The sequence below is a fragment of the Panicum hallii genome, chromosome 7 (assembly GCF_002211085.1).
Source record: "Panicum hallii strain FIL2 chromosome 7, PHallii_v3.1, whole genome shotgun sequence".
Taxonomy (NCBI): Eukaryota; Viridiplantae; Streptophyta; class Magnoliopsida; order Poales; family Poaceae; genus Panicum; species Panicum hallii.
The window spans coordinates 32761294-32881762 of record NC_038048.1 but is presented as its reverse complement, the minus strand read 5'-3'; the positions used below and the strand labels follow the sequence as shown (position 1 = coordinate 32881762).

General features: G+C 46.1%; 12 protein-coding genes, 3 long non-coding RNA genes, 1 other non-coding gene and 1 pseudogene across 16 annotated transcripts; 7 read left to right on the top strand and 10 right to left on the bottom strand.

The window, feature by feature from the left end:
- The first annotated feature begins 13688 nt into the window (after positions 1 to 13688).
- Positions 13689 to 18025, top strand: LOC112900404 (membrane-anchored ubiquitin-fold protein 4-like). The gene is made up of 3 exons (XM_025969241.1): positions 13689 to 14105; positions 15418 to 15588; positions 17571 to 18025. Exons 1-3 carry the CDS (start codon positions 13916 to 13918, stop codon positions 17624 to 17626), a joined length of 417 nt encoding a protein of 138 aa, XP_025825026.1. The 5' UTR covers positions 13689 to 13915; the 3' UTR covers positions 17627 to 18025.
- Positions 18026 to 18323: 298 nt separating this feature from the next.
- Positions 18324 to 20898, bottom strand: LOC112900667 (chromatin modification-related protein EAF1-like). The gene is made up of 4 exons (XM_025969498.1): positions 20645 to 20898; positions 18778 to 19521; positions 18724 to 18727; positions 18324 to 18653 (listed from the first exon to the last, which is right to left on the bottom strand). Exons 1-4 carry the CDS (start codon positions 20896 to 20898, stop codon positions 18324 to 18326), a joined length of 1332 nt encoding a protein of 443 aa, XP_025825283.1.
- A 3885-nt stretch (positions 20899 to 24783) lies between these two features.
- On the bottom strand, positions 24784 to 27989 carry LOC112898830 (4-sulfomuconolactone hydrolase). Its single transcript, XM_025967132.1, has 10 exons — positions 27720 to 27989; positions 27550 to 27621; positions 26883 to 26962; positions 26684 to 26783; positions 26545 to 26598; positions 26370 to 26447; positions 25898 to 25995; positions 25747 to 25804; positions 25334 to 25455; positions 24784 to 25121 (listed from the first exon to the last, which is right to left on the bottom strand). The coding sequence occupies exons 1-10, from the start codon at positions 27957 to 27959 to the stop codon at positions 24965 to 24967; spliced, it is 1059 nt and encodes a 352-aa protein (XP_025822917.1). The 5' UTR covers positions 27960 to 27989; the 3' UTR covers positions 24784 to 24964.
- A 542-nt stretch (positions 27990 to 28531) lies between these two features.
- Positions 28532 to 34874, bottom strand: LOC112900362 (putative ABC transporter C family member 15). The gene is made up of 11 exons (XM_025969192.1): positions 34833 to 34874; positions 32550 to 34622; positions 32327 to 32413; positions 31568 to 32230; positions 31318 to 31482; positions 30875 to 31169; positions 30568 to 30782; positions 29754 to 30059; positions 29255 to 29318; positions 28889 to 29128; positions 28532 to 28789 (listed from the first exon to the last, which is right to left on the bottom strand). The coding sequence occupies exons 1-11, from the start codon at positions 34857 to 34859 to the stop codon at positions 28665 to 28667; spliced, it is 4260 nt and encodes a 1419-aa protein (XP_025824977.1). The 5' UTR covers positions 34860 to 34874; the 3' UTR covers positions 28532 to 28664.
- Positions 29067 to 30644, top strand: LOC112900366. The gene is made up of 3 exons (XR_003230191.1): positions 29067 to 29189; positions 29884 to 29970; positions 30608 to 30644. It is a non-coding gene; the product is annotated as an uncharacterized LOC112900366 (long non-coding RNA).
- Positions 30895 to 32549, top strand: LOC112900363. The gene is made up of 3 exons (XR_003230189.1): positions 30895 to 31025; positions 31588 to 31897; positions 32050 to 32549. It is a non-coding gene; the product is annotated as an uncharacterized LOC112900363 (long non-coding RNA).
- Positions 33267 to 35862, top strand: LOC112900365. Its single transcript, XR_003230190.1, has 3 exons — positions 33267 to 33392; positions 34754 to 34870; positions 35531 to 35862. It is a non-coding gene; the product is annotated as an uncharacterized LOC112900365 (long non-coding RNA).
- A 2814-nt stretch (positions 35863 to 38676) lies between these two features.
- Positions 38677 to 39000, bottom strand: LOC112900666 (auxin-responsive protein SAUR41-like). Its single transcript, XM_025969497.1, has one exon. It carries the CDS (start codon positions 38998 to 39000, stop codon positions 38677 to 38679), a length of 324 nt encoding a protein of 107 aa, XP_025825282.1.
- A 5396-nt stretch (positions 39001 to 44396) lies between these two features.
- Positions 44397 to 45679, bottom strand: LOC112901258 (TPD1 protein homolog 1A-like). Its single transcript, XM_025970128.1, has one exon. The coding sequence runs from the start codon at positions 45075 to 45077 to the stop codon at positions 44628 to 44630; it is 450 nt and encodes a 149-aa protein (XP_025825913.1). The 5' UTR covers positions 45078 to 45679; the 3' UTR covers positions 44397 to 44627.
- Positions 45680 to 49495: 3816 nt separating this feature from the next.
- Positions 49496 to 51153, top strand: LOC112900664 (protein FAR1-RELATED SEQUENCE 5-like). Its single transcript, XM_025969496.1, has 3 exons — positions 49496 to 49741; positions 49873 to 50361; positions 50515 to 51153. Exons 1-3 carry the CDS (start codon positions 49496 to 49498, stop codon positions 51151 to 51153), a joined length of 1374 nt encoding a protein of 457 aa, XP_025825281.1.
- Positions 51154 to 57002: 5849 nt separating this feature from the next.
- On the bottom strand, positions 57003 to 61469 carry LOC112900663 (annotated as a pseudogene).
- Positions 61470 to 62928: 1459 nt separating this feature from the next.
- Positions 62929 to 65519, bottom strand: LOC112901125 (ACT domain-containing protein ACR6-like). Its single transcript, XM_025969964.1, has 4 exons — positions 65189 to 65519; positions 64565 to 64725; positions 64387 to 64454; positions 62929 to 64280 (listed from the first exon to the last, which is right to left on the bottom strand). The coding sequence occupies exons 1-4, from the start codon at positions 65269 to 65271 to the stop codon at positions 63213 to 63215; spliced, it is 1380 nt and encodes a 459-aa protein (XP_025825749.1). The 5' UTR covers positions 65272 to 65519; the 3' UTR covers positions 62929 to 63212.
- Positions 65520 to 79701: 14182 nt separating this feature from the next.
- On the bottom strand, positions 79702 to 79773 carry TRNAG-UCC. Its single transcript has one exon. It is a non-coding gene; the product is annotated as a tRNA-Gly (tRNA).
- Positions 79774 to 80885: 1112 nt separating this feature from the next.
- On the top strand, positions 80886 to 87634 carry LOC112901115 (recQ-mediated genome instability protein 1-like). The gene is made up of 8 exons (XM_025969954.1): positions 80886 to 81822; positions 83006 to 83176; positions 83889 to 84034; positions 84444 to 84673; positions 85340 to 85896; positions 86109 to 86219; positions 86301 to 86432; positions 87092 to 87634. The coding sequence occupies exons 1-8, from the start codon at positions 80938 to 80940 to the stop codon at positions 87254 to 87256; spliced, it is 2397 nt and encodes a 798-aa protein (XP_025825739.1). The 5' UTR covers positions 80886 to 80937; the 3' UTR covers positions 87257 to 87634.
- A 932-nt stretch (positions 87635 to 88566) lies between these two features.
- LOC112901336 (11-beta-hydroxysteroid dehydrogenase 1B-like) lies at positions 88567 to 90344 on the bottom strand. The gene is made up of 6 exons (XM_025970230.1): positions 90094 to 90344; positions 89820 to 90012; positions 89543 to 89628; positions 89264 to 89395; positions 89017 to 89181; positions 88567 to 88923 (listed from the first exon to the last, which is right to left on the bottom strand). Exons 1-6 carry the CDS (start codon positions 90274 to 90276, stop codon positions 88633 to 88635), a joined length of 1050 nt encoding a protein of 349 aa, XP_025826015.1. The 5' UTR covers positions 90277 to 90344; the 3' UTR covers positions 88567 to 88632.
- LOC112900662 lies at positions 90310 to 92527 on the top strand. The gene is made up of 4 exons (XM_025969495.1): positions 90310 to 90432; positions 90967 to 91032; positions 91556 to 91693; positions 92294 to 92527. Exons 1-4 carry the CDS (start codon positions 90310 to 90312, stop codon positions 92525 to 92527), a joined length of 561 nt encoding a protein of 186 aa, XP_025825280.1.
- A 22181-nt stretch (positions 92528 to 114708) lies between these two features.
- Positions 114709 to 116266, bottom strand: LOC112900661. Its single transcript, XM_025969494.1, has 3 exons — positions 115581 to 116266; positions 115279 to 115384; positions 114709 to 114912 (listed from the first exon to the last, which is right to left on the bottom strand). The coding sequence occupies exons 1-3, from the start codon at positions 116264 to 116266 to the stop codon at positions 114709 to 114711; spliced, it is 996 nt and encodes a 331-aa protein (XP_025825279.1).
- Between the last annotated feature and the right edge of the window lie 4203 nt (positions 116267 to 120469).

The window sequence follows — 120469 nt, the reverse complement described above, 5'->3', positions numbered from 1 at the left end:
GAGAAGAAAAGTTGTTCCGCTTCCCCCTCCCTAGGCGCGATGTTGAACTGGAGGCCATCGACTGTGGAGGAATCGCAGCTCAAAGATTTTGCGGTTAAGGGGTTGCTGCCACCAAAGGCGGTGGTGCAATGGACGGCTCCCCGGCGGAGCACGAGGAGCCGCAGCGTGAAGCCAATGAGATCGTGAGCTTCCTCAAGTTCCACGAGCATGGACTTGGGTACCCGGCGCACCCGTTCCTGCTCTGGCTGCTGAATGAGTGGGAGGTGGAGCTACAACACCTCAACCTGAATGGGGTGCTGCACATCGCGGGCTTCATCATGCTCTATGAGAGCTTCCTCGGAATAGATCCGCACACAAATCTATTACGAGCCTTCTTCTACAATCGAGCCCTATCGGTGAAGGGGGACCCGGAGCTCGTGCCGGTTGGGGGCTTTGGCCTTCAAAAGAGGGCTCGCTGGTCGGGAGACTACCCAGCGTACACCTCGTAGATTCGAATCGGGGGTGGCATGAAGAGTGGTTCTACATCATGAACCCGGCGGGGAACCCATTCCTGTCGTTCATGGGGTCACGCCCCGTGAGGAAGGAGAGCTGGACATGTTGGACTCTCACTGTAGAGAAGGGCCGCATGGAGATCCTCGAGAAGGTGCTGTGGAAGCGCGTGATGGAAGAGGACCTCGAAGGTGTGCGGCTCTTCAACACCATGTTCACCCGCCGGGTCATCCCACTGGCCGTCGGGACAATCAAGATGTGGGAGTACACCGGCCCCGCAGATCACGACCAGGTGTCACCGAAGGTGGTGTCCAATGATTTAGTGTGGTCGTGGCTCGACATGGTCCTCAAGGTGGGGAACCAGCGGATCGTCGGGGGCCCGAAGGCCTTCGACAAGAGGCACCCTCCGAATTTGGTAAGCTGTTCTTCTCTTCTTCTTCCCATCGGCCATCGGGCCTCTAATCGTGCTTTGACATTGCCTCATTTTTTAGGGGCTTGGTTGTCCCCAGTCTCGCCCCCACCTCCCGAGGGGGCGGAGGGCACGGCCAAGCAGGCCACCCAAGTCGACGCTTTTCGAGCCAGAAAAAACAAGAAAGCCGAAAAGGTCAAGAAGAGATTGAAGAGGGAGATAGAGATCGCACGTCGGGTTCGGATGGGGGAGGATCGTGATGCCGTTCAGGAGGACCTCCAGTCAGAGTCCTCAACTGACTCCGACCGCGAGGAAGAATCGGAGGAGATGGAGTCGGATTACGAGGATGACTCCGTGTTTGTGGTAGCGCCCCATGGCACCGCGGCCACGGGGACCTCCGAGGGCTCCGGGTCATCTTCCAGTGCCCCGAAAGTGAGGAAGCACGCCACCGACAAGGACGCAGTGCAGGTGGAGGCGGCGAAGCGGGCTCGAGTGGAACGTCACTCGGAGGGGCTGCTGGGGTCGCCTGCACCGGTGGTGAACGCGGAGTGGCGCGAGGATAAGACGGGGGCGCGCACCCGATCTGCATCGCGCCTGGAGGCGGTGGGTGCGGCCGCCCTGTCCAACAGCCTGAAGGGGGCCTCACAAGGCTCCTCTACCGTGGGCACCGGCTGAGGCGCTCCATAGGCCGGTCGCCGAGCAGGAGCTTGTCACGGCCCATCGGATCTGAACACAAAGCAGTTGGCGTTGGGGGCGGAGTGGGCGGCCCGAGCTCTTGCTGAGGGGCAGGCTCAGTCCAAGGGTTAGCGAGTCAACCTGCTAGAGGCGATGCTGAGCCAGAAGGAGGAGGGGCTCAGGACCACCGAGGATGCCATGGCCGGTAAGTAGCTTTTCTTCTCTGTCCCGTCGATTCTTGTTTCGCATTGTGTGGCCTCTAACTTCCCCTTTGTTCATGTCTAGAACTAGGAGGGAGGAACAGGCTCCTACGGGATGAGTTGAAGCGGTTAGAGGAAGCCCGCCGCTTTGCTGAGTCTGAGCTGCGACTACCAAAGAGGTGGTGGCGCAAACACACAAGCGCTGGCAGATTCCTTAGGGAGGAGCAAGGTCCTTGAAGAGGAACTTTGTCACCTTCAAGGCGTGGCGCGATCGGTGGTCGCAAAGGTCCTCAGGCCCCGCCTGTGGTCGAGTGCCCACTACCGATCTTTCAGAGATTTCGGGCGAGGTGGTGGGGCTTATTACTGACAAAGTCTTCCATGGTGCCTTGGGAGTGTTGACGTTAGTAGCATCACACTTCCCGACCTTGGATTTTGCGGCAGACGGGAGAGGCGCCTCTTCCAACAAGTCGACTACATCCGCCGACCGGCTTCGCGAACTCGAACAGAGCTTTGTGCCAGTTGCGATGGCGATTGAGGAGGTGACCACCGCTGAGTGGGTGAAGGAAGCCCGTCACGCGGAGAGGGAGGAGACTCTAGGCAGAGACGGTGGCCAATCAACAGAAGCCGAGTCGAGTGCCGCCCCGACCCTGTAGCGCGGCTCCTCCTATCCACGTTGTCAGCCAACGCGGATGAGGTGCCACAGTAGAAGCATTTTTAGTTAGCTCTCACTTTTGAAAGACTTACTCGGGGAACTTAATAGTCCCCCGAATGAACAGCTTTAAATGTTTCTAAGCGTTTTCATTTTAATGATGTTTGGGAAATTGGTCCCACCCGTATCCCTTTGTTCCCTGGAGTGACTCTTGCCTTTGCACTTTCCCTTTTGAAACTGCACGCTAACCGTAGGCTGTAGCGTGTAGGCTGGGGCTGGCCCGAGTAGCGTCAGCTGCTAGTTTGACGTATCTTGTGACGAGTGTTCGGTAGGTCAGGTGGCCCAACAAAAATCACTTATGTTGCGATGGGAAAATGGGTCGCCCTTTCGCTCGGGCGAAAAAGTTGCCTTTTCCACGCGATTTGCAAAAGGAAAGAGGAGGTAGCGGTGCACGTGGTGGAGTACCCCCGTGCGCCCCCGAGCAACCTGGGCCGAGAGTGCTCATGCCGGGGCGCTGTAGGAGTCGGTGTTTGAATGAAAACAAATGAAGGGACTGAATTTAGGGGAAGAAACGACGTAACTGCTCAATATTCCAAGTGTTGGTGAGGATGTTGCCGTCACTGTCCTTCAGTCGGTAGATTCCTGGTCGGACCACCTCCGCAATCGTGTATGGTCCTTCCCAGAGGGGAGTAAGCTTGTCCTTGTCCTTGGTTGACTGCACTCTCCGAAGCACCAAGTCACCGACTTCATGTTTCTTCCCCGGATCTTCCTCTCATGGTACCTGCAAAGGGCTTGCTGGTAGCAAGCAGAGCAGACCAAGGCCATCTCTCGTGCCTCTTTCAACAAGTCGACTGCATCCTGTTGAGCCTCCGCAGCTCAGTCGGGGTCAAAGGCTTTGACCCTTCGCGAGGGAGGTCGGGGCGTGGCGGTGAACAGCCAGGATGGGGATGAGACGAGAAGAGGCGGAGCGACGGCCAGCGACGGAGACAGAGAGGGGACTTGGTTACGAAAAGCAATGCTCGGAGGTTGAAAGTCTTCTGTTTGTACTCATCTCACACATGTACACCTTCTTCCTTCCACAAAAAGAAAAGTTCATCAACCAATGGTGTTAGGTACACGTCAATATCGTTGCCATGTTGTTTTGGGCCCTGGATAAGCACCGGCATCATGATGTACTTCCGCTTCATGCATAGCTAGGAAGAAAGGTTGAACATAAATAGAGTCACAGGCCATATACTATGACTGCTGCCCCATTCGCCGAATGGATTCATTCCGTCCATACTTAAACATAACCTTATATTCCTTGCATTGTTATCAAAATCTAAAAATTCTCTATCCACGTTTCTCCACTGCGATCCATATGCGGGGTGTCTCAGCATCTGATCCAGCTTATGCTCTTCTTTGTGCCACTGCATCAACTTAGGGTGTGCCCAGTTTCTGAACAAGCGCTTCAAACGTGGTATTATAGGGAAATACCACATAATCTTAGCGGGTATTTTTTTTCTTGGCAAGCTCCCCGTCGACATCACCAGTATCATTTTGCCTGATCTTATATCGCTTTGCGCCAGAAACAAGACAAATATCCAATTTCTCATATTCGTCGCCGCGATAGAGGATACAGTCATTAGGACAAGCGTGAATCTTGTGCACATCCAATCCAAGAGGGCAGACAACCTTTTTTGCTTTTTATGTTATCAAGGCAGTATGTTACCCTCGAGAAGCATGTTCTTTAGGATTCCCAGTAGCTCATCAAATCCTTTATCGGTAATATCATTTGCTGCCTTCCACTGCAGCAATTCCAGTGTGATACCCAACTTTGTGTGATCCTATTTGCAATCTGGATACAACAACTTTATGTGATCCTCCAACATCTTTTCAAACTTCTTTGACTCCTTCACAGTTTCACTATCTTTCTATGCATCTAGCAACACCGGACTTAGTTTGTCATGTGGTTGCTCTTCTACAGCATTTTCTTCAGCCTCGTCCATTGGTTCATCATCAAAGGCACCCGCTTCGTACAAGTGAGCCAAGTCTGGAATGCTGTTATCATCATCAGCATCTTCATTGTCTTCCATCAGAACTCCAGGTTCACCGTGCTTGGTCCAAAGAGTATAGTTATCCATGGAACCCCTTTCAATAAGGTGGATGTGTAGAGTGCTTCTTCTAGAAATCTCCTTATTATTTCTGCAAATGCGGCATGGGCAGCACATGAAACCTTTCATGACCTGTGGTCTCAGCCGCATCGCCATGGTGCACCGGTCACCATACATCCATTATCGGTCCATCTGCAATCATATTTTTCAATCGAGGAACACTTTGGATGAGCAATTTACGTCAACAGGATAGGGCTTCACACTTTTTAATAAGGAACTATAATCAAAGATGCACATCTTCCTTAATATGACGAAATCATATTACTAATACAAAGTACCAAACTCTAAATAAATGCATTCTTTACAAAAAGATAGTATTCTGAACATCCAGCACAATTTAGTCAACAGAACATAAATCCAATTCAAACAAACACAAATTAATATTCTAACAACCAACATGTAACTTAAAAATTCATGCAATAACATAAAGATCCTCAACCATCCTTTGTTGGGAAAGCAGAATGCTCTGACAGACTTTTTGAGGGCGCAGAAGAAGATGGCGGAGCTAGAACCTCCGGTTTTGGTGATGATGAAGCATAACGCGACAACAGGTCCTCAATATCAAAAGGAGGTTCCTCGCCTCATCCAACATATTGTTCATATTTTTTTTCCAAATAACGGAGCTGTGCTCTCACCCAAGCTCCCGGTTTCTTCAACTTCTCACGAGGGCCTACTAGAGTTTTGCTCTTCCCTCGAGACGAACCACGAACACCCCCACCGGCCTCACTCCCTCCAGCAGCATCAGCCATGTTGATTGGAAAACACTTGTATTTTTTTCAGAATCAACAATAATGTCAAAACTATTTAGTCAACATAATAAAAATTCCATTCAAACAAACACAAATATCCATCACATTAAAATATTAACATAATGAAGGATGAAATTTGATAATAAAATTAAAGGGTCCAAATATCCATCACACACCATGACTAAAGGGTCCACATTATTTTGACACACTTCAGTTTGAGACAAACACTCTTCGTCCCACACCATATGGGATGCAATAATGGTTGAGAACATTTATTTAGGCTCTATATGCAAAAAGGTCTACGTTATCATTACACATCATGACTAATTAATTAAAAGCTCTATGTTATCATTACACGTTATCAATTAAACAACATGATTACTTAAAAGATCCAAGATTCTGAATAACCTACATGCTTATACAAACTACTCATGAAACCTATTGACCGATACCTTGTGAACCGCCTCGCGAACTCTCGACACCGAACGGTCAATTTATGCTATCCCCGACGCTTCGCGCCTTGCATTATGTCGAGCCATCAACTCGCGATCATCATCCGTACCATGCAACTCGATATCTAATTCACACTCAAATTTGCGCCTTGCATCATATAGGGTGAGGCAATCAAATGCTTTCTTAATCCAACGACGAATACGACCGCTAACAAGTCGAAGACGCTCTTCAGGACGAAACTCAAGGGAATGGCCGGTGCACCTCAAATGATTGCGTACCGACGCCCGAGCAAAAGCACGGCGGTCCAATGCATCATGTTGCAAAGCTATTTCTATGGATTAAACATTAATTACTCATCATGTTAGGTGAAGTGCATATTTTCAAAAGTAAAACTAATTTCACTACACTTATCAAATAAATGTAAATAACAGAATAAATTCTTAGAATTACAATGAAAATATACTCATACTCACTGGCTATATTCAAATTACATCTTTACATTCACATTCAACTTGACTTTTCACATTCACTATTTCTAAACCCTAATTATTTTGACACCATTCAGTTTGGGGCGAACACTCATCATCCAACGGCATATGGGATACAATCAAGGTTCAAAATATTTATTCAGACTCTATATGAAAAAACATCAAGAAGAAAATAAATCTTTATATAGGAATATATATCTATCGTTAACCTTGACCCTGCAGTGATGACAATGCCATTCGGGGCAAACATTGATATCCGCGACACGGTACGGTACAAGGATGTGATGAAGGAGTACGATCTTGGTCCGAATGGTGGCATTCTCACCTCGCTCAAAGGTGAAAATTTCTTCATTGGGACCAAGACCATACTCCATCATCACGTCCTTATACCGCACCGTGTCGCGAATATCATGTTGGCCCCGAATGACAGTGTCATCACCACATGGTAAAGGTTAACAATAGATATATGTTCCAAAATAAAGATTTTTTTACATCTCGATGGTTTCAATGAAAGCTTGAATAAATACATCATTAGAGTGTCAAAAAATTCCTTCCTAATACAAAATAAATACCAAGTATATATATTTTTTCACTTCGAAAAAATAGATATTTCACATTCACTAATTATACATTTCACTAGCTTCAAAGCATAACAATAATGGCCGCCCTTGGAAATACACGTGTCACTTGAAATTAATTGAAAACAAATATTAGCATAATGATATATACACACATATCACTTGAAATTAATTGAAAAAAATCACCCTACATTTCCAACATGCAAACAAACCACATTCAATTCTAGTCATAGCTTCTAGCTATATATCTCAGATGAATGTGTAAATATATAAAAAAATTCGTGCTCATTCTCACTCTTTCTAAGAATCACAAATTTCTCTAAGTATAAAATATGAAACGAAGCATAAAGACCATCAAAGAGAGGATGAAGTTGCTAACCTTTTGATCACTTGGATGCGTGAAATCCCCACCAATCTTGAGAAAAATGGGCGGCACCTTCTCTCTAAAACTCCATGGGGAAGAAGAAGCTCGAGCTTCAAATAAATAGCTTGGGCTTGGGAAGGAAGAAAGGTGCTAATATATAGACGAAGGCATGTTATACCGGCTGGTGGCTCAAGCCGGTACTAGATCTCTCCATTTAGTACCGGCTCGAGCCTCCAGCCGATACTAAATATCCTTGGCACCATTTAGTACCAGCTGGAGCCCCTAGCCGATACTAAAGTGGCACTAGCCGTTGCCCCCCGGCATCAGTGGCGCACTTTAGTACCGGCTGGAGGTTCCAGCTGGTACTGAATGGCTCCCCGGGGCACCGTTCTTTTGGCCCGGTACTAAATGCAAGCGTTAGTATCGGCTCACTTCTCTGGCAGTGACCCGGGCTCAAGCAATACATCCGACCGACCCCCGACTGGATATCCGACCGACCCCCGACTAGATGTAGGGTGCCTGAACCAGTATAAATCTTGAGTCATTGTGTGCTAGGCCACCTCCGATCACAACGCGCGACATACACTTCAAATAGATTTAGCTACCGGCCGTTTCCGGAACCGATAATAATCTTTACTGTGTATCTAGACATATCGTATATCTACTTCATATAAAAATATATGTATCTAGAAAATTAAAATGATATATAATTTAGAATAGAGGGATATATTTCAAGATGAAATTTAAGCGTAGGAATTCCTTAATTATATTTAGGGAGGGCCGGAGTATAGAGAGCATATTACTATTATATTGATGCAACAGCCGACATCACATATAACAGCACAAGAGGAGATGTAGTTGCTGCCTCGGATCCGGCATTAACAGATGCAGCACAAGAGGCTAATTTCTGTGCTGCCGAAAGGCGAAAAGCTAATTTGATGCCGACCTACCTTTACAATATGGATGGCCTGAAGCCATTCATCCAAAAAGCTACCTCCATAACCTAGTCCAATTGTAGAATTGTAGAAGTGTTGTTGCGTTTCCAAAAGCCAAACCAGAAATAACGGAATGCTATTTTTCTGATAAAATAATGTCTTCGTGGCGTACCATGCATCACCTAAAAGGACTAGCAGTATAAGCGTCGGAAAGGAGGAAGAAAGGGACCGTGTTGTGTGGATCCAATTAGTCTGCCGGCCCAACCTGTTTCCGGTGCATGTTGATGGCCTTTCATGTCTGTGGCAGCCCAGCCCAAAACTTACGCCGTCGAAAGGGCGCTATCGGGGGTAGCGCGCTGTTAGCAATCCTTAGCGAGATACTGAAGATAAAAAATAACTAAACATATCACTAATCTGAGAGTAAAGAAAAGAACTAAAAATAAACGAGAAACTTTAAGAAAGCTTTATTCCTCCGAAATGGCTACAGAATTGGAGTAGGACCGAGAGAACCCGACTTCTCTGCTAGCTTGGCTCTCGTCCAAGCTCTCACCTCACACTCTCCCTATTCTACGCTAAGGTAGAGCAACAACTATTCTACACTAAGGCAGAGCAACAACACTAAGAACTTGAATCGTCCCCATATCCGAGGTGACTAAATGTGATACAAATATCAGTCCCAGAAGACTGATAACATATTTATTACATCAGATGGTTCATTACCGTACAAACCGTCGAGGTAGCGGGCACTGAAGCGCTACTATCAAGAGGGTGCCAATGAAATCTAAGATAATATCAGGGTCGTGCGCCATGGTAAGCTTCCTGTGGAGACCCTGAACCACAGGCAAGGTTGGGTGCAGGACGGCGACCTACTCGACGTCTTCAGGAACGAAGTTCGAATTCTCCTCTGTAAAAACTAGGCAAGAGTGAGTACATACGTACTCAACAAATCCAACCACACCCACGGAGGGGGATAATAAACATCATGCACAGGATATATCAAGAGTAAAGCTAGGGTTCATTTGCGATAAAGCGAGGTTTTACACATGCAAGGGTTCATTTAATAAAAGAGTTTTCTCAAAATATTTCTGTAGTATTCGAATAATAAGTGGGGTTGATCCTACATAAAGGATCCAAGTTTAATGCTACCGGACTCCACGTCCACAGTAGCTCACGGCATAACTGCGGACACTTTCAACGTCCACAGTAGCTCACGGCATAACTGCGGACACTTTCAAAATAACTCACGCCACAAAGCCAACCATCCCAAAATGTCTATTGAAGTGACCATGCCATAACTCGTCCAATACCGTGGACACGGCTATTCCAATAGATTTTACACTCTACAGAGGTTGTACACTTTACCCACAAGTAGGATACCGCACTACGAACACCTTAGTGTCGCTGCGGATCCTAACAAAACCATTACCCACCTTAGCTGAATCTAACTAGCCAACACGGAAGCAACCATGGGGTTAATGACCTATCAACAAAGTCATAATCAGGACATAACTCACACAGATCGTATTCCTTCTCCATGATCTCCCGTTGCTCACCAGCTCTCCTTTTGGCTAGCAGAACAACTAGTGGGGTTTATGCTAAGCCGTTGCCCACGTAACGGTCGAGTGGTTGTACGATAAGTGGGTTAGGCAAGATGACACCTCAGTTCATCCTTACATTGACAATATGGACATCTCCCAACTATGCTCAACCACAAAGGTGCAAGCTCACCCGTGGCATTTCACACAGGAAACACCGTCCATCTCATCAGATTATATCCTTCATTTATTTTCCCAAAATCCCATTTTATCTTTTATAACACTCACACCTTTATTTTCGATAAAGCGCGGTGTGGTCATGATTAAAATATAATAAAGGGAATAAAAGGTCCTAAGCATCTCTAGCAGTAGTTAACGTCCAGCAGAGCAAACTCTATATAGACATTAATCTAGGTCATCAAGGAATCGTCATAGCAATCAAGGGGTGGCTATCCAACCATGTCTTGCAACAATATATTTTATAAAACAGGCCAATAGGTTGTGTTTATAAAACTGGGATAAATATGCATCAAAGGATGGGATTGAACTTGCCGTCCTCAAAGCCTTCCGGAAGCTCCTCCTAGAGGTACGGGTCTTCGGGCTCCGGCTCGCGGTCCTGCTCCTCCTCGGTCACACCGTCGACTACAACACACAAACAATCACACAATAAAAACAAAGTTCGCCGACGAGCTTAAAAAAAGAGGGAAATAGAGAGCTTCGATTAAAAAAATAGAGAAGACTATTATATTTATCGGATGTGGATCCTGAGACTTGGAGAGAATATTTGATGCGTGGTGGAGTTTGGAATCGATTCGGAACATAATATCGCATGAAATGGAGGGCTGTGGACTGCATAAGGAGGAAAAGTGGAGGTGATTATGCACAAGTCTGCCTTTCTTCTTCCTCGAGACAGAATAGGAGGGGGAGGGGAACGGTAGGAGGGGGGGCAGCCAGGTCATGGGCGCCGGCCCCCTGGTGCATGGCAACGCCCGGGGAGGAGGGAAAAACGGAGAGAAGGCCGAAGGGGTCCGATTCCGGCCCTCACCTCGTGCGGAGACGGTCTACGGAGGGCTGTCCACGGAGATGGGTGGTGGCCGGCAATGGTGAGCGGCGGCGGCGAGCTGCAGCGTGAGGTAGAGGAGGGGAGGCGCTGGGGTGGTGTGGGCGGAGTGAGGGGCGGCTTGGGGTCTGATTTATAGGCCGAGAGGAAGAGGGGAGATGGCCGGCATGGGAGGGTCACGGGCAGTACAGGAGCCTCGCCATTAGTGGCGGCCGGGATGCTCGGGGACAAGGCGCAAGCTGCGAGGACGAGGGGACGGGACGGAGACGGGCCAGCGCAGCAGCGGGCCGCACGCCGACTTGGCGTGCACGGGCAGCAGGCATGCAGCGGCACAGCGAGTAGCAGCGGCCGCGGCGACCGTGGCGTGACGCGGGCGGCGTGATGCAAGTGCGCATGCATAGCCAGCAACGGGGGCAGCGGCGGGTCGTGCGCCGGCCCGCTCGTGCGCGCAAGGAGCGGGCTACAGCTCGAGCAGGCAGCAGGCAGCACAGGGGAGAAAAAGAAAGAGGAAGCCAGCGAAAAAAAAAGAGTCTGGGAAAAAAGTTAGAAGAGAGAAATAAAATGGATTTGAACAAAATATGAGAAAAGAAAAGAGGGGACGCGCGCGCGGCACTGACGATCGCGGCCGGGCAGGCGCACGCGGCCGACCGCGACACGATGGTGATGTAACAGAACGCCGGGGCCAGTGGAAAAGGAAAAGGGACAGGCGGCTCCGCGGAAAAAGAGGAAGAGACTGCGCGATGTCGGAACGGCGGAAAATCGGGAGGTGGGCTTTAGAAGCTCAAGCGGCGGAAAAGATTTAAAAGATTTTTAAGCGAGTGATTGGTAATGCAATTTAAATAAGATAAAAACGCGGGCGTTACAGAACTCTTCTTCTCTCCAAGAATGATGTGTTATGGTAGAACATTTTTTCTTGAAGAGAAATAATTTTATTGTGAAGCTAAAACATTGTTCCAAATTGTGAAGCTGGAACAATTTTATTTTGTTCCAGCTTCAAAATAAAATTGTTCCATCTTAAATTTTATTTGAATATAGTCAAGTGTAGTCTTATTTTGAAGATCTCGTCACTAGAAATATGATGATGTAATCAGAATTTAATTTGGATAGTTGATTTGAAAACTACGGATTTTTTTATTTGAACCTTTCTTTACACGGAACCAGCGAACGAATCCTGGGCCGGAAGCAGTGAAAGAAAAAAGAAAAATGAAGCCTAAAGAAGGAGAGAAGCTTCTGTGATGGTTTGTCTCCCGGTCGCGCGCATGATCTGGATTATTTCCGGTCGAAAGGGCTACCGCAATCAAAATGATTCGGTGACCAAGTAAACAGAATCCTGAGTTACTTTTGATTCATGCCATATGCTAATGAAGAAATGAAGAAATCTTTTGAAGATAGAAATAACGCTACTATCCTATGGCCTACCACAACGTACGGTTGATTAACTCTGTTTTTTTGGGGGGGGGGCAGGGGAGGGGGGGGGGGTTGTTGTCCATTGATATGAAAAAAACAAAGAAGTGAAATTACATGCGGTGGGTAAAGAACCAAGCATCAAAAAAAAAGGGCGGGTACAAATTTAGGCTTCACTAGTTCACTACTAAGCATGTGTTTGGTGAAATCTATATTGGCTTTCGGCTTCACCTATTTGCGTAAATCGAGATACTGTAGCGTAACATCATTTTACAAATTAAGATAAAAATATATTAGAAATTGGATGGAACTAAAGTTTTTTCTCCATCGGTGAAGTCATTTTTGAAAGATCCCTCCCCGATAACCCCTAATTATACTAGTCTTTTGCATCATTATAGTGATTATTAGTCCAATCTCGAGCTAGCCTCCGAGCAACACATGCTTTGTCATGTGGCCTTCTATTCGATTCTCGTGTGGGCATACTCTTTCATTTGTGTCCTATGCTAAAAATGTTGTATTTAATTTAGAACTTTCGATAGGCTGCCTTTAGTGCACACAAGTGTCGCGGTTGCACTAGCTCCCAATCACTATGTGCCCAATCTACTAAATACTTTTGTTGCTTCTGGCCTATTAAGACCCTACTTTTGTAGAAGAGGGTAGGTTCCTATCTCGATTTTATTAAACCTATTTAAATCCTATTTTCGTGCATGCACAATCCATGCAATGATACCATTTTTATTAATTGTAAATCAAATAAAATCAATATTTTTAAAAAATATATTAATTGTGCCTAGCTTTGTGGGTATCAATATTTTGCTTTGTGCTGCCTAACTATTCATCTGCCTAGCTTCCATATCATATTTATATGTACAGGTTTGCCATACGCACGAGGGAAGAAAGAGGTCGATTTGTTTTGAAGGGAGAGCGAAAGCAAAATTTTACTTCAGAAGCCGCTAGAAGAAACCGAGGAAAACTAAGAGTTAACATTTAGGAATTCTAAGTAAAACAGTGACAACTATGACAGATAGTTAGCTATTGTTTTCTTCCATTTAATATATTTAGCATATTAATTAAAATTTATTAGGAAAGAGCACATGGATAAAAAATAGGAGAAGAAGAGAACATACAAATGACGTTCGTCCATCAATAAAACTAAACTTTTTAGTTCTAAAAGGAGACAATGTTTTCTATTCTAGGCAGGTATATTTACTTGACCATCTTTATCTCCTGCTTTTGGAGATGAAGAAAACACTCTATCGCGAGGTTGTGAAGGTGAATATGAATCTTGTCCATTGCAAGAAAGGAACATCGCCCCAATAAACGCAACCCATCAAGAAAACTCCTCACGTTATAGTGAAAGGAACTTTCTCCTAAGCTGACTAAGGCACATTTCATGCTCTTCCATTACAAACATGAAAATAAACAAATATCCTAATATTCTGTAAAGCCAAAAATAAATCTAGTAGGAGTAACTCGCTCAACGAACTAGATACTCTTGCGCACTCTTTGCTTACAATAAAACCCTCCCGCGTTTCCGGCGACGAGGGAAGAGAATTTTTCCTCCTAACCTGCCTAGCTCGCCTTCTTGCTTCTCCTGCTCCTCTTCCTCCTGCCCATCCCCTCGCGTTCCTACACCAAACCCTAGCCCCAGCACCGGGCCCCACCCCGGCCTCCGCTCGCGCCGGCCTTAGGGGTTCTCGCTCTGAGCGGCCGGGATCCGCAGGGCTCCGGTTGGGTCCCGGAAGCGTCCCGGCTCTTGGCGGGAGTCCAGGAAATGGCGGAGAAGGAGGGGGCCAAGGTGGGGGCCGAAGAGATGGAGGAGCGGGAGCGCGAAGGGGAGGCGGAGGAGGTGGAGGTCAAGTTCCGGCTCTTCGACGGCTCCGACATCGGCCCCGTCCGCTGCAACGCCGCCGCCACCACCGTCGCCGCGCTCAAGGACCGCGTCGTCGCCGACTGGCCCAAAGGTCTTTAAAGATTCCGCCTCCCTGAGCTCTGGAACTCTTGTGAGGCCGTGATGTGCCGGCTCCGGCCGTGGTGAAGTCCTGCGATCCGTACGGCTACGCTCGTGCAGCTTTGTTGCTATTTTTAGTCCGTGCGTGTCGCGAGGAGATAGGAACAGAGGGCTTTAAAGCTTCAGATTTGCTTGCTCGGTGCCTTCATGGTTTGGTGTCCGATTTGGGAAAGAGGAAGGGGCGCCTCCATTATTAGCATGTGCTTCTTTTGTTATGATTCTACTGTGGGTTGAATTGGAAGATTGAACACATAGCAGAAACCGGCACTGTAATAAAGAATGGAATATGTCACAGCAATAAGATAAATATGAATCCCTTCTTTCCCTGACAAAAGTTCTCTGGCTCTAAGCTTAGTCGGTGACTAGAAGATTTGGGCTTGAATTAGTTGCTTCTTGGCCTGTAAATCTCAGCATTAACTATTCCTGTGCCAGAACATATTTGAAGAAATGTCAACCCCATATAGTGGCTTGGTTCAAATAGTAATAATAGGGCTTTCTTTTCCAAACTGATCCCTTGTTGAAAGGTCTCTGATTCAGTATACCTGGCCAGGATTGTTTTTAAGGAACTGATGGAATTTCATTGGGGAACCATGAGCCCAGTAGAAGAAGCATATAGAGAAGCTCATGGGATTTTAGCTGTGAGCTTTTAGCTTCCATTTACAACAGCTTCCTTGTGGACGTCAATGTCTCATCTAGTTTTTGAGAAAGAGGGAGGAAGGGTAATGTATTCTTTACTTCGTTTTCCTGAGGGTGTGAAAATGAGTGCCCATGTTTACACTTCAAAGTATATACCATTCGCTTAGCTGATGCCATATTGTTGCTAGTCTTTCTCATTTGTTGATCCTGCAGGCTTGTATGACTGCATTATGGATCACTGAGTCAGATCATCACAACATCAACAGTGCCATGATTTTGAAAGAAATGTTATCATTTTCCACAGAAAATTTGCTGAGAATTGGATATTTTTGAACTGCGCACTTGATATTAGTATACACATAAATATCACACTTCTTCACTGATTGAACTAGGCAACTTTGTTGTGGGCTAGGATATTCTTTTTTGCTGGTGTTTAGTATTGCTGCAGAGAGTAGTTGCATGAACAGTTTTGTCTGTTCTGTTCCTCTATTAACTTGTGGAGTTTGTTTTGATGCAGTAAATTGGCTTACATTTATGTATGCCACAGTTAATACTGGTTACCAGTTCAGTTATAGCATATGTATGCCCATGCCCAGATAATATTTCTAATGCAATTTTTTTTGTTGCAGATAAATCAATTAGCCCAAAGACTGCTAATGATGTGAAACTGATAAGCGGAGGAAAAATTCTAGAAAATGATAAGAGTGTTGCTCAATGCAGAGCACCTTTTGGTGATCTTCCCAGTAATGCTATCACAATGCACGTTGTTGTTCCACCATCATCAGCCAAATCAAAACCAGGTGAGTTGCAAGTTTTCAGACTTCAAGGAAATTGTTGCATATGGATTTTGATTTATCTCATCCAATTCTGTAGACTGGTAGCTTTGTTGTAACTATCAAATTGCATAAATTCCAGTGCTGCTAATCAGAGTTTCATTATTTTTTTTGGATGCCACTATTGCTTTAGTTTACTTACTACTTAGGGTTGGTTTACTTTCCGTTTGTAAGCTGCATGCTTTATCATGCTGCCATCATTGCTGTTGGACTTGGAGCTATACTTGAAGAAGTGTGTTCTTTACGTTTCACTAAGAGTACATTGTTTCAGAAATGTAGAAAGTGTTGACCTGAGAATTATACAAATTTGCCAATGTTCAAGAAGTTGTTCCCCCAGTTCTTCCTGCTAAGTTCTTGACCAGGCCTGTTTGGTTGCTTGTCACATCTTGCTGCACCATACATTAGCTGCACACAGATTCATAGGAATGTGTTGGTTCGTGCCACAAACTGTGGCTTCCCCAAACATTCTTAGCCCTTTGCCCCACATGTCAGATTCATTTTCGTGCCAAACCTTGCTACAAGTGTGGCTACCATTTTGTTCGCCACAACTTTTCTGGCAGCCCACTTTCCCTAAAGTTGTGCAAAGTTAGGCATCAACCAAAAGGACACCAGGAATCAGCTATGGGTGTGATTGGTTACTTGGTCTATTTCTGACCTGGCTAGGAGTTATGCAGGCCAGGCCAGGCTTATGTAGTATTTTGTGGGTTTGTTTGGTTGGCTGCATATCTTGTATTGGCCCGCATAAGATTTTGTTTGGATGGCTGCATTGCTCCCTAGGCTGCACTGTTGTAGCTAGGCTGGGGCCAAAAGTTGGCCAGCTGGAGCCTGTGCAGCCTGCACAACCGGAGACGAGCCTCATTTGCATTTCCCACTATGCAGGCCGTATAGGGCTATTTGCACAACCAGAGCCTGGCTAACGGACCTATTCAGGCTACCAAACATCCAAACCTGCACTATGCAAGCCTGGGTAGACCCTTATGCAGCCTACCAATCACAACCTACAAGTCCTATGCAAACTGACTGTTCACACCCCTTTTATTCAGAAAATAATGAGCTGATTACGGTTCACAGGTAGCCTGAGTTAGTAACTACATGTACCAGGTATTAACTACTGACTTCTTCATTCCATTGACTCTTTTGGAGCTGGGGTTCAAAAGTATGCATGTAGGCTACCCAAAATAACTAGTCTGTTTCTACAGGTCCATCATGTGGTTTAAATCAATCTCATTTAGTTGGCTCTCAGTTGGAGTAACTTTTTTCATGCTTTGTACCTTGTACTTCTAAGATGGGGATCCAACTCAGGGTTGTTTACATCCATATGGTTGATCTCTTTCTCTTCTATTTTTCTGTCTTCTCTTTCCCACTTTAACTGATACTAGTCAGCAAAATTCAGAGTCATGGCTGCAAACATGGCAAAAACTACTATAATCTGGATCCCGGTTTAGCTATACTGCCTCCCAAAACCACCTTAGGGTGTAACTTGACCTGCTGAGGGTTTAAAAATACTCGATGCCATGGACGTTTTGCAAAGTTCAGATGTGTAAAAAACACTTATTCCTTTAAAGAAAATGATCGGATGTTTATTTTTTGGGACACCTCATCATCCCATGATTTTTTTGGGATGACCCAGTTTGTCATTTTTTCACTAGCCATATTCTTACAAGGAATAGGGGTGAGAAACCAGCTGATTCCATTTTTGAAGTGATATAAAAAGAGAACAAAATATGACCAATGAGTTGGTGCTAGGACAAACCCATTCCTCAAATTAACTGTCTCGCAGTGATGGAATTAATTGCAGCACTATTTCTGGAAATTTGGATGCTCTTCATTACTTTTGTCTTAGCATTTGAAATTTTGGATTAAACCGAATTGTTAGGACTTTGTAAGTTGGGAGTTCATGTTAATCTCATGTCCTGAATGTAGCTATCTCTGTTACTCTTTTCTGACAGATAAGAAGGCCAACAAGTTGCCCAAAACTACACGCTGCTCTTGTACCATACTATGAATTACAAAGGTCAAGTCTACGAGACCAACAATAATTTGTATGTCCACCAAAAGTCCTGCGGAGAGACTAGTTGCCCAAAGGTCAATGAAGCCCGGTGTCATTCTCTGTTAACGGGTGGCGACGGCGGAAGACGACGTCCATATGTTGTAAGCTACTATTGTAATTGTAACCTAGGTACAAAGAGTCGGTCCCTCTGCCATGCGGATAGGGAAATAGTTTGTCGTGGTTGTCGCGTTTTACCCTACAAGATGTTCTATATGATGTACAAGATACAAACACACGCTGTTTTGGGTTGTAGTAGACCTTGTTGCTGCTCTACCATGTCAAGATTGTTTCAGAGTTGAGGTATCCTGTTGGGCAACGAGTCAATATGAATCTGATTGCTTTATTCTTGAAACATTTTGATCCATGTCATCCTTCCGTCGGTCTTCATAAACATGGATTTAACCTTGCCATCTCTCATGGTCATAGGCTTCTAGCACTTTGTTAATGAAATGCATCACTTAACGAACTTACTGTAATAAGCTTCTATAGCGACACATTAACAATGACAGTTGAAGTTTAAATGGACAAATTAGGCCGTCTTTTGTAAACCAGCTTAACTCGCATGAACACTACAACGATGGCATACTCATCCAACAGAGATTCAGAGACGCACGATTGGTTTTCTCGCAGGAATCGCAAAGCCCTAGCAACGCTACTGCTCCCTTCCCTCTGCGCCCCCACGCCACGGCAGCGCCATCCCGGCGGCCGCGCTGCTGGTCTGCCCCTGCCCTGGCTGCTGAAGCACCGCAGGAGGCAGCGCCGCCTGCGAGCTCGAGCTGCCGTCGCCGCGCGGCGCCGCGTACAACTGCCGCCCCCCCAGCTGCTGCCATCCACCGGCCGCCGCCATCATTTCCTGATGCTGCTGCTGTTGCTGTTGCTGCAGCAGCTGCAGCTGGCGTATCAACGCGGCCGACGCCAGCGCCTGCTCGCCGGGGCCCGCCTCGCCGCGCGATGCCGCCGCCATCATCTCCTCCTGCTGCCGCTGCTGTTGCTGCATCACCGGGGCCGGCGAAAGCGTTTGCCAGCCGCCGGGAACGCCATCGCTGCGCGACGCCGCTGCCATCATCTCCTCGTGCTGCCGCTGCTGTTGCTGGTGTTGTTGCTGCTGCTGCATCATCAGCTGCATCAGCGCGGCCGGTGGAAGCGCCTGCCCGCCGGGAACGCCCTTGCCGTGCGACGCCGCCGCCATCATCTCCTCCTGCTGCCGCTGCCGCTGCACATGCTGCATCATAACGGCCTGTATCAGTGCCTGCCCGCTGGAGCCTCCCTCGCCGCGCGCCGCTGCCGCCGCGAGCGCCTGCCAGGCGCCGGCCGTCATCATCGTCTCCGGCTGCGGCTGCTGCTGGTGCCTCATCATGGCTGGTGCCTGTGCCTGCGCCTGCCCTCGGGAGCCCCCTTCGCCGTTTACGGCAGCCGCAAGCGCTTGCCACGAGGTGGCGGGTTGCGCCGCCGGCCACGCCCCCGCAGCCTGCGCCTGCGCCTGCGCGAGCGCCATCCGCGCGCGCGCAGCTTCCTGCTGCTCCCGTTGATGCTCCCGCTGCTGGTGCTGCACGAGGGCCGCGCGCATGCGCTCCACCTGCCAGCGCTCGTCTTCGTACAGCGCCCTATCCAGAATGAGCTGCTCCTCGGCGCGGTTGAGGCCCGCCGCGCGCTGCTGGTTCATGACGTTGAAGGTCAGCACCTGCTTCTCGAAGTCATCGAGAAAACCTTCCACTGTTGCAACCATGTCGTCCTCCCATTTCTGCGAGCTTGAATTCTCTGTCGCGGTGGCGACGCTGCTGCTGCCGCGGGTGGCATCAACACCATCGTCATCCTCTTCGTAGTCCGCGAAGACATGGTATGGCAGCAACCTGATTGCCATGGGATGAAGAAGATTGTTAGTCATGCTAACAATTGCTAACTATTGACAGAACACCAATATCGGTATGAACAATTCTTATTCTTCATAGTCTCGAATTCTTTTAATTAATAAATGGCAAATAGGCATGTGACATCCTCTGATCCTCACTGTTTTCTTTCAGCAGATTGCAACAACTAGACCTTTTCAGGTTGCATCTAGAGCAAGCACATGTATATGTTAATCCTAATCTCCTACAAATCACAGCTAACTTTCATGCAAGATAGTATGAGTTACCAAGAAGAGCGGTGGGCAAAAATGTGATCCTCTAAGAACAAGAAGAGAGTCTCTATTCAAGAGATAGATCAGCATACAGTGCATTTATCAGAGGTGACATGCATTTGCAATGATGTATAAATTGAAAATAAAACAAACAAAAGGGATGAGTTATTTTGTCAGATTAGAAAAAACTTGACAACAGTAATTTTACTCGACCAAATGTTGCATTCAGAAATTACATGCCTGTTTAAAATAATTCAATCGTCAAAAGCTAGCTAGCTGATATTCTGATAGGTTACCATATTATTCAGTTACAAATGCAGGTTTTAATCTAGTGATCTCACTAAAAATTGTCAGTTAAGAACCATATTTCAGATATTCTGTCAGAAATCATGAAATTGAAATTCACAATTCTTGGTCGGGTTAGTTCCCTATTTATCATTGGGAGATTGCTCCTACAGAGGTCCAGAAAAAAAAATCCTCAATTCGATGATCTCCTAGACTCCTACCATTACAGAGTTTCTCTATGTTCCTTGACAGATTTCTTGGGAGGTGGCTATATGTCTCTGCATATAACTTTTCCCCCGAATCAAACAGTACCACGTGAAAATCAAACTCGCCGCACCAAATCCTAGAGAACAAACTGCAAAATCAACCGCGGGTTCACCAATACTGATACGATGAACTAATCCCAAAAACCCCTAGCAAACATATCCGACGAAAGATGCAAGCAGGAAGAAGGGCGAGCAGAAAGTAGATCCCTAGAACACGAGAGCGAGCCAGCACGACGCGCTAAACGAAGCACGCCAATCGGCGGCGGCGAGGAAGATCGGACGCGCGCGCACGCGCGCACGCACCTGCTGACGGCGTCCTCGACGGAGGCGAAGGGCGTCCTGAAGTCCGGGTTGAGGGCCTTCCACGCGTCCTCGAGCGCCATCTGCTCCGCCGCGCGCGCCCGCGCCGCCGCCTCCGCCTTGGCCTGCGCCGCCGCCATCGACCCGAGACCCCCGGCTCCCTGCGGCGGCAGCGGCGGCGGCGGCATTCCAGCGCCGATGAAGGCCTGCGTCGGCGGGAGTGCCCCCCGCTGCTGCTGCTGCTGCTGCGGGTGCATGGCGGGTCGGGGCCGCGGTTGCGGCGGTTGCTGCTGTCGCGGCTGCTGTAGTAGGGCTTGGTGGTCTCCGAAGAAGAGTCCGTGACGCTGGTCGGTGGGGTCAGGGGGCGTCCCTCCTGCGTCTCCTCCCGTTCTCTCTCCCTTCCCTATCTTTTCTCTTTTTTCTCGACCTTTGAGAATTGCGAATTTGCAATGCTTGTTGCTTAGATGTGAATTATGTAAAAAAAATCCTCCGGCGATCGATGTCACGATACAAATACGCAAATACGCCTGTAGTAACAATTATAATACAAGATATCGTAACGGATCTTATGGACTGCTACTGCTAGCATTGCTGTATTTTTTGGCAATGCCTTGCAAATCTAGGTAATCATTGATTCTGTGAAGAAACTGAACTATGGACCACCATCAAAGTGTTGTACCCCTACATTTCTATTCTAAGGGTGTGTTTGGAGGAGCTAAAATTTAGTGCTAAATTTTAGCACATATTAGCACTTACACATATGCTAAAATTTTTAAATCTTGGCTAAAGTTTAGCCCACCCTAGTAGCACTTCCGTTTGGATGAGCTAATGCTAAAGTTTAGCATTTTCACCCATCAGCACTTAGATCCAAAGAGGACCTAATAGATTTTTCTATGCATAGATGTACACTAGTCTAGATACACGGTAAAAATTATGCATTCAGATAAAAGCCAAAACGATATATAAGCATGTGAAGAATCCAAGTGGTTCAAGAAAAAAATCTTATAAAACATGTATACTAATATTGTTTTATAGTATGTTTGTAGTGTGTTAACAAAAACAAGTCAAGTAAACCACTATCCTTGAGAAAAAGAAAAAAAGGAGACAATATAAAGGAAAATTATGGTCTATGGGTAATTTAAGCAGTGCTATAGGCTTTAAGATATTTTTACATTGCAAAAATACATGTGGTTTATAAGAACTTCTTCAGTGAGAGGAAAAACGGGAGTCATAGAGTGAGTTTGGCAGTTGATGATGAACCGATTTTCCCATCGGAGCACGTCGACCAATGAGGGCAAAGAAGAATTGACTCATATCTTTGCATTGGTTCATGACTAATAAAAAACTAGTTTGAGGAGAGAGAGAGAAGGATCATTGCATAGCTCATAGAGGTAAGACAATGGTTGAGCGGGTCCCATGCACCATGCTACTGGAGAAGGATGAATCTGTTTGGGCCAACAACAAGTCTAAGCATAGGTGGCTAGCTTTTTCTCATAAATCGGTGCAGCACTGCTGATGCTCTAAGTATATGGGACTGGGGAGCTTGCGGTTTTATTCCATTATTAGATGCGATGCCATAACAACTTACGAGCTGTTGTTGTTTTGCTACCACATTTTGGATAGTGCCTTGCAAGTCTAGAAGATAATTGATTCTATGAGGAAACCTTAACAAGAAAATCGTGGGTTACTGCCGTTAATGCTGCTATATTCTTTTAGCATGTTATAAGTCCGACTGGTCCAAGAAAAAAAATCTTACCAAAAACCTTCATATTAATATTTCTAGTTTAAGGTGCACTTTGTACCATGTAACATACAAAGTCAAGAAAACCACCATCCTCAAGAAAAAAAGAAAGAAAGTGGAAAAATGTTGAAAAAAACTATAGTTACTGCCATTAATTTTGCTATATTTTTTAGCATGTTCTAAGTCCGACTGGTCAAGAGAAAAAATCTTACCGAAAACCTTCATATTAAAATTGCTAGTTTACGGTGTACTTTGTACTGTGTTACATACAAAGTCAAGAAAACCGCCATCCTCAAGAAAAAAGAAAGAAAGTGAAAACAATATTGAAAAAAAAACTATGGGTACTTAAGACAACAGGTTTTATGCATTTTTTCACATTACAGATATATGTGTGAGTGTAAGTATGCGAATGGGTTGCACACTCACCCCTGTATACGCACGTAACACTACCTCTATAAGCATATCCGAGTGACTGAGTCGGCGGATACTTAAGATAAATTCACTATGGGTGCCTCGTTGTCGATGGGCACGTCACCTACCACTGAAAGAATAGCGCCGTTTAAATTATGAAATAATTGGAATATACGAGCACCCGTGTTGAGTGGACATATTCCACCATAAGGAGCTACGTTTAGTTCGCAACCATGGAACAACATTGCAAATGTTATAAGCTCATTCTATAGAAAAATATACATAAATCTTATGCTAGATTTGAAATGTCCACCATTTGAATCTTTTTTGGAACAAAATATGGTGGAGTGATATTTTAGGATTTCAACTAATGCTATAGGGATTTCTCATACGCGTCCCTTCAGAACAAAGAAGCATACATCCTCAAGTCATATAAAATTCCTAAGAAAAGCTCCATCCTAAGAAAAAAAAATGTGGTCCAACCTCTTTAAAACTTTTCTTTGTGCCTATCCCTCAAATTCATTTGACTCTACTGCAAAGTTTCAATTCCTATAGAATTGCAATTGACGACCAACTCGGGCGGATCATGTATTTTTTATTCCTATTTTTTGAGATTAACACATTTCAAAGGAGGCATTGGGCTGGCGTTTCAAAGCCTTGTCTCTCCCCCACGCGCGAATGTGAATTCTTATCATGGTTGGGGTCCTGGTTGGGGTAGATCACCGAAGACAGAACTGGATGTTTATCATAGGAGGATTGTTTTCTTAAAAAAAAAATTGTAATGCTGCGTGCATTGGTTGGGTCTCTTGATGCATATTATTTGAGTGTCTAAACCTTGCGCAATCACAAATATGGATTAGTTATTTAGTTTTAGCTATACCACTATTTGCAATAAATATTGAATGTGGGATTCTACATATGCTTCGCTGGCGCCTAGGGATGGCAATAGGTCGGGTTCGGGTCGGGTGGAGTCAAAACCCGACCCATGAGAAAATAACATCGGGTCGAAAACTAGACCCACACCCACACCCATGGGTGAAATTTTGCACCCACGCCCGAACCCATCGGGTTTCGGGTCGGGTGCGGGTGCCCATCGGGTTTTGCAATCGAATATGCAAGCAAGCAATGGGGGTGCCCGGAGCAGGGGGCACGCCGGAGTAGGGGGCCGCCGGGCGCGGGGGGCCCGGAGCAGGGGGCCGCCGGAGCAGCCAAGCAGGGGGGCGCCGGGCGCGTGGGGGGAGGCGGAGTAGGGGGCCGCCGGAGCAGCCAAGCAGGGGGGCGCCGGACGCCGGGGGGCCAGAGCAGGGGGTGCCGCGCGCGGGGGCGCGCCGCGCCGGAGCAGGGGGCGCTGGGTGGGCCGCCGGGGGCGAGGGGTGGCCGGACCGCCGGAGTAGGGGTGCGCCGCCGCGCTGGGGGGTGGCGGCGGGGCGGCTGTGCTGGCGGTCGGCGGCCTGGCGGCTGGGCGTGGGCAGGGGGTAAGGGAGTAGGGAGTTACTGAGTTAGGGTTTGTGAAGTTTTGTTAGGCTGGGTGCATGTGTATGGGCCAAAATACGTAATGGGCTAAATTTCGGGCGCCCGGTGGGCATCCATGGGTTTTTTTCAAAACCCGAATCCACACCCGAAATTAAACGGGTCGGGTTCGGGTAGACCCATGGGTGAAAAACAGCACCCACACCCACCCCCATCGGGTCCGAAACCCGACGGGCACCCGAACCCGTGGACCCGATTGCCATCCCTGCTGGCGCCAGCCCAACAAAATGATATGTAGGGATATCATTCAGCTGCGTTACATCTCTAGCTGAATCTGAATTCCGATTATTCCAGAAGCAAACATTCTGGTTATCCTATACTGACCACATTTTGGCCTCTGCACCTTTAGTTCATCTTCACATGTTTAAGTTGCATGATCAAGTCAAATGAGGAATTTTTTCTTGCCTAGAAAACAGGAGTCATAATGAGAAGAGAATAAATTAGGTTATTTTTGGTGATAGAAATCAGAACTTTAGAAGTGCTTTATCTAGTGTATTCATGTCAAACCAAAACATTGTATACATTTGAACATTGGAAAATAGGACAAAGACTTCCCCTCGTGTGAAGAGTTAGCTGTCCCGGAATACATTATCCTACCAGCTACACTACACCACACCACTACACTGATCATGACAGCTCCCTCAAGGAGCAACCCATGCACCTTGGAATAGTTGGCTCACTGTTTTACCCAGGATCCATTCCAAATCTGATGGTGAAACAGATATCTTGCTCGCGGCATGAGAGACTGCCTCCTTTGCTCCTTTGTAGCCACATTCAGGAACAACAAAGGGGAAGTCACTGCAGATAAGTTCAGAGAATAATTAATCCTTGGTAATAGTGTATCGCCAGAGGATGAAGTGATTATATGATTTCTGTATTCTACAGCAGATCCCCCCTCTTTAGTTAAGAGTATGTAATTGCTGCTGCTATCAGTTAACTGAGAGTGGTCTCTCATAGTCACCGTTAGAGTGTATATTCAATTAAAACTATCAGTGGATATGTGAATTCACCTTCCCCACATTATTCGATTGGCTCCATAGTTAGATATCACACGGGAAAGAAGCTGAGCAGTGTCCTCATATGGATAGGCTTCTCTTGAGATGCGGAAAAGAGCACTGTATTTGACATAAACCTGTTGAAGTAATGCATCATGGCATTAGAGTAAGTATAGTGATACTGAAACAGAAGGAATTAACCGCACAACTTCTACGGCAATCTGGCACTTTATTCATGATGTCATTACTTGACAATAAAATCAGCTCAGGTATTCAAATAGTGTTACTGCCCCCTGATCTCTGATAACAAAATCTGAGGGTGCTAATATCAGCTGGTACTGAAAAAGGTTCGTTTGCACAATAAATACTATTTTTTTTCATGACCATATTGATCTGCAATGGAAAAATAAACAGATTTTGAGAATTACCTTTGGGAATCTGGATAAGTTTAGAAATGAAGAGAATGCCTTCTCTTCTTCAGTGTTCCTGCATTGAAATGCAACATAAACTACTATAGGCTACAGCTTCATATATGACTACATTCATGCAAACTAGGAACAAGCAAAACCACAAGTTTACGTTGGTGGCTTGCAGAAAGCCATATGATCAAGGATAACAGTAGTTTCGGGATAATCCCTACAGAGCTCCTCTATTTCCTGAATATATAGACCAATTCCCTGCATACACAAGAACATCAAAGAAAAATTATATAATTTTGAATTTTTAACAAATAGCATAATTAAATCCATGTTACTTTACATTCAAGGAGCCTCATGCAATTTTATTTTTGCAAAAAAGACGCAGACTGGGTTTTCATAAACTCATGTAACTTGTGCAATTAAAAAGGCTAAGAATTTGCATCTGTCTGGACTTTTAGTTTCCTCAGTTCTTCTGGCTCTAGAGTGGCACAACCTGATATGCAAGTCTTTGTCCAAATGTAAGCCCTTCTTCTCTTTACGATGTGAAAATATTGCTATATTACTCTTGCTGTCAGAATCCCAAAGTCCAATAGTAGCTGCGCATAAATCTAGTAGAGGAATGCATCATTTACCTTCATCGTCATTATTCCAACTGGTGCTCCAAGTTCTCCAGCCTTAGCAAACAATGACCTTCCAACCTCATTAGTCATCTGTTTATTTGAGACACTTTGTGTTTTCAGGCCACTTTGATTATAAATCAGAATTAATAAGTTGAGGAAAGTGATGTTCAGTTTGCCATTTGCAAACCTTTTGACCTGATGGCCATAAGTTTGGGTTGAACCGGACAGCACGGTATTTTTCCTGGTGAGGAACGAAGGAATCGTATATTAGAAAATACTAGATTGGATCATTCCTTTTGTGTTCAAGAAAATTCCAAGAGGTGTACTTGTACAATCAGATGTTCGAGCTGTTTAATCCCACTTCCATCATCTGCAGGATTCGCAAGGCAGCAACCGATGAATTTAGATGGGCATTTCTTCAACACACTACAGGAAAAATGAAAATGAAATAAACCATGGCCTTACTGTTAACTAATAATTCAGGTGGTTTCCAGTTGGAATGGATGCATTCAAGAAAATGCTTACCTAGTTACCAAGGAATGATCAAACATATGATTAATAGGTTGAACAATGAGAGCACCATCCACTCCAGCTTCAGCCATACACTAGATAGGGGACATTTTCAAAACAGTTCATTAATCAGCAGCATCACACGCATCAAGTATTGTGAGTCTCAACAAGGTACCGTAAAGGACTAAATAGTGGGTTAGTGGGATCAGATGATACAAAATGCAGACTCAAACTTAAATTTTCAATAGCAAGTTTGAATCATTTGATCCAACTCATATAACAAGGGGATAGAGTAGGAAACACCACTAAGACTGAAATTAGGTCGGTAGGTCCACCACGTGTTCAGATTTCAGAAACAAAGACTAAACAAAGAATCCACTAGCTGAGAATATTTTTTTCCATGTATGCTAAAAAATAGCCTTGCCTAAGCTGTTTCCTTAATTTTTTTTTTTGAAACGTAAGCTGTTTCCTTCATTGTTGACACAGTTTCTTGTGCCAATTCTGTAGGATTTCACATGGACACAATCCGCAACAGGTGTTTACACATCAATCTATCACTAGTACGGGCGCAAATCACAATTCATTCCCAAACCGTCAGAGACTGTGAAAGAAATAGGCTACAAGGATCAAGGTTACCGCAAGGGCAGATGAGATGTGCCATTTCTGAAATTCTCGGACTGACCTCGAGCAAGAAGTCGGCGTCGCCCCGGAGCGTGGCCTCCTGGCCGGGGAAGTACGGGTACCCCTCCTTGGCCTGCGGGGACAGAGTCACAGGTCACAACCACCGCAGAAGGATTAATCCAACACCCCCGTCAGGAAGCCAAAATTCTCGCTCGTCGCCTGCTCGCTCACCTGCTGTGACGAGGCCCAGACGTGGAGGTGCGAGTCGAGGACCTTGCAGGGGGAAGAGGCCGAGCCCTCGCTCTGCGAAGAAGCGGCCATGGCGGCGGCAATGGTGGTCGTGGTGGTGGAGAGGAGTAGCCGCCTCCTTGTTGTTGGGGTCGGGGATGAGAGGAGGGCGCGGGAGGCGGCGGTGGCGAGGGGGGACAGGAACCGGCACGGAGCAGCCGCTGGTGATGACGATGAAGCCATCGTCAGACGACGAGCGGGTGGCTGTTGCCGCTGCCACCGCACCACGCCGCGGCACGCGAGAGCACATCGGAGTTCACGGGCCGACATGTCTCAGGGCCCAGTGGGCCTGTTAAGGAATGGGCCTGTTAGGGGTGGACCAAATTGGAAAACTGGCAGAGTAGGCTCGTTCGAGCTGTTTCGGCGTACTACTATGAGCCTGGAACAAGCCCATGAGTCTCTACAGAATACCATGCACTCTTTACTTTGAAATTTCACAAATGAGCCTCACCATGGGACATGGGTCATTTTTCAAGCAACACCCCGGCACCAATCGCTCCTCCTTCCGCCTCCCCAACCCCACTCCGGCGATGACATCGACGGCCCACCTGGCCACCTCCCCGCGTCTCCTCCTCCTGCAATGGCCGGTAGGTGAGGGATAGCCCCGTCAAGGAGACAACGGTCTCGAGCGCTCTGCCCTGTGCACAACACCTGCTCGATGGGATGCCTGACCGGACGCGCTGCGTGTAAGGCCCCTGATCACATATTACAGTTCAAAATTTACTTACTGCTGTCAGCAGCCCATTCGCGTGCACACATTTTACTCGGAGTAGCTGCAGATGTTTATCGTTTATTTTTCTTATACAGAACGCATGCTCCCATCAGCAACGGAATCAGTCTGAATCTAGGGGCTAGTGCTATGCCGCCCACTATGATTGATACTGAACTTCAATTCCTGGTCCACTGGTGTAGCGGTGGGTGGGACCGCATCGAGTACTCCTTGACAAGCCTGGAGAATTCAGAGTTCTCGTTCTTCAGCAACTTTGACGGCGTGTCGTATTCCACGATCCTTCCTGCTCATCATAAAAAAGTATGGATTTTAGTATCACTGCAGCTAGGTCCTCCAATAACATGCAGCGGACTGGTGTTTGTTCATTCAAGCTGGGTCTTACCTTCACTGAAGACAAGGATGAGGTCGCTGTCAACAACCGTGTGAATTCTGTGAGCTACTGTCAACACTGTGCAATCCCCAAATTCTTGGCGGATGGTTTGTTGGATAATTGCATCAGTGGAGGAGTCGACTGAAGCAGTTGCCTCGTCGAGTACAAGGATGTTGCTTCTCTTTAGCAGAACCCTACCAAGGCAAAACAGCTGCCTCTGGCCCACACTCCAGTTTTCCCCATTCTCCACAACTGCAGGGGTTATCCCATTTGATTATAGTCTTGTCGAAGATATCCTTACCTACAGGCTATGGTAACTACTACCTACCCATGAACAACTTTTCACATTTAGCCACTGGACCTTAAAGAGTGCATTACCTGTTGAATCCAGCTTCTTTGGGCTTTGCCGAACTATATCGCCAAGCTGGCATTTGTCCAATACCTGATCAAAATAAGGAAACCGATTTTCTGATCAGGTGTTAGAAGCAGTAGAGCCTTCTCCACCCCCTCTAGTCATTATTTTTACTGGAACTTTCCCCTTTTTCTGTTCATTTTTATGTCAATTTAGATTATGAATTTTGATCAAGTTGGAGTTACAAGAAAATTCTTAGGAATCGTTGTGTGTTACTAATACTACTCCTAAAACCCTGGAGTATGTACCTTTTTTTTTGTTGCATTGGAGTATGTACATTAGATGCACCTATACCATACATAAATTACATCCGTTCCCCTATTCTGGATTCAGTCCCTTCAATTTTGGTGGTAATGCGGACAAGCATTGTGCGGTAAAATTTTAATTTATGATGACTTAGCCCCTATTTCACATGATAAATAAGGTTTTATTTATCATGAAGGCATCTGTAGTTGATTAAGTTACCTCCCACACACGTTGATCGGAGTACTCATTTAGTGGATCAAGATTCCCTCTTACAGTACCCTCAAACATGGTTGGATCTTGTGGAATGATGCTAAGTCTGCCCCGTAAATCATACAGCCCTATTTTGCAGATGTCAACATTGTCGATTTTGATTGTGCCTTCCCGTGGTTCAACGATACGGAAAAGTGCTTGGATAAAAGTTGACTTTCCACTACCGGTACGTCCTACAATCCCCACCTTCTTCCTTCCTGGAATTGTACACGATATGTTTCTCAAAATAGATGGGAGATGCTCTGCATATCGGACCTGTAAAAGCAAAAAGTCATATTAGGTATCTCCATTTGAGCAAATGCATATATTGAGATGAAATACATAATACAGGTTTCATTATCTAGAAAATAAGAAGTAAGAGCTACATGAATATTTGTATTTGGCCTCTACTTCTTTGTCCTGAATTTTAATGTTCTCCCTGCTCGATCATTTTGTATTCTTTTTCTTTTTCTTATATAAAAATGTAATTAGTTTGTTTTGCAACAGAAACAATGATGAGCCGGCACTTTATTTTGCTCTTATTGTTTTTGTGATATTCTTATTCTTTTCTTTGGTAAAGTGTAATATATTTTTTATTAACTGAGTGCTTTCAGGAGATGAATTTTTCTGACAGCTTGGTTAGTTTTGTGCACATGGTTATTCAACCTTAATGCATAAGTTAAATTGTTTTGGCCAACTCAACAATAGATTATAGATCGATTGGTGAAGTACCATTATGTTTGCAACCATGTTAGGCGATAACTCATGATTCTTTTTCACATACCTCCAAGCATCTTATACTGATAGCTCCATCTTGTGGCCAGCTCTTTGGTGGGCGGCAGTAGTCTACTACTAGAGGAGCCTCACTAGGTATCCTTGAGTACTGCAGTATTCTTTCTACTGATATCATTTTGTTCTCTATTCTGCTAATGTTCCAAATCATAGACGTCAACTGATAGTTGAGGTTCAATGCATAAGTCACTGCGAGTCCAGCAATGCCTGCATTTGTAATTGTGTTAGTTTGAAAATCACTAAACATAGGAAATATTAAGGCTTCTGTAATCACCAAGAGCTGTGGATATACATCTTACTTGGGTTCAATAAACCTTCAGGAAGGCTGACTAGCAGAATCAAACAAACCGCAAAGACAAGAGTGGATAGCATGGTTAGCCTGAGAGAAAGCCACTCCATGGAACCGAGATTATGGAACCATGGTCTGGAGTGATTGTGAAAAAGACCAAGGTTTGCTTTTCTGAAACGATCTTTCTGTCCATATGCTCTAATACTCGATGCTCCTGAAAGTGACTCTGCAAAATGGTGTAGGATTGGAGCCCTTTGAATTTTGTACAAACGAGCCAGCTCTCTTGCTGCCGGTATTTGGTAGCGCTGCATATTTTACAAAGTATACGGATTCATAAAAACTGCTATTTAAGCTTCCTATAATTTATGGATTGCAATAGCAACTGTATGCATAATTGTAAAGAGAAAACTAAATTGTAAGCAAGATCTGAAGTTCTTGTTTAAGAGTTCATACTTGATAAAGGACACAGACCACCATCACTGGAATGAAGATGGCAAAAACTGGCCATGCAACCTGTGACATAACACCAATAGTCCCCAGGATTTGTATGACTGAAAGCACGGACCAACTAAGCTTGTTTGCTATGTCTAGGTCTAGAACACTTTGGTCATTGGAGGCCTGTTACATGAAAAGCACATATTAGTTTAGTACTTTAGTATTATGTAGGCATGTGATGCAGTATGAATTTTTTTATAAAACTAACCCTGTTCAAAATTCTTCCAGTAGGTGTGGAGTCAAAGAAGGACATTGGGGCACGCAGGACGCAGTGGGTCATGTTCTTGAACAGTTTTTCTGATGTTAGCAGACCTATTAGTGATGTGAGGATGGAGCGGGCGAAGATACATAATGCACTTCCCATAGATAGTGCTATATACACGGAGAAAAGGAGGCCTAATCCGACTGTGGGGTTGGTTGCAGATGATGGAGGGGATGCCCATGCCATCCAATAGTTGCTTGCTACCTGAAATATTTGGAATAATAACTGTGCAGCGATTGTTATTGGAACTAAAGCACCACCATGAACTATCCTCAGGTACGCCCAGTAAACTTTCTTGCCAATGCCTCCCTTTTCTCTCTCCTCATCTTGTGTTAACCTCCCCTTGACATTGGTTTCATGTGAGACATCGCGTGCTGACTCTTGTTTTGTTATGCCCTGAAGCTGATCATTTGTTCCATTTTCTGCAGCGAGTTCATCTTCTGTATATGCTGATTTCTGGTTATCTGAGGATATTCTGCTGGAGCTCTCAGCACTTATGACAGATTCAAGAGCCTGGCTATGGGCTCCTACTATAGCTTCGAATCCTATATTCCCCTCAAGGAGTTCATCAAATTTCCCTTTCTGCACAATCTTTCCACCCTGCATCACCTGTTAACTTGTATCCACATGATCAGTTACTTGGCATCTTCAACCTTTGGTCTTTGGACATGATTGGCTAAACAAAAAAGTATTTTAGCCACCTACCAGTATAAGATCTGCAGCTGGAAGAAATTCGACTTGGTGGGTCACGTACAGTACTGTTTTGTCTTTGAGGATTCCCATAACACAATCCTGCATGATCCAATTATTTATTTACTTAGAATATGTACCGACCGACTGCTGTCCTAAAAGTCCTAAATGGTGAACATATGAAATTCACAGTACATAATTGAAGTATATTTATGCATTTCTTGGAACTGCAACAAACCTTGAAAATGTGACTTCCAGTGTGAGCATCTACTGCACTAAAAGGATCATCAAAGAGGTAAATATCAGCATCCTCGTACATCGATCTTGCAATCTGAATTCGCTGCTTCTGGCCACCGCTCATGTTAATTCCTCTTTCACCAATCTCAGTGAAATCTCCATTCGCAAACATTTCAATATCTTTAGTCAGTGCACAAGCTTGTATTATCCGTTCATACTTTTCCTTGTCATATGGATTTCCGAATAGAATGTTGTCCCTGATATTCCCAGACAGAATCCAGGCTGTTTGAGGAACATATGCTTTGCTCCCGCTGATCCTGACAGTCCCCTCTTGCTTTGGCATCTCCCCAAGTATGCATGACAATAAACTGGATTTTCCAGAGCCGACCATTCCGCAGATAGCTACTTTCATCCCTCTCTTTACTCGTAACTCTACATCATTGAGAGTTGGAGAAGTGGTGTCAAGTTCCCAGCTGAATGTTCCTTGATCGATCTCCACAGCATAGCACGTGTTGCTTATTGGCACTTGTGTAACTGCATCACATTTCAATTCTTCTTCTTGTAGGTACTTTGCTACTCTATCTGCTGAAACTTTCCCTTGAGCAAACACTGAAAGCAAGTCAGGAAGTGTGAAGATTGGATCTTGTAGCATCCGGAATGTTGCAAGGGCAGACAAAACACTACCAGCAGTTAGAGGAATCTCCATCAATATGCATGAGCCAAATGTTACGGAGGATATGAATGCAGGTGCCCCCCAAAACACAAGTGTTGCCAGAGCTGACAACCTCACAGATCTCCATAGCCACTTGTACTCCTCACTTCGTAAAGCCTCTATCTTTTGAAGGTAGTGCATATCCCATGCTTGAAGTTTCAGTATTTTCATGCTTCTGAGAACTTCTGTTGTTGCCTTCATTCTCTCATCTTTAGCAGTCATGATCTTGGCTTGCAACTTTTTCTGCATTCTGGTTAGTGGAATGTTGCAAGCCATTACTGCCAGCGTCGCTGCTAAACCAGCCCAGGCCCCAGCCCCTACATTTTGATAGAGAACAAAGACAGCTAGAAAGAGCTGAATGGGTAGCATCCATATGTAGTTTGTGTACCATAAAAAATCAGATATCCGTTGTATGTCTACGTCCATGTAGTTTATGATCTCTCCGCTGTTGTGCTTCTGCCTTGAACTGAAGGATAACTGGAGCCCCTTTTGATAGACGTGGGATATCAAAGCAGCTCGAAGCCGCATCCCGAGCTGTTGAGCTCCAAACCACCACTGACTCTTTGCTATTGTTTCCACAACTTTAGCACTTAGAAGAGCTAAAGCTAGAAGGTAACCTCTTTTATGTCCATATTGCCTGTCTCCTGCAAGGAACTTCACCAAGTCGTTAATCAGTGACGGTCCAACATAGGATGCACTGGCACTTAACACAGCAAATCCTGCATTGATCATTGCTTTCCGTCTAACAAATAGGAACATTGCTGTATAGATTGATGAAGCACTTAAACCATGCCTGTGTTCAACATCATCTATGATCTTTTTAAACGAATCAGAGAGGAACTCGGCAGAATCTTTCCAATCAAGATCTGGCACATCATTCTTATCTAGAGGTTTCCTGTATCCAGTAGCAATGATAGGATTCATCCAGGAGAATGTGATAAGTTGTAGAATACCTGCCCTTCCATACGGACACGGTCTTTCAGCTTCTGTTTGTTGTCCTATAGATGAATTCAGAAGTGGCTCTGTTATGCTGCTATCTATGAAGGTGATCCTGATCCCGGTTGTTCCTCTGGCTGAAACTGCAAGCAGATAAGCGCAAACACCAAGATTGAATAGATTGGTCCATTCTTCATATCCTATGTGTTCATGGTCTAATAAAATTGACCTGAGATCCAATACCACCATGGTAACTGATTGTAGAAAGTAAAATATCCACCATGATCGAATTATCAACGGTAGTTTAGTACATTTTGTTTCCTGAAAACTGAATACTGCTATCGACAATATCATGCAGGATAGAACCTGAAAGCCTTCACTTAGCACACAAGATGGATACAAACAATTACATAGTCTTTCATCAAACTGCAATAAGAATACACGCAGAATATGAACTGCTAACATAAGCAGGCAGCATACTTTGCCTGCTTGATATGATACACCCAGCTTTATGACTGTATTCTTTTGGTCCTGATATGAATGCTCATTTCTTTCAGGAGCTGCACTCTTCAATGTCTGTATGCACCGTCTTATTTTGTTGAACAGGAATTGACTGGATATACTTATGATGAATACCAGTTGCATCAATGCAAAAGCGCCCATCCAGAAGCAAGGTGAATACAGCTCTGGCCATTCTCGCAAATATTGCAACACAGTGGAATCTGCATTATTGCATTGCAAAATTTGTTTGTCAGAAACAAAAAAAGGCAGAATAAATTTACTAAATTTCTTTTTTTCCTTTTGCGAATCTTACATTGGAATTAGTAGCTACCATTCATGCCATCAGTGTTCAAGAAAAAGAAGCAATCAAGTACATTTGAGGATTGAAATTTTGACATGCTGATGGTCCAAAGATTTTCAAACTAATCTTGTTTTTTCTTGTAGCAAATTGAACTTGCAGACAATTTCAAGAAGAAAAAGGAGATTTTATTTTTACTATTTCGTACTTAGTCAGGTTTATTTGATCAGCTGCTGGTTGGAGTCTTGGAGATATATTTAAAACTTCTTGGCAGTGCTCTGATCATGAAAGGGTTGTTTGGATATATACCCTTTATCTTTTTTTTACCAAAAGCCTGCTATTGCTCAGTCTTTGTTAGCCATGAATTAGGGTGTGACACATGGTTAGGAAAGATAAAAGATAACTTAAAAAAATAGAATCGAATGTGACTAGAAATCATAGAATGTCTTATATTTCGGGAAGAGTCGAGAATGCTAGGCCGACTCGAGGAAGCATCTCCATGGAGACTAATCAGAGAAGTTGCATGCTGGTGCAGGGATATATAATTTGCAGCTTACTGGAGGAATTGTGGAGCAAGCCACCGTGGTGGAGTCTCTCGTGCGTCCGACTGGGAGTCGTCATGGGAACAAGTAAGCCGAGGCTCCCTCTATCCATGGCGATGGTGTTGCGTGCCACCGCTGAGACTAGAGGGAGAGGGAGGGAGAGAGACGAAGAGAGACTCTTTGTGACAGAGGTCGAATATAAATAGAGACTGGAGGAGGGCCCAATGGCGGTAAGTGAAGTGCAAATTTTAAAAAATGACGCTGCCACTTCGATTTGTGCTACTTTATCATAAAAAAGAGGAGTCTGGTTAGTGGGAAATTTCTTCCTCCCCAAGTTTCCATGACCCTGCTGATTATGGGATTATTGTTCTGATAAACCCTCGTGCCAACGACGGCGACATGCACTGACACTGACACTATCTGGCGGCTAATAGTATGGTCTGTGCTTTCCTTCTTTTTTTAGGAAAATTGGTTAACACACCTCTGTTAAAGAAAAAAACAAGTCACGACTAACCGTGTACATTATATTCATGCCGGCCAAGGCACTGCCTCCAACGGCCAAACGCATACGTACAATATCTGAAGAAGCATGCCAGGAACGTTCATTTCCCATGTTATAAACTGCAGTCGCGACCATCGCCAGCGCTGCGAGCAACGACTTTTAGGAGCACAGAGACGAGGGATTCGGTGAGGTGCATGCGTTAGCACTTCCCACCTACCAGTCAATTCTTGTTTGTGACGACCAGTGCTGGTCATGTATGGTCGTGCCACGCTCGTCAAAGTTAATATATATTTCCTCCTTTTCAAATTGTAGTTTGTTTTAGCAAATCTAAATACATAATTTCTGCTATATTTTTAGACATAATGTATATCTAAATATATAACAAAATCTATGTATCTAGATTTGCCAAAACGACCTACAATTTGGAACGGAGGGAGTACTTATAATGCGAGAACATCTCTAATACAAGTTTAGAGGTAAAAGCTTAAAAATCTCTTATCTGTTTGATGGGAATGGAAGTTTGGATCGCGAAATGGAGTTTGGATGGCCAATGACTTTGATTTGTGATGGGACGAGAATTGTGTTTTAAGTGAAAGATCGATGCATCACTATAGTTCTATCTTGACTTACGATACAATTTCTCATTTCCAAATTAACCCACGAACCAAACAGAAAATAAGAATTCTCCCTTAACTTCTCATCTTAATTGTCATCAGAAGCCAAATAAGGGATTTGGACTAAATGTCCAACTATGTAAATTCCTCGTTCTACTCCCAACTCATAATTCCCATGTTCTTTCCCATCAATTGCCAAGCGCACTGTAAGAGCTCCCTGAACTAGTTCTCTACAGGTAAATATGACATTCTAGAGGATCTTTTGTGCTGGGTAAAAAAAAATGTTGTCTTTTTCTTCAGTCCAAGCTTGACCCGATCCGTCACTGGTTCGGATTTTTTGACCCGAGCCTAACTCAAGTAAAGCCCGGATTTTTATGTATAATTTTTGGGTGAGGTCAAGTTGGGGTGGGTTTTTTCGGGTTCCAGGTCAAAAAGTAGGCCCATACGCGGTCCAATTTTTATGTTGGATTGTAAATTTCAGCCCCATCCTATTCTATGTATTAATCAGGTTGGGTTACGTTAGATTTTTTTCCGGCGGGTCTGGTCGATCAGCCGCGCCCATGATCAGATCTATCCACAGCACTTCATTTCAATATTTTCTATATATATATATATATAAATGTACATGGGTGGGACAGGATACTTACAAGTGTGGAGAGAACAAGATTTACAAGACAGGGGAGAGGGATGGGGAAAATTATCAATGATTATGTTATGCATGATGACATAAGCTGTATTGATTTTTCTAATAAGTGTGTCTTGATCTAGAAAACATGATCCGGTCCACAAATTAAATAAGTTCAAGATGATCCTGTTGAACTCCAATTGTTCAGTCCAAATCCTTTGTAACTACTTGTACTTTGGTGAAATATTTTCCTATTATTCCTTTATGAATAAAGTATGGTCTTCACGATGCGGCCTATGGCGGATTATGCCATTTGCATGTTAATATCTCATTGTATAATATGACAATTGATGATATAGTTCAGTTCTAAAGCTTGCCCTTTGGCTAGCTCTGCAAAGAGTAGGGAACATTGTAGAACATTGATATCGTCGTATAACTCGAATAAACCAAAAAGGTGCCAAATCCAAATACCTTGAGAAGAAACATGTCACACCAAAAAAATTATTTTGGGATGTGAAAACAGTAATTTTTCAACAATATTATGATATTCCTAATTGTTCTAACATTTAGTGTGAATCATAAACCTTCTAATTGCATGAAATGATTAGTTTACAAACATAAATGATATTCATATAGGATACATTCATGGTTGAATCCATTCATTCTAGCTAGAAATAGCATTAGGGTTTTTGTATGACAAACGTGTTTCCAAAATTCAAATTAGTTTTTGTACGATTTTTCTAAAGATGAACGAAAAACATAGAAAGTCGCCTCAGCCTCAAACTCTTAGTTTCGGCCGAAGCCAATCCTCGCCTTGCCGGCAGCCTTGTATCGACACCTTCCCCATATTTTTTCCGGCCAAGCCCAATCAGTGGCATCCCTTTTCGGCCCTTCTGTTCTACTCCTCTCTTTTGAAGCTTAGCACAGCTTACTCTTACTCATACCTCTGTAAAGAAAGGATTTTTTTTCCCATCATGGTCCCCATAGATAAAAAAAATATGAAAACAAATCTCAAAATTAATAAGTGCATCTAGTCCAGTTGAAACCAAGGAGTCAGTTAATGCTTGATGGAATGATCCATCCATCATGAGCTTCATCAGCTTCATTCCTCAAATAAACAGAGAAAATTAGGTGTGAAGTGATCTGCCGTTATCCTACTACTAAAACCAAATACTCAACTGGCTTCATGAGCTTGCCACATTGCTGGCTTCGCAGCTGTGTGTGTGGATACACGTAGGATTCAAGAACCGCCCGTACGTGTGGGCCTCATCTTCAGATAGCCTCCGCGGCCACCTCCTTTCAACAAGAAGAACCTCCACGCCGGCGACCGAGGCGCCGTGCTAGCGACGGCCGCGCCGCGTGCTACGTCCTCATCCTCCTCCTCGTCCCGCTCATCACCTACATCACCCGCCGGAACTCCTCGGCGCCGCACGGCAGCACCAGCGGCCCGGCGCCGGCTCGCGGGGACCCGTACTCGGCCTCCGCCTCGTCCAGCAGTGCCCTGAACAGTGGATGGTTCGCGCGCTCGGCGCGCACCGCGAAGCGCTCCTTCTCCGGGCCGACCAGCACCGGGAAGCACCCCGCCGGCGCCGACGGCAGTGCTGGTGACGGTGGCGGCCGCCGGCCCAGGGACCGGCACCGCTCCACGGTCTTGGCCAGGAAGCCCTTCTTCTCCGGCGGACTCCGAGGGCGCGTGCTCCTGCTCCTGCGGAGCTTCTCCATTGCCGCGCAAGGACAGTACTGAGTCTGAAGCTAGGCCAAGGGCACGCATATATGTGATGTACGAGAGCAGTGCGTGCACGGTAAAGAAAAACACTACACGTTCAAGGTTCACGTCCCCTGACTCTCATGGCATAGCTTTGAATTTCGTAGCCTTCGACTTGAAGACAGAACCAATAGTTTCAAAGTCGGCCCATGTTGTATTAAAAATACGAAGGCCTAGGCCGGCAGATTTACCTTTCAAAAGTTTAACCAAGTTGCCAGTGCTTTTGTCACTACTCCTCCATCCGTTTAAAATTATAGATTATTTTAGTTTTTCTAGACGCATAGCATTTGCAAAGCATCTAGATATACATTATATCTAGATACATAGAAAAAACTATATATCTAAAAGAATCAAAATAACCTATAAATTAGAAGGAAGATAATACCTGTTAAATAGTCCTCTATTCCAAAATAGGTGTATTAGGGGCATAGCTAGAAATGCATTTATTTGAGGATAGAGGGAGTATCTGACTAGATGAGTGCAAAAGCTCTCGTTGCATTAGTGTTACAGTAGGCATACACGTACGTATGTCGGTAAGATTTCACTAATTCACTTGATACAAGATGGTGATTTCTTTTCTCCTTTAAGTCTTAGCTTTGTTGAAGAAAATGTAGAAGAGCTGCCAACTTTATTGATAAAGCAGGGAAAACAATAAAATAAAAAGATAAAACGCGCCGCACTAATGAAGTCGACAGCTGAACGGATTCCAAAATTCACTTACGCCATAATTGACCTCTTTTCACTAACTAACAATGTCCTATTCATCATACCTAAGCTGTGGTCAAGATTTCCCTCGCCACTGGAAACTGGGACACTCTGATGCTCAGCACTGTCACTTGGAATGCAAACTAGAATCTTCTTGAAACAATCACTATTTGCAGGAGTTTCAGATCCAAACTGACCATGCGGCGCCCTTAAAAACTGCTGTATGCATGCCGAAATAAAATCATGGCGGATCAATTAAGGATATGATCATATGAACAAGCGCAGCTGATAGCCTAAAGAACTTTGCACAGGCCCTCGCATAATAATATCGGATGGCTGGCATGTGACACGGCAGATTAACAAATCTTCTTCTTATACTGGTCTCACTAGCCAGAGAATTGACCGTGGATACATAACACCCTAATTTTTAATTTAGAAATCTAAATAAATTTTGCTAGAATTCCTTTTACAATCCATAATGTTTTATTCCATCATTTTAATTTTAGAGCATTTACCGTAAATTAATAGCAATTTACTTGACCATAAAAAGAAATATAAGGAGTTATAGGTTTTGTTCATTTCATGCCCCATTGCATTGTTTTACTGTTTGTCTTTCATTTGAATTGAAATTTCAATTCAAATTCAAATATATTTGAATGCAATTCTTTTTCTGGCTCCTTTTCTAATTGGACCCGGCCCACTCTCTCTTTTCTTTTTTCCTCTCTCTTTTCTCCTTGCAGCCCAGCCCAACCAGGCCTTTCTCTCCCTCTCTCTCCCCACACGGCCTAGCCCAGCTGTCCTTTTTCCCCTCCACCGCACGGCCAGCAGCCGCTGGCTCCTTCCTTCTTTTCTCTTTCCCCCTGCACGCAGTCCAGCTCCTCCGCGGCCCAGCTTCCCCACGCAGCCTGCTTCCTCCTCCCTTCCCCTTTCTCTCGCTGACGGGTGGGTCCCGCCTGTCGGGGCCTTCTCCTTCCCCGAGCCAGGCTCGGACTCAAGTCCGAGTCCGGCCGGCGTCAGACGCCACCTGAGTCACGCGGAGCCCCAAGCCCGCACGCCTAAGTGCCCCGGCTGCCCTATTTAAGAGCCCCCCGTGCCCTACTCCTCCCTAAGCCGCAGCCGCACGCCCTCACCCGAAACCCTAAGCGCCTGAGCTCTTCCGCCACCACCGCCTCCACGCCTCGGCCGCTCCGTCGCTCCGCCGCTCCCCGCCGTCGAGCAAGCGCTCCAGAAGCTTCGCGTTGTGGTGAGGGTTTTCGCTAGCCGCTTCTTCCCCTCTGTCCCGCTTTCCTATGCGTGCTAATTGCTCGCCGTCGCCCCAAGCCATCCCTCGCCGCCGGCCGCCGTCTCCGACCACTTTCGCCGCTTCCCGAGCCTCTAGATGTGTTCCTCGTCTTGCTCTCTTGCTCCCACTCCAAACCCAAGCCCAACCCGCCCAGAAACACGTTTACACGTTACTCCGACGAACCACCGCCGCCCGCCGCCGCATTCCCTCGCCGCCAGCGCTCAGCACCGCTGCCCCTGCGCCGTCAGCCGCTCACAGCCGTAGGATCCCGATCCAACGGGTTAGATTAGATCTAACCTGAGTCAAGACAACCAGATACCGGTCAACCTGAGATAAATTTGCACTTTAGCCTATGAGTTTCATAGAAATCAACCCGCAGTCCACGACAGTTCAAAAGTATTCGCGAATAGATCCTTATTCTTCTGTTTAGACCCCTAACTTTTTCAAAAATAGAACCTGCCATCCTAAACCCTTCTATTTTGCAATCTAAACCCTAGATCTAAGGTTTAATTATATTCTAGCCCTCGGTTTCTTTGGTTAGAGCACTTTTAGTTTCAAATCTTCTACAAATAAGCTCCTAAAATCATGTTTTAGCCATAACTTCCCCGTTTTAACACCGTTTTCATCGATTCTTGCGCTCACACGATCCTTGCAACATATACAATAGCTTTATAATGTTATTTTGTTCTATTTATATTGTTTGGTGTATTTTTCTTATTTATAGTACTTGTTTATTTGTATGCACTTGTATGTTACGATAGACGGTGCGCAGTTCGAGAGTCCGCAAGAGCCAAGCTGTGAAGATGTTCCCGAGCAGCAGCAGTTCTTTGATGAAGGCAAGTGGTCCTTGATCATACTTCAGTTCCAATAATTTTATAAATACACACCTTAACTTGATATGCATGCATGTGTCTAGAATATGATGGATCCCAAATTAAGGATATGCCTAGTTTCTTTTGAATTTCCTTGATTAAACCTGAAACCTTAGTGGACCGTTGCAAGTTAGGAAATCTTTGTAAAGATCTCGTAATGAATCCCTGTCACTCACCTTAGAAGTGTTTAAGGGCCTTGCAAACCCGGGCATCAAGGAAAACACGAATTGTGGGTAAAGTGTACAACCTCTGCAGAGTGAAAACTGATATATCAGCTGTGCTCACGGTTAAGAGCGGCTTGGACACTCACATGATAATTGAACTCAAAGATGATTTAAATCGATATTCTTTATTTATTCATTTATGTTGTTAATTATTTACCTCTGAAATTTAAACTTACACTTAGTTAATACTTGCTTAATAAAACTTGATCAACTAAAAATGCTTATCGCAGTCAAACCATGTCAGTTTTTCCTTGATTACAACTTTGCATGTCATATAATTTACTCCACTTGCTGAGTACCAATCATAAGTGTACTCACACTTACTTTATTAAAACCAATGTTGCTCAAAATAATATAATTGTCCAGAGTTTCCCGAAGATTTTGAAGAATACTAGGCGTATGTCTCCCAGTCATCTGCCTGTGAAGTTAAAATCCGCTACTAGTTATAATCGTTTAAGATTAAGACTATCGGTCATGTAATAAAGTACTATAATACTCTATTTCGTTATTTCATTGTTTCGGGTATACACCTGTGACGTCTATCATATGTGTGAAATTTGATCCTGGCGCATATGTAAGATGCATTCGGTCCCCTTTTCTAAACCGGGTGTGAGAGGATATTCATTCCCGGCTATGACTTAGATCCACGTGTATTAAATTACAGTTTTATTTAGGTAAGGATTGGTATAGACATTGGAAAACTGACTAGTACTGATCGGATGCTACCTTCGGAAGGTTTGACTTTTAGTTGACTAACTCCTTCGAAGTCACCGAGGGCACCATTTTACGTATCAACACGTACACACCCCAGAACGCAACTTTAAATTTTTTCATTTCTATTGAGATGGATTTTAAAATTCATTAGGCAATGCTATGATTGATATCATCCCGATCTACAACAAAGTATAAAAGACTTTTCGACGAAGATACTATATCACAATCCCAAATCAGCGACCTTATTGTGGTATAATGAGAGAAGTTTAAACACCTTATTCTCCAGGAAACCGGCCCTACTGATGTTTCATTGTGACCTGAGTAAGAACAATTCAAGAAACAATAATCAAACGACGAATGGTTAAGTTCCATCACCCTCGGAGATCAAATTATTTTAATTAGTAAACTAGACTAATGAGGATCCCTTGGAGATGTCTTTAGAAGACATAATATTTTAGTGTTACTGTTGTGTCGAAGTAAACTGATGGGCGTTGGGCGGACGACTTATCGTTGAGATAAGTCAGTTACAAGGCAGTTTACTACTGAGCCGAACTGATCGTTGATCTCGCTGCACTTGAATATAGGCAGATGGAGTCATCAATTCCAAAATTGATTTTCTTTCTCTCTCTTTTCTTCGCAAGCATTTCAAGAAAATCCATTGGTGCGCCATGGCCAACCATAGAGTGTAGAGCACATTGTCATACCTCCTCAAGAAGAAAGAAGTAAGAAAGATACATGACGCCTTAGGAAGTAAGAAAGATGATTTCAATAGTGGTACATAAAATAAGCTCATTATATCTATTTTGGATGATCATAATCCTGCTAGGCAATCTGTTTCAAATTTCTTTTGTACTTTTATGTTCCTTACGTCATGTGCGTCAAGATTCATTGGAGAATTTAAACCTGATCATTTATCGGATCGGATCAGATTCGGGTCGGGTCAAAATAAAACCTAGTGTTTTTTTCTTCGACCCGAGCGTGACTTGACATGTGGTTGGGTCGGGTCGGGTCGGGTTCAGATCAGATCAGGTCAAACCCGATTTTTTGTGTACACTTCAGGATGGGTTGGGTTCGGGGTCAAAATATTTCGGCCGGTACCCGGCCCAAGGTTTGTGGTGGGTCAAAAATTTTATATACCCTGTTTGCTTGCCTTTCTGCAGCCGCTGCGTGTGGGGTTGATCCTACAGGGTACAGGCCCGCGAGCCCAGGCGGTAGACTCAAGCACACCGACGGGACAGAGCTGATGATGGTCGGGCCTGTTGATCCCACAGGCCCACAAGCAAAGAGACGACGACCACCATGGCGGCAAAGAGAAATAATGGAGTTGATAAAAGCTGGAGAAGCCGCGGGTAGGGACATGGAGAGCGGTGGCGGACAGGACAAGGCACATGATGAAAGGTGGCGCGTGTCGCGGCGTGTCCGTCGCCTGCCTCCCTACATACATGCTTCAGGATTGCCCATTTGCTCCCGTGACTCCACGTAGTATTCAATTCAACCCAATCCACCTCTGAAGTCATTTTTTTCCCTTTTGAGAGTCACAAGTTATCATCCAGGGATAGCAAAAAAAGGAGCACACTTATAACGAAAGGTTAACAGGCAGTACAAACGGAGCCACAAAACCAAATCACTCTCCAAGCCTAAACAAAGAGCGCCACAAATGAACGTAAATGTATCCAATCTAATCAACCTCGTTTAATTACACTTGCAACTCAATCATGGATCATCAGCTAATCTTGCTCGCTGAATCAGTAGGAAACTATGGGAGAGATGGGTATGCAGCTAGCTAGCTAGCAGTGCGCCTGGGAGCTGACGAGCGGGAAGTCCTGCGGCGTCATCCACGCGTAGGTGAAGCGCACGGCGCCGCCGCGGGGCGCCAGCGCGCGCCCGCCGCGGAGCAGGCAGCGCTCGCCGTCCACGGCGCGGATGGCGCGCGGGTCCACGGCCTCCACGCTGCTCAGCCCGTAGCAGCGGAGCACCACCCGGGACTGCGCGCACCGGCACGCGTTTCGCACCTCCACCGCGTACTCGGGCTTCCCCTCCACCGTGCGCCCCGTCGCGCGCTGCCGCACCACCAGGTCGCCGCGCCGGCACCCCGCCGGCGGCTTCGTTGTCGCCGCCGACCCTTCGGCGGCAGCCGCGGGCGCCGGCGCGTCTGCTATGGCGGCCGCGGCGCCGGCGGCGAGGGCGAGGAGGAAGAGGAATCGGAGGAGCTCTGCCGCTGCTCGTGCTCTCGCCATGGCACTGACTCACTCACTGACTGCTTCTGCCCGCAGGTAGTGTAAGAAGATTGGAGGCGCTGCGGCTATTTATCCACACTGAAGAGCGGAGAAAAGTGTGCCTGTGTGAACGTGGTGAGTCGCTCGCGACGGGACAACGCAGGTGCTCGATCGGCGGGCGGCATGGGCATGGGCGTGAGAGAGAGCGAGGGGGGCGCTCGTGCCCGTGCGCCCATGGTCCCGGGGGGCGGGTCGTCCGGTGGCGACACGAGCACGACAACGGCCGTGGATCGATGGATATAGCGTGCGTGTGGCCCGCAGGCAGTTACGGGCTGTGGAATTCACGCAGCGCATGTGAGCTCGCGTCCACACCGCGCCGGATCGGCAGGCAGCTTGCTTGCAGCAATGGCAGACTAGCTCGGCGGTGGCACATGGAGTGCTTGCAGATTGCGGCCGGAGGCGGCGGCGCCGCAACCCATGTGAGCCGATCAGGTGGACATGCAAACGACTCCTCTAACTCTCTAAGCATGCGCACTACCGTGAGATCGCTGAATGACGTACAATTACCGTAAGAAAAGTTCACCACTACAAAAACGATTTATAGCAATGTTTTATTTTTTCCGGTACGGATCAAAAGATGACCCGGCACATTATGGAAAAAAGAGTTTGATTCAGGGAAGCGTTCAGTTCTTTCCGTTCTGCCTAGAAAATATAGCTAAATTATTGAAAGTTGATATGACCAGCGATCAGGAAAAGAATGGCAATAGCAGAAGATTTTTCATCGAGACAAAACGCAACATGTATTTTAGGAAAAGATAGTCTAGCCCTGCCTATCGAGAAAAAGTGATTGGAATATGAATCGCAATTGTATGGCCAGATAATGGTGATTCTCAAATGTGGAGAATCAACATCTACTGTGGCAATTGATCCGCACGTGGAAAAGTATTTTTTGAGCGTGTGACGCCATCACCCGCTTCAGAAAATGAGCCATCACCCGCAACTAAAAATAATATTTGTAGGGGCGGGTGACACCATCACTCGCCCCTAAAAATAAGACCCATTTTCAGAAGTAGGAGATGGCGTTACCCGTCTGTACAAATGCATTTTCAGGGCATGATCCACCTCTAAAAATGCAAGACAAAATATGGCTAGCACCTTCTTCCTCTTCCGGACAGCTCAATGCTTGCTTAGGGAAGGTGCTGCCTAAAAATCCAAAAAAGAAAAAAGAGGAGGGAAGGTTTTAAACTTGATTTCTTTCGAGTTTAGGGCTGTAGGAGGTATGCTGCTAATCCCATGTCTTTCTAAGCTTTTTGTTAGTTTTAAAGTTTAAATGGAGCTCTCTTTGCCTCTAGCTAGATCTCCATGGTGCGGTTTTGAAATTTGGGACTCCATTTGTCTCAAACTTTTGGATGAAATTTTATTATTTTAGTAGAAGAATAAGATTATGTAATCATTTGGACTCAGTCTATAAGTTTTAGCGTTATTTCTAAGTAAATAATTTTCTAGATCCATGGAGGAGAGAGAAGAAGATTTGATTTTTTTTTCTTTACACACATGCATGATAGATTTTCCCCCAAGATTTAGTGGTACAATAATAGGTTGGATTTTGATTTTTTTTAGTTAGTACATTTGGATTTGGATTTTTTTTGTTAGTACATGTTAAATTTTTTCCAACATCTATGCATGTATAAGAGTATATATTTATTTACTATTTATTTACAAAACTATTGAAAAAATTATTTTAATCCGTTTAAATTATTTGTTGATGTTTAGAGATGGATAGAATATGGATGTACAAATCATGAAGGACGGATGCCTATTATCTTCGAGAACTTAATAAATTCATTTAAGCTGTGGAAAATCAAGCAAGAAATAAGAAGACACGGAGGATACTTTGCCCATGCATGCAAAACTTGCAAGAATACGAGAGTATTCAGCGACACAACTATAATCAGATCGCATGTGTTGGTGGATGGTTTTCTTGAGAATTACGTGATTTGGACGTATCATGGCAAGAGGCACCCCCTCCGACGGAGAATCCATTCGATGAAATCATAAAAGACGTCGAGTTTGATAGAATGTTTGATGTTTATGATAATTTTTGTGAGGGTGGCGGTGATGATGATGGTGTTGATGGATGCTATGGTGATGATGTCGGTGAGGGGCCCATCAATGGTGATAGTGATGATCGTAGCGACGACGAACTTGATGATAGTAATTTTCTGAGGCAGTTGTCGCACCGTACCAAAGCAGAGCTATTGGTTGGTAGTGAAAGGGGTTAACAAACTTTGAGACAATGAAAAAATGAGCGAAGGAAAATATATACAAAATCAAAGGGATGTTTGAAACACTGGACCATACTTCATTTTTATACTTGAGCTGTTGACTTTAAAGTCTAAGCACAGTTGGTCAGGCAGTAGTTTCAATGATCTCCTACGAATGTTGGCTGGTTGCTTCCAAAGTCAAATAAAGTGCCGGTCAACACCGAGCAAACAAGCTTGTCAGTCCATTAACGATGGGTGTGGAAATAATTTATGCATATCCAAATTATTGTATTTTATATCGTGGTGATACTTTCAAAGACTTGGAGAAATGCTCTATTTGCACTGCAAGTCGATAAAAAACAATGCCTTCAAGCAGCATTAATATACTTTAATAATGTACTTAAATGATGTACTCTAACATGCACTGTACCGTAAAAATCGAAGTTTTTCGTCCCGAACCGTAAAAACGTCTCCACCATTATTGCGTTTTAACGTGTGCGGGTCTGCACAGAATCGGCAACAAATCAGCGAATTAGCTTTATTGGAAACAATATGCATGCAAATCTGTGTGAAGAAAGCTATCACGTGAATTACTATCCACTTTAAATTTGTACCCAAGATAACGCACGGAATGCAGTCCAGGTGCAGTGGATCAAAGACGCCAGAGGCAAGACTGTTTTGCATGATAATAAACTAGCGTGATTAGCGCAGGATTACCCTTCCTACTTTCTTATTCCGTTTGTTGCCTCCTTTTATGCATGTGCACACCGATCCATGCATGCATGAAAATTTGTACGGGTAGAGTTTTTTTTTTTACCTTGCACCATTGACAAGGAGTAGTTTTGCAAAAGTGATAGGAGTATTTTTCAATTGATAATAAGAGTATTTTTTCCTGATATCAAAAGTATATTTCAAATTTCAGGAGTATTTCAAAAGAGGAGTATCCTTCAAATGTCAGGTCTATATTTCAATTGATAAGAGGGGTATTTTTTCTCAAATGTTAGGAGTATTTTTCAACCGTAAAAGCGTCATTCCTAAATGCTTAGAATTTGTTCATCGATATTTTTACTACTCATTTTACAAATGCAATTGGTTTCAAAAATAAAATATGTTGAGTGTGTTGTTGGTATACACATGGGTTGGGATTTTGGAAAGTGTTAATGAACAACCAAGTGTTGGTGATTACATGGAGATGGGGCGGATCAGGGTTCCTTGTGTGGGATGCCTGGGAGTTTGGCTTGTGCCTTTTTGGCTGAATATGGAAGATATCCGTTTTGTCTTGTTTAAGGACCGAGTTAATGTGTCATCTTGCCTAACCCAATTCATCGTACAACCACTCGACCCTTGTGTGTGGCAAGGGCTTAGTCTAAGTCCCACTAGCTAACCTGTTAGTCGTCCGTAGGCGGGTGCACAGCAAGAGGCTAAGGAGCGAGCATAAGCAAGTGCAGGCTTATTCGTGGCCCGGTTGTAGGCCTCGTTGGAAGGTCAGGAACCCCTTAGTTTGCTCTTGCGATGACTAATCAGGATGATGCTATGGTGGGTAATGGCTTTGATGGATCCGCGCTGATGCTAAGGTGATCATGTTGCGATACCCTACTTGTGGGTAAAGTGCACACCTCTGCAGAGTTAAAATCTATTCGAATAGCCGTCTCCACGGTCTTGGACGAGTTATGGCTTGGTCACTTTGACTAGTTTGGGGAACGAAAATGCTATACGTACGACCGGGAAAGCCGACTCACGTACGACCGACGTCTTCTTTTCATAGCGTCATTAAGCAAAGCGGCCAGCTCTTAACCTCTTACATGGGCCCGATACTAAGAAGCACAGGCCCAGGTCCATCACTAGCTGTATCTGATGTACAACTCTTGAGTATTCTAACCCTAATATCAATCTTGACCAGAGAAGACCTTCGCGGCAGCAATACACGCCGACACAAACAAGTTCTTGCGGCTGCCTTGATCATCTTTGTACCACGAAAAGCAGGACGTACGTGCAGGAAGCAAATAGGTTTGTCACCGCACACGCCGATGCCTTTTTATTGATCTTTCTACCACCAAATTACTGCATGCTTTGGTTCCTTTATTTTCTCTTTGAGTTTCCAGTAATGCCGTAGCAAGTTGTATGAGTTGATTATAAAACTGTAAAATAGAATATTTTTCTCACCTATTGTAGGCAATGGAAGCTCATTTGTCTTCAGATAATGACGTGCAACAAGAAGTGTCAGATGAAGATGATTTTATTGCTGAGGAGGTTGAGGGTGATTCAGCTAATCAATTAACAGAGAAACAGATCCTGTTACAGCCTACGAAGGGAATGCTATTTGACAGCAAAGATGATGCTATTAACTTCTACAAAAATTATGCAAAAAAGACAAGATTTGGTGTGACCAAAAGAGGATGTAAAAAGAATGAAGATGGCAAGGTGCGATATTTCACACTTACTTGCAATAGACAAGGCAAGGCTCAGTATACCTCAAAGGATACATTCAAACCCAACCCATCGACAAGAATGCAAGAATGCAGTGTCCAGCTAAAGTAAACTTCTATCTTCAGGGTGAGGAGTTTTGTATTAGCAGTGTTACACTCGACCATAATCATGCTGTAAGTCCAAACAAAGCAAGATTTCTCCGATGCCACAAGAAGCTAGATGTTCATGCCAAGAGAAGACTAGAGTTAAATGACCAAGCAGAAATTCGTTTAAACAAAAGTTTTGGTTCTCTTGTTATGCAAGCCGGAGGTTATGAAAATCTTGAGTTTGGTAAAAAGGAGTGCAGGAACTATTTGCAGTATTTGCAGGATGTAAGAAAGCTGAATCTTGGTGCTGGAGATGCTTATGCAATCAATCAATATTTCCTCCGTATGCAGTCCAAAAACCCAAACTTTTTCTATGTCATGGATGTTGGACCAGACTGCAGGCTAAGAAATATATTGTGGGTTGATACTAGAAGTCGAGCTACATATGAATCCTTCTCAGATGTTGTGACATTTGATACTACATACTTGACAAATAAATACCACATGCCATTTGCTCCTTTTGTAGGCGTAAATCATCATGGGGAATCTGTTATGTTAGGCTGTGGTTTGCTTTCTAATAAAGATACAGATACTTTTGTATGGTTGTTCAAGGCATGGCTATCTTGTATGTTAAATAAAGCACCGAATGCCATAATTACTGACCAATGCAAAGCAATGTAGAATGCTATTGAAGTAGTATTCCCTGATGCTAGGCATAGATGGTGTTTATGGCACATCATGAAGAAGGTTCCTGAGAAGCTTGGTGGGTACACAAAATATGACGATATCAGGATTACATTGTCAAATGTAGTCTATGACTCGTTAAGTAAAGATGATTTCGACAAGGGATGGATCAATATGATTGATGGTTTTGGCCTTCATGACAATGAATGGCTTGGTGGATTGTACAATGACAGACATCTATGGGCTCCAGCTTTCTTTGATGGCTATGTAAATTCTACCACTACATTGAAGCAGTTTGTGGAGCAATATGACAATGCATTAAGAGACAAGGTAGAGAAAGAAAACAGGTCCGATTGTAAATCATTTCAGGAGGTGATTCCATGTATTACACATTATGAATTTGAGAAGCAATTCCAGGCAACGTATACAAATGCAAAGTTTAAAGAGTTTCAGGATGAGTTGAGAGGCAAAATATATTGCTATCCGAATTGTCTTGAGAAAGAAGGGTCAAATTGTACTTTCAAAGTGAGAGAAGATAGAAAGGTTGGAGAAAAAATGATTGTTTCAGAGTTCATTGTTCTGTTCAACAAAGAGGAAGGTGACATGAGGTGTGAATGTCGGCGTTTTGAATTTTGAGGAATACTATGCAGGCATATCCTTTCTACACTTCCTCTTGTAGGTACTATCGAAGTTCCTCCCAAATATATTCTGCAGCGATGGAGAAAGGATTTCAAGCGTAAGCACACATTCATTAAGTGTTCCTATGATGATCAGCTTGATACACCAGTTATGAAACGTTACGTTAATTTGTGCAAGCACTTTAGTGAAGTGTCAGAGAATGGATCAGGATCGGATACATTGTACAACTTGGTGATCCATGGTCTTAATGAGTTGAAGATAAAGATTTCTGCATACCAAGACAGCCAAGAAATTCAAGAACAACAGCAACAACCCAAGTCAAAGAATGAAGAAGTCATTTCAAAGCAAAGAGAAGTTGTGTTGAACCCAATAGCAGTAAAAAGGAGAGGTCACCCTCCTGTGTTGAGAAAACAGTCTAAATTTGATATAAAGAGAACAAGAATGAAGAAGCAACAAAAAACAGGTACTGGAGGGCAAAGTCGAAGAGGAAGGAAGGCAAAAAACCAAAACAACAGCTTAGAGGATGGTCCGAGTGAGAATATTCAAAGCTCACTACAAATGGAGGTAATCTTTTTAACAAAGCTTATATTTAGTCGTTCCAAATATTCTTTAGTTCATTATGATTTATTTACAACTTTATGCAGGATCTTCCGTTACATCAACTCGTAGAACCATCTCACATGACCTCTTATATGGACCTTCTTGAGGTGCTTCTTAATTATTTCCATTTCTTTACTACTTATTAGCATTACGATACTAATTTACATAGCTGAATCTAAAATTCTGTTTACCTTTGTAGGGAAAAAGTGATGTCATGGACTTTCTATTCCAAAACCAGGAATAAAATAAGAAGAACAATCGGAACCCGGAAGATAGTTCGTTTCATACTGGCTTGGAACTAATACTTGTTAATTTCTCTCATCGATCAAACAATTTGCTTCTAGCTTAGGACATAATTGTATCTTTATTTTTCCGTATGCAATCCTCATGTGAAAGAATTCTGAACAAGTGTTTCGCTATGATCTTTGTGCCAAATTATTGCTGAATTTGTTGTTTCATTCAATAGAAATAGTAGACAGCCTGAATGAGTCAAGTATATAGTAGACAGATGTGGCATCGGGTCTGGTACCACACTGGGCCTGCGCGGTTTGGCATCAGGCCTGCTACGAGACTAGCATGGCAAGAGGTAGGAGCTGGCCGCTTAGCTTAATGACACCATGAAAAGAAAACGTCGGTCGTATGGGAGTCGGCTCCCCCGGTCGTACGTATAGCACGGTTGTTTTGGGAATGGGGTATACTTTTTTCGTGTGAGTAAAGCGTGTTGGATTTTGGAAATGCCGGCACGTGTGCCGTTTGCTGATGTGGACGGGGTGTCCAGTAGCAATTAAAATTTGAACCTTTTGTGTAGGATCATCCTACTCTTTCATAATTACCATCATTACGGCAACAACTTGTTTTACAAAAATCAAGTTACTAGATAAACCTTGCATGCGTATAAAACTGGCTTTATGCAAAGCAAACCTCAACCTTTTTCTTGAATTATCCCTATGCATGTATTCTTTTATTCTCTTCCGCTGCCGTGCAGCCTTGAGTGCTGCATGTGGATAATAGTAGTCGTATTCAGCACCTTTAGTTTGATTTGGTTGTATCTTGTTTGGATTTGAATCACTCGGCCTTTACCGAGGGATTTGTATCGAGACTAAATCATCTTATGTAATAAATGTGTGTACCAGCCGTCCTGGGACTGGTATTTGTACCACATTTAGTCCCTGTGCAAACAGGGGTGCTTCACAAAGGGGAACCCGGTGAGGGATCTGCCCACCCGAAGCTATGTTGTACATGGCAAGATTTGATTAGGGTTTGGCTAGCCGTCATGTAGATGAGTAGCAACAGCAAGGCGCAAGGAATGTCATAGTTTGGAATTGTCGGGAGGTTGGGAACACCTAGACAGTTCGTGATTTAGACGCCTCAGTGCGTCAACATAACCCCAAGTTGGTCTTTTTTGTCGGAAACTATGATTAGGAGAGTCGCATGAAAAATTTAAGATCAAGATTAGGTTTGAAAGGTTGTTTAGCAGTGGATAGTCGTGGCAAACGTGGAGGTCTTGCTTTGTTTTGGGATGAGAACATCCAAGTTAAGTTATTGTCGATTGATGAACGCTATATTGATGTCTTTATGCAGGATGATCCAAATGCGGATCCTTGGCGGGTCATGTTTGTGTATGGGGAGCCTTGCGTTGAGGATATGTGGGAAATTTTGCAGCGGCTTAAAACTTAGTCTAGAGAACCATGGCTTGTGGTTGGGGATTTTAGTGAGGCCATGTGGCAATATGAGCATTTCTCTGAAACAAAGAGTGGGGGGAAACAAATGGCTGATTTGCAAGAGGTGTTGAACTTCTGCGGTTTAAAGGATATTGGTTTCTCGGGATTACTATGGACTTATGATAATAAAAAGCCTGGTAATAGGAATGTTAAAGTTCACTTGGATAGAGGGGTTGCGACCAGCAGTTGGCTGAATAGTTTCTTCGATGCTTCGATCACCCACTTGACCTCTCCATGTTCTTACCATTGCCCGCTTTTGTTGACAGTGCAGCAGGAGAAGAGGGAAAAAGGAGGTGGACGCCAAGTCTACTTTGAGATCATGTGGGAACGTGAGGATTCGCTGGGGGAGCGCATCGAGCAGGCATGGGGGCAGGAGAACACAAAGAGCGATCTGGGAGTAATTCACCATGTCTCAAAGAATACTTTGCAGTCGCTGAAACAATGGAGTATGGCACATTTTGGCTCAGTCAGGAAAGAAATTGAACGTCTGAGAGAACTGCTAGCTGAGCAGCAAGCAGATGTGGGACAGATGAAGCGGCCATCAAGGATACTATCAGAAACATGAACGAAATTTTGTATAGAGAAGAAATGCTATGGCTACAACGTTCGCCGTGTTTCGTCGTTGCAGGAAGGTGATCGCAATACCAAGTTTTTTCACCAGCGTGCGGCGTGGAGAGCTCGAAAAAAAATAGAAAACGTAAGCTGAAGAACAGTAATGGTGAATGGATTACGGATCAAACAGGTATGACAGGACTAGTCAATAACTATTTCAGTACTCTTTATGCAAAAGATCCTGAGGTCAGACCGCAGGAAGTGTCGACTCCTCTTGAACCTTGTTTTACTGATGTTTTCCATGATGAGCTATGTAAACCTTTTTTGGAGTAGGAGATCGGGGATGCCCTCTTCCAAATTGGCACTCTGAAGGCGCCCGGCCCGAATGGTTTGCCGGCACAGTTTTTTCAGAGGAACCGGGGTTGCCTGAAGGAGGATGTCATCTCTGCAGTGAAGCGCTTTTTTGAAGAAGGAAAAATGCTGGAACGTGTGAAAGACACGGCTATAGTTTTGATCCCAAAGGTACAACATCAAGAGACTCTGAAAGACTATCGCCCCATTAGTCTTTGCAATGTCATCTATAAGGTAGTTTCTTGATGTTGGGTCTATATATATGATAGGGTGGATTGGGATTATTTGCAACAAGTTCTGGAGAAGTTGGGCTTTCATCAAAAATGGATTCAGTGGACTATGGAATGTGTAACCACTGTACGTTATACAATACGCTTCAATGGTGTTCTTTTGGACACCTTCCAACCCACCTGTGGATTACGCCAAGGTGATCCTTTGTTGCCCTATTTATTCTTGTTTGTTGCTGATGGTTTATCAAAAGTTATGCAGAAAGAACCAGTGCAAGGAACCATACAAGGACTGCGAGTATGCCGTCGAGCTCCAGAAATTACACACCTATTATTTGCAGATGATAGTTTGCTCTTCTTCCGCGCTCAACAAGAGCAAGCTGTGAGGGTGAAGGTTGCGCTCGAGAGGTACTGTAAAGCTACTGGTCAATTGATTAATTTTGACAAGTGCTCCATTCTTTTCAATGAGAAGCATGACCCTGCTGTAATCGATCGCGTCAAGAACCAGTTAAATGTCAATAAAGTGACTTTTGAAGTGAAGTATCTGAGCTTGCCGACTCCGGGAGGACCTCTCAAGGCAGATAGTTTTCAGTGAATTGTGGATCAGCTAACAAAACGATGCAGTGCGTGGGATGAGAGATGTCTGTCTGCAGGAGGAAAGGATGTTTTGATAAAGTCCGTAGCTCAGGCCATCCCTGTTTATGTGACGAGCGTGTTTCAGCTCCCGGCATCGCTCCATGAATCGCTGTCACGTTGCATCATGCGGTTCTGGTGGGGTGAGCATGCTAGAAAACGAAAAACTCACTGGATTCCCTGGCAGCAATTTACAAGAGCGAAGGGAGATGGTGGTTTTGGCTTCCGTGATTTGAAGCTCTTCAATCAAGCGTTTCTAGCTCGTCAGGCGTGGAGGCTGGTCGACCGGCTGAAGAGTTTATGTGCAAGAGTGCTGAAAGCAAAGTACTTCCCAAATGGCAGCCTTCTAGACACGGCATTTCCAACAAATCAGTCGCTCACTTAGAAGGCAGTCCATGGACTGGAACTGCTGAAAAAAGAGGTGATATGGCGAGTTGGTTCAAGGAATTCCATTCGTATTTGGCATGACCCATGGATTCCTAGGGGCTGGTCGTTGAAGCCTACAGGAAAGAGGCGATTATGCTGCTTGAAATGGGTTGCTCAGCTTATAGACCAGTCTAAGATGGAATGGCAAGCAGATAGGGTGCATGAATTCTTCCATGCACATGACGCCCAACATATTATGAATATCAGGCTACCCTCAAATTGTATGTCAGAAATCGTAGAGGCATAGAGTGATACTTTTTGTATATGGGAACGATCTGATGTTAGCTTTTTATCCAACGCATCACGGCCATCAGACATCTGCCGTTCCTATGCCCAGGCCAGTGGCATGGATGGCGGCGGCATGTCATACACGGCGGCGCAGATGCCCAGAGGCTCGCCGGGAACTACGGGCTACGGTTTTGTACGGGGATTTGCAAAACAGATCGAACTCACCTGCCTGTACGACGTGAGCGGTGCCCACCACAACGATGGTCGGGAAGAGACGCAGGGCAGGTGAGGATGGGGGAGTGGGTAGAGAAGGGGAGTGGGGGGAGGAGAGCGCATGGACAGCGGGGAAGCTCACAGTCACCGCAGCTTCGGTCAGGGTCAGGGCAGCTGGAGAAGGGCTGGAGTGACTTCGGCGGTCCTAAGCGTCGCAGCCGGTCACGGGCCGATTCCGACCAGGGAAGGCGTCGAAGCGGGCAGGGAATGATGGGCAGAGGTGGAGTACGGGGCGACGCAGCTGTGGGTGCGGGCAATCGGAGGGAGACTACCAGCAGGCGGAGGATTTGGGGATGGCCGCAGCTCTGCTTGGCTTGCCCGACTGGGGAGAGGGAAGGAGAAAAGGAGGCGGCGATGGCGACGTACCAGGGACGTGGTACGGGTGGCGACGGCATGTCGCGCGCAGGTGACGGCGGTGTGCACAGGCGACGGCGGACGCAGGCGACACCGACGCAACGCAGGCAGCGGCGAAGGCGACCGGCGTGTGCAGGCAGGTGATGGCGCGCGTAGGTGACGCCGTGCGCAGTCAGTGCTGCAGCTCAAAACCCTAGGCAGGCAGATAACGCTGAGGACGTCAGGCTGATCAAAGGGCCTAATTACGTGGTGCGATGAGCCAAGAGGATCTGACGGCGTAAAATTGCAATCGGCAGGACGATGACGTACCGTCGCACCCATAATTTTTTAGTTGTAGAGAATTTTCTCACCGGCGTATCAAACCAGCCCCCCACATAAGTAACCAGGACCGAAGTTAAGCCTCGTCCCACTCGCACGCCCATGAATCATCAACCACACACCCTTAATCTTTTCATATGCGAAAAACATTGATTGTCACAGATTTAAAAATAACCTAAGTATTAAAATAGAACTAAATAAGTATTGATAATTAAAGGTATATATCACAATAAGGCGATATCATATTAGAACTACAAACTGGAAAGATGTAACTGAAATCAAATCATGGACACGCTATTCAGGAAGGTAGCTTTTTTTCTTCGAGCATCATCTGAGACCATGCTTTTGGTGAAGTAAAGCTGAGCAAACAAGGATGCCTTGCCCCTAATGCATATCAAGTCTTTCTGATGGCTGATCTCATCCTGGCTCCAATCAACAGAATGATTAATTTCCATGGAAATCAAAACTTCTGCTCTAGCCACAAGGTATCTTGCAAATTTAACCTCACCAACCGTACCACAGTACCCTTTAAATAGTACATCCTGGAGATGCTTTTTCAGACATAAGACTGCATCATCCACCGGATCCCACTCTCCAAAACCATGTTCATTCATTGTACCGAAGTTGAAGCACTGTGATAAAAAAAAACACAAGATGCAAAATAATTATTAATGTAACCATGCAATAAATTAAACATACTTCCTCCATTTCTCAATTAAAGAATGTTGAAATCAACAATGTGTATTGAGAAAACACTAGAATGACTATGAGATTAACAGGAGCAAAAGATGCTTCTCCTTAGACAAAGCCTGAGTAGTGAGGTAACTATAACTATAATGCAGATATTTTTTAAGACATTTGTATGGTCAAAAATAGTTTAATAACAAAACATTAGGATGTGCGCACTTGTCAACCATATAATATTTGTAGGTAAAAGGTCTGCATTTTTTCAGAATCATAAGCCAAGTAAGAGTTACAAAAATAAATCGTAGGGTAACTATATAATTTTTCATCCCTTACTATAAATATAAACGTTCTACATCGTTGGGACATCATGTATAATATTATAAATAACAGTGCTTCGAGTCACAATTTTATCATGAGGCTAGTTTTTACAAACCTTATTTAAATATATTTTCTTGAAAATTTAGTTTCTTATAACTTTATACAATTAAATATGATTTAGTTACATTTAAAATAAAATTTCAATATATAACCAATAAGATTTAAACTAATAAAAAATATTAAAAGAAGTAAAATACAATTCAAACTACAACAATACTTCTAATGAGAAATTTATGAAGAGTAGCTAAATCATAATTTACTAGAAACGCGTGCACAGGGCCCGTATTTGGTGTCGTCGGATTATAGATGATTTAGGCCATGCAAAAAATAGTAATTATTGTATGTGTAGGTGTCATGGTCTGCAGCCCATTATTGTACTTGGTATATATTTTGAACTCTCTACTGTCATGATGCTACTATTTAAATAGGATATTATTTTGGTATGGAAATGGAACTATTTTTTTGTTATATTTGGTGTTTTGGTTATAGTATTTTTAGTTATCATTTATTTTAAAAGTTTGTTTTATAGCGAACCTTTAGGTTTTGAAAATTTTGAACAACTTTTGTATTCAAAACTTTTTGACATGAAGACGTTTCGGTGTCCGCATTGTAAGTAGAATGGATCCTACGTAAACATTTATGCGGATGAATTGTAAAAGCGCTTTGAATTTGAAATTGTATTGTATAAAAAAGATGTATATTTTGAATTTCTAAGCAATTTTTTGTATTGAACACTTTTAAATTTGAAGACGTTTTGGTGTCCATATTACAGGTACGATGGATCGCATGCTAGCATTTGTGCAAACGAGTTGCGAAAGCGTTTCGAATTTTAAAATTTGCTCTATAATGAGGTAGTAGTTTTCGAATTTTTGATCAAATTCTATATTGAACAACTTTTGATTTCAACACGTTTTGGTGTTCAAATTGTACATGTAGTGTTGCTCGTGTAGAAGTAACGGATGGAACGGGTTGTGGTTTGATTTAATTAAAATCCAAGGGTTTTTTTCTGAAGAAATTCCTGAGAGAGGGTCAGGACGGTGGGTTGATTTTATAAGAACTTAAGGTTTTCTTTGCAAATTTCCCTAAGCCGGGAAGGTTGGACTGCGGGTTGATTCTAAGAAAGGTTGTGGGCTTTTTCGCAAAATTACCAAAGAGGTGGCTGGACTGCGAGTTGATTGCTCTAAAGTCTAAGCGCTTTTTTGCAAAATGACCGGGACATGCCTGATCTAGGCTTTCCGCCCGGCCGATCCGACGGCTGAGAATTGCCCGTGACGTGGCCACGCTCTCCAACCACCTTTTGGTGCGGAAATCGTATATAGAGATTATTGGGGCTTTAGCGTTGTTGCCCCTGTTTTGAATGCCAATGGTAATTTTACTCCTCCTTTTTGCTTTGTGGCCCTCGCTTTTTGAAAACGAATCTCCAATTTGCCCCTATTCTGTTAGGAGTTAACGGTGCTAAATTTATAGCAAAAAGATAGATATGCCCTATGTGATTTTGCCCTTCTTTTGACATCAAGCACTCCGGCATCTTTTGACATCAAGCACTCTTAATTTTTGATATGTTTGATGCCAAAGTGGTTGATGTCAAAAGAAGGGTAAAATCACATAGGGCATATCTGTCTTTTTGCTACAAATTTAACAACGTTAACTCCTTCTAACAGAAGATGCCGAAGTGCTTGATGTCAAAAGAAGGGCAAAATCATATAGGGCATAACTATCTTTTTCTACAAATTTAACACCGTTAACTCCGAATAGAATAGGGCAAAATGGAGCTTCGTTTTCAAAAAGCGACTGTAAAATCGCACAAAACAAAAATGAGAGGTAAAATCACCATTGATGTTCAAAATAGGGGCAAGAACGCCAAAGCCACTTTATTAAAAGTATAAACTAAACATTAACAAGTACGTGGTCGTGTCTCTATTAATCATGCAACAAACATATAAGTTAACTTAAACAATTATTAAGTCAGTCTCTACATAAAAGTTATACGATATTATAAAGATATTTAAATATTAATATTACTTAAAATTATAGAGATCATGTAATAATTAATTATCTAAAATTAAGAAGAGTTAATAAACCTGAGCCAATCTATAGCGAAAATTTAAATTATATATCTTTATAAATACAACCAGGATTACAATGAAAACTATAAAATCTACGTACTAAAACGTGATAGATTTCACAATTATCTTATTCTTCAAAATTAAAGATCTAATAAGATAATACCTTAAGAACGTATAGCATTATTATTAAATAAAATAATTAAATATAGAATAAAAGTATTGTTAAATATAAAATAAAAATATTATTTAATTACCTCAATCTCAAGACGCTGTAAATATGGGAATAAGCTTAACATTTGAATAGCTTTGCTCACTTCATCACTATCAGTAAATTTGATCCCAAAAACAAGTGAAGTTATAAAAGATAATGATCTCTGCATCAATCAAATACAAGTAAATACAAAGAGTAAAATTTTCATAAATTGATCTATGCTATCAAAAGACATGTGTGTGTATAGTAGTACGTACCTTACTAGGAAAATATTAGGGGAAGGCGAGTCCACGATAGGTAGCTTAAGGCCAAGCTCCCGGATTCTTTTGCCGACTGTGAAGGTAGGTATCCTCCATAAATCAACGTATGAGAATGTCACACTTTCAAGATTAGGAGTCTCCCGGATAGAGAACTCATGAAGTGCCACGCGAGGCATACTAATGTGCATGATAGCAAGCGTGAGGGAGCGGAAGACAATACGGCGGAGTCCATCAATCATGAAGAGGTGAAGCTCATGTAGGATTGTTCAAACCTCAATCATGCGGTGTAGAGCATTCTCGGAGATGAGAAAATAGGACAGATACAAATAATGAAGGCGCGGCATGGTAGGCACCGGCGAACAAGGGTCCTCAGCGAGGCCAAGGCGACAGCAGTGGAGATCTAGGTGGCGCAGAAAAACCCCAGCGCTGCCCAACAAGTTGCGGGGCAGAGTGGGGTGCTCCAGGTCAAGCGCCCACTTCAAGGCGAGGCTGTCATCGATGTGCCTCTCCGCTAGAGTTTCGAGCCAGGCGCGGGTGCCAACGCCGGCTAGGGTGTTTACACAAGCGGTGGATGAGCCCGCGGTGCGAGGAAAGGATGGATGAAATAGACCCCGCGCTGAGAAAGCGAATATCGGAATCAGGGGAGTCGAGGTTTAGATCTAGCGGCATCGATGACCAGATGCGTCTCCAGCGGCGGGAGAGCATCATGGTGCGGGCGGCGGCCTTAGGTGGGAGGAGGTGGACGATGCTGCTCAACAGGCAGTCCGGGAGGAGGCTGATGCGGTCCTCCTGCTCCGGCTCCACCATAGTCATAGACCGCGACTGCGAGAAGAAGCGATAGGAATCGGTACCCCGGCGACGGCGCACCTGTAGATCTGCACCCACCCGTCGTCGCACCCGCCGATCTGCAGCCGCGGGAGATATCGGCAGTAATATCTGGTCCAGCGGCTTGGAGACAGCGTCGACAAGAACTGCGCTGCAGCTTGGAGAGAAGGCGACGGAACGGAGCCAGAACGAGGCGGCGCCATGGACGAAATAGCAACAGTAACGAGGCAAGGCGTCTTAGGAGCACCAGCCGCAGCGGCGGCTGGGAGGATACCGCCGCAGGGATGTGGATTGTGCTCTCAAGTGCTGGGAATTGGGCCGGGCCGGCACGGTGCACTTATGGCTTCGGGCTCTTTTTGAGCGGGTAAAAAAAGAAGTCCTATTCGCGCTTTGATTATGGGCCGACTTCGCGTTTCCACTTTGGACTCGGAAACCGTCGGATCTGACTCTTACCTCTCCTACTTCATGCACTAAAAAAAAATGCACTGGACACTACTAATTTACGGCAGGCTGTAATATTACCTTCCCGTACGGCTATATTAATTTCATAATAAATTAACTTGCCATGTTATAGCACGTTTCTATTTTTAGCAAGAATTGCTAATGCTGTTTTTATTGGATATGATCCCAACTGCTTACCAAAGGATATTGGTGTTGTGCCATACGTACTTGCGGAGGAGGAGAATAAAAAGGAAACACATGCATGCAGGGAGAGAAAGAAGATCAATGATGTCAACGCATACACTTGATTTTGAAAATTAAAAAAACTGTAGTTTTAAATTCGAGCATTCAAATCAAAATCCAATTTCTCCATGGCACTTATTTTATCAAGAGCTTTAAAATAAGATCTCACATCAACATATTTTAGTAATATTATTTTAGTGTTTATAATTTGCTTACCACATTCGAAAAAGTTGCTTATGACTTTACAAAAGATTGCTTCAGTCAATTTTGATGAATTAACCGGATATCTGTGATGATATTGTGAAGATAAATTGGATGGTATGATTAGAGAAGAGGGTAAACAATTGTATTATGGTAGGTGGATATTTGATCATGTTTAAAGATAGGTCATTTTGGCAAACCAATTGAGTATTTTAACTAACTTGGTTTAGCATTTTTATATTCTACATAAGCAAATTGTGTCTCTTTGAAAAATATGGTCAAAGCATATACAAGTAGGATCTTATCTTGAAGGTGCTGTTGATAGAAACATCACTGTGAAATTGAAATTTGAGTTTGATGTCCGGTTCAAAAACTACAACTTTTTAAAATTTTAATATTAGTTGCATGCGTTGACGTGAATAATGAAAAGGTCTAAATATAATTTTTGTAATGGAAAAGTCACGACAGTGGTGCCCCTAACTTCACAAGAAAGATGAGACATGATGTGTGCAGATGATAAGATATTTTGCCCTCGTGAAATGGACGAGTAGCGTAATCGTAAAAGGTTAGTAAAAAGTTACTAATCTACGGCCGGCCAACCTGAAGTCTCTATCCAAAAAAAATCTCTCCTACTTCAAATATATAGGTACTTCTTCCTACGTCTGAACGCAAAGAACATGAACAGACCATCCATACTGAACGTAAGATAGTTGCTTGAACCAGTATAATTTTTTGTTTTTAAATTTGAGCCATCAAGTTATGAAGAAGCGGGGCGCATTTTAATAGCCGGTGTACGGAACACTGATATATACAAATATGTACGAAGGAATACGGGCAGATCAGAGTACACAGTATACCATTTGCACGGTTTGCTTGCTACAGGCTACAAATCTGAAATCTTTTGGGAGCTGAGCCAATATTTTCTCCCCTAATTTTCTACTTTGTAAACCTTAATCTACACTCATAACTGGCCATGACCATATTTACAGTGATGTCTGAAAGACCAATAATCAACCGAAATCTATATACAGAACCTGTGATTGAGAAACCAACCAAGTGGTTTACGAGTAGAGCTTGACGAGGCTGAAGCTCTGGAACGGCCGGTAGAACTTGAACAGGTTCCCGAAGATGAAGGCCGTCGTGCCGGCGCCGGCGACGCCGGCGTCCTTCCTCGCCGCGTCGTCCCCGGCGGCGAACGGGTTGTTCTTCACCCTCAGCGTGGCCTCGCCGACCTGCGCGCGGATGGCCTCGATGGTCTTGGCCTCCACGGGGTGGCCCTGCGGGTCCGACAGGTAGAACGTGTCCACGGCCTCGCCGCCGGAGGACGAGATCTCGGCGCGCCGGATGGTGAGCCCGTTCTCCCGGAAGATGCGAGTGATGTCCGAGAGCAGGCCCGCGCGGTCCCCCGTCCGCACCTCCAGCTCCAGGCCCTCGGCGGTGCGCCGCTCGATGGCAGCCTCCAGGCACCGCACCAGCCGCTGCCGCTCGGCCTCGCACCGGACGGCGTGCCCGTCGACGTGCCGGATGTAGTACTCCTGGTACGCGCCGCCGCCGGGCTCCGCGCTGACGGTGCCGTGGTGCACCACGTACTCCATGTCCGTGATGGTGCACACGGTGTCGAACAGCAGCTTGGGCCGGTCGCGGCACCGGACCACCACGGCCGTGTACCCGCGCTCGGCGCACGCCGTCACGGACACCTCCGTCCGCGCCGGGCCGGCGGCGTCGGCGTCGGGCGCGGCGTGCCCTCCCCGGTCGTCGAACATCATCTGGTGCAGCCGCCGCTCCTTGTGCTGCGCCAGGCTGCCCGCGCCGCCGCCGGCGCGCACGTCGCTCTGCCCGCGCAGCAGGTTGCCCAGGCGCGCGCTGATGTCGGCGATGCGGCCGGCGTCCTCGATGGCGCCGCCGGACTCGGCGTCCGTGACGTGCACGACGGCCGCGACGCGCGTGTTGTGCGTCCACAGCTCGGCGCTCTGGACCGCGCAGCCCATGACGGCGAGCACCGCGCACACCTCGGAGAGCAGGCCCGGACGGTCGGTGCCCGTGAGCTCGATGGAGGTGTACTCCTCCGACGGCACGATTCCCACCGTGTTGCGCGCCTCCGGGTAGTACCAGTCGTCCGCCTCCAGCGTCTGCCGGCCAGAAACCCCAACTCGATCAGAATCAGACCCGGGGAGATAAAAATAAGATCATTCAAGAACACGCGAAATTCAGTCGATGAACCAGCGGATGGATTACCTTCTGGATGTAGGAGATGGTTGGGGCGTCAACAACCTTGTTGCCGTCACGGTCGGTGACATTGAACACTGAAGATTAGAAAGGAAGAAGAATTCAGCTTTTTGTTTTTTCAGTTTCACACAAAAAGATTCAGAATTCGTCAGAGCGGCGAAGTAACATATAGTGGTTGGGTACTGACCGTCCATGAACCAGCTGCCGTCAGAAGAGAAGTAGGCCTTGCGGATGACGAGGTTGAGGTCGGCGATGACCTGGACGACGGCGAGCAGCGTGCCGTGGCTGTTCACGCTGTCCACCCTGATCACCGTCGCGTCGTCGGAGGCATCGTTATCGATTACGACCCTGTTAATTTTGCACGGCACATGTCAGTAATCAATGAACAGAGAAATCCAAGCAAAATAGAACAAAGGAAAGGAGGCGGAAGAAAGAAAAGGAAGGTCTATAAATCCTATCTCCTCTGTTCTTTAATGTACAGAACAGAGCAAGGATGGAAGAAAGCAAGAGCAGAGAACCATGCTGCTCTGTTCTTCAAGGTTTGAGCATACCAAGAAGCAAACGGATTGAACGAAACCGATAACACAAATTTTCTTGTAAAATCGAAATCTTGGGGGAAAAGCTAGGATTACCAGACAAGAAACAACGGTTTAAACAAGAACTGAATAGCACAAGAAGGCTTAAACAAGAACCGGATATCACAAGGAGCTGATAGCAGCTGGCATAGTCAAGTCCGAGAGCCTTTCTTTAAAAAAAAATCCTTGAATTTGGTAAAACAAAAGGAGCAGAAAACCGATGATCGATCAATCACCTGGGCGGGTTCATCCCCCGGACGAGCTTGGCGTACTCGTCGTGGTCGTCCATCCTCGCCGCCGCCACCGCCATGAGAGCCATGGAGATGACGCCCTCACTCGCATCAACAGCTTCCGATACGCCGGCAGGAGGTCACGGCGCAGGCAAGAGCTGAGCTACCGCTCCCTTTCTCGAGTTCGTTGTGCCGGCCAGGCCCGGACAATTCTACTCCGGGAGTGGTGACGCTGATGCGCTCCTCTGCGTGCCTAGCGGGGTAGCTCGCTATATATAACGGGAGGTTTAAATTCAGTCACGATGCTGCTAGCGTTGCTTCACCTGATGATCCCCTCCATTTTTCCGATAAAATTTTTTATGCTCTTCCTGTTGCCCCTCGTGTTTCATTTGCGTGACTTCTTTAAATGAAAAAAAAACAATTTGGAGGCGGTACCTGTCAAGATCTAAAGTGCAAAGATATTTTAACCGCTACTTGCGCTCTCAGACCTTTCTTCATGTTTTTTACATAGCTAGTGCATAGTAGTAGTTCTACTTACATCGCAGGGCAGTAACTCCCATGATGTATGTTGGTTTACAAGATCAATGGATGTGATTCGTGACGAATTTCTCTGTCTTTTTTCTTGCAACTGTTTATTCATCATATTCCAATTGCAAAAGAAAACTTTTTATTCATTTTTATATAGCTTGTGAAGTTTTAACTCTATAGAGAGTAGATGAATTTGCAGTATTAAGGAAAAAAACATAATCAGGTAATTGAGATGTTCTCTTCGAAAATGTTGCTGAAAATACACCAGTCCAAGTGTTATTTATGGTTAGCTGGTGATTGGTGGCTGGTGAGGCCGTTATTTCCCTACAGTGATGCTCCAACAAAAAAGGTGCAACTCATTGATTTATGTTTTCTTAGCATTTCAATCATGAATAAAATGAGGAAACGATGAGGGTGGCTCCCTACCCTCCCCAACGCCTGGTAGGGACGCAAATTCCTTAATCCGGCGATTTCGGCAATCTTCAAAACTTAGTTTGACTAACCCTTTGTTAAAGAACTTTGAATCGTCCAAAGACCAAAGACACAGCTAGGGCCTATTACAATATCCACGTACAGAAAACTAAAACTAATGACTGCAAAGGTATGTTTTCCAGCAAATATGTCTTGTCATTTTACACGGCCATTAGAAATAGTCATGTACTAATATAGATCGAAAATACAAATATTTAAGTACATGTTTTCGATATCAACACGAATAGTTTTCATGATTTCCGAATTAGTACGAGTTTTCATCAAGACGTGGTTCATACAACCGTAGCCACATGTTTTCCTAGATCCGCACCCTGCCTACCAAAGAGCCGCGAATCAACTTCAAAGAAACCATGGCCACTCTCATTCTCCATGGCTTTTCGTAAAACCCAAAAGCCATTCCAATTGCCCATCCTTTATTTTTCTCGAGTCTTTGCTGAAGGAGGATTAGCTGGGCGGCCACCTTCTCCACACATCCACGCTGGCATTGGTGGAAATTAAACCAGAAATGAGCATGCATGCCGCCCTTCATCCTTTTTGACCAGTAGAAACGTGGAGGTATTTTCCCTCTGAAAAATATGTGGAGTGCAGAGAATGAATATAATCAGGTTGGCTAAATCTCCTTTTTTCCTTTTTCTATGTGTGTGTTGAAAGCGGCCATGAGGACGAGTAGGAAGAGGAGGTTGACGGCAAAGGCCAAAGGCGGTCACTGTTGTCCATTAGAATCTCGTAGAGTCCTCGGGACATGGCGACCTAGTTTTGGCAGCTCTGTGACATTCGCACACATGCTTGCTCGCTTCATAATTCAGTGATTTTTGTTTGGTTAATTTAATTTGTGGCTGCAATTTAGTCCACCCCTAAAAAACACTTTTGCTTGGTAAATGAAGAATTTTATATGGATGGTAGCTCTCCTAGAGTTTTTGTTAAGAAAACGCTACACACATGAGTTTTTGGTCAAAATCTTGCTGGGAAGTTAGTCTTGGTGCTGTATTGTTGGATCACTTCAAGAGATGGCGTCCTGCTGCCCGCCTAAAGAAAGGAGAGCCTGCGTCCTTCCAGAATCAGTATCTAAACTATTATTAGTTCAAAAGTATCATGCCAATCATCCATGGTTTTGTCATTAAATGCAAAGATTTTGACATAGTAGCATCTTTACCAACTTCCCTTTGTTTTCTTGCCCACAAAATTTACATTTTAGTATCCTACCATAGAATTTTCGTAGTCTATGTTGTTTGGTTTCTGGCTACTTAACCTGCTTTTTCCTTTACCTTTTGTCGATCAATTATTCATTTGTCTAGGAATAGGCCAATGGTTAATTGTTTGTTGTCTACAGTTTTTAGTCCTAGGACTGGCTTGGTATCCATCTCTTTCTCCCGTAGTAAATGCTGGTTCTCTTGCAAAAAATATTTGAAAACAATTACACACTTTAATTTTAGTCATATTTCGGCAGGGAACAATACTATTGAGGTTGTTTCACGAGATGCCATATTTCTAAAATCGTCATGTTAAGCACTATCACTTCTGTAGAATCGTGCTAAACACACATGAGTTTATTCTGAAATGCTAAGTTTCTAATGTTATAATATCTTTAATTTGTCAACAGACCTATTATTGTGCCCACATAAATTTCGTTTTGTTATAATATATAGTAGCACGTCTGAAACAAACATGATTCCAGATGAATTAATTTCCATATGATAGTCATGCCAAATAATATCGCCAAGTTACCTCCTTTCATCAAGTCAAAAGTACCACCTATGCCGGCAATGGCAAAAGCAACCACACCATGTTTTTATATGTTGACTGCAGAGTCTTGCAGTGGAGTACAAAAGTGAGAACTCCAGAAACCTAACTTGCACGGCTACGCAAGTCTAGGATTCTAATTCAGTGGCCAAATAATTTAAACCCAGTGACACTCTTTAATTTTCTGTCAGCCCGCATGTTTATCATTCGCTCATCTCTAATTGGTGGATGGATTAACCCTCCTAAGGGGATCCCTTTGATGCCAAGGCAACTAACTAAAGAGCGGCTCCATGCACCTTAATGGCTAAGCTAAACTATATGTAGGTGACTTAACACGCCTTATATTATCCTAAGTATGTAAGGAATCTCCACAAGGCGAGTGGTTTCTGTACCCAGGGGCAGTACTCTGCTCAGCCAGCCAGCCCACATGTACAGTTTCCTCTTGGTTCAACAATTTCTGATTTTGCCCATGCATATCATGCTCCATGCTTTGTTATTCTACACATATTTCTCATAATTGTATTTTTATCAAAAAAATGTTACCAATAGGATACTAAACCAACCAAAGCAGAAGGGTTCAATGGAGTCCATCCAGTCAATATTCTTCTGATCCTGTTTCAGCAGTTGGTCAAGCAAAAGTCGTTCAAGTGGTCATCATTTATGAGAATTTTCTCTTTTCTTGACCTGAAAGAGCCCCTCTTCCAGGATGAAGCTTGCACCGGAGGGCAAAGGATAAGCCTGTCTTCTCTTCAATTCCATCCACATACAATACAAGTGGGTCATTAATCAAAACACGTACGGGACCAAGATCAAACAACATGCGTATGCTCAATTTTGTAATAAAAAAATCAGAAAAGAAAAATAAAAATAATAAAAATCAAACTAGCTGCAATAAGTTCGGAAAATCAAGCAGCAGCTGGTAGTTAGGATTAATCCATCCAAATAATATAGGTTTGCAAACTATACACTTCCCTTGACAGCAGCCTCTCAACCTACATGACTACTCCGCCAGCTAGGAGAGCAAGTTTCATGCCGGATACGGGACGCATTTCGATAGTATATGTTCAGGCCTTGTGATCTAGTCTCTGCTCTTCTGTTCCAAATTATTAGTCGTTAAGTTAAAACGACTAATAATTTTGGATGGAGGGAGTAGCAAAAAAAAATGGGAAGAGGATGCAGGTACTTCCCTAGTCCCTACGAAATTAAGCGAGTCTCAGTTAACATTCTTAAACACACGTCACTTTCTGGTTACTGATCACCGTCACAGGATTCCTGGTTAGCTCTTTCCAGCGACCATCAAACAATGTCACGTGTCCAGTCCCCAAAGGGCGCCAAAGGCACATATAGTAACCTCTGCAGAATCATCTCCCTCACCCGTGAAAGTGGGCGAGCTAGGCTAGCTTCGATCGAGAGAACTACGCGTGTGCGCACCCTGCATGCAACCGCCAGCGGCGAGAATATAGCTAGCAAGCTCTCATTGGCACGTCCGGATCATGGCATGGGTACGGTGTCGTCGCTCTCAACCTTTTGTTACCAAATCAAGGTGCCATTGTTTCTTCCCTGATTAACTGCGTAGTGTCTGCTAGGCCAGACACCTCATCGGCTAATTAAACAGCTTCAATATCAGTAGCAGCGGCTGTATAATGACGGGCGACGAACGGTGCCCGCACACGTGAACGGCCCGCCGAGACTTTCATGTCTCGACGCGATCGCGATGGAAAACTTAATTATTTGTTTCTAAACACCAAAAATATTGAATCTGGACGTAGGACTCAGAATCCGGGTGGGCGTATATTGAGCCAAGGCTTGCTCGTTGTTGCTTAGCACGGGCCGGAGCTAGCTAGTTTTCCAAGATTATTAGGACATGTGGTCAACCCAGGCCATGGCTGCTATTAAAAGCTAATCATTGTTTCCCGGTCGGATCTGACGTGGCTAGAACCGGTAGGCTGTCTTTTTTAGGGTTTCAGCGAGGACGACGCGCGATCCAGCTGGCGCCCCCGACAGTGGTTGAGCGGCTCGACAGGGACCCGGCCGTGCACTTTTCTGGCTGAAGCGGCGGCAGCAAGATTAGTGCAGTGCTACGCTGCTATTTAACTTGGCGATGATCCAACGAAGCTTTGACGCCTATCTAGCTAGAGCAATGGCAGGCTCCAGAGCATGGTGACGCACTGCCATCCGTTCCAACGGTGCGGGTGATGAGGTCATGACCACGTCACCGTTCACGCGGAGGCTTATTAGCGGCAGAACGCGCCCCGGCCCGGCGCATTATTTTACGCAATCATTAAGGCCAGCTTGTAGTAGGGAGAAAGCTACGCATTAGCTGCAGAATTATCAGGAAAATATTGGTGGTGGTGGTGATAGCATTAGCAGAACCCTCCCTGCTGACCCCACTCTCTAATTCTTTTCAAAGCAACCCAATAAAGATGTGATTTCCATTTCCTTTGGCCACACTCGCACACAAGTACGTACGCATACATTATTGATCACCTGAAGGCACCTTGCTTAGATCGTTGTCTGACTTGGCCGGCCCCAATTAGCTGAATATGGGGGTGTGTGTGTGTGTGTGTGTGTGTGTTTGTTTTCCGGATCAAAATCTGATGAAGCGTTCACGGTGTCTAGCGATAAATAGGTCAATGCAGTAAAAGATATCCGGAATCAAAAGCTAGCTCAAGTAGCGAATGGGCCTGGCCAATACGTCGTCAGCCAGATCACGTCATGGCCGGCATGAAATGTGTTATAAAATTAAGCGCGGAGATATTGTTGATTGGCTCTGTGTTTGGACCTGATGCGCACACAGCAGCTTTAACGATTATTAGCAGAATAGAGATAACAACAGCTTTTATCTTTATCCGTAATGATTAGCAGCTGTTAAATAAAATAAACATGCTGATGATTCGCATGTGCACCTACTGTCAAATTAGAGTATAGGAGTACATTTGTAAGTGTAACCTACATAGGCATGCCAACGGGACGGTGAGTAACAGGGACGATCTATTTCATCTCAAGCTTCCAGCAGTGCCCATGCTTGCTCCTGCTACTAGCTACTTCTACTTTCCTTGGTGTTTTGAGTTCTATAAATGGGGAACATGCATGAGTGTATTCATATACCGATTAATAATAGTGTGCCAAATTAATATAATTTTTTTTGAAATACGGCTTGTACCTTAAACTGTAATGCGGTAATGCGCACGCATATATCTTTCATCTCTGAACATGTTCCCCTAATAATTAATCGAACGGCTGAACCTGCTGTCTAGCGACATACAATAACCCAGTGTTTGATTTACATCTCTACTATTTCTAAAGCAAGCAACGATTCATTGGTCCGTTAATCGGAATCCTAATTGGAATACACACAAATCAATCGGAATCCTGATCGGAATTCAGACAAATCAATCGGAACCCGGACAATCAATGCCTCACGCGATCACAGCATGGCTAGTACAGGGCCGGGAGTGAAGGAGCACAAATTTAGTGACCTCATGTAGGTTTGGGTAAAATTTATATTACCCGTAGCAATGCACAGATATTGTGCTAGTACTTTATAAAGTGGATTGCAAAATAATTAAAAAATTAAAGTAGACACAGGAAGAAGTTAATCGTTGGCCTGGTTCTGCACAAATAATTGATTTTTAGTCCTATATATTAGATCTGATGATATCTCTCGCCTAGATATATATTTATATATATATATATATATATATATATATATATATCCGGAATATAGATGATGACACTAGCTACCTGTGATGGCATCTCCTCCATGCGTCGCCCTTTTATCCATTGTTCGGGGCCGGATAAGAGATCGGATAAGAAAAGCAGCTGGCTTTAGCTCGCGAGGTGCTGCCACGTCACCACCGAATCCAAATGTCACTGTACTTATACCAGCACGAGTATCTCCTTGGCTGGGGACGCTGCAAGGGTCTCCTCCTTTAATTTGCCCTTTGAGAGCTGGTGTTCTTTCCGGCAGATCTTTAATTTTTTTGTGCCACGGTGGCCGCTAGTACTATTTTCTTTCCTGTACAAATTAACTCTAGTACACATCATATGATATATATATAAAATATATATATATAATAAGAAGCATGAATTAAACAGTGTGCACCACATGTACACAGGTTCCATAGGCCTCTTCCAATAGTGCCAAATCAGCTAGTTTATAAGAGTAAAATACAATATTTTATCTAGGTGGAAGAGAGAGAAAGAGAAGAGCTATCTCTTGATCAAGAGAGATAGACTCACATAAACATACTCCAAAAGTACGTGAGGCGGATATATAGATCCGTTTATATCTTTAAGTTGTGTGCTAATAAGAGTTAGACCATTAATGAAAAAGTTACTATCTCTCATGCTATCTCTTATCTTAATTGCTATTGCCATAAGCTAGTCAACCTTTGGAAGAGGTCTTACGGTTTGCAGCAGACATATTAATTCTCGGCCAAGAGCAATATGGGGATGCGGTCTGTTTGTCTGTCGGTCAGATGCTCATTAGGCAGCCCATGAGTCTGGGAGAGCCACTAGCTGGTTGCTGGCCACGAGCTCGCCGCTCTCGCCGTGCGTGTCTCCCTGCTCTCGATCGATTCCTCGGAGCAAGGGATATTCTGCACGTCGAGTACACGGTGCAGAGAGAGAGAGAGAGAGAGAGAGAGGAAGGACACTATAGCTAGTGCGCTCTGGAACCTGGAACGGATAAGGCGCCCATGCCTGCCTAGCTGTCACGGCCCTGCACGAGTGAAAATCTCATCTCGTCGCCTGGAATCTGGAATGGACCGGCGGCCGATGAAATCTACTGGCTAGGAAGGACGACAGTAACATGAACGGAAAAAGAACACTAGCAGCAGGTAAATGCAAGTTTTCAGGAATTGTTACAAAACTGTCCTGGTCCGTGGAGAGTGCGCGAACGAATTCACGCACGCATGTTGTGTCCGCCGTGAAAAAAATAATAATGGTTCGAAGTGGGGGAAAAGGGTGCAGTAAATAAAAAGTGTGTCGCTTTTGGATGTTGGGGTAGCGTACGGTTTGAATGGACATGGATCATCCGAGCAACTTGGAAGCAAGCAAGATCGGCGCGTGCAGTCGTAGCCGCTGTACGTACTCAAATATTAATCTGCAGCCAATTTGTTTTAGAAATCAACAGCACTCCTCCATAACGCTGTACGTGTTTGTGAGCATATCCGGACGTACTGTGTTCCATATTTATAGGGGGGAAAAAACATTTTTAGCAGTGTTGTGACCGGCATCTGACGTGCTTCCCTAGCCGCGCCCTGCTTGCCTTATCTGTCGTACTTGGTTAATGGGTACCCGCCTGACGCTGCCTACCGGGATGGATGGAATCAGCGTCCGAATCCGTATCGTTTGCTGGAAACCATACACAGTACAAAGCATCTCCATTCCCGTTGTTGTACGTGAGAGCGACAGCGACAGCGACGAGACAAGAGGATAAGCACGCGTGCGTGCGCGCAAAGTGTCCGTGCCGATCACTGCACCATGTGAGAGTGAGAGTGAGAGTGGCACGCGCGCGTACGTGCAGCTGCCACTCTTATGCTCCATCTATCTGGTGCCTCTGCAGGTAAAGCAGGCATTAGCGCGGCAAGATTCTCCTCGATCGAGTATCCGATTCTAACGCTGCCGGTAGGCCATCGTCTGATCATGCTGGTTCTTCTGCAGGTGTGGTAGTGGATCCGAGCCCAGCCCTCCAGCTAGCTTTCCATACGTGGAAGCCTATCCGATCCATACACGCATTCAGCTAGCTTTTCACAAATATCTTCCCGGCCGTGCATGCTTCACCTTTTTTTGTGTGTGTGATGTCGCATCCACAATGACAGTGCTGATGAGCTGAAACTGGAAACGACTTGTTGGGCGTAAAGGGATCGCGGAGAGATCTGCCTGCGCTTTAATTAGCAGCAGCTGGGATTAACTAATAGCTTGTTGTTATTTCTGACTACCTCACATACAGACATACTGCACGCCGGAAGAAAGGGATTTGATGTACCAGCTACTACTTAGTATATAGCCGCAAAGCGACCATCGAGCTCTCATCACTGCTAGGTAGCTTCTTCTCACTCGCGGATTGTCGGATCAGGATCGCACCCAGGTCGTCGACGACCTATCGCCGCACGTGCCGGCGACTCCGAGTCTCCGGCCGGCAACTCCACGAAAGCACGTACAAAGGTTCTTTGGAAGGGCTCCGGCTCCGGCTTCTTTGGAAGGGCTCCGGCTCTGGCTTCTTCAGCGGCTTCTGCTGGAACCCTGCTAGATGGAGAAGGAGGTGAAGCGGCTCCACCGAAAGCACATGTTTTTAGAGGAAACACTGGTTCGTCTGACCGCAGGTCACCATCGTCGGATCTCACTGGAACGACCAGCTCGTCCCGGCCGGACACATGGACCGAGCTCTGCCGATGATGTCGCCGTCGTCGTCTCTCCTCCCAATCCAATCACGGAGCAGCATGGTGCCTGTCGATACGTTCGCCGGCAGGGGACGCCCGGGCGGAGATTGCTTCCCGGACCGGAACTGAGACTGACCAGCAGCACAGCAGCGTCGATCCCTATCCAGAGAGTCCGTGCACGTCTGCTCATCAGCTTAGACGACGACGATCCCGCTCGTCAGCAAATATCTGCTCGTGCTTGACCTTTTTTGGCTGTTGCTTCCACACTGACAGTGCTATCCACGACCGTTTCATCTTCGATCTCATTCAAATAGCAGATCATGAGATCAACCAAAATTAAAGGAAATTACTTTGCTTATTCAGACATGCATAACAAAGCGATCCACGGTACGGTACCGCTAGCACCTTATTTCAGCCAAGGACCTATTTGGATGCATTAAAGTTGAGTGCTATACCTTTGCTAAAATTTTTGAATTTTGAAAGTTTAGCCCGCCCTACTAGCATTCCTGTTTGGATAAACTGGTTCTAAAGTTCAGCACTTTGAGGCCTTAGAGCAACTATAATAGTAACCCTAAGTAACCCTAAATCAGACTGCTAGATAGGGGTTTGCCTCTACTTTTACAAGCTTTCAAATTTGCTCCAACTCCAACAATAGCCCTCAATTCCGACTTATAATAGAGGGCTCTGTAACTCCAACAATAGCCCTCAATTCCAACTTATAATAGAGGGCTCCATAGAAACCCCCCTAGTAGTAAGGGTGGAGGAGGGGATTTGGAAGCCTTCCCAAAATAGAGGATCAAGTAGCTAGAAGGTCTATCGTAGTGCATCTTTTTTTATTTAATCCTCTAAACTTGATATAGAAAGCTGTTTAGAGGGTCCGCTAGAGTTGCTCTTAGCACTTGGATCCAAACACCCCTTAGATATATATACTTTCTTTTTATTGGAAAACAATAAATAGACCTTATTGCTTTGCCTCTTGCCTGTGTGCAAGTTAGCTAGCATGTGGCTCATGGAGCTACAGGCTGCGAGAGTCACTGTTTGCTCGGCACGAGCCGTGTCCCATGATTTCCTCCGGAAGATGGGATACCCTGTTCGTTCCTGGAGACCTGGACCACACGGCGCATGGCACATGGGCAATGTGTACATCACTCTGATGTGCACCATGGCACCTACCTTTGCACCGAGAAAATGACATGGCGACGATGGAAACGTCCACGTAGGCGCGTAGAAGCCACGCGCCGCTTAGATGGCGCTGACAAGACAGAGCGATCTAGTGCCTTTGCTGGTGTTTTGGATAAGGATAAGGCCATGCCATCTGGCAAGGCTACGGGAGAAAATCTTGCCGTGCAGGTCGTTCCATGGATTTGTTGGTTGGTTTAAATAGCATATGTCGCTCGAGGTTCACTTCACGAGTCTTTACATAAGTATGCACGCATGTTATGTCCTCCACACGAAAACGGTGTGCTAAAAGGGACAGAAAGGAGAGAACAGCATGTCACTCACCTCTGGAAGCCGGGGGAACGCTAAATAGCTAACGGACAACGGTACTCGAATTGACATCGGACCAATCAGCGGCATGCGTTTGTTGGCGCCCGACGTGCCTGCTTAGGCACCGTGATTCTCTTATCCAGTCTCTCATCAACTTGTGTGCACTATTATCTCATTACTCGCGTAGACATTCATACATACACACACGTACAGATACACCTATAAGTAGATGCACGCAACACTATCTCTATAATACATAAGTATCTCAGAACAGATCTCAAGACCAGTGGTGGAGATAGGCCAGTGCTAACTGTGCTGCAGCTCTAGCCTTGACCAAACAAACCAGTGGTAAGTCACTTAGAAATTAAAGGATGAACCACTAGGCTTTAGCAATCTCATGTGTGCTAAAAGTCTTAGCATGAGGCTAAATCTGATCTTGGCTCCAGCCTAGCTCGAAATTGATGAACTCATCACAGGTGTCTCGCATCGATGGATATATCATCTATCGCTAAAAGAATATATAATATCGGTTAAATTTTATAATAAATTTAGAAAAAAAAGTGAGCACCTATGCCGAGTTGAAAACTCAGAACCACGTATCATATCAGTATGTAAATTTCACCGTAAGGAATCTCACCAGCTGAGTTACGATTAATTCGTATAACTAAAATCACATACATATGTAAATTAGAAGACGTGGAGAGTATCTCGTGGCATGGATACTCCCAGAACTATATAGCCTCACCCCCCGACAAGAGTTAGCCTCCACAAATAAAAATAATTTTAAGTTTTCTTATGTCAAATGTTTTTAACTTTAATTGTAAATAGCAAAAAGTTCACAATATCGTCAGTTTAAAATTATATTGGATCCATAGTGAAAACCAGATATCATGTTATTAGAGGGGAGGTGTTTCATGGTGTACATGCATCGTTCCTTCAGAGCACCGGCTAGCTATATCCGATCCCTCGATGCATGGGTGTGGTGTTGGTGGGTCTGTGCCACCGGCCGACCGGATGGATGGGTCACCCGTTATTTGAGTGCGGATCCTATATCGATCCCCATCGGCTTGCGCAAGCACGCAAGCTCAAGCAGCGCAGACCGCAATTTGCAAGTGCGCGCGCGCGTGTATATATACCACTGTTCGTCTAAACGATCGTTTAGTCCATTTACACGCCGTATACACACTACAGCCATATCCGTTTAATCAGTCGTTTAGTCCCTTAATGGGTGTTTAACCCGTTTAAATGATTGTTTTGCCCGAATAAATAGCTAAACGATAGGTGACCGACTGTTTAGCGTGTAGGCTAACACTGATATATACACATGCGGCCACGGCGGTGTCTCCGGCGGCAATCACCCCGGCTGGCCGGTGCGGCGTGCCCATCAGCATCTGGAGACGGAGTTCGTCCAGCGTTCCGGTGGGCACTGCAAGCTAACAAATATCCGGCCGATCGACGTGCCACTACTCCAGACCGGCCTATCATCGCCGGCTCTAAACCCAACATCACCGTCGGTTTGGCCTGTTGTTGGATTCAGGTAAGTGGTGATAGGATTCTCCGGACCATTACCCGGCGGTGATAATCATTCGGCGAAACCAAAAAAAGAAAAAACTGCCCCATGCGCCGTCCGTTGTTGCAGGCCCGCACGCTGCTATCGCTGCCGCCCCGCGCATTGCTACTCCCCCACTGCAACTCCCGTGGATTCGTGTGCCGCTCCTCGTCCCGCCCGCCCTTTCATCCTTGCCGCACCACGCCGTGCCGCCGCATCCTCGAGCGCAGTCTCAATCTCCGTGCCGCTCCACCACGGGGGAAGAAGGTAGGGAGAGGAGGGGCCGCGCCGTTGCTTCCCCACGAGGGAGCTCGCGCTTGGCATCGCGCCGCTGTGGAGGGAGGAGGCGGGGAGAGGAGGGGCCATGCCACCGCGGAGGGAGGAGGGGCCGTTCCGTGCCGCGCCACCGCTTCCCCGTGAGGGAGCTCAAGCTCGGCACCGCACCGCCGTGGAGGGAGGAGGCTGGGAGAGGAGGGGCCACGCCGCCACGGAGGGAGGAGGGGCCGTGCCGTGCCGTGCCGCCGCTTCCCCGCGAGGGAGCTCGCGCTCAGCACCGCGCCGTCGCGGAGGGAGGAGGCCGGGAGGAGCCAGCGACAGCGAGGTAGGTGGACGGGTGAGGTGGCGGGGGAGAAAAATGGGGGAGCTGCGGGGAAGAGATAAGGACGGGAGAGAAATAAAGAGAGGGAGAGGATGAGGACGAGATAAATATTGACTGGATGAGAGGGAACGGGGCATCACCGCTGGTTCGTGTTACGATCCGGTGATGATAAGATACTATCACCGTCGGATAGTATACGAACCGGTGGTGATAGGTTCGACCGGCTTCATCGTTAGGTCGTATTACACCCGACGGTGATACTCACTATCATTGCCGGTTTCGTTCAAACCAGCGGTAACAGAGTGTTTGGGATGGATCGTTTTGGAGTAGCGTGCGTGCACGCCGAGGTCTCGGCCAAGCGTTCGATTTGATTACTCCATATATCGTCGCTCGCACATCGATTATTGGAGACTGATACGATAAGTGATTACCTTCGTTGGACCGTGTACATAAAAGGGATCTAATTAACGTACGTCCCTGTCGCCCTGTCTGTCGGTCACAAGACTAGCAACACCGTCCGTCGTCGTCGCCGAGAAAGGGAAAGGGGAGACGCAAGATTATTCTTCCTCATCTGCTGGGGTTCCTGCAGGAACCGTCGGATACGGTGATGATCCATCTTTCCCTCGTTCAAGGCGAGGTACACATACACGCCACCCACCGCTCGTCACGGACCTGGTGGCTCCCGGCTTGGTTCGCACGTGCCGTCGGCGCTGACGCCGATCTCAGGAACCCGCGACGTATGCGAGGCTGCGAGCCACCTCGCTCCCCGGTCTGCTAGTCAAGTTACTTTTCTGAAACAACTAGGAGTAGTACACACTAGCTAGCTCTCTACTCTGCCTTTACAGAAAAGAACAAGAAAGAAAAAAAAAATCTGAAGATGGAGTACGAATCGTCGTGTCCGAATCTATCTCTGATCGGTCGAATCAGCCGTCGCTTTCGGAGGATCGCGGCGGCGACCGTACGTGAGCGTGAGACGAGGACAAGAAGGTCGTCGCGCGGCGCGGCGCTGCCTGAACGCCTTGCACGAGGCCGGGAAGCTTGCAATTGCTTGTGAGTGCACTACTAATTTTCCTCGCCGAAACTACAATTGCTAATGGACAGACGATGGACCCGAGGTGGGGATGCAAGTTATAAATATTTTGTAAGACTGGATTGATCCAATAAATTAATAAAATGAACTAGAATAATATTCTACATAATTATTTTGTAAGAAAAAATAGGTTATATATATTTTTTTATGGGAACCATGGTTATATAATTAACAAGCTGATCGAGAAAATATCACTAATCGAGAGCTCTACCGATCACTGGTCTCCGCCCATGAGCCATGACCGAGCTCCATGGCGCCTGCCGATATTTATGGCCACCGGCCCCGCTGCAGGGTGCGCTCATCGATCGATCAGCTGCCTTGGACGTCTCCCTAGCTTTGACAAATACCTTTGGCGTGCTTGACTTATTACACACCATGCGGGCTGCCGCTTCCACACTGAAAATCTGATAGCGCTAGCTTAGCTACCATATGTACAAGATCATATTCAGAAGCATAGCGCAGCGGCAGGCGATTAACTAGCTGATTGATCAATTACTTTATGATGCGTGTATGCTCTTGCACACGAATTATATTCTTGAGAGAGTGATTGTCGCCCTCCTTTCAGTCCGAGGGCGAAGGATTTGGGTAGAGAAAGGTACTGACTGTTTCACCGTGAGAGCAAAAAATGGAGAGAGAGAGAAAAAAAGATGCGTCTGCCGGGAGTCGAACCCGGGTCTATTGCTTGGAAGGCAATTATCCTAACCGTTGGACTACAGACGCCTTTGTTGGAGGATGGAGTAAGCCGGTTATAAAGAACGAAACGTTCCGTCTAGCACGCCTTCATCACTACGGCCACCGTGTTTGGGCATGACTCAACTATGATCCTCTACGGCAAGTTGCAGCCTCCTTGTGGCTGTCACTATGACAGTGCTACCAAGTACAACGAATGACTCCTGGTCTCTCTGCTGCTAGTTTTTGAGAATATCGGTATGACCCTCATAGTCTTATAGCATCATTTTTTGGGGGTGGGGAGGACAACAATTTATCGTGACACAAACAGGATAGTCAAAGAGGTGATTCTAGTAGTGTTCTGTTGTCATCTAGGTAAAGTCGATAGGGTCACACACAAGGCGCCACAAATGAAAAACAAAGAAAGCAAAAGCCGTATGGCAAAGAAAGTCTTGGGGGGGGGGGGGGGGAGGTCTGGGGATAAGAAACATGCAAGATAAAATGAAAACAAAGACCACTTGATGATACTAATGCAAGAATAATGTAGACTAATGTGCAAAGTTCTCATGTGATCGCAAGTCCCGTAATATATGCCAAGCTAGAGTTCTATCTAACTTACTGAAATTTGTTTATGACTCAAACGAATTTGATATTAAATGCTTGTACCAATGTAAGTGGCAATACTTGGGTGGAGCAACACGTTCAAATTTAGCTCAACACTATTTTATGTGAGCTTTGGGCATGTACTGTGTTTCCAAAAAGGAAAGGCTCAAAACGGTATTTTAATTTTGGTCGTGGACAAAAAGATCACGAACTTGACACCCATTTGGCCATTTCCCCTTTGTGACACAACCAAAACCAAAAGTTTGGGTTCTGCCACGAGCTGAAACCAAAGAGCCTAATTCGGCCCAACTCTTCGGTGAGCCCACCTCTCGCAGTGCCCCTAGCAGGCCGCTGTAGAATTCTGGCGGATGAAGCCCAAGACTTCGGTCGCCCAACCCATTTTGTTTTGCAGCACATTCGCATCGCAGCCCATACCTTTTCTCACTGACAGGAGGACCCACCCGTCGTTCTCAGCTCTCCGATTTTCCCCTCCTCCCTCCCCCAATTCCAAACTTTGGAGGGAAAAACCACCAAAACCCCCCCAAAACCCTTTCCCCCCCATTTCCTTCCCCGATCAAACCGCCGCCAAAAATCGAATTTCCTTCGAGAAAGATGAGGCGCCGGAAACTAGTCGTCCATTCTGATTCCGACGAGGACGACGGCGAGGGCACGCCCACCGCCACCCCCGCCTCCGCTTCCGCCTCGGCCTCGGTTTCAGTCTCCGTCGCCAGCGGCGGCGGCGGCGGCGGCGGCAGCGGAAGCGTCGGCCGGCCCTCGCCCTCAAACCCTAGCCCCCTCCCGGTCCCCTTACCGTCCCTCTCGCAGTCCTTCGATCCTGTCGTGATCTCTGACGACGATGCGGAGGAGGAGGTCGATGAGATTGTGGACTCCGACGGGGACTCCCCCATCGTCGACGCCGTCGAGGTCATCTCCCCGCCGCCTCCTCCCGCGCCCGCTCCCCCTCCTACCGCTACCCCGTTCCGGACCCCAACCCCGACCCCGCCTCCTCCTGCGCCCGCGCCCGCGCCCGCTCCCGCTCCCCCTCCTACCACTACCCCGTTCCGGACCCCAACTCCGACTCCACCTCCAGCGCGGACCCCAACCCCGACTCCGCCTCCTCCCGTGCCCGTGCCCGCTCCCGGCCCCTCTCCTATTACTACCCCGTTCCGGACCCCAACTCCGACTCCGCCTCTGGCGCGGACGCCGCCTTCTGCAGCGCTTCCGCACCCGAGCCCGCCGCCGCCGGCGCTGAGCGGGCGGCTGCGCCCGGTGTACGAGCTCCTGCGGGGGCTCGGGCTGCGGCTGCGGCCGGAGTGGCTCGAGTCCTGCGCCGCGGGCATTCCCGGGTTCGACGGCCTCGGCGGCGCGGCGGCGCAGGCCAGGCGGTGCTTCGAGCAGTTCCTCTTCGCCGATATGAACGCCTGCGGGGCTGGGGTCCTCCCGGAGGGTGTTGGGAGCATGCACGCCACCGTCCTCGATGGCCCCTTCGTGCTCCAGGTTCGATATTGCTTACTGCAATTTGGGAAAAATGACGGGTATACTTTGCTTTATGAGCTGTTGATTTCCATGCTGTTCCTGGTGCCCCATAGCGTAATGTAGTAATGTAGTTGTGAGATCCATGGAATGCCGCACATACTTCTGATACATAAAAAGAATGTTTGCAAATTAGTCTCTGTTTCGAACTTAGGTGTTACTGCCCTGTGCTTTAAGTTTCGTCTGAAGTGGGTTGTCAAACTCGAACCTTAAAGCTTTGGTTTGCTTGATGTATTCTTATCTTGAGCTCCAGAAATGCACAGTTCATTAAAATCGGGAAATCTGGGTTGGAACTGTTTCCAGGCGCTGGCTGCATAGTATTAGAAATACTGAAGGTATTCAGAGCTTGAACGTAAATGAAGGCCACATAGTTCAGACTTGAGATTGGCAGATTTATGTTACTTTGGTTGTGCTTCTAAGCTAAGGTTTAATGTCTTTAGCTGCTCCAAGCTAATGTAGCTACACGTGACTTCATCTTCAAATATAGAATCATAGAAGATACACATTGTAGTAAGCAACTATGCAGGCTAGTTTGCCTACTTGAAAATATTACAAAATTAGATCCTGTCCCTTATGCTGGAATTAACAGAAGTTTTGAAGCAAGCAGTTTGAATCATGCATAAATCTGCAAAAGTCCTGTTTTCCAAACATCGCCCTGCTGAGTTACTAACCTAGGATGTTAATTCCTTTGTTAGGAGCTACAATTAAATTGTAAGAATAAATCAGAGAAATGGCCGATCAACCTTACATGCTTATGTCATCATCTGATTTATGAAACCCAAAGTACTGTTGTCCCTGGCAGTCCTCTGTACATGGCACACACTAGATCACTCTGTACCATACTAGTTTTTTTAGGCTTTTGACATGTGCTAAGTGGCTAATTGCTTACTGTTCCAAGAAATGGGGTTTTTACTATGCATTTCCAGCATAGCACTATGCCATATTGCCATTCAAATGTTTTGTGTTCCTAATTTTCATATGCCAGTTTATTTGCTACAGCACCCCTTCATTGTTTTACCTTTAATATTGTATGCTTATTACACATTTTCTTGGTTTTTCCTTTCTATAGGACAATGCGATAAAGGACTTCATGTCCTTTTCGCGATGAGGCATTGTATATGTGACTGAGTGACTCTGGGTTTTGCAGGTTGATGAAATTGTCAACATGTCAGCTCCTTTGAAGGAAAGATATCGTGATGCACATGCGGGGCCAAAACGATGCTTAAAACTGTCAATGACAGATGGCATCCAACGCATATTTGGAATGGAATACAGGCCTATCAAAGACCTGGCAGTTCTAGCTCCTGCTGGACTAAAGGTCATTTTTATGCCCCTTTATGCCTGAGAAGGTTGCCTTACCTTTGGAATGTGTTTTTTCGCCCCATAGAATATACTTGAGAGTTGTGACAAATATGCTTAGTTGCATTTAATATATAGCAATATAAGATATACACATTATAATATAAATGTGTAACTTTTTACTGTTGTTTGTTATCTGTATATTAAATTCGTGCGGAATTTTTTTGTTGTGATTACGGCACTCACTCTTTATATTTCTTTTATCCACAAGATATTCTAATAATTCACAATATGCCAACAAAGAACTGCATCTGTCGCCTATCTGTTGCCCTCCCATTGCTTATTGTTACCCTGTTGACTTGAGCACTGATAAGCTTTTGTCAACCACTGTCTTGGATTGTTCAATATATTTTCCCATATGTTCCTTCTTAATATAAACTTACATTATCACATCTGGATAATGCTATTGGAAGGTGGATGCTTAGTTTCCTTCCAGTGTTTTTTCATTGAAGAAAATTTTGAAGTTTCTTTCTGTGACAAACATAAAAAAGCGATGCATGTGACATGTGAAGCATTATTAGGGAGCTGGCTATTTGGCTAAGGCATGATTGTAATTAAGAAAACTTGGAACTCAGTTTCAGAAGCCATGCCTTCTCAGCAACTTGTCATCATTTATATTTTTCTTTACAATTCTTATCTACAGCTCACTTATTTTTTTTATCGCATCTCAGATTATTATAAGGAATGTGCACATAAGAAGGGGACTTCTTATGTTAGTTCCCGAGGTTATTGATATTCTTGGGGGCATAGTTGATGAATTGGAAGCAGCACGTGATAGACTAGTTTCTGAAGTAAACAAACCACCTCGTGGGAAAAGGTATACATAGCACATTAGTGAACCTGATAGATGCTCATACATGATATTTCGTTTCTATGTATATTTCCTCATAACAGATATTTAAGAAATAACTCAGCACTTGTTTATGCAATTTTCCTATTAGATTAGATTATGATCATTGATTGGATCAACTGGAACACAAGCATTTCAGTTTAGAATGTTTTATGTGCCGTGAAACTTGTTTGTTTCAGTTTGTTTCTTTTTTCCTTCAACTGTAATTATCTCAAACTTTCACTGGATACTCAATATTCATGCATTTTTTATCCGCTGCATGTCATGTTATTGCTATTTGGTGTCACACCGTACTCCCTTATGGGGTCACTAGTTGTTCTGTCGCGACTTAATATTTATATAGATTTTCACATGTGTTCACCTCTTCATGCTGCAGGAAACAAGGTGGATTACCTTTGTCTTCAAGAGCCACTCTAGCTGCCTGGCCATGTAGTACCAATGTTACAAATGGTGGTGGGCAAGGGATCTCAATGCCTAGAGCAGTTAATTCTTCTCATCCAACAGGATTTGGTACTATAAGGCCATGTAGCACAAATGTTACGAATGGTGGTGAGCAAGGGATCTCAATGCCAAGAGCAGTTAATTCCTCTCATCCAACAGGATTAGGTACTATATATGATTTGTATAGAGTTCATTTGGCTATTAGCTTTTGGGCCTAGCATCCTTTTTTGAGGTAATATTTATAACTTAATTACAATTAATAATGCTAGTTGGCCCCTGACACCTAGATCTAGGGAGTATATGTGGTCTTGGTCGTTTAGATTGAGGTGGGTGGCGCTGATATAACTTAGTCTCTCTGGGGCGTGTGTGGAGTGTGTTTGGTGAGGTATCTTGGCCTCTCTTTTGTATATATTTGCTCTCTTCTTAATGAAATGACACACAATTCTCGGGGGGAAAATTTTAATAATGCTAGTACAAATGCACTTACAGAAAGGTGTGGTTCACATCTTCATTTTATTAGAGGACTCTTTCTACTTCCCTCCTGTTTCATAAAAAGGGCTCTTTATCTTAAAACTTCTCATTTACTCAAGTTGTGATACTAGTTACAGATTAGCTCTCTGTATACGAACCTCCATTTCAAAATCCCATTCTTTTCGGCATGCCATACTTTGCTGAAAAAGGTATTGTTATCAAGCAATCCTCATTATTTAATTTTCCATTTATTTAAGAATGTAAAGCTCTCATAATTTTATCAGTGCCAAGTTTAATTGTTGAATGTCAAGTAATTTATGTGTGCTCCATTCCCTAAAAGAAAGTAATTTTTGTGTGCAGGTATTCGTAGAAGTACAGAAACTGTGGTTGAAGAGCATGTTAGCCCTCCTGTAGTAGTTAACACTGTCCAAGAGCAAATTCAGCGTGTCCAAGAAATTAACATGGAGAATCCATCTACTTATGATACCAGGAAAAATACAGAAACTTCTGCACATACTACCCATGAACATAATCGCACTCATATCAATGAAACAAGTACACAGACTATCATAGAAGAATGTGTTGACCCTCCTATTAGAGCAAACAATGCCCATGAACAAATACAGCGTGTCCAAGAAATCACCATGCAGGAACAGGCTAATGTTTTTGGTATGACCGCGTCGTCTGTGTCTACCCCTTTCGGGTATGATTCCCGACATGGGTCACATGTTAATTATGGCACTGCTGCTAATGATGTGGAGGCTGCACGGTCTCCAAATGTTGACAGGATCAATCACATGGAATATTCTTTCATTCTAAGTGGTGAAAATGAAAAACCATTTACATACATTTGCAGCCTGCTCAATGAATGGGGTACACAACAGGATACAAAAGCCTACATTCAAGGAAAAATCAAGGTTCATTTGCTTCTAAATACCTTACTTTTTGTTTGCAAGCTTAGGAACCTTTCTGTTCCTTTGTTTTTTTTTTTAAAAATGTGAACTAAAAGTGCATCTATTCCATATTTCTAGTTTGACCAAAGTACTTTTTGGATGATTCATGGAACTGTTCATTTGTATTAAATTTCTGTGATTTCTGTGAGTGTTAATTTATGGCACAACTGCTACAGGGTCTGATCACTTCTGTCAAAAGTTTCCAATATAGACAACGTACCAAATATGAGCTTTATGTATATATAGATGATGGGAGTTTTATTTCGGAGGCCATTGTTGACCATGATGTGAGTACATCTGCTTCTATTACTAATTTATCCTAGTTTTCTACCTTACCACATTTAGTTACGTTCACTTCTGTTTGATAGATTGTGAAGAACATGCTTGGTCTTTCTCCTGGAGAGGTCACTGCAGCTCTTGCTGGCAAATTCGAGTTAGCATCAGCCAGTGAAGTAAAAGAAACTATGAGAGGGTTTCAGAGGTTTTTGGTGAAATTTGAGGTTGGTTTATTTTTCACTGATTCATACGCCTGTTTTCTTAAATTGTGCTTTTACATTGGAAAAGCAGTGTTTTATTAGGTACGCTTTTTAATTATCATACTAGACGACTTTTGTCTTTGTCTGTGCGTTGCTACCATTATCCAAATATCTACCATCAGGGCCATTGCATATAAGATTGTCTGTCCATTCGTCTTTGGTTAACATGTGATGGGATGGCATAGGGACATGTAAGCTGACACAAATTCAAAGTTGTCTAAATAAAATATATGCTTATTAGACTTGAGCAGGCCTTGTTTTGAGGGGAATGATATTTCTTGGTTTTTGGGCCCCTTGTCGTACTAGCTAGTTTTTGGCTTTATAGAATATATAATTCAATTAATCAAGCTAAGTAACTCCATAAATTTAGGTTTTGATAAACACTGCTCATAAAACCTGATGGACACTTTTGGCTGGCACTTAGTTTGTTACGAGGGCTTAGCTTAACCATATATTGGGCACTCATTTTGAGTTTGGATCCTACTTATTTTTGTACAATTATACATTCTAGAGTAGTCTTTGGACCATCTATATAGTTCTGTTTAAAAAGATAAGAGCTATCTATTTTTTTAAAAGTTTATAGCATTTGAAAGGTGTATAAGCTTTGGTTCCCTTGATTCTAGGGTATGATGCTTGTTGAGTACAACAAAGACTCTTCAATTCCTATCGTACGTGAGTTCAATGAAGGCTGTTCAAGTTCGAATGCGTGGCTTCTGCTCCGAAGGCTGAAAACATTTTCTTCCCAAATACACATGCGAAGTCTGGATGCTATGGATACCACTCCATGATAATTTTCATCCTTATATGATTGTTGATGATGCATACACATATATTGCTATCATTTTGATGAGCCAGGCCATTGGCCATGTGCATCTGTGAAGTATCGGTACTTAGCTTCAGGCTTCAGACACCCGTTGGCTTCTTGTATATCTTAGTGTAATTATCCTTTCTATGCGTTGGCCCTCGTTATTCTGAACATTTTAATCCACACTGATTCACATCACTTGATATCATATAATACTGTGAAATTTAGTTGGTAGTGTAGCAATCGAACTTTATGAGTTTAAAGCAAATCAGGGATCCAGAAATGGTGCTGGCCCTAAGCCCCAAACATTTGTTATGGCCTGCCGTCTGCATGATCTGGGCTTTTGGGTTCTTTGGTAAAATGGTAGATACTCCTGGTCTCGTTCTGTTCTGAACTTTTGAAGTGCTACCCTGTGATCGACTGAGAAACTCTAAGCTCATGGCCACTCGTGCCAATTGCAGTAGCTGATATCATTGGTTTTTATTTGAGTTTGGCAAGTAGGACTGATTTTTTTCCATTCAAGAGAAATAGCAATAGAATTCATAGAATTGATGTCATTGGCTAATATGTCACAAGGTTCTGTTTTTTTTGTTTCCAGACAAAACCATGTAACCAATAGGTCCCATTTCATTCAAAATAGCATTAGAATTCTAAATCCAGATCTTCAAAGGTTGGTTGCCACTGGATTTCTGGTTGACAGCGTTAACCAGGCCCCCTGGCGTTTCTGGGAATCCAGTTGCATCTTGTACCCATTGGAGATTTGGAACTTTATCTTAATTGGTATAGTGAAAATCTGTCAGTATGAGAAAGAAAGCAGCACCTGGACTTGTTCATGAGTAACAGAATTAACAAAATTTATTGGTTTACCATTTTAAGTTTTCCATAATTTTTTTCCCATGTGGGTATTGTTGTAATTGTTCTATCATGGCACTGCTATTTTTCGTGAATTGGCTGGCAATCATGCATGGTCCGACGCCTCATGCTTGTACAAACTCTTTGGAAATTTAGATACCAACATTTCAGGCTCCTTTTGATGATATTATCTTTCCACTGCAGTATAACCCTTTCTCTCTTTCTTTTTGTTGTGAGCTTCATGAATCACGCATGAAATAACATGGTGACAGGAAAACGAGCTCTTCCCGCTTTTCTGGTTTGGCCTGTTCCCCTTGTTCTGAATCAAACTAGAAAGCATGAAGCTGATTATGTTTGATTATTGGTTCTTACATACAGGTCACCATGAAGCAGCTTATTCACAGTCCATGCTGCCACAGCCTGACCACAACGAGTCAACGACCAGACACCAGAGCGAGGGCGGATGCTCGAGCACCACCAGCTCCTCCGGCCTCCCTACCGAACAACCTACTGGTCCTTGATCTCCGGCGACCGGAGCGATGGTGGCTGCACGGCGCGGCGCACGCCGGGCAGCTCGACGAGCCACTTCCCCAGCGTGTCGGTGGAGGCCGCGCCGGCCCTGTGGACGGTGAGGAGGCGGGAGTTCCAGGCCAGGACCTCCGGGAGGCAGACCCGGAGCAGGTACACCCCCATGTACCACCTCGGCTCGAACACGTACCTCGCGCCCCGGCACACGTCGCGCACCACCGTCCGCGCGAAGTCACCGACGCGCTCCGCCGGCGTCGGACCCAGGATCGCCTGCGCCACCGGCCAGCACAACAAGGTCTCTGTTAGTGATCGATGGCAGCTAGCTACACCAGATCATCAACAAGGCGTTGAGCGATTGCGTACGTCTCTTTCGTCCTGGTCCACCTTCATCTCGCCCTCCTTGGTGAGGATCTTCCCCTTGGTGATCTCCGACTCCACCACGCCCGGCACCACCTCGGTGATGCGGATGTCGCTGCCGAGCTCCATCCGCAGGGTGTCGTAGAAGTTGAGCGCGGCCGCCTTGCTAGCCTGCGGATCGGGGACACGCAATTCAGTTTCGAATGCAGATGGTGATCCAGTTGGAATACTGATGAGTAGTAGTAATACTGACATTGTAGAAGGTGTTCCGCCCGATGAATATGTAGGACGAGTTGGAGGTGACGCCGACGATCCGGCCGTTGGTCTTCTTCAGGTGAGGGATGGCGAGCCGGGTCGGGTACACATGGCCCCAGAAGTTGATGTCCTGGTAAGCACGTGCAAGCAAGCAAGCAGCAGCCACATTCGGTTAAAACCAATTCAGAGACAGGATTAGGCAGATTGTAGTGCCTTCAAAAACACATGAGCCAGAAGCAGTGGCGTTCTTTCATGGAACTGGCACAACTGCTCGTACCATGAGTGTTCTGAAGTGGTTCACGTCTTCCACCTCTTCGAACTTGCACACCTGCCAGATCGAGGCGTTGTTCACCAGGTGATCCACTGCAGATGCATCGCAAATTTCTCAGTTAGCTTCGTCCTTTCATCAAGGGGAAAACAACCGGTGGTTGTGTGTGGAAACAGAGCTTGGAGGTGCAGGAGGTAAGAAACGGATCGATCAGATCGATTCAATTCACTCGTCTGATCTGAGCGGCGCTGCTAGATAAACCGCGAATCGATCGTGTCAGACTTACGCCGACCGAAGTAGCGGATCGTGTCGTCGACGAACTTCTCGCACTCTTCTGGCTTGGAGACGTCGGCCGGCAAGACGAGGACGCCCGGCGAGCCCAGCGCCAGCGCCCTGTCGCCGACCTCGCGGAGGCTCACCTCCCTCCTCGCCACCAGCGCTAGGTAGGCTCCCCTCTTGGCGTACTCGTAGGCCAGGTGCTGCACGCACATGTACAATCAGACGGATCAGTCCTTGCAAGTAGTAACACATGCTGATCAATGACCAGTAGTGGTTCGCACCTCGCCGATGCCGGAGGAGGCGCCGGTGATGAGGACGACCTTGCCGGCGACGTCCTCGGGGAAGACGGCCCCAAGGAGGTAGGTGGTGAGCTTGTACACGTAGTACGGCGGGACGACGGCCGCCAGGAGCGCCGTGAGCGACACCTGCAGCGCCGCTCCGGCCAGCCTGCTAAACACCGTCATGGCGCGCGCAGCGGCGGCACGTCGCCGCCGGCGATGACGCAACCTCGGCACCAGCAGCAGCAGGGAGTTCGTGGCGACGGCGAAACAGGGACACACTACTCGCGCCGCCGTGGGTACCGGTGCCTGTCTGCACCAGCACTTGTGCGGCGTGATGAAGTGATGGCTCGTTCGGGCTGGAGGAGACACGTGGAGAGGCGACGACACCTGGGGGCCGGGCGAACATGTACGCGTGCGCGCCACCGCTTTGTGCAGCGCCGCGCACCACCGGACACCGGCTAAGAGTCCAAGACGTAGCAAAGCTCGTTCAGACACGAAGAACTGAGAGCGAAAGGGCCAAGTTCTTTCCTTGCGAGTCTATTTCCATTTCTACCTGGCTACCTGCTGTCCCAAGAAGGAACATAAACCTGCAAACCATGTCAGCTCAAACAGTTCAGCGCTCTGCACAATAGAAGAAACACGAACCTTTTCGTGAATACTATACCGCACCTGCCACCAAGATCTGCAGGCATTTGGTTCTCACGATAGTTCTTGCTGTACAATCCAGATTCAAGCCTCTCTTCGCTTGGCGCAAACAATGTACGCGAGTCCACCAGCTTGACCACGAGGAATGATGGAAAATCTTAGTAGCAACCGGATCATCATATTCAGGCATGAGGGCACCAACAACAAGAATTTTTGGCTTTTTTGAAGGGAAAAGCTGAAGAGATCCATGATATTTCAGTTGACAAGACGCTTGACGATGACTTAGTTGACAAGGTCATGTCCAATTTAAAGGGGCACTGATCAAAGCATCTGGCATTATTCAACTTGCTGCGCTCGGCGGCCGCGCAGCGTGTCCACGTCGGCGGCGAGATTGTTTTGGTGCGTACGATTTTCGTCGGTCGGCTGGAGTCACCTGGCGAGGCGGCCTGCCTAGATTTTTACCCTTTCCATGGCGATTTGACTGCTGACTGCGTGCGCTGCGTTGCAGGTGCTGGAGACCTCCGCGTCCCTTGCATGTTGGTGTGCTGGCGCAACCGTGGCGCGCCCCGGCTCCCCTAGCTGCTGGTCGAATTCTATAAGTTCTGTCCTTGCGTTTTCACTGTCCTTTATTCCTCCGTTTGCCTTCGAGGGTAAGTTTTGCAGCCTTCCGCTGCTCCCTGTTCTTGCATTCTTTCGTTCCTGCCTTTGAGGTTTGGTGCCCTCTTCGATCTTTCTTTTGTTGCTGTGCTGTTTACGTACGCCCGCTCTTGCTTTCAATCGTTGGTTGGCCTAACTTCTTTTGTTTATTGCTCTGCAGGCTGTGCTCATCCCCTTTGTTTATTGGGACCCGGCCATCGCGTTCTGCCTCCTGCCGGCGCCAGCCAGCCCCAACGCCGGCGCGCACCCGGTGAAGCCAAGCCACGACAACACGTGTTGCCATGTCAAGCTTGTTCAAGTATCTAGCTGTTAGCTTGTTAGTGCGTCAAGGGACTATGCATGAGCTCACGGCCTGTGTGCGGCCATGCCCACGTTGTGGGCGAGAATAGCTCGCGTAGTCCGAGTCCTCCGCGTTCTGGACTCGCTCTCGCGACGTGCGTCGTGGGGATGGACGCGGCAATATCGCGGCGGGAGAAGCGCTCCAGTGCTGATTTTCCGTTTGATGTAATCATGAATAAAAGGATGAATAGAGTCCAAAAATGCTGCGACGTTTTTGAGGCAGCCCAAAACCCTCTCGTGCTCGTGTGTTCTAGTGTTTCCAGGTGAGCTTCAGCTGACAATTGGTACCAGAGCATTAAGCTGGGACTCACGCCGTGATGCAGTCACCAAAGCCCCGAGGACGTTCGCCGCCGGCGGCGGACAAGGTCGGAACGAGCGCACGCCGTAACCAAGCCGCACGCCCTCGCGTCGGTCGCGCACTCACGACACCAGGGGCGGGCACGGGCCCCGTCGCGCCCGGGAGATCGTCGTCGAGCGCGTCATCCGTGAAGGCGGTGGCTCCAGTCACTGGCCGCAATTGACCAAGATGAATTACGACTCGTGGTCATTGCTGATGAAGCTCAAGCTGCAGGCGCGCCATCTCTGGGAGGCGGTCGAGGTTGGCGATGTCGATTTCCATGACGACCGCACCGCGCTGGAGGCGATCTGCAGCGGTGTCCCGACAGAGATGGTCCCCATCCTGGCGACCAAGGCGTCGGCCAAGGCGGCGTGGGAGGCAATCCGGATGATGCGGATCGGGGATGATCGGGTGCGGAAGTCTACGGCTCAGAACCTGCGCGCGGAGTATGAATAGAGTGCATTCCGCGACGGTGAGCCGGTGGAAGACTTCGCCCTTCGCCTGACAAACATTGTGCAGCGGCTGTCAATCCTTGGCGATCCAGAGCCGGAGGCCAAGGTGGTGGCAAAGTACCTGCGCGTGGCCCGACCAAGATATCAGCAACTCATCGGGCGGAGGGCGCAGCGTTGGGCCGGATCAGTGTCGGAGATGTGGGAAGACCAGTCACTGGGCCCGGGACTGCCCAACGAAGCACAAGCGCGCGGAGGCCCATGTGGTCCAAGGAGAGGAGGATGACAGCCCTGCCCTCTTTTTTGAAGCGGCGTCGATCGGGGTTGAGGCGACGCCAGCATCCGCCGCTGTGCACTTGATGGAGAAGAAGGTGGTGCCGCAGCTAGATGGAGATGCCAAGCGTGATGCGGGGCTCTGGTATTTGGATACTTGGGTCACAAATCACATGACGGGGGCGCGGGATGCCTTCACCGAGCTTGACACCAGCATACAAGGCACGGTCAAATTTGGGGATGGATCTGTCGTCTCGATTGAGGGCTGCGGATCCATCCTGTTCGAGGCAAAGACCGGAGAGCACCAGCGCCTCTCGGGGGTCTACTACATTCCGCGGCTCACAGCGAATATCGTGAGCCTCAGGCAGCTAGATGAGGGAGGCTGCAAGGTCGACATCGACGACGGCATACTGCGGATCTGGGACCAGCGACGATGACCGGTGGTACGGGTACGTCGTTCCCCAGGACGCCTGTACCTCCTCCGCATGACGATCGCCAAGCCGGTGTGCATGCTGGCACGGCGTGGGGACAACGCGTGGCGCTGGCTCGAAAGATTCGGGCACCTGCACTTCGACGTGTTGTGGAAGCTGGCGTGGGACGACATGGTGCGAGGTCTCCCCGAGATCGAGCACGTCAAACAGCTCTGCGACTGCTGCATGGCGACGAAGCAGCGGCGCGCCTCGTTCCCGGCAGCAGCCAAGTACCGAGCGCAGGGGGTGCTGGACTTGGTCCACGGCGACCTCTGTGGGCCCATCAAGCCGGCGACACCTGGAGGCTGGTGACACTTCCTGCTGCTCGTCGATGACCACTCACGGTACATGTGGGTGAGGCTGCTAAAGTCAAAGGACGAGGCGCCGGCGGCAATCAAGCAGTGGCAAGCACTCGTCGAGGTGGAGACGGGTCGGGCGCTCCAGGTGCTGCGCGTTGATCATGGGGGTGACTTCACCTCAATTGAGTTTGGCGAGTGGTGCACAGGGCGTGGCGTGCGCCGGCACCTGGTGGCGCCATACTCGCCGCAGCAGAACGGTGTCGTGGAGCGCTAGAACCAAACGGTTGTGGCGATGGCACAGAGCCTGCTGAAGGGAAGAGGTGTGCCTGCGGAGTTCTGGGGCGAGGCCATCGTGACGGCCGTATATCTCCTCAACCACGCGCCGACGAAGAGCCTCGCCAGGCGTACACCGTATGAGGCATGGCATGGTATCAAGCTCGCAGTGCATCACCTGCGCACGTTTGGGTGCATGGTGCATGTGAAGACGGTGAAGCCACACCTGAGCAAGCTTGATGACAGGAGCAAGAAGATGGTGCTGCTCGGGTATGAACCAGGGGACAAAGCATACCGGGTATACGACCCGGCGGGCGCGGCGCGTCCACGTCTCTCGTGATGTCGTGTTCGATGAGGATGCGGCCTGGAGCTGGAGTGACGCCGAAGGGGAGAAGAGCCAGGAGTTCGTTGTGGATGCAGTGTGGGAGATGGTGCACCAGGAGAAACCGTCACATACTATGACGGCGCCCATAGAGGCAACAACGTCGCCGGGTGCACTAGCACGGGGTGGACGGTCACCTGCAACGGCGACACCTGCGACGGCCACTTCTCCTACCTCGACACCCTGTACCCCGACACCAATGCTCCCAGGCGCCCGCGACACCGATCGGTACTACGCATGAGAACGCGGCCGGGCCGGGACAGGAGCCAACAAGCGGCGGAGTGCCGGATAGTGCCCAGGACACCGGTGGGGTACTGGACAGCACCCACCTCGATGCCGACTACAACAGCAGCTGTCCGCTCCGGCTTCGCTCCCTCGACAACATCATTGGGGATGCAGAAGTCTCGGGCATGGCGGGGCGCGAGCTTGACTATGGAGAGCTCATGCTAGCGGTGGGAGAGGAGCCCGCGACGTTCGCCGAAGCAGAGCAGCACGCTCCGTGGCGCGGGGCAATGCTGGAGGAGATGGCGGCCATTGAGCGGAACAAGACATGGCGCCTCACCAACCTCCCCCCTGGGCACCGACCAATCGGGCTCACATGGGTGTACAAACTGAAGAAGGATGCGCAAGGGAATGTGATCAAGCACAAGGCCAGGTTAGTAGCTAAAGGCTACGTGCAGAAGCAAGGCGTGGATTTCGACGACGTCTTCGCACCGTTGGCACGGCTTGAGTCAGTTCGAGTGCTGCTCGCCATGGCTGCCTAGGAGAGGTGGATCGTCCACCATATGGACGTCAAATCAGCTTTTCTCAATGGGGAGCTGAACGAGGAGGTGTACATCGTCCAGCCGCCGGGCTTTGTGCAAGAAGGGGAGGAAGAGAAAGTGCTACGGCTCGACAAGGCGCTGTACGGGCTGCGCCAAGCTCCCCGGGCGTGGAATATCAAGCTGGATCACAGCCTTTGTGAGATCGGCTTCAAGCAGAGCAAGTGCGAGCACGGAGTTTATGCTCGCAGACATGGCGCATCAAGGCTCCTGGTGGGTGTGTATGTTGATGATCTCATCATCACTGGGAGCGACGTGGATGAGATTAAGAGGTTCAAGAAGGAGATGGCGCGGCTATTCCTGATGAGTGATCTTGGACCCCTGAGCTTCTACCTTGGGATTGAAGTGAAGCAGGGAGCCGAGGGAATCACCCTGAACCAGAGCGCGTACGCGGCAAGGATCGTGGAGAACGTGGGCTTGGCTAGCTGCAATCCTGTGCATACTCCAATGGAGCCACGGTTCAAGCTGAGCAAGGAGAGCTCGGCGCCGGCGACGAACGCGACAAAGTACCGCAGCCTCGTCGGATGCCTACGCTACCTCGTCAACATGCGCCCAGACCTTGCGTACTCGGTGGGGTACATGAGTAGATTCATGGAGAAGCCCACCATCGAGCACCTGGCGGCGGTCAAGAGGCTCCTGCGCTACGTCGCCGCGACGATCAACTACGGGTGTCTCTACACCAGGCAGGACGGCGAGGTCAAACTGATCGGCTACTGCGACAGCGACATGGCCGGCGACGTTGACACCCGAAAGAGTACGTATGGTGTTCTTTTCCTCCTTGGTCAGAATGTGATCAGCTGGCAGTCACAGAAGCAACGTGTTGTGGCGCTGAGCTCATGTGAAGCGGAATACATCGCAGCCACCACGGCAACCTGTCAAGGTGTGTGGCTGGCACAACTAATAGGCGAGTTGAGGAATGAAGAAACCACGTCGTTTGCACTGAAGATTGATAATCAGTCCGCCATTGCTCTTGTGAAGAATCCGGTGTTTCATGAGAGAAGCAAGCACATCGACACCCGATATCACTATATTCGAGAATGTGCAGATGCAGGGAAGGTGAAGGTTGAAAGCATCGGGACGGAACGGCAACTGGCAAGACATTCTGACCAAGCCCCTGGCGCGCAACAAGTTTGTTGAGCAGCGACTGAAGCTTGGAGTTCTAGAAGTTCAGTGAACAAAGCTTGAGGGGGTGAATTGTTGCCATGTCAAGCTTGTTCAAGTATCTAGCTGTCAGCTTGTTAGCGTGTCAAGGGTCTATGCATGAGCTCACGGCCTGTGTGCGGCCATGCGCACGTTGTGGGCGAGAATAGCTCGCGTAGTCCGAGTCCTCCGCGTTCTGGACTCGCTCTCCCGTCGTGCGTCGTAGGGATGGACGCGGCAATATCGCGGCGGGAGAAGCGCTCCAGCGCTGGTTTTCCGTTTGATGTAATCGCGAATAAAAGGATGAATAGAGTCAGAAAATGCTGCGACGTTTTTGAGGCAGCCCAAAACCCTCTCGTGCTCGTGTGTTCTAGTGTTTCCAGGTGAGCTCCGGCTGACAACACGCTCGCGCTCACGAACCCCACGCTGCGGGATCTCCTCCGCTCGCTGTCCGCGGTCGACGCGCTCCTGCTCTACCTCTTCTGCGTCGACGCGCTCAACGTCGCCTCGGAGCTCAGCGTCCCCGCCTACTTCTTCGCGTCCGCGGCCGGGGACCTCGCCGTCTCCCTCAACCTGCCCTGCCTTACCTCTACCCCACCCTTCCGCCGTGCCCCGGGATGCCGCCGATTCGGGCGCTGGACATGGTGATAACGATGCAGGACAAGGAGAGCGACCAGTCCAAGGTCCGGCTGTACCAGTTCAAGCGCATCCCGGAGGGTAGCGGCATGCTAGTCAACAGCTATGACTGGTTTGGAGCCCAGGGTCCTGAAGGCGCTCAGGGACGGCGTCTTGCGTGCCCGGCCGGGCATCGGGCCGCTGGTCAACGACGGGAAGACGGGAGAGAACGCTGAGACGCACGAGTGCCTCGCGTGGCTGGAGCTGGAATATTCTTATCTACGCTTGTAATATACTGCTACTGCTCCCGAGCCAAGCACTAGTCTGGCGAGGAAGGAACAGAAAAGGCTGGTGGGGTGATTAAAAATCCAATACAGGCTGCCGAACAGCATGCTAAAATTGTGGAAGATGGTGTTTGGGCAGCTGCGGCCATACCAGAACTGCATACTGTTTCATATTAGGATCCCCTAACCATCAATTAGCTCGGTAATTAACCAACTAGGCAACAATGTTTGACTGATCTAGATAGGAATCGAGAGAGAGAGAGAATGCCGTACCCCCCGTGGACGAACCGGCTTCGCTGGTGTTGGCCATGGGGTTGAGGGAGTAATGCCGGAGTCGTGGACGAGGGCGAGCGGGCGGAGACGATGCCGTGCAGCGGCGGCGGCACTTGGTGCAGTGGCGCCGACGTGGATGCAGAGGCGGCGGCGGTGCTCGGCGTAGAGGCGACGGTGGCACTTCCCGTGGCTTCAGCACCTCCCCTTTGGATCGGGTCGCTAGGGTTTTAGGTGGGGATTAGGCACGGCGACGAACTTCGTGTGTCGTGCCCCGGCCCCCACCTCTCTATTTATTTTGGCGCTGCGCGACGGGGGCCCACCCGCCATTGGGTTGGCGGTGCGCCCCCGATCGGGGCGCGTAACAGACTCCGGATCGGTCGTTAGACCGATCCGGAGTTTGAGATCAAACTAACATTCTCCCCTTTGATCTCAACTTACTCACTCACTTCTTACGTCCGATTTCATTCAGATCAGTGCATCGAGCATGCCTCGTCTCAACAGTTATTACCGCTGGATTAACAGCCACAACACACTTTTCTGTTTGAAATAGAACCGTACTTTTGGGCCCTTACTGTCCAGGAATCATAGGCTTTCCCGTAAACCCATGCCGGCTAAGTGTTCTCTGAACACATTGGGCGGTAAGCCTTTTGTGAGCGGATCCGCTAACATCTTCTTTGTGCTCAAATACTCAAGACTGATTATATGATCCTGGATTTGCTCTTTAACAACATAAAACTTTATGTCGATGTGTTTGGCAGCTCCACTCGACTTGTTGTTGTGAGCGTAAAATACTGCAGGCTCATTGTCGCAGTACATCTTTAGTGGTTTTTCTATGCTGTCAACCACTCTTAATCCGGGTATAAATTTCTTTAGCCATTTAACCTGCCCCGATGCCTCATAACAAGCTATAAATTCTGCATACATCGTAGATGATGCAGTTACTGTCTGTTTGGAGCTTTTCCACGATATAGCTCCACCTGCGAGAGTAAACACATAACCTGACGTGGATTTTCTATCATCCTTATCTCCCGCAAAGTCTGAGTCTGAATAGCCCTCTATCACTAGAGATTCAGATCTCCTGTATGTTAGCATGAGGTCTTTCGTTCCTTGCACATAACGCAAAGCTTTCTTAACCATTTTCCAGTGTTCTATCCCTGGATTACTCTGGAATCTGCCAAGTATCCCGGTGACAAAAGCTAAGTCAGGGCGTGTACATACTTGAGCATACTGTAGGCTTCCGACAGCTGAAGCATATGGTACCACTTTCATCTGATCGATTTCGTACTGATTTCTGGGACATTGAAATTTCCCATAGCTGTCGCCCTTGACTATAGGAGCAGGTGTTGGCTTACTCGAATGCATACCGTACTTCTTTAGTACTTTTTCTAGGTATGCTTTCTGCGATAATCCTAAAACCCCCTTATTTCTGTCTCGGTGAATCTCAATTCCTAAAACGAATGAGGCTTCACCTAAATCTTTCATATCAAACTTTGAGGACAAGAATTTCTTTGTTTCTAACAGCAGATCAATATCACTGCTAGCAAGCAGAATATCATCCACATATAAAATAAGGAAAACGAATTTTCCATTCTTAAATTTTGCATAAATGCAGTTGTCCTCCTCATTTTCTTTGAAACCAAATTTTCTTACGGTTTCATCGAATTTTAAATACCACTGTCTGGAGGCTTGCTTTAACCCATAAATGGATTTCTTTAGACGACATCCCATCTTTTCTTTTCCTTCCACGACAAAACCTTTCGGCTGTGCCATGTAAACGTTCTCATAAAGATCCCCGTTGAGGAACGCCGTCTTTACATCCATCTGATGTAATTCTAAATTATAATGTGCCACTAACGCCATTATAATCCTGAAGGAATCCTTGCATGAAACAGGCGAAAATGTTTCATTATAATCTATCCCTTCTCTTTGCGTGAAACCTTTCGCCACAAGTCGCGCTTTATATCTTTCTATATTCCCTTTGGAGTCACATTTTATCTTGTAGACCCATTTGCAGCCTACTGTTTTGGCTCCTTTAGGAATTTCTTCTAGATCCCAAACATCGTTGGTACTCATCGATTTCATTTCGTCTTTCATGGCTTCCAACCACTCAGACGAATGAACGCTTCTCATGACTTCTTCAAACGAAGTGGGGTCACCCTCCATCTGAATTTCCTCGCTATTATAGATTTGATAATCACTCGAAATAGCGGGCTTTCTTATTCTTTGAGATCTTCTCGGTGCCTCAGCTATCGGCACTTCTTCCACTTGGGGCTGCTGTTGCTCCCCCTGATGTGCGGCTATCGGTTCTGTCGGATCCTGAAGGACAGGTTCCTGATTCTGACTCGTTGCCGCAGCTGGAGAACTAGCAGCAGGTGCTGGCACCGTAGGTGACGCAGCAACAGGCAACACGAAAAATGGATCTTGGATCATCGGAGTAGGTACGAAAACCCGCTTCTCCTCAAGATCAATCTTCCGAGCTACCGTGCTCCCCCTCATCATCTGATCCTCCAAAAAGACAGCGTGTCTCATTTCTACGAACTTTGTATATCCGTTAGGACAGTAGAAACGATAACCTTTCGACTTTTCTGGATAGCCAATAAAATGGCAACTTACTGTCTTAGGGTCTAACTTTCCGATATTTGGATTAAATACTTTCGCCTCAGCTGGACAGCCCCACACATGTAAATAATTTAGTGTGGGTTTTCTCCCTGTCCACAACTCATACGGTGTTTTAGGCACCGACTTACTCGGTACGCGATTAAGAATATGAATAGCGGTTTTTAACGCCTCCATCCACAAATTAATCGGTAACGTAGAGTAGCTTAGCATACTTCTCACCATATCCATTAAGGTACGGTTACGTCTTTCAGCGACTCCATTTTGCTGAGGCTCGCCCGGTGTAGAGTACTGGGCTACTATTCCATTTTCCTGTAGAAACCTTGCAAAAGTTCCAGGAACTTGGCCATACGGGGTGTGACGACCGTAGTACTCACCTCCACGGTCAGATCTTACTATTTTTATTGTAAGATTTTGCTGATTCTCTACTTCAGCCTTAAAAATCTTAAATTTATCTAACGCTTCCGATCTTTCTTTGATTGGATAAATATATCCATAACGCGAATAGTCATCCGTAAACGTTATGAACGAATCATAACCGTCCACGGACTTTATGGGAAATGGACCACAGATATCTGTGTGCACTATCTCCAAAACCCCTGAACTGCGTTTAGCTCCTTTCTTTATTTTCTTAACGTACTTTCCTTTAACGCAATCGATGCAATATTCTTCATTTGAAAAATCTAACGGATGGAGAATATTTTCTTTAATTAATCTCTCAATTCTCCCCCTCGAAATATGGCCTAAACGACAGTGCCATAATTTCGCTGAATTTTCGTTGTCGCATCGTTTGCGCTTATGACTTGCGTCGTTAGACGTGCGTTCAATACTTGTGGTATTGCTTACAGAATTTACAGTCTCATGCATAGGCAACATATAAAGTTTGTCTTGTCGGATGGCAAGACCAACACACTGACTTTCAAATAAAATCTCACATTGTTCTTTGCCAAAATGGCACTTATAACCATCATCTGCCAAACATGATACTGAAATTAAATTTCTAGACAAAGAGGGTACATAAAGAACATTATGTAACTGGAGTTTAAAGCCGTTCTCTAATTCTAACGTGAGTTGACAAACTGCTTCAACGTCGGCTCTAACTCCATTGGCGACTTTCAGCCATCTATCCCCTCTTTGTAGCATCGTCTTTGTACTTATACCCTGCAAAGAATTAGCAACATGAACAGTTGCACCTGAGTCAATCCACCAAGTAGATTTAGAATAACTTACGTACAGGGTCTCATCGATAAATGTGATAACATCCTCACCTTTCTTAATTAAATGTTGTAGAAAATCTGGGCAATCTTTCTTGTAGTGTCCCGTCTTGTGACACCACATGCATTGATCCTTTTCAACGTGTGGTTGATCTTTCTTTGCACCCTTGCCCGGGTGAGTCGAAGAAGAAGAAGAAGAAGTGAAACCCCGTTTGAACTGAGGTTTCCCTTGTGGCCTCGTGTTTTTATCTGAAGAGTTGTTTCTTTTGTTGTGCCTAACATAGTTGAGCGTGTCACCATGCGAGGCTTTGAGTCTTTCCTCTTCTTGCACACACATCGCAATGAGCTTCTCTAAGTTCCATGTGTCTGGGCTGATGTTGTAGTTAACAACAAAAGTCTCAAACTCTTTCGGCAGAGAAGCCAGAACCAAATGGACAACAAAAGCATGAGGAAGCTCCATGTCCATAGGTTTTAGCTTAGATGCCATATTGCTCATTTTCAGTATGTGCTCTCTCACACCACCGCCTGTGTACTTATCATTGACTAACCTCTGAATCAGAGTCTGAGCATAAGCTTTTGAAGAGCCAACAAATTGACTCTCCACTTTCTTTAAGTACTCAACTGCGGTGGGGCAATCTGGGATTGCTCCCCTGATACTGTCTATGATGGAACTTTTGATAACCATCAAACACTTTCTGTTGGAAGAGATCCATTTTGCTTTCTCAAGATCAAATTTCATTTGAACACTTGCATGTTCTCTCTGACGAGCCTTCCAAGCGGCAGTCGTCTCTTCCGGGTCCCTCACCAGTTCCGCAGGACAAGCGGGAAACGGTGAGGTGATGGCGAAATCGATATCTGACAATGCGAGAGCCACTTCTAACTTCTGTGCCCACATCCCGTAGTTGGAACCATCCAACGGCGGTATAGCATTAATGAAGGTCGTGGCATTAGATCCTGAAATTTAAATCAAGGAAGGTGAGAACTCCTTTTATAAAACAATAATTGCATATCTCAATTTAACGTTGGTCAATATTAAGATATACAATTAACTAGCTGCATTAATTCTAAGACACCGTTGGGCAGAATTAGAGCAAATGCATGGAAACTGACTTAAAATTAGAATACTGCTATTTTCAACGTTGGTCAGAAAATAACAATATTATAACTGAAGAAAAAACTGAAAACTGACTCGAAAAATTGTAATATTGCTATTATCAACGTTGGTCAGAAAATAACAATATTACAACTGAAGAAAAAACTGGAAACTGACTCCTTTAATTATAATATCTCGTTGGGTCTAAAATAATTAAAGGATATAACTTAATTAAATTTGCAGCGGAAAAATGAAAAGTTCTAACTTTCAGAAACATTCTTACTTCGTTCTCTCTATAAAAATTATCACGTTGGTGAAATTAAAATAGAGATTAAATCATGCATTAAGTGGTTAAAAGAGTTTCTGAGAAAATCACAAAATGTGACTGTGCACCAGCCCAAAATCTAGCCCAAACTGGCCCAGATTGGCCCGGCCCAGCGCGGCCAACGCGCGCGCGCGGCGCCCACCCGCGCACCAGGCCGCAACCTGGGCCTGGGCCAGGAAAGTGGCGTCCTGCCTGGGCCTAAAGAGGCCCGCGCGCCCGTCCTCTCTCTGCAGCCGTCGGATCAAATCCGACGGCCGTCCGGCCGTTGCGGCCCGATCAAAACCATCGCGCGGCGCCTCTCCCCTCAAACCCTAGCTCATTTCTCCTCCTCCCTCGCCCGCGCCTCCCCGGCCACTCCCTTTCCTCTTCCTCGCGACGGCGACCGAGGCGACGGCGCCGCCGCGGGCCTCCTCGCCGGCGAGCGCGCTCGCCTGTGTGTGAGCGCGCCGCCGTCGAGTGGGCCCTAGGTGGTCAGCTCGCCCGCGCGCTAGGCACGGTGAAGGACAGGGGCTCGAGAAGCTCGGGATGATGCGGCTCGGGTTGAATCCCGGAGCTGCAGTGGAGGCGGCGGCTCTTGCCCGTGGAGTAGGAGCTCCCGGTGGCGAGGTAGGTACCCTCCTCCTTCTTTCTTGCTTGATTGAGGATAAGGCTAGGGTTAGGGTTAGCACGGGGTTAGGGTTTTGGGCTCGGGGTGCAAGGGATCTTTCACCCGAGGGGTTGGATCTTGCTTTTGTTGTTGTTCCCTTGCAATTTCTCTCGGATTAATTGAAATCCCCTCCTTCTAATTGCTTTTCTTACTGACCCGATGCTAACTACGATTAGGTAGGCTAAACTGATACCATTGTTTCATATTAGGATCCCCTAACCATCAATTAGCTCGGTAATTAACCAACTAGGCAACAATGTTTGACTGATCTAGATAGGAATCGAGAGAGAGAGAGAATGCCGTACCCCCCGTGGACGAACCGGCTTCGCTGGTGTTGGCCATGGGGTTGAGGGAGTAATGCCGGAGTCGTGGACGAGGGCGAGCGGGCGGAGACGATGCCGTGCAGCAGCGGTGGCACTTGGTGCAGTGGCGCCGACGTGGATGCAGAGGCGGCGGCGGTGCTCGGCGTAGAGGCGACGGTGGCACTTCCCGTGGCTTCAGCACCTCCCCTTTGGATCGGGTCGCTAGGGTTTTAGGTGGGGATTAGGCACGGCGACGAACTTCGTGTGTCGTGCCCCGGCCCCCACCTCTCTATTTATTTTGGCGCTGCGCGACGGGGGCCCACCCGCCATTGGGTTGGCGGTGCGCCCCCGATCGGGGCGCGTAACAGACTCCGGATCGGTCGTTAGACCGATCCGGAGTTTGAGATCAAACTAACACATACTTCACCACCACGGGCTAGTCCAAGGCTGGTGCATTCTTCTGATGAGCGTATATTGACACGGGTCGAGCGGAGGACGGCTTAAAAGAACTTAGAGAACATGGAAGGTAATTCTTCGAACTCTTCTTTAAACTCTTTACTTTTGAATGATGCTATTTTAATATCAAGCATTTAGGAGTCAGTCTTGGTTCTAGTGAGGTCAAGGCTGCTACTGCGGTAAAGCTTTTGTTAACAACATATCTTGTTAAGAAACCACTAACTTTAACTTCTGATAACAGTGTTGAAGTGTCACAATGTAGTGACAATGAGGAAATCTTGTAGGAATTAGAAAAATGTGCTGTTAAACAACTTTGTGTAGAACTTTTAGAGGAGGTGTTTGATGAGGACAGTTATCAACTAAGTTGTTATGAGAAGACTGCCCTGAAAGGAAGTAAGTCGAGTGCTAAGACACGAAAGAGAAAGACTTGTAAGGTGAACTTGTTTCCAAGTGAAAGGAATTTTTTGGAATAGCAGAGGTCTTAGTGACTTGGCTAAAATAAAATTTCTCGCTAATACAACAAGAGAGCAGAACTTAGATTTCATCGCTCTTTTAGAAACAGGAACGAGGGATCTCTCCCAATCGACGCTTAATGGCTTATGTCAGGGTAAAATTTTCTCTGGCATTGGACGGAACCTCATGGTAGGCCAGGAGGAATTCTTTTGGACGTAAATTTGGAAGTGTTTTGATATTGGAAGAATAGAAGAAGGTGATTTCTATGTGGAATTTTGACTCAAAAATAAAGTTGATAACTTCCAGTGGGTCCTAGGGGCCGTTTATGGGGCAGCCCAACCTGAATACAAGAAAATTTTTCTAACCAAATTAGTCCATGCCTACAGTAAAGAAAAGATACCACTCATGCTTGGGGGTGATTTCAACATCATTAGGAATCCAAGTGCAAAAACAATGAGAGATATAATGATAGTGGTCTTTTCTTTTTAATGCTATTATTGACGGCTTAAACATGTGGGAAATTGAGATGTCTGGAAGAAAATTTACATGGGCTAACTCTTTAGCCACTCCAACATACGAAAAGCTTGACAGGGTGTTGGTAAGTACGGAGTGGGAACAACATTTCCCATTAACCACTGCTATTGCCTTGACAAGGAAAACATTAGATCACACTCCATTACTCCTAAACACAGAGGAGGGGACAAGCGATAAGAAGACACCACTTTTTAACTTTGAACTTTGGTGGCTCCTAAGAGAAGGATTTTTCGATCTTGTGTCGGAGATTTGGAATAAAGAGGGAAACTGCTCATCTTCCCTATGAGTACGGCAAAACAAATAAGAAAGCTACGACAATTTTTGAGAGGTTGGGCAAAAAATATGAATGGAGAATATAAGAAAGAAAAGCAAGAACTCGTTAGAAAAGCTGATGAGCTTGACAAAAAAAAGCTGAAACACAAACTTTGAATCAGCAACAGATTGACCTCAAGCAATGAGTAAAGGATAGATTAGCGCACTTATTTCGAGAAGAGGAAATTAAATGGTTTCAAAGAGCAAAAACAAGGAACTATTACAGGGAGATAATAATACCAAGTATTTTCAGCTGGTTGCAAGTGGCAAGCGAAGGAAAACTAGAATTTTCCGTCTCAAGCAAGAGGCAGGGATAATTGAGGGTGAAGAAAATTTGAAAAAATACATCACAAAGTACTACAAAGGTCTTTTTGGGACTCAAAACAAAATCTTTGGTCCATGGATGGGATCATGAAGGAGGATATTCCTTAAGTTACCAGTGAGGAAAATGATATTTTAATAGAAAACTTCTAGGTTAGAGAAGCAATTTTTCAAATGAAACACAACAAAGCTCTTGGGCCTGATGGCTTCCCAGCGGAGTTCTACCAAATGTTCTATAGTCTTATAAAAGATGACCTAATGACCATATTCAAAGATTTCCACAAAGGTGATCTTCCTCTTTTTAGTCTGAATTTTAGGGTAATAACTTTACTTCTAAAACAAAAAGAGGTTAATATGATCCAACAGTATTGACAAATTTGTGTGCTGAATGTTAGCTTTAAAATTTTCACAAAAGTGGCTGCCAATAGATTCACAGTGGTTGCAAATAGGATAATTAGACCCTCACATACGGCCTTCTTACCAGGGAGGTATATTATGGAGGGAATTGTCATCCTACATTAAACGATCCATGAACTCCGGAGGAAAAAAACAAAGGGGGATCATTCTTAAACTTGATTTTGAAAAGGCTTATGACAAGGTCAATTGGTCTTTCTTACAACGAACTTTAAGAATGAAAGGTTTTTCGCCACAATGGTGCAAATGGATTGAGAGAATTGTTACAGGGCCAGTGTAGGAGTAAAGGTAAGCAACAATGTTGGAATTTTTTTCCAAACTAAAAAAGGGCTAAGGTAGGGGATCCTTTATCACATGTTCTTTTCAATGTAGTGGCAGATGTGCTTGCGGTTCTTATTTCTAGAGCTAGAAGTGCAGGTGAGTTTAATGGTTTGGTATCTCATTTGGTTGATGAGGGGCTATGATCCTACAATACGCTGATGATATGATTCTCTTCTTGGAAAATGATTTAGAACAGGCCAAAAACTTGAAGATAGTACTATATACTTTTGAAAAGGTATCTGACCTTAAGATTAATTCCATAAGAGCGAGCTTTTCTGCCTTGGTGAAGCTAAGGTTATGGCCTCGACCTATACTCAATTATTTGGGTGTAAGGAAGGGGCTTTGCCCTTCAAATACCTAGGCATCCCAATGAGTTATCATAAACTTGCAAATAAAGATTGGAGCATGATTGAAGAAAGATTCCAAAAGAAATTGTACAGTTGGAAGGGTAAACTTTTGTCAGTAGGAGGGAGACTAGTGCTAATTAATTCCGTACTCTCCATCCTACCAATGTTTATGTTGTCTTTTTTTTTAAATCCCTAAAGGAGTTCTTAAAAAATTGGACTACTACAGGTCCATATTTTTTTGTTAGTTTGATGAGCATCAGAAGAAGTACAGGTTGGCCAAACGGAGCATCCTTTGCACACCAAAGTGTATATATAGGGTCTAGGTATCACTAACCTGGACTTCCAAAACATTGATTTGTTAAGAAAATGGCTATTTAAACTCTTAAATGAGGATGGAGCTTGGCAAAACTTGCCCAGGAAGAAATATATAAATAACAAAACTTTGGCACAAGCGGTACATAAACCAGGAGACTCCCAATTTTGGACAGGCCTCATGGATTTTAAGGACCACTCCTTTGAAAGAGGAAACATTATAGTACGAAACGGGTGTCAAACCAGGTCTTGGGAGGATCTTTGGATAGGGAAAGATCTCTAATGAAACATTATCCGGTGTTGTACAATATTGCTAGGAAACAAAATCAAACTGTAGCCGATCTGCTAAGCACAAGGCCACTAAACATCTCTTTTAGAAGAGCTCTGGTGGGAAACAAGCTGAGGCTGTGGTTTGACTTGGTTGAAAAGATGATGAACTGGGTGAGTCAAATGATAGTTTTGCTTGGAATCTAAATAAAAATGCTGCATTCAGAGTGAAGTCTTTGTATTCTGACTTGATGAGAGCTGAAAATGTGCCTGCTAATTGTGTGTCATGGAAGTTGAAAATACCACATAAGATAAAGGTCTTTATGTGGTATTTGAGAAGGAGTCATTCTAACAAAGGACAATCTTGTCAAAAGAAACTGGACAGGGTGTATCAAATGTTACTTTTATAACTCTAATGAGACCATACAACATTTGTTTTTCGATTGTCATGTGGCAAGGTTCATTTGGAATGTTGTGTACATCTCGTTTGGTATTCAACCACCTGCAAGTATTTCTAATTTTTGGGTTCTTGGCTAAGGAATTATTCTGTAAAGCTTAGAAAACAGATTCTTGTAGGTGCTTCGGCTCTTCGTTGGGCTATTTGGTTGAGTAGAAATGGTGTTGTTTTTTAAAGGACCATCCCTAACTCGTATTTGCAGGTCCTTTTCAGGGGGACTTACTGGACGCGATGTTGGTCCCAGTTGTCTAAAGAGGAAGAGGAGAAATCACTAAAGAAGAGCTGTCGTACAATGGAGACTGCTGTCATGGAGTTTTTCAGCAAATTTTGATGGAATTTCAGGAACAGGATCGAAGCCTAAAAGCATAAAGTTTCTCTTCTGTCAAGATCTTTTTTTTGTTTTAGTTGGCATTTTCTGGTAGCCTAAGTGCTGTTTTGTATTATGTTGGTAACTAGCCTGGAGCAGCACAATCGCATACACTTTGATATGGTGGAAGAACTGAGCACAAGAACGAGAGAAGCTGTTTCGGAGGACAGAGCTATTTTCTCTAATTGATTGGAGTGTCTCAAAAAAACTAAGTTACAACTGAATGCTATTTATACTAGCAGCTAAAACGGAATCATGGACTCACGATCCACAAAAGAAGGAAACAAACTTATGCACACCGCATGTTATTTTTTACCCACACACTCACGCACGCTCGGCGCACTCGCCGCATCCACTTCCTGCATGAGCTCCTGAAGACGCTCCTGCTGACTCCATGTGCCAATATCCGGGCCAACGGGTCACAACTGGATTAGTTCCAACATACTCCCCCCTAATCCTGGTGTGACCCAAGATCATGGACACCTAACTGATGCCGCATGATTGCCAACTTCGCTGCAGGCAATGCTTTTGTTAGAGCATCTGCTCGTTGTTCTTCAGTGCAAACGAACTGAATTGCAATCTGTCCTTCATCAATGCACTCGCGAATAAAATGATACTTAGTATCAATGTGCTTGCTTCTCCCATGAAGGACAGGATTCTTCATTAGCGCAATAGCTGATTTGTTGTCAACATATAGCTTCACCACTCCCGGCTCCCCTCCTGTCAGTTCACTCAGTACACTTCTAAGCCAAAGTGCTTGACATGCTGCTGCTGTTGCTGCCATGAACTCAGCCTCACAAGATGAAAGAGCCACCATTTTCTGCTTCTGAGAACACCAGGACACAAGGCTTCCATTGATGTAGAAAGCCATCCCACTTGCGCTTTTTCTATCTGTGACACTCAGGTACTTAGCATTGTCACACACTAAATTTTAGTATGAAGTTGGGTGCAAAATATGGTGAAAGTGTGTTTAAAAATTTAAATGATAAGGAAAAGGGTTGTATATATAATTATAAATTAATAAAGGTCCTTTTGTGTTAAAGGGGTAAGTATGAAAGGTAGAATTTAAATGTATGAGGGTTGTTTTGCAAAAGTCAAAAACTTGCATTTAAATCGTAAATATAGGTAAAACTACACCTATGATGTATATGTAGTATAGTTTTTAAATAGGATTTATATAAAGTTTAGAAACTTTGCTAAGTTTCATACTAATTCCAAATCCTTAGCTCTTCTGCTAATGAACCTTAAAACAAAGTTGTAGATTTTGAAAAACCCTACACTTTTGCTTTTGGGCCGATCTTCATTTGAGCTCTGGTTTGAAAGTTACTTAAACATTATAGTGGAGTCCCTGTATTTTTGGGAATTTGCTTTTCAGTCCTCCTTCGTCTACCTCCCTCCCTTCTCCTCTGCTTCTCTGCCCGAGGCGCCACCGCCGCTCTGCTGGCCATGTGCAGCGCCCCCGCCGCCCCAGCGCCGCTCTGCACCAGTCCACGTGCCCTCCCCTGCCTCGTCGCCGCCTTCCCAATCCCGCGCTGGCCCGCTTCTGCTCTCCCCACGTTGCACCGCCGCCGCCCGAGCTGCCACGCGTGCCGCCGGCGTCGCCAGCTCCTGCTCGCGCGCACAACGCCCCTCCTAGCCTTAAGGCGTGCTCAGCTGTTGCTCTGCGACCTGCTTTACTCCCCCGAGCACCCCCAGGCCACAGCATTTCCTCTTCCCCGAGCTCGATCCCTCACCGGACCTCCGCCGCCACCACTGCCCATCATCGTCAGCCGCCCTCACTGCCTCCGAACCCCAATCCAGCGCTGCTAGAGCACCGCAGTAACTCACTGGTGCTCCCAAGCCCCTCCAATTTCATTTCCCCACGCCCGACCATCCTCCCCCATAGCGCCGGTGAGCTCCCAGCTTCGCGGCCGCTCGGCCTCCTGTTGACCCGCTGAAACAGAGTCGTCTCACCCTAGCCAAAGGCACCAACAGCACCACACCAATCTGTAGAAGCTCCTCGACTACTTTCCCACCACCCTTCAGCATCCCAGCTTGCAGAACGCCGCGCCGCCATCGCCGATGGTAAGAACCCGAGCCGCCCCACCGTCGATCACCACCTTCTGACCCGTCTCCGACCAAATTGGGCACGGGGAAAGCATCCCCGCACTCCCGCGAAGCTCATGCGTGCCCCCTCCATTCATGTTCGCCGGCCCCTCACCGGGAACGTGTTTGCGCCGTCATGGCCGCCGCCAATGCTCGCCGTCGGCCATGCTCCGCCGCTGCTCCTCGAGCACATCACCCACCGTTGTGATCAGCAAGTCTTGTAGGTCGTATAGGACTGGTTCTTCCCCGGCCAAATCCTCACTGTCGGCGAGAACGCCATGGACAGAGCCGCCGGTCGCCATCGAGAGCCGGCAAGGGTGTATCTGTGATTTCTTTTTCTGTTCTAGGGGTCTCTGTGCAAGAAACCGAGGGCCTCTTTGCAAGTCTCTAGTTTAGTGTTACCTGTCAACTTGTAAAATTCATAGAAAATTGTAGAAAAATCCAAAAATTTCCAAACCAGTTTTTTTAGAAACTAGAATTCAGGATCTACAACTTTTATTAATAAAGTTTGTAGTTTAAGTTCCTTTAAATTCTTGCAATTCAAATTTAAAGTAGTTTGAATTTATTTAAGCATGTTCCTAAGTCTTTTCTATTTAGATATTTTTACCATAACCTAATTTGATGATAATTGGTTCCTAATAAAATTTTCAAGAATTTAAAGTTCTGTTTACTCAGGATTTGAATTTAAACTTAATGTTTGAATTCAAATTCAAATGTTTTAGTTTCTATTTCCAGAAAATTATGAAAAATTCACCATAAGCTTATTTATTGGAAATAAACTTATCCACAAAAATTCAAGGTGAGAATCTTTATGGTTTTCAAAATAAAAATCAAACTGTCGAATTACTTCAATGTAATTCCATTAAAATGACATGACTTAAATATAGATAGTAGTTTGGAGCCCCACCCTCTTGTTACATGAGTTTATGTTCATTAATTTATTGGATTGCAACTTTATCGTAAAGTGAAATCCTCAACTTGAGAACCATGTCACTTGAATCGTTGCATATCATGTAGAGTCAGCAACGCTCGACGACGGAGACTACGAGCTAGTCCTGAAACAAGACTAAGGATTTTCTGAAGACCCGGTGAACGTCGTCGAGACTCTAACTAAACCTCCAAACTCAAGTTCGGAAATATTTGACACTCCTGCCCCCAACCCCACTCAAGAAGGCAAGCCCCAGTGCATAACCCAGTATTTCAAATTACTACATTATGCACTTCTATACTTGTATATTATATCTTGCATTAAGTCTAGGAGTTGAAATGGAACCCTAGATGCATGAATCCTAGGAACCTATGTATTGTGTCCAAGTCCTTATCAACTAGATGCTTTGCTAATAGGACCGGCAGAAGTCGAGTGATTTCCTATCACTCGCGCGATATAGGAGTTGAATATTTACTATTCTGCAATCACTATAAGGATGATGGACGGGGTCATGTGCAGAAGCATGACTCGGAAAGGTTACCCCGTCTGTGTTGATAAAAGTTGATAAGGTCGCAGTGTGTGGTAATGGTGGCTAAGCATTTGAAAGTACTAACCACATGCCGCGAAATATGGTAAAGCAGTAAGCCTAGTAACCAATTGACCCGAGGAGTGGACATACCTCCCACCACTCGTAATTTAGTTTTTCTCACGCACCAATGTGCGGGAGTACGTTCCGCGCAGCGGACAGGAATACGGTCATGTAGTCGCGCTACAGATTGGTGTGCGTACGGTCCTACAGTCGCTTGTGGTGGCCCTGTTCCACGAGTCGGAATGAAAGGCAAACGGTTGCTTCGGAACGATCCTTGGATGTTCCAAGCGTGTGAGTTAGGTTTACCCTTGCAAGGTTTGGAAATTCGATTCAGAATCGTCCGTTTCTCACGGAGATTGAGACTGCTTATTCCTTCTGCCACATAGAATAAGAACAGTAACCATTGTGAAATAATCTGGATGGATGTTAATCTCTACATTGTTTGTCTAGAATAGATGCTTACCTAGCATGATTAATGAGACTAGAATCTGAAAGCTAAAACATGAAAGTAGATTATACCCTTTGTTGCTTTTCAGCTGAAATTAAACTCAGAACCATTACAAGCCAGCATAAGTCTAGCTACATGGCTAAGTATACCATGAAACGGGTAAGCCTTACTGAGTATTAGTATACTCAGCCTTGCTAGTTATATATTTTTCAGGTAATATCTTTGAAGACCATACTCTTCCCCTGTCTTGGCCCTGTGCTCTTCCAGATGGTTGGTCCGTGGAATGGGATCCGTCCCCGGCCAACACTGATGACACCGAGTGATGTCATGCCCGGGCTTAGCATGACATCCGTCTTGACGACGTGTTGTAAATCGTCGCGTTTGTTTTCCGCTGCCAAGAACCTTAACTTTAACAGTTTGTAATAATTTTACTAAATTTGGAACTTAGTACTACTTTTGGAAACTCTTGTAATGTAATTTTCTGTGATATAAAATATGATGGTGATTGTATCTCTGGACTCACCTTCGTGTGAGGTAACCTTATTCGATCTCGGAAGTTAGGTGGTTTCATCGGGACTCTACCCGATATGCCAAGGGGTTACACCATTTGAAGTACGTTGGAGCCATTGAGAGAGGACTTGCGTATTTGAGCCGGTGTAATTCAGTTTGGTTCTGCCACACTATCATCCGTATCTCCGGCCAAATCACTATCAGTGAAACCAGTGATCACCTCTTCTGCTCCTCCTCGAGAGTACACTAGCCCAAAATGAATTGTGCCTTTTAGATACCGAAGAATTTGTTTCACAGCCTTGTAATGCATCACTGTGGGCTTCTCCATGAACCTGCTTGCTACTCCAACAGCAAAAGAAAGATCTGGATGAGTATGCAGCAAATACCTGAGGCAACCGATCACACGCCGGTATTCAGTGGCATCCACCAGTTGACCATCAGGATCTTTGTGCAGCTGTGCTCTCTGCTCCATAGGGTATTTAGTGTGATTGCAATCCATCATCCCAAGCTATGTTAAGACCTTCACTGCATATCCAGTTTGCTTGAGCGTGAGACAGCGTTCCTGCTAAGACACCTCAATGCCGAGGTAGTACGACAACAGCCCCAAATCACTCATTTCAAACTGCTTTGTCATCTGTTGCTTGAAAGTCTGAATCTGCTTTGGATCATCTCCTGTAACAATGAGATCATCAACATATACCCCAATTAGAACTGCAACTCTACCTTCTCCTCTTGTGTACACTGCCTACTCCTGCACACATCTTCTGAACCCGAGATTTTTCAGACTTTTATCCAGCTTAATATTCCAAGCCCATGGTGCCTGCCGAAGGCCATAGAGAGCTTTGCTCAATCTTAGCACAAGATGCTCCTTGTTTTTCACGGTATACCCTTCCGGCTGTGACACATATACCTCCTCTTCAAGCTCTCCATTCAGAAAGGTTGACTTAACATCTAAATGATGAACTTCCCAGCCACGATTTGCAGCAACAGCAAGAATCAGCCTCACAGTATCCAACCTGGCTACAGGTGCAAAGACTTCTTCAAAATCAATGCCTTGCTTCTGCACATACCCTTTTGCCACCAACCTGGCCTTGTGCTTGATCACTTCTCCTTCTGAATTTTTCTTCAGTTTGTAAACCCACTTAAGTCCAATGGACTTGTGTCCAGCAGGCAACGTGGTCAGTGTCCACGTTGCATTCTTCTCAATTGACTCGATCTCCCGGTTCATGGCTTCCTCCCACTCCGGCTTCCCTGCTGCATCACAATAACAAGATGGCTCCTCCATCTCTGCAAGTAGGGCCTCTCCATCAGAATCATAGCTGAGCTCTACCTGAGATGTGTTTTGGTAGAGGTCTTCCAGGGAACGGTAACGGATCGGTCCCTCTTGCGGACTCCCAGAACCGGGTGTCCCTAGAGCACTTTGCTCCAGAGAAGGCTCAACTGCCGGAGTTCCTGGTGATGCTGATGCACCAGTCACAGCTTCCGGCACTCCTGCCGCTGATGCATCACTAAGCGTGCTCACAACAGCAGGTGGTGGTGACCCCGGCGCTCCTGCCGGAGCACCTGCTGCTGCCCATGCAGAGGGGCTCACCCAATCTTCAGCATCAATAGTGAACTCTGCTTTGCTGCCACCTGCACCTGCACACCAGTTCCACTCCAAATTTTCTTCAAAAATCACATCACGACTTACAACAATTTTGCCATGACATGGATCGAATAGCCTGTGTGCCTTGCACCCGTCGTCGACGCTGAAGTAGACCATTTGCTTGCTTCAGTCATCAAGCTTCTTCATGTGCAGCGTCGTGGGCTTTACATGTGCCATGCATCCAAACAGACGTAGGTGCCCCAGGTGCGGTTTCCTTCCATTCCAAGCCTCAAATGGGGTGCGCTCCCCCATTGCTTTCGTCGGCAGACGGTTCAGCAAGTAGACAACATGCCTCACTGCCTCCCCCCGGTACTTGCCCGGGACATTCATGCTCTTCAACAACGACCACGCCATTTCCATCACCGTCCTGTTCCTGCGCTCCACTACACCATTTTGCTATGGTGAGTAGGGCGCAGTAAGATGCCTGTTGATGCCTGCCTGCTCGCACACATCTGCGAACACGGACGCCAGGAACTCCCCACCGCGGTCGGAGCACAGTGTCTTGATGCAATGTCCAGACATGTTCTTGACCTCAGCCTTGAACTTGATGAACACACCACAGGCTTGATCCTTGCTCTTCAGTACATACACACACATCCACTGGAGAAATCATCAACAAGCAGCATGAAATATTTGTTACCCGCTGCTGTCGATGGAGTGATGGGCCCACACAAGTCTACATGCACTAGTCCAAGCGGCTCCTCCGCCCGGTATCGCGCCACTCGTGGGCACGGCAAGCGCGTCTGCTTTCTCCGCCAGACACCCGTGGCACAGCTGGTCTGGGTGTGAGATTGGCGGCACTCCCGCCGCCATATTCTTGTCAACGAGCATCTTCACCGCCTGGAAATTGACATGGCCTAGGCGAGCGTGCCAGAGCCACGCCGGATCCTCCAAACTAGTCAACAGGCAGGTCGGGCTGGCCTCCTTCAACTCAATCTGGTACAGGCGATTTGGGGAACGCTGCACCTTCATGATCAGCTTCAGGGACATTTTGTCGAACACCTCGAGTTCAGCCCCGTCCATGACCACCGTGTACCGAATCTCCGTGAGTTGGCCAAGGCTCACGAGATTGCTGCACAGCCAGGGGATGTAATACACCTCCTGCAACAACCAGTGCTCCCCATGCTTGCAATCAAATAGGATTGAACCCTTACCCATGATCTGAACTGTGGATCCATCCCCGAATCTCACCTTCCCGGTGACTGCTTCATCCAGCTCGCGAAACTTCTTCTTGTCTCCAGTGATTACTGGCCCCATTGTCTAGGTACCAGCTATCACGATTGAGCTCTCCACCATCAGCTAGGAGCAGGTCCGGCCGCACATGCTCCTCGTTGAGGAAGACCATGGCTTGGTGCTCCCCTTGCCCTTGCTCGAGCGGCGTCAGCTCCTCTAACACCGCGAGCAGGAGCGCCGGCTCGATGTCCTCGGCGCGCGCGTGATGTGCCTTTCCCTCCTTGGGCTGCTTGCACTGGTTGGCGTAGTGGCCGTACTTGCCACAGTTAAAACACTTGATGTGGCTTTTATCACGGGTACCTCCCAAAGCGACACCAGTGCTCTCCTTGCCTTGCGTGTTTCCGCGCCCGCCGCGGCCACGACCTCTGCCGCGGCCACGGCCACCCCGGCCGCGGCCACCGCTCGTCGGCGTCTTGCCTCTCGCCAAGGACTCACCCGCCCGAGTGAGGAGGAGCTGGTCATCTGCCGTTGCACTGCCGGGTGCGTGACGCGTGCGTTCCTCGAACGCCTTGAGGTGGCCCACCGCCTCCTCGAACGCTAAGGTGTTCAAGTCAAAGAACTGCTCGATGCCGGCGATGACGTTGATGAAGCAGTCCGGCACGGTGTTGAACAACTTCTTCACCAGAGCAGCATCATTGAGAGTGCCGCCCAGGTTTGCGTACCTGACTGCCATGCCGGTGAGCTTGCCGGCGTACTGGTCCAGGGACTCGTCCTCCTTCATGCGCAGGGCGTCGAAGTCACTCTTCAACGTCTGCAATCGCGCCGCCTAGACATGATCTGTGCCGACGAACCTTGTCTTGAGGCACTCCCACACTTCCTTTTCCGTCTTCTTGTTCGCCACCTGCATCAAGAGATCTTCTGGGAGTACTTGAAGAAGATGCGCCCTCACCTTCCTGCACTTCTTCGTGTCAACGGTCGTACCGATCGCCGGCTCCACTGCCTCCCAGACCTCTTGATCTTCCATAATCGCCTGCACCCTGATCACCCAACTGGTGTAGTTCGTCGCCATCAACTGCGGGTAGACGAACGGCCCGCCGCCGCTCGCCCGCGATGCCTCGCCTTGAGTGACGATCGACATCGGATTTAACTGAGGATACTTGGGCATGCAATTTGCAACCAAGCTCTGATACTAGATGTTGGTAACTAGCCTAGATCAGCACAATCGCATACACTTTGATATGGTGGAAGAACAGAGCACAAGAACGAGAGAAGCTGTTTCGGAGGACAGAGCTATTTTCTCTGATTGATTGGAGTGTCTCAAAAAAACTAAGTTACAACTGAATACTACTTATACTAGCAGCTAAAACGGAATCATGGACTCACGATCCACAAAAGAAGGAAACAAACTTATGCACACCGCATGTTATTTTTTACCCACACACTCACTCACGCTCGACGCGCTCGCCGCATCCACTTCCTGCATGAGCTCCTGAAGACGCGCTCCTGCTGACTCCATGTGCCAATATCCGGGCCAACGGGTCACAACTGGATTAGTTCCAACATATTGTACTTTGGCTATAGACAAACAACAAGCGGCATGTCCAGCATCTGCAAATCCAGAGACCAGGGATAGATTAGTGATGTGTAGGGTCCAGGGTCTGTTCAACTCGAGTTGTAATTCAGGGTGACAAAAAGTTGCCATGGTAAGCCACAAGTCTCCTCTTCTCTTCAGGAATGACAGGAGTTTTCATCTCAGGCCCAGCAATGATCCTCTTGCATCATAAATCTCATCCTTGCAATTCCTTAAGATCCCGGCGAGCATCAAGAATGGGAATCAGCCTCGTTCATCAAGTTTTGAAGATCAGCTACAGTGACTGAGGCCTCTTCTAGCAATCGTCTCAAAGGGTGTGTTTGGTTAGTTGGTTAGTTCTAGCCTGGCTAGAAAACTAAGCCAGATTAAACTTCACTAGGCTTATTCATCTGTGTTTGGTTCAAGTGGCTACCGATAGCCTGTATAGCCTAGCTCATGTTTGGTTGCCTGTAGAAACTGGTAGGATAACCTTATATTGGATGTCGGTGAAGTCATCTCTCTTCCTCCCATCTTCTCTTGATCTCTCTGCTCCCATCTTCAGGCAAGAGGAACGACGGGTTTTCAGGCATGAGGAACGGCCCTGCGGGGGCGGCCGGCTTGTGGGGGAGCCACGCCCGTCCGCATGTGGTCGCTCCGCTGTCCCGCGGGGGTGTGTGACGCTGCCCTGCGGGGGACCCACTCCGGCTGCTTGTGGCTGCTCCACCGCCGTGCGTGGCTGCTTTGCCGGCCTGTGGGGGAGCTGCCCCGGCCGCGTAGGGGTGCCCACTAGCAATTTTTAGACTAGAGATCCTCCGGCCCAGCTTTACTCCAAAGGATAATATTGTACTGTTGTTGCTAGTTTACAGTCACAAGAGTTTCAGGAAACTCACACCAGAAAGCTTACACATAAGCATGAGAGTGAAACACACTCTAACCCCCTCTTAGGAGCTAAAACAAAAAGGAAATAAAAGATTAAGAAAGCTGCCACTCCTAAGCTCCCCCCACTCTACTTTTAGCTAACATTGTCAGATTGCTAGGATGACAGCCGGTGCTTCATTTGTTGGATTGCCTCGGCCACCTGGAGCCGCACTTCTCCTTGCTTAGATGCGTCTGGTTGGGAAGCCAACTTAAATGGAATGGCTCCATTCCAATTTCTGAGAATGGAGCCGCTCCGTTCTACGTTTGGTAAGCAGAATGGAGCCGCTCCATTTTTTATTTTGTTGGAGAGTGTGCTAGAGTAGAACTATTCTATTCTATGTTTGGTTGGAGAGCCAAACTTCTTCTTCCGGCGAACTGCTAAGAACAAGAAATCACAGAACGAACAGAGATCAATCCAGCCGCCTGGATCGCCGGGCGGGGGGGGGGTGCGTCGGGGGGCGGGAGACAGGAACGGGAGCGCTCGCGTCCGGTCGTTTTGGACGAGCGGTCTCGTTCCGCATCTCAGGGGAATATTCACATCTTTTGGCTCCCGGAGCCACTCCGCTCTCACTCGATTACAACCAAACACGTAGAAAAAGGGAGTGGAGCGGCTCCATTCTGATTCGCTCCCCAACCAAACACACCCTTAGTAACTCCAAGCGCTCCATAAAGGAGGTAACACGGTATACACATACCTCAGGCGAAGAAATAACAATATTGTTGAAAACATAATCGTCTATTATATTTATGAGGAGTGTTAAAGGAAGCCACCACGTTCGCCGAGAGGGTTTAGAAATTCTGACATTAATCTAAAAAAAGATTTACATCGTTGAATTTTATGAAGATCTAATGGTCTAAACTAACTCAAGAGTTCATATCAAAATACAATTAATAAATAGCTATTTTCTGAATTAAAAAATATAAGAAAAAATAGGATAGGACCAAAGAGTCCATGCCGAATACGATTATGTAAAAAGACAAATTTGGAATTGAAAAATAAAATGCTTAAGAGTCCATATCAAATACGATTAATAAATAACTAACTATCGAGTACGATTAATAAATATATAAATTCAAAATTAAAATAAAATGAAATTATCTTCAAGATATGGTACTGGATGAAAAATAGAAATATACTTAATTTGAGCTTTACACATACTCTACAATCCTACATTGATAAGATGTGGTATGGAAAGGAAATAGAAATATACCATTTCTCAATTAGAGAAGAGAACTCGTGTGGAGCACACTACTAAAAAGGATTTGTAGGGATGCTATTTTTTTTCTAGGGGTGGCCCAAAAGATAACCTCTCTTACAAATGGAGCGGGGTTACAGTAGTGTCGGTTCTGGAAATGGCCGGCAACTAAACCTACTCAAAGTATGTATTGCGCGTCATGATCGGAAGTGGTCTAGCACACAATGACTCAAGATTTATACTGGTTTAGGCAATCGTGCCCTACATCCAGTCGGGGTTAGTCAGATGTATTGCTTGAGCCCAGGTGCTCGTGAGAGTTAGGGAGTTCCAAGCTTGCGAGTGGAAGATGTGGTGCGTTATATGCTATCCAATGAGATGGATGACCCTCCCTTTTATAGTCCAAGGGGGGTCTCGGGAGCTAAGGGTGTAAGGATAGAAAGATAGAACCCTCGACCCCACCGATCGGGGTTATCAGCTTCGTGAGTCGAGTCTGCCCATTCCTTCAGTCGTAGTCTTCTGGTGACCACCGTCCAAGTCCTACGTCATGGGGCGAGTGTCTTGTCTTGTCCCTGCGCGTCATGCTCCGTCGATCGGAGGTCGTGGGGATGTCGATAGGTACGGTACGGCTATCACGCCCCATCCGTGGTACCACATCCGGTCACTCCGTCGTGACGGGGGCAATGCCACCGTATCATGATGATGTTGTGCCCTGTCCCTTCGCGAGGACGAGCAGGTGGAATATTGCCCCCTGCTATGGCAACAGAGGGGACTGAACCCCTGTGACAGGAGTGGTTGGCTCTGTTCGATAAGTTGACTCCGGAGCTCATCCTTATCCTCCGCACCTACCCCAGGGGCCCGCTGGTGCGTAGGGTCTGGCTCCCCGACCAGGCCTGCCAGTCGGGGAGGTGGGCACGTGCAAGGTGGAGCCAGGTCGGAGTCTTCAGTCGGAGCCACAGTACAAACTTGGTCTTCGATCGCCCCTCCCAGGTTAGGGGCATGGGCCAGGCTTTCCTCGACCGACTTATCGGTTTGGATAATGGGCCTGGGCCACTCGGATGGAGCTGCCACCTACGGGGGAGGGCGCTCATCCATGCGAGATGTGGGCCCGCTGGGGACCCTGGGTCCCTGGACCCGTCAGGTAGCAATTCACCCGCTTGTGGAAATGCATTTTTAGGAGTGGGTGATGGCGTCACCCATCCCCGGAAATGATGGATGATGGCGTCACCTACCCCTAAAAATACATTTTTAGGAACGGGTGATAGCCCCTGCAAACAATCCCATGCAAAAAAAATCATAACTT

Coding starts and splice junctions, on each gene's coding strand:
- LOC112901258 (XM_025970128.1), bottom strand. CDS start 45,077: ATGGCGAGAGCACGAGCAGCGGCAGAGCTCCTCCGATTCCTCTTCCTC.
- LOC112901115 (XM_025969954.1), top strand. CDS start 80,938: ATGAGGCGCCGGAAACTAGTCGTCCATTCTGATTCCGACGAGGACGAC. Junction 83,177..83,888: donor TAGCTCCTGCTGGACTAAAG/GTCATTTTTATG, acceptor ATCGCATCTCAG/ATTATTATAAGGAATGTGCA. Junction 84,674..85,339: donor CTCTCATCCAACAGGATTAG/GTACTATATATG, acceptor TTTTGTGTGCAG/GTATTCGTAGAAGTACAGAA.
- LOC112898830 (XM_025967132.1), bottom strand. CDS start 27,959: ATGGCTTCATCGTCATCACCAGCGGCTGCTCCGTGCCGGTTCCTGTCC. Junction 26,963..27,549: donor ACGCCGACTTCTTGCTCGAG/GTCAGTCCGAGA, acceptor TCCCCTATCTAG/TGTATGGCTGAAGCTGGAGT. Junction 25,805..25,897: donor GCTTTCTGCAAGCCACCAAC/GTAAACTTGTGG, acceptor ATTTCAATGCAG/GAACACTGAAGAAGAGAAGG.
- LOC112901336 (XM_025970230.1), bottom strand. CDS start 90,276: ATGACGGTGTTTAGCAGGCTGGCCGGAGCGGCGCTGCAGGTGTCGCTC. Junction 90,013..90,093: donor CCTCCTCCGGCATCGGCGAG/GTGCGAACCACT, acceptor ATGTGCGTGCAG/CACCTGGCCTACGAGTACGC. Junction 89,396..89,542: donor ACCACTTCAGAACACTCATG/GTACGAGCAGTT, acceptor CGTGCTTACCAG/GACATCAACTTCTGGGGCCA.
- LOC112900667 (XM_025969498.1), bottom strand. CDS start 20,898: ATGCACCCGCAGCAGCAGCAGCAGCAGCGGGGGGCACTCCCGCCGACG. Junction 19,522..20,644: donor GTCGAGGACGCCGTCAGCAG/GTGCGTGCGCGC, acceptor CATGGCAATCAG/GTTGCTGCCATACCATGTCT.
- LOC112900661 (XM_025969494.1), bottom strand. CDS start 116,266: ATGAAGGAGGACGAGTCCCTGGACCAGTACGCCGGCAAGCTCACCGGC. Junction 115,385..115,580: donor GAGCTCAATCGTGATAGCTG/GTACCTAGACAA, acceptor CTGGCTGTGCAG/CAATCTCGTGAGCCTTGGCC. Junction 114,913..115,278: donor CCCTGAAGCTGATCATGAAG/GTGCAGCGTTCC, acceptor TGATTTCTCCAG/TGGATGTGTGTGTATGTACT.
- LOC112900662 (XM_025969495.1), top strand. CDS start 90,310: ATGACGCAACCTCGGCACCAGCAGCAGCAGGGAGTTCGTGGCGACGGC. Junction 90,433..90,966: donor CACTTGTGCGGCGTGATGAA/GTGATGGCTCGT, acceptor GCTTTTTTGAAG/GGAAAAGCTGAAGAGATCCA. Junction 91,694..92,293: donor GCCATGTCAAGCTTGTTCAA/GTATCTAGCTGT, acceptor TTGCTGATGAAG/CTCAAGCTGCAGGCGCGCCA.
- LOC112901125 (XM_025969964.1), bottom strand. CDS start 65,271: ATGGCTCTCATGGCGGTGGCGGCGGCGAGGATGGACGACCACGACGAG. Junction 64,455..64,564: donor CGGCAGCTGGTTCATGGACG/GTCAGTACCCAA, acceptor TCTAATCTTCAG/TGTTCAATGTCACCGACCGT. Junction 64,281..64,386: donor CCATCTCCTACATCCAGAAG/GTAATCCATCCG, acceptor TCTGGCCGGCAG/ACGCTGGAGGCGGACGACTG.
- LOC112900664 (XM_025969496.1), top strand. CDS start 49,496: ATGGAAGCTCATTTGTCTTCAGATAATGACGTGCAACAAGAAGTGTCA. Junction 49,742..49,872: donor AAAAGAATGAAGATGGCAAG/GTGCGATATTTC, acceptor TTCTATCTTCAG/GGTGAGGAGTTTTGTATTAG. Junction 50,362..50,514: donor CATTTGCTCCTTTTGTAGGC/GTAAATCATCAT, acceptor AAAGCAATGTAG/AATGCTATTGAAGTAGTATT.
- LOC112900666 (XM_025969497.1), bottom strand. CDS start 39,000: ATGGAGAAGCTCCGCAGGAGCAGGAGCACGCGCCCTCGGAGTCCGCCG.
- LOC112900404 (XM_025969241.1), top strand. CDS start 13,916: ATGGCGGAGAAGGAGGGGGCCAAGGTGGGGGCCGAAGAGATGGAGGAG. Junction 14,106..15,417: donor CGTCGCCGACTGGCCCAAAG/GTCTTTAAAGAT, acceptor TTTTTGTTGCAG/ATAAATCAATTAGCCCAAAG. Junction 15,589..17,570: donor ATCAGCCAAATCAAAACCAG/GTGAGTTGCAAG, acceptor CTTTTCTGACAG/ATAAGAAGGCCAACAAGTTG.
- LOC112900362 (XM_025969192.1), bottom strand. CDS start 34,859: ATGGGCGCTTTTGCATTGATGCAACTG. Junction 34,623..34,832: donor CTTTTGCATTGATGCAACTG/GTATTCATCATA, acceptor TTCTTATTGCAG/TTTGATGAAAGACTATGTAA. Junction 30,060..30,567: donor TCAGTATAAGATGCTTGGAG/GTATGTGAAAAA, acceptor TTGCTTTTACAG/GTCCGATATGCAGAGCATCT.